Consider the following 110,261-nt stretch of genomic DNA (forward strand, 5'->3'; position numbering starts at 1 on the left):
CACAATGATGTTCTGTAACTAGGGGGTCACAGACTCAAGGGCTAGGCAGGTAAAATTAATAAGCGAAGGGAAGGTAATTGTAGGGCAGTAGAGAGAGGCGAGGAATAGCAAAACCAGCTCATTGCACGGGCTTGCTTGCTCTTGGCAAGTCTAGCTACCTGTTGACATGGTGAATGTGGGTGCAGGAACACCCACCTTCTCATTTTTAAGGATACTCCAGAACGGTGATTTTTTTGTGTGTGTGAAGTTTATTGATACTTAAATATCAGCAATGAAAAAGGAAAAGAAAAGAAACCGCTGGACGTAGGCCAGAGAAAATCTGTGTGCAAGCTTTATCTGGCCTTGGGCTGCCTGCTCTGACCTCTAGCTGCGAGACTGATTCTTACCGAATGAAAAGTTGGACCGTGGTGTTTTGGTAGTGAACGCTTTCTTGAGATGGGGATGGGACATTTGCTTTATCATTATTCGTTGTGCTTTACGTATATGTCACATAATTTTGCAGTCAGATGCTCTACCCCTGAGCTATACCCCCTATTATGTAATTTTGGAGCGTAAAATATTTGAAAAGAAAAAAACACTGGAGCACTGCCTTATTTTCTAGCCAGGGGGAAGTTTTCGTTCTCATCTATGAATTTGAAAGTTTAATGTTATTTCTTTTGGAAAAGGGAATGAGAACTCCAAGTCAAAATAGGACCCTCTTTTTTAAAAAGTTTGAGTTAAGGGGGGTTAGATTATAATGTCCCTGCCTTTCCAGGGCCACAGTGATCTGAAGTGCCATTGCAAGTCCGCCCCCGTATTTGGACTGGGAGGTGTGCCTCATCTTCTGTTCTCTCAGACCGTATCCCTGGTCCTATCCCCATACCTACCGCCACACGGCTGATGACTTTCAACTTGATGTCTTTTTGGTTTATTTATTTATTTATTTATTTATTTATTTATTTATTTATTATTTATTTATTTTGGGAGAGTGAGAGAGAGAGCGAGAGCAAGAGAGAGACAGAGGGAGCGTACACAAGCAGGGAAGGGTCAGAGAGAGAGGAAAAGAGAATCCCAAGCAGGCTCCACGCTGTGAGGGCGGAGCCTGACGCGAGGCTCAAACTCACAAACCGGGAGATCGTGACCTGAGCCGAGATCAAGAGTCAGATGCTTAACCGACTGAACCCCTCTGGGTGCTCCTTAATTTTATGTCTCTAGTCCTGGCATCTCTTCATCTCTAGATTGATCTTGGTCTTGAACTTCTCTATTTAAAAGTCCTGCTGAAATTCAGCTCATGAACTGCATCCTCAAATTGGCCTTCTTTCCCTGTATTCCTTAGGCCGTGGGTCAGCAACCTCTGGCCTGTAGGCCAAATCCTGCCCACTGCCTGTTTTGTGAAAAAGGGTTATTGGATCACAGCCACGCACTGCAGCAGCACAGTCAAGCAGATCTCACGGTGACTGTATGGCCCACGGAGCCCATGCTATTTACCGCCTGGCCCTTTGCAGGAAGAGTTTGTGGACACCCGCCCTGGCGCACCGAATGCCGGAACCGCGTCTCCTCTGTCACCTGCGATCCCCCTCTTTCTCCTCCATCTTCTTTATATCCAGGCTCTCCCTGCCATCTGGCAGCTCTGCCTCTGGACCGTCTCTGACTTGGTCTCTGCCTCTCGGTGGCCTCAGTTAGTTCAAGCTTGCGGGGTTTTTTCTTTCTTTTTCTTTCTTTTTTTTTTTTTTTTTAATGAAATGTACTGTCAAATTGGTTTCCATACAACACCCAGTGTTCATCCCAACAGGTGCCCTCCTCAAGGCCCATCACCCGCTTTTCTCTCCCCCGCCCCCATCAACTCTCAGTTTGTTCTCCGTATTTAAGTCTCTTATGGTTTGAACTGTTTTTTTTTTTTTTTAAACCTGGACTCACAATTGTCTTCCAACTGGCTTAGCTAGCTTGAGCTGGATTTTATCCATACGTGGGACATCTGGGCTTCCTCTTTGGTCTGACATGGCCAATCCAAATTTTAATGGTCATAGCTATTCCTCTCTAAATTATTTTCTTCTGATGAAATCATGACGTTCGTAGGACATTTTATGTCATCCTAGTATTGCTAAATTGTCTTCGAAACGATAGCGCTGTCATTGAGTTACGGTGCGGCAAATAATTTACACTGGATTGTATGTCACCGTGCGTGATATGATGAATGTCGTGTTTCACCGTCACGCTGTGCTGACTTGTAGATGCTGTCTTGTAAAAAATCTACCTATTTTAATTTTTTCTGTTAAGGTTGAAATGAATGTGTCCCATATTTGTATTTCTTGATGAGTTTTCTATATGTGTTATTTGGTCATTTAATTGCCAGTTGTCAATTTCGTTTTTTAATCACCAGTTTCGGTTCAACACCTGTCTGCTGAGAACCTGTCAAATGCTGGGGTTAAAAAGATAACGGATTCCTAGGAATTTGAGTGGGGAGAGAGACCTACACCAGATAATTTGAATACAGCCGGTTGTACTTATTCCAGCAGGCCTTAGGAAGTATGAATGCCACATCTTGATTTATTTATACATGACAAGGTAAACAAGTTCACTTTCTTCTCCTCAGGTACATCACGTAATGAGTGCAGTGACAGAATCTTGAGGGAACGCATTCACGACTAGGTACAGGTTTGATACAAGAGTCAGAAAATAAAGCGGATTCTGTTGAAAATCCGACCGACCCTGTGGATTATAGAAGAAACTGCTTTTGAATAGGAGGAGCCTCTTTGTAGCCAGTGACACGAAAACAATATCAAGTTCATCTCAGCTCTCCAGGTTTTAAGACTCGTGTCTGAAGTCTTGCTATTGCCTGTGAATTACAGCTTATTAATTACTTGCCTAGACTCCTTCCTTTTGATTGGTCCCAGCATGTTTCTCTCTGTCCTTTCTCACAGTTGTTGTTTTTAAGTGTCTTCCTTATCAGAGATACTTCGGCCTAGTTGTCCACTTGATCTCTCCATTCATGTTTCATTAGCAGTTTTTCTGTCATTTCTGAATGGGTTCGTTAAGTTTCTGCCTCCTAAAGAGTTTATAGTATAAGCGGTAGACTGAGTGACAAGGTACTCAAATGAAAATAAATGTTCAGAACTGCACAGAAATTCTCCTAAGCAATGACCAGCTCCATTTATAAGTCTACCAGCTTGGACTCCACGTGGTCTCTGGATACTTTGATGCATAGACAGGACTGGCCACTTGAACCCATGCGCATCTGTACCTTGGGGAAATACACCAAAGTACTTCTACTTCACTAGGTACGGTGGGTGCAGGATAGATGTAGCGTGGGCGCTGGCATGGGGTCGCTGAGACGTGCCCAGGGGTCCGTGAAGCCTTCTCTGACACGTGACACTTGAATAATCTTGAGAACAGGAAGGTAGGGGGTGATGGGTGGTAGAGGATTCCCAGGGAGAAGAAAAATTCCCGGGGGAAACCTAACCCACTGACCATTTTGTCCTTTAACTCCATGTTTTGTTTGTTTGCTTGTTTGTTTACTATAAATTGGAAAAAGGCGACACTATCTGATTGCTAGCAGTGGGAAAAGTCTGTCCAGCTCTTATTTTCCAATGAGGTAGTGAACTAATGGCTGTTTGTAGATCCATATGGTCTTAAGTCCAGAGCAATTGTGGTGTTTAAATTCACAAGCCTCTGGATGCATTTCCATCCAATAGATAGAGTAAGTTGGTTCTTAAAAGCTTTGAAGCTCTAAAATCAGGGGACTTAAGTGGCTCATAGTTAAGTAACCAGCTCTTGATTTCGGCTCAGGTCATGATCCCACGGTTCATGGGTTCGAGCCCCGTCCCGTGTCAGGCTCTGCGCTGATAGCTTGAAGCCTGCTTAGGATTCTCTCTCTCCCTCTCTCAACCCCTCCCCAACTTGTTCTCTCTCTCTTCTCTCAAAATAAATCAACATTAGTAAACAAGGTTTAAAACCAGTGTACCCTTATTTTCTTTGCTTAATAAACACTGACAGCCATCTTTCCCCAAAATAGACGGTTTTTCATTTTTTCTGCTAAGGTTGAAATGAATGTGTCCCATATTTGTATGGGAAAATCGGTGGAGGCATCATTTCTCACGGTGAAGCTTATCATTTCCTTAATTTGCATCATGCTTGTTCATCTCCTCTTAGAACCTTTTCACTCCTCTCACGGCTTTTACCTTCTTGGACACGCTAGGATGTGTAACGTTCCTCAAACAACCCCAAGGTGGCAGGACTAAAACACACGAACACCTGTGACCGTGGACGTCAACTTTTAGAGACGGGCAGTATCGATCGGCCTTTGTGCTCATCGGTGGAGGACCATTGTTCGAAAAGCTTCCGGGCCAGTTTTGGGGGATCGTGGTTTGAGGACCACTGCAGTAGAATTGGGGGAGCCCATATGTGCAGAAGGTTGAGGAAGCCAAGCTGGTGATTGAGGAGGTGTCCTGTGGTGGCAGGTGAGCCAGGACTGTGGAGGAAGGGGAAGGGACACGAGTGAAAGACGAGTCAGGAAGCAGGAAGCGATCGCAGCAGCCTGAGGGAGAGGTGATGGCCCCCAGAGCAGGACAATGGCGTGGGACTGACGTGAGAAACTATTTAGCACCATGGCTTTAGGGGCGAAGAAGGGAGGGGTTGGCGTGATTCGGGTTATGTCTGGATGTTATCTACTGAAATCGGTGACGCAGTGATTATTCGCTTTTCCATTCGTTTCAAATGCTTGTCTTTTTTGAACCATAGAATTCTCACACCTGCCTCGACTTTCTGTTGGCTTTGTTTTCATTGACACGTGGCTTCGGGTGGGTGTGTTTGTGCGCACCGACGCCACACTGTGCTAATAATAACTGTGGATGTGTAATGTGTTCTCACTCTGGCAGAGCTGGGCTCCTTTGGCTTTCCTTTTTCAGTTGCTGTCTCCCATTTCTGTGTAGAAGTGAATTTTGGTATCGTTTCTAGTTCCTAGAAAAATTCTATGATTGTGATTGGTCGAGAGCACATTCATCCATATATTTAGTGGGTCCCTGCTATGGGGTGGGTCCTGAGAACCCAAAAATAAGTAAATCCCAGGCATTGATGGCCTGGCATATCTGTGAACTAAACTTTGGGGAGGATTGATGTCCTTTCCCATGAGCCTGGCACATCTCTTTCTACACACAAAGGTTTTCTGTGCTTCCTGAGGGCTTTGTTGTCATAGGAAGAGTGCCTGATTAGTTCAGTTGGCAAACGTGAGTGGTGTTCATGTCTGTCTATATCTTTATGTACTAAATAAAGATGTGCTAAATTAGTCCTAGCTGATCATTGTTGTGACTTCCTTGAATTTCTACGTATGTATTATCTATGTTTTTATTTCTCCTTTTCCTTTTCTTTCAGCAATTTCTTTTTCATCCCTCATTTAATTGGTTAGCCTCGAAAATAATGTGTAGCTGTATAATTGTCTATAGCAATATTGTCTAAAGGGCGTGTGATTTCACCCTAATTAGGCATTCCAGAAATGTGGTAAGGTGGACTCGTGTTTAAATGCGAATGTCCTAATCTGAGTGGTGCTCAGTGGAAATCTACAAGCATTTTCCCTCTGCTTTTGGAGCCACACACCTTGTAGTGTGTCTGATGTTTGAGCCTTTGTTCCAAGGCTCAGTCATAAGATTGGCAGGCGTGTGGCTTAAAGGCAGAATACTGAATTGAGGTAGCCTAACCGTATGGAGAAAACAATCACAGTGCACTTGGACGGAGGAAGGAACTGGAAGAGAAATTTGAAATGCAGCCTATGTGGCAATAGGTTTTTATTTGTTTCGTCAGTTTTATTTTTTAAAAGGTTTTTATTTTTGAGAGAGAGAGAGAAAATGTGAGCAGGGGAGGGGCGCAGAGAGAGAGGGAGACACAGAATCCGAAGCAGGCTCCGGGCTCTGAGCTGTCAGCACAGAGCCCAACACGGGGCTCAAACCTACAAATCGCGAAATCGTGACAGGAGCTGACGTCGGATGCTTAATTGACTGAGCCACCCAGGCGCCCCGGCAATATATGTTAATATAACTTCTAAAGAAGTGATCAGCAGGTCACAGGGCAGTGGGCTTAACAGAGGGCAGCCTCTGACTCTTAGAACAGTCTTTAGGAATAGAAACCTTGCTCCCTGTAGATGTTACATGGAGGTTCTGACGGCCTCTTCCCCCCCCCAAAAATCATCCACACGCACAGACTGGCAGAGAATTTCACGGACTCCACAGACCTCTTCAAGCCCACGGCCAAGAACCCCGGGCTAGTTCCTGGAGAGATGTGTAGTCACGGCCCCCATGCTAGAAACACATCTGTGGAGAAGCGCTGTTTACAGGTGTCTACCTCCGGTGTAGGTGGGTGGTGTTCCGCTGTTCTCCAGAACACACGCTTGACGTCTGTGAGAGCCTTCCCCAGAAAAGCTGAGATGGGATATTCTCCACGATGAGATCTGGCGATCACATGAAATTACTTTCCCTGAATAATCGGCTTCTTTTGATAGTCCGTTCCATAATGTTTTCAGAGCTTTTAGGTGAGGGCTTAAGAAAACGAAGACTCCTGTGGGGCAGCTGGAGTCTAGTAAAGAGTAACTGGACTTGAGTCCGTGTGGTCCCCCAGCTCTCTGTCTGACCTTGGCCGCCTGAGCCTCCCAGCTGCGCTCCCACGCTGGTGAGACGGGGCTCCTGCTACCACCTGGGAACCGGCCCTGGGAGATTTAAGAAGGCGGCATGAGGTAAGGAGGCGTCAGAAGACAGGGAGGAAACAGTATGAAACAACAGGTTAGCACTGGAAAAAGTAGGCGGGTTAGATTGTACCTCACCATTAGGGGCCAAAGTCGATTCCAAATGGATGAAGAGTTTCAAGTGAAAACCCAGAACCACAGAACGGAGGAAAAGATGGAAAGTTCTTCACGCTCTGGCAGAAAAGTACAGAGAATGAACAATAAAAGATAACCACGCAAATAAAACCACCATTATAAACTTAACCACGCAAGAATTAAACTTCTGTCTGCCTATCTCATAATTAAAATTATGGCCAATGACTAGGTGGAAACAGGAGCAGCCACAACGGAGCATTAAGATCTTTAATGTATAAAGCTGTGTTATCGATCAGTTGAAAGAAGTGCACGACGGGGGCACCCGGGTGGCTCAGTTGGTCGAGCGTCTGACTCTTGATTTCAGCTCAGGTCATGATCCCAAGGTCATGGGATCAAGTCCCATGTTGGGCCCCACACTGAGCATGGAACCTGCTTAAGATTCTCTCTCTCTCTCTCTCTCTCTCTCTCTCTTCCTCCCTCCCTCCCTCCCTCCCTCCCTCCCTCCCTCCCTTCCTCAGTCCCTCCCTCCCTCTGCTATCTCTTTCCCTCTGCCCCTCTCCTGCACTAACCTGTCTCTCTCTCTCTCTCTCTCTCACTCACTCACTCAAAAAAGCACACTATAGTGAGCAAATGCCATGAACAGAATGCTCACAGATGAAATACAGATGACCAGTAAGTACATAAGACTCATTTCAAAATTGTAACTAACCGAAGAAACCCAAAGCTCTGAGACTGCATTTTTCACTTACTAAACTGGCACAGCTCAAAATGATGATATGTTGCTGTCTCGGGAGAACTGACGAAGGCCGTCATACAGCCATACACAGGTGGGAATATAAACTGGCATTCCTTTCCAGAAAGAAATGTGCCTTGGCGTTTTAAGAACCATTTCTAAAATTGGAACCCAAATCGTCCACCTCGTCCTCCAGTCTCTTGTCTTTTTGGATTCCTTTCCTGAACAGTCCCCCTCTGTGCTTTGCTGGGTCCCTTTCCTTCTCTGACCTCAGTCAGTCACAGAGGGTGTCTTTCACATCCCTTCCAGCCGTCTGTCCAGCCGGCCTCTTTCCTTCACCTGTTGCGCAGAGCCACAGCCAGGCTCGTTCATCTGGGGCTTCTTCGCGCCTGTACCTGGGATGCAGGGCGTGGTCCAGAAAGATCGTCTCATGTGGAGGGTCAGGCCGGCCCAACTGTCACGGCCTCCAAGCTCAGCTGGGCTTTAAAGACTGCCTTCCAGCCCTTGGCGCAGTTTCCCGTCCCGTTTTCCTAAGCCTTGTTGCCAGACTCTTACTTCCCTCAAACCTACTCCACCCTTTCTGCAGACACACCCACTCTCCTGGGATGGACGACCTGCCTCCCAGTTCCCAGAGAAGACCTGCTGCCGCCACCTTCCCTGCCCTCAAGGTCATTACCTCCTGCACGCACACCGCTCCCCCCCCCTCCCCGGGGGCTTCCCTCCTCGGCCTTCCTCTGGCCACTCTGCATTTCCAGCTTCCCTCTCTCCACTGGCTCTTTTCTGCCACTCGCGATGTTCAGGTTTGCGACAGCTCGCGTCTCTCTTCACGTGGCTTTGCTTCTCTGTCTGCGCTCGGCGCCCTGCGTCTTGGCTCCCGGGAGCCACCGCCCTCACACCTTCCTGCCCTCCCTGCCACACTCTGCATTCTCGGCCGGTCCTTCATCCTTGCTCTGGTGGCCCACACTCCCAGCTTCTTGGGCTTCTTCCCCGGCCTCCCTGCTGCTCTCTGCTCTTGGGCTGCTCTTGCGCTGCGTTGCCCCTAAGGCTTCTGTGCTTAGCCTTCGTCTTCTCCCCACATCTGCGTTCCGAGCAAACTCCCCCAAAGCAGTGCTTTTTGCTGCTCCTGCTAACACGCTCTGAGTTTCCTTTCCGGGCGCCTCCGCTGTGCTTCGGAACCTCATAGCAAGAAACACACCGGACGTCGCCACTGCACGCTCAATCGACCCCTTAAATCCGGCATTTCCGGAGCTGACCGTGTTGACCCCAACCTCAGAGGCTCCCAGACTTTCTCTGGAGTTGAAGAGCCTCGCTGTCTAGCCGGTCACTCAGCGTGGAAACATGGTGGCCGTTCTAGGGGATTCCTTCTCCCTCTCCATCCACGCCACGTCACGAAGTCCTGCGTGTTGTATCTTTGTAATAGCTCTCTGTCGCCTCCCCTCCTTATCCGCTGCTTTTGGGCGGGGGGGTGGGGGGGGGCTCCTTATTCTCACTTGGATCTCCCATTCTCCCTCCGGTCTCTTCATTCTCAACTCCTCAGTTTCCCTGCGCACCAGTGTGTCTTCCCTCCCCAGCCCTCCACGCACCTTCCACACTGTTGCCAGGAGGATCCTTCCAAAGAAAATAATTGTAACACTGCTAGCTTATGTGTGTTTGGGTGCTTACCATCTGCCAGGCCTTTTCCCAAGCGCTAGTCTTGTGTTGACTCATTTAATACCAAAATCAGTGCTGTATTATCCCCTTTTACAGGTGAGAAAACAGAGGCCCAGAGAGCTTCAGTTAAGTTGTCCCAGGTCACAGAACCAGCAAGTCTGTCTGCAGAGTCTACACTCTCAGCCACTTAACGTCATAACAACAAAAACCACATTTTGAGCTTTCTAGGAATTAGCTCGTTGCGTGTATCCTCTCTTTTAATCCACTCAGCTCTGGAAGTTGGAAATTCTTAACGTCTCCGCTTTTCGGACGAGGAAACAGGGGCACGGAGACATGAAGTAACCCGCTCATACTTACACGGCTTGTAGGCGGTGGACGGGGCTTTGACCCGCAGCAGATGTGCTCTGGGCTGTCAGTCTTAGCCACCTCACCCGCCCACAAGGGGCCAGCACCTTCTGAACTCACACTTTCAGGAGTATTTTTCTGTTCTTCTGGGTTGTGGGTGGCAAAGGAGGTATACTTGTGTGAGATGTTCATGCTACTAAGAGTGTGATGAGAAAAGACCAGCGCCTGTTCAAGTGATATCCAGATGGAATGGGACGCTTTGCCCAGTAATGCCATTGAATTTCCTGTGCCAGTTGAACATGCTTCATTCTGTTTTTCCCTCCTGCCTTTGTAGGCGTTGACCGTATGATTTGGGATTTTTCATAAATCCTTAGGAATACAACTACCATAGTAGTATGTTATAGCACAACAGCTTGTCTCCACCAGTAGGCTCCTGAAATTATCCAGGGTAGGAAAATTCTCTCGTGAACTTAAGACATTATGGGAGACATTTTCGTTTCAGGTGACCTGGTGAACACGTGTGTGTTTCTTCTCTCTCATTACAGTCCACTGAAATGTTAGGTATTTTAAAAAAAAAAAAAATCTGGGAATTAGAAAAGATGGTACTAAAAGCCATTCAGAAAAAGTCCCAGATGACTGATTCAGAAGCAGCCCTGGGGCTGTTTTATTTGTTCGCTCCTTGTCCAAGGCAGGACAATAGGATGTAAGAAAATCCTCAGAAAGGCTCGTACATCCATTTAAAAACAAAAACAAAAACAAGCTACTGAGAAAAAGGTACAGAGTTCTTGGCAATTAAAAAATCTGTCACCAGTTCATAAAAAGTCCTAGGACACTAAGCAAAGAAACGGTCTTTGGAAAAGCAGTGAAGCGAGTTTCTGTGTTCTTTCATTTCTCAGGATATAGGACTCCCCCAAATGGACATCGTCGGGAATAGCACTCCTAAAACAGGCCATTTCACAGTCAGAGGAGCGTCCCTCCTCTTCGTGCAAGCGTCCCGTCCTATTAATGTGACTAAGTCACGTTGACGATCACACGAAAAGACTGCTGTCTTTTAGCCTTCCTGGCAGCCCTAAAGATTTTTTTTTTTTTTATCCCAGTGGTTCTTAACCGGAAGTAGTTTTGCCATCCTCCTCGCCCCCTGATCTGGCAGTGTCTCCAGATGGTTGTGCTTGTCCCTGCTGGGGAGAGGGGGACACGTTGCCACTGGGTTTTAAGCGTGTAAGGGCCAGGGATGCTGTTAACATTCTACAGTGTTCTGGACAGCCCACAGGAAGGAATTATTTAGACCAAAATGTCAAAAGTGTCAAGGCTGGGAAATAGTGAACTGTAAATTGCCAAGCCGACTTGCAACCAGAACTTTTCCTTAATCTCCCAAGATGTCAGAGACCTAAGAAGTTAAAAGCTGCAAGCTGAAAGTTGGCAGTCTTCTCTTTATGCTAAACTATCCTAATACTTTACTAGAAAGTAGATAAATCTCCAACAAACACTTCTTGTGCCTGATGTGCCCGCACAGTGAAGCTCAAGGCGTGACATCAAGAATAACATTTAGCCTGGGGGAAAAAAAAACATCCGTAGTTGGACTGTTTGGTACATCCTTCTGTCGTCACTGTCAGTCTGTCTGGTTCTCTTTCCCAGGGTGCCTGGGTGCAGTCTCACAGCCCTCCTTTGACCGGGACTGCAGACAGCCATGACGAGTCAGTGCTGGCATCATTCCTTCCCTAAGAGCTATCCCCGCCCAGACTGGTCCAGTATAGATGGCAGATGCCTAAATTCTTTCCTTCTCCGCCTCCCTCTCCCTCCCCTCCGCACGACCGTGCCGTGGTGAGGTCTTCAGGAGATGAGATCTCTTTAACCTTTGTCTCTTTGATACATGTCATTATTTTAGGGTTGCCTGGCTGGCTCAGTTGGTAGAGCACGCGACTCTTGATCTTGGGGTCGTGAGTTCGAGCCCCACGTCGGCTGTAGAGATTACTTACAAAAACGTTACTAGTTTTGTCTTCATCTTTGAAATATTGGCATTTGGTGTGCAATTGCAGGTTGACTGGTTTGTTTGTTTTTTCTTCCTTTAGCACTTTAAAATGCCACTCTGTTGTCACTTGGTCCTAGTGTTTCTGATGATGAGTCAGCCGTCGTTCCTGTGTCGCTCCCCTGCACGTTAAGTGCCTCTTTTTTTTTTTCTGTCTGCCTTCAAGATTTTCTCTTTGTCTTTCTCAACACTTCAACCTTGATCCTTTTAGGTGTGTCGTTCTCTGTGTTTATCCTGCTTGGAGTTCTTGGAGTTCTGAATAAGTGGATTGGTATTGTTCATTAAATTTGGATACTTCCCAGCCACTGGGTATTCAGTAGTTCTCTGCCCCACTGTTCTTGGATATCGTTCCAATTTTCTTCCTCTCTGTATTTTCATTTGGGTCATTTTTAAAATTTTTTTTTTAATGTTTTTATTTATCTTCGAGAGAGACAGAGCGCGAGCGGGGAAGCGACAGAGAGAGAGACAGAGACAGAGAGAGACAGAGGGAAACACAGAATCCGAAGCGGGCTTCAGGCTCCGAGCTGTCATCACGGAGCCCGATGCGGGGCTCAAACCCACAAACTGTGAGATCATGACCTGAGCCAAAGTCAGACGCTTAACTGGCTTGAGACACCCGGGTGCCCCTCGTTTGGATCATTTCTTTCAACTTCCAAACCTCTGATGAAACCCCTCATCTACTCATTCGTTCGGCCCGCCTTTTTCACTAGATGCTCTAAGGTACTTACTGTAATTAAGTCCCTGCAAAATAATTCCAACATCTTGGCCGTCTTTGGATCTAGTTCCATTGACTGCGTGTCCTGATAATGCATCGTTTCTGTTTTTCTCCTGTGGTGAGTTTTGACGGGATGCTAGCCACGTGTCGACGCTGAGAGTGCCACACCTCTTGTGTCAGGCTGTTCGTGCAGGCACTCAGCTCTGCTAGTCTGTTGTTGCAGGAGTCTGGGCTCTGCTGTGGCTCTGGGCGCATTCAGTTCGCCACAGGCTTCCGCTTATTTGAGGGTCGGATGAAAATGTCTCCTTTGGCAGCTCTTGTTTATCTCAGTTGTCCTGCCTTACCCCCAAACTTAGTAGGACTTGTGTGCCTGCCTCAGGAGAGCTAGAACTCTCCTCAGCTCTCGTGCCCTCCCTACGGTAGTGGCCCAGTGCCCGATACTCATTTTGAGGTGCAGAGGCCGGCAGGGACTGCTCCTCCTCTCGGTCGTTCCCACCGCTCTTCGGCAGGCTCTGCCTGTCTGAGCCTCGGATGGTCCCAGGGTCGGGGGTGTCGTCAGCTGTCCCTTGCCCTCCTTCCGTGGTGGGCGGCCCTGACCTCCCGCTCCCCCTCAGACTCCAGCAGGCCCCACACACCCAAGCCTGAGGGGTTCCGGGGCCCACGGTTCTCCCACCCCCGTTATCGCCTTGCGTGTGTTCTTCCCGCGCGCTCTTTCCCACGTCCGTCCTCACTGCCTTCACGTACCCTTCCTCAGCACCCAAGCTTCTAAATCCAGCTCACGGAGTAGGTCTCAAGAGCCATCACCAGTTTCAGAAAACCTTCCTGCTGTCTCAGGCCTGCATCAGATGCCCTCCCATCACTTCTAACCTTTGGTAAGTTATCATCATCTCTGCGTCTAGGTTTCTCATCTCCAGAATGGGTATGGTGATAGCATCGATGGCTTAGTTATCTTGAGGATTCAGTGAGTCCACACGTGCAAAGCACTCGGAACACAGAGGCGAAGAACGGGATCTCGGGGGCAAAACTGCCCAGACTCAGCGCCCTCCCGTGAAACCTGGAGCAGGTCACGTCACTTTTCAGTGCCTCCGTTTCCTCCTACCTAACGTGGAGGTAACGATACTTACCCCCTGGATGTTACCGCCAATGTCAAGGGGGTTAACGCTTACGAGGCACCTGGACCAGTGCCAAGCGCATAGTATGAGCTCAGTAAACGTTAGTTAGCTGTGATGGTGGAGACGACAGCCCTCTCCTCTCGGAGGCCCTGTGCCTCACTCACTGCGCTGGAGCATAATCGCTTACTTTCCTTGACAGCCCTTGCGCCCAGTCAGCGCAGGGGCCGTGACTCTTACTCGCGATGGCTCATGGAAGGGACTCCAACACATATTTGCTCAGTGACTAACTGAGTGAAAAGGTTAGCGGCAAAGTATGCATGACACCCTGTGGGGTCGAATGCAGCGATGGGCCGTACTGTTCCACTCAGGGACCATTTCATCATTCTGAATATCCTTTGGGGGAAAAGCCTCTTTTTCAGGGTAAAAAAAAAAACACCTCGCGTTCTGTTTTGAGTCATCAATAGCGTCCTTCCCTCCATCAAGCCACGGTGTCGGAACACTCTTTTCTTTGACCTTTAAAAAAGGGCAAGTGAAGATTTATGGTGTTGTCCACCCAGAATCTCGCCGTCATCCAGCAAAAGAGCCTCACCCCAGTTTTCCAGGTGAACATTTTTTCCCTTCATTTTCTGCACCACGCTGATCATGGAACTTTCTGGGCTACGTCTGCATTGTGTTCTCCTCCTAGACACTTAGGGGATCCACAGTTATTCCAAATTCTCTGCCTTGCATGCCTTGAAAAATCTGTAGCATTTATTGTTGTTTATACAGATACGACCGTACATTTGCAAAGCACAGCTTTGAAGGTTTCAAATATTCTCTTTTCTCACAAACATTCTGTTTTGTTGCAATCTCTTAAAAGTTGCATGAGATGGTTGATGCAAACGTAAATAAAGTGAGGTACAGGAATGTCACGAGTTGTATTTTTAGAGCCTAAGGTTAGTTTGTGGTGGAGCCGGGACCAGAATCTGGCGTGAAAACAAATGAGGAGAGAGTCCGCTTTGGTCAGGGACCTTAAAACTGCTCTTCCTGAGGGTCCAAAGGCTTCGGTTCCCATGTCATTTATTTAACGGGTGGCTGCCCCAGTTTCCACACCCGTGAGCTAGGGATAAAAATTGCCCCATAAGGGTACGTGTAAGAGAATAAAATGAAATAATTATGCAAAAGCGCTTTCATAACAGAGAGGAATGTACGAATGCAAGCTTAATCTAGTACTGGAAAGCTGGTTGATTACCTGAGTTATGTCCATGAATTCTAGCTTCTATTCTGATTTATTTCCTGATCAGAGAGACCTCCACATTTTAGAGGTTTTCCTTGAACTTTTTAAAGCGTTTTTCAAGTTGATGGTTTATAGTCGGTGAGTCAGTCCTACCATTTCTTTTAAAATAGCAGCATGGCATCGGCCCAGATCAGACTGGGAGGGCTTCCTGCCTGTGTTCTTGTTCACTCCCTGAATAACTGCAGAGGCCTTCAAATGCTCTCCTACCTTTGGCCTGTCCTCCAGGGTCAGAATTTTCATTCTGAAACTCAAATCTGATGCCACTCCAGGACAGAGAAACCATCAATGGCTCCCTGTTGCCCCTTAGTTCCTGGTTCTTGGTTCTTTTCAGCCAGGCCCCCCTCTCCTCTTCTTCTGTGCCCTAGTGTAGGACCCTTTGCGCATTCCCTCTCCCATACTGTTGGGGTCTGCTTAGACTGCTTCCCTGTAAAGCCTTTCCTGGCCGCACAATCCATTCTGCTGCTCTGCTCCCAGAAACTCGGAACAAAGTTGGTTCTTTACATTTCTGTCTTTCCTTTTAGCTCCCAAGGGTGGGGACTGCGGCTCATTTCTCTCCTTCTAGCCTCCCCAGTGCTTGACATTTAGAGAGGGCTCCACGAATACCGGCTGAATGAATGAAGATCTACACATCTCATAGCAAGGTCATCCTAAGATGGTTTCTGTCCAGAGAGTTCTTTGGCCCTCTGGGAAGGCACACCTGAGAACCACCAGGGCTGGCATTTGTATAGCCTCATTCCCAGCGGCGTCAGGCACAGAGGACTGAGACATTGATCCTTCGATGAAGGGTTTTTGCTAACTCACCACATACTAGGTCTCTGAGTTTCTGTGCGTTACGTGCCTGTGATTCTCTTTGGGGGCCTCCAGCCCACGCAGTGTGACCACAACCAACTCTTTGTTGTAGCTGAACGGGCTGCCCGCTTCTGTTGTGGTTTTATCTTTGTGTGGCCTGCACTCGGCCGTAACTTCTGGGAGAAGCTAGAACGCTTGGTCACTGCAGAAGCCTTCCACAGATAAGACTTAGCTTGGGAGTTATCTGAAGGTGGCGGTCATCTGTCGTACTGCTCCGGACAGCTGACGCTCCGTGAACCCTCACCCGGGACCACATTAATGAGCCGAAGGAGATGAATGGCGTCGCTAAACGATCACTGTGGTGGTGGCATTATTATGACCATCGTTCCCATTTGACTGTGGAAGGCATGGGCACTCATATTTGCAGCGACCAAGCAGCAGCACTGGGACTCCCAAGTCAGATCTGTCTGACCCCAGAGCCCTGACTCGGCTCGTACCGCATTCCGTCTCCTTCTTTGCCTGCGGTGAACCTTAAGAGTCCGCCAGCCCTCGGGTTCTTATCACTCAGCCTGCAAAGGCAGGAGCGTGAGCTCGGTTGTGAGTCACACACATCAGACCCCGTTCCAGGCAGTACTGACCCAGCAAGGGTGCGGCCGCGGCCCGTTCTCTGGGAGCACCTCTGTTTTTGCTACTCCCAGCCATTTACTGCCGGACCCTCTTTCTGTCGCGTCCTGGTGATTACCGCGCCACCTGCCAGCTTCGGTCCTCTGACCCTCCTCCCTCGGGGGTTCTCAACCCTCGCCGTACTTTGGAATGGCCGGGGAAGCTTTACGACAGAATGCCCTGCCCTACCCCCAGAGGTTCCATTCGGTCATTCCGGCTTGGGGTCCGGGTATTAATCTTTCTGAAACCACCTTGGGATGTCGTAGAACTCGCACATTTTAAGTGCAACACTCGGTGATTTCTTTCTTTCTTTTCCTTTTTTAATGTTTATGTTTATTTTTGAGACAGAGAGAGAGAGACAGACAGACAGACAGCGTGCAAGCAGGGGAGGAACAGAGAGAGAGGAAGACACAGAATCCGAAGCAGGCTCCAGGCTCTGAGCTGTCGGCATGGAGCCTGATGTGGGGCTTGAGCTCACGAACTGCGAGATCATGACCTGAGCCGAACGCAGTCAGACGCTTAACTGACTGAGCCACCCAGGCGCCCCCAAAACTCAGTGATTTCTTAGCAAACCGACAGCATCGTGTGACCGTCACCACAGTCTGATTTTACAAAAGTTCTCTCACCCCGATGAGATCCCTTAGGCCATTTTAGAGTCAGTGCTCAGTTCCACCCCTGCCCTCAGTTAACACTAATCTGCTTCCTGCCTCTGTAGATTTGCTTTTTCTGGCCATTTCATACAAATGGAATCATCTGGGGGTGGCTGGGTGGCTCAGTCAGTTAAACTTCAACTTTGGCTCGGGTCACGCTCTCATCGTTAGTGAGATCGAGCCCCGCGTCCGGCTCTGTGCTGACAGATCGGAGCCTGGAGCCTGCTTCGGATCCTGTGTCTCCCTCTCTCTCTGCCCCTCCCCTGCTCGTGTTCTGTCTCTCTGTCTCTCAAAAATAAATATTAAAAAAAAAAAAAAATGGAATCACCTGTAGTATTTTTAAAGCCCCCAGGATTATAATGTGTAGCTATGGTTGAGAATCGCTGTTACCTCTTGGATTTTTCTTTTTTTTTTTTTACTACCGTTGCCTAGATTCACAGTGGCTCAGAGAAATCAATAGGCGCCTACAAGGGCTGCCTTTTAGATAAGCCGTAAGCGTAATGAGCACTTCAGATAAGCCGTAAGCCCAACGGGTCCTGGACTGAGAGCTTAATGATCATTTATAACCCGCTTTTTATGGAAACGTGCTTTTCAAAGTCCAGATGTGCTGACTTAGGGAGAAGCATTTGGAAGAGAGCTTGCACAACCTGTCTTAAGATGCGGAGTGCCTCCCTGCCGGTGGCCACGGCACTGAGTCAGAGCCGAGCCCTGAATTCGTGTGGCCTTGCCTTTGGCACTTCTGCTTTACATTTTTTTGTGTATGGCCTTTCGCCTCCGCCTGACTTCTTGCCCGGCTGTGGCAGTAAACTGAATCCCCCATCCCAGAACCGCCCCCCTCCCCGATAGGATTTAGCTCCACATGCTTTGTCCGCGTTGAGATCCTTTACAAAATAGGTCTCACATATTTCTGCCTGCTTCAGTACATTTTGAAACCTCAAACTCAGCTGCCCTCAGGCCCAAGCAGGTTTACTATCTAAATGACTCCCCTGGGGAGACCACCGCAGGGACTTGCACAGTGTCCCCGGCAGCGAGCTTCCTTCCGACTTTGCCACGAGCAGAAATTGTTGGTGGAGCACATGGTTACAGCAGGGACAGCAAATAGATTCCATTTCGTGTGCCAGAGGGGGAAAAAGGCCAGCTGACCAAACAAAAAGCTGTGGGATAAGCTTACGTGCGTAGGAAGACAATAAAACCCAATTCCGTTTATCTGAGAATATAACCTTTCATCTTATTGACTGGAATTCAAATAATAATAATAATACAGAGATTCAGTTAAGAGCCATCAGGGTTTTGTTATCGTTGTTTAAGGTAAAAAGTAAACGGTATTAATCTTAGGAAAGCTATAAACATGAAGGCAATTATGTACGTAGGTATATGTGTTAGGTATATACAAATAGGTATTAGGTATATTTCACCCATCCTATTACCAGAATACTTTGATCATTTTCCCTCTGAAAACTACCCTTTTCCTTTTCAGTGTTATGCAGGGGTCTTCTGTTTTTCTTTTCCCATACTTTCCCTTTAGAAGTCTATAAACCCTCTTTTAAGTCTTTTAAAACTACTTTTGGAATGTGTAACAAATTGTTTCATTTTTATAAAGTGTCATAGGGTTCCTTTACTTTTAAAATCCAGTTAGGTAGACTTCAGATCACTGCCCAGAAATTTAAGAAGACCGCTAATCTAATGAGACAGAACAGGAAAAAGTCACCCAGTAGTTCCCTGGCTCACTGTGAAATCAGACGAGTGTGTCCAGACTGGGCACAGAGGCTCAAGTGGGTTTTGTAAAGGCTTGTACCAGGAGAGGACAGCGTTGCTCAAAATCTGGTTCCCGGCAGAATGCATCTGGCCGCTGTCATTTCCCTGCAAATATAAATTTCATTGCAGTCGGTGACCGTGTATGTCTTTGCCCTGTAGACCGTATTGAGACGCCTCAATTGATGGGTCATAGTTTATATTCTTTCTCAAACATGCACTTAAATATTTGCAGGTAACCAGCATTTCAAATCAGTTTATTAAAAATTCTCTCCGTGTCTCACTTTTTTTTTTTTTTTTTTTTTGGATACACCCAAGTGATGGTTGAAGTGAAAAACCAACAGAATTATGAACTCTCGTGTGGCTTGGTCAACCAAAGCCGTCAACACCAGAATCTTGGGGCAGTGGGAAGGCACTGATGTTTGAAGTTCGTGTTGGCTCTCGGGGCCGTGTGTTTGCCATCCCTGGGGAGAGAGGGACTGAGTGGTAAAAGGTGAGCTTTTGCTCTCGGGCTGAGAGTGGCTCAGAGCTGGTGAAATCCCGAAAAGCTAGCGGCGCCGCTTGCCTTCAGAAGAGCAAGTTGGGAACGCGCAGACATCCCCCTTCAAAGTAAGAAGAATTGGGAGTGATTAGAAAAGATCAAAGCTTCTTGGGAAACCACACTGAACCGGTACACAGATCAGAGGTCAGCAAACTATGCAGTTTTAAGTGTTTGGGAAAAAAATCAGGAGAATATTTTGTGACCTAGGAAAGTTATGTGAACTCACATTTCAGCGGCCAGAAGTCACGGTTATTGGAACATGGCCAGGTCCATTCGTCTGTATGTTGTCTGTGACAACCTCTGTGTCTCAGTGGCAGAGCGGAGTAGTTGCAGCAGCAATGGTGTGGCCTGCAAGCCCGAAATATTTACGATCTGGCCTTTCCGGAGAAAGTTTGCCGACGCCTGACCCAGGCAGTGGTATTTATTTAGAACTTGTCCTGACATTGGTGTGTCGGTAAGCATTGGGAAGAGAACAATAGTTACAATATTTCAGTGGGTTTTGGGGTGGGGAGTGGGTGGAGGTGGGTAGGGGGAGGAGAGACATCACGTCTGATTTCCGCCTGTCACCAACGTCCCCAGCATCGGGCTGCGCCTCACATTTGGACTGTATCATCAGAGTCAGCCGCCCCCTTTCATTTTAGCGGCAGCTTCTCAAACATGAGGCGGGACTTCGGAGAAGGCCGGCTACACGCCTCCGGACCGGCTTCACGTACCAGTCCTCAAAGTGACTCCAGAAAGCCTCCTTGTGAGGTTTGCACCACACCCCGTGAGGATCACTGGTGTGCAGCCGGGGTTGGCACCCTGGTTGGTAGGCAGCCAGAGAGTAAATATTTTGAGCTCCACAGGCCGTCTGGTCTCTGTCGCAGTAACGCCACCCTGCCGTTGTGGTGTGAAAGCAGCCATAGATGATGCAGAAACGTATCAGCCTGGCTGTGCTCCAGTCACACTTGATTTGTGCACACCGAAACTTGAATTTCGTAGCATCCTTGCGCATCGTACGTATGTTCCTCTTTGGAGTTTCTTTCCCCCACCCCCAACCATTTTAAAGTAACAACCATTAGCTTGCCATACAGAAATAGGCAGTGAGCTAGATTGGATCTGTGGGCCATAGTTCGCTGACCCCTGGTAATATGGGTAGTTTACTTGCTGTATTTCTTTCTTTCATTAAAAAAAAACAAAACAAAAAACATTAGCTTGGGAAGGCACTATCATGTTTTAATTTTAGTCGCTGTGGATTTTACTGTGGAAGGCAATTCTACGCACACGTCTGCTTTTCTGCCTACTGCTATTGGATTTTTTTCTTGCTACCTCTGTTGAAATCTAGAAAGACCTTTTTTTCAAACCATTCTCTATTGTTGGGACAGCCATTTGCTTTTTCGTTAATGCATTCAGTGTGTATTTACGAAGCACCCACAACGGTGTGGCAGGCAGGTGGCCATGGCAAGCCGGGTGCTCCGGGGAAGGGGGGGGGGCAGTGATGGCCGAGATAGACTTGGTCTCTGCCCCCGTGGATCTCTCTGGCTCGCAGGGAAGAGGTCAGTCATGCACAGTGCTTGGCAGATCACAGCATGCACTGAAGGTGTGGACTTGAGCATTTATTTCCACGGTCCCATGATACGTGCGTTATGCAGGTGGACGCGGCCCACGTGCAGTAGTCTGTATCCTGGGAAACAGGGTGGTGTTTCACATTAGTGGCGTTGGGCATTTGAGTGTACCGATGGCAGAAACTTCTCCAGAAATCAGTCCACAATTAGAGTTGGAAATTGTCACGCCAGTTGGAGGTTTTCCTTTGACCCTGTGCCCTAGTGCAAGCCTCTGTGTCTTTCCGGGTAAGTTGAACTGCTTCAGGTTGGGGGCGTTTCCGTTTTCTTCTGGCCCAGTAAGCGTGAGACTCCCGTTAGGCACGACTGAAAGGCGGCCATTACCACAACCAGTCAAGGGAACCGGGGAGGACATCGAGGCCTGCACAGCCCTGCCGCTTGTAGGTTTTGGGGATTACAAGGGAAAAAGTTAATGCTTTACCAAAAAGTAATAAATTTAAAAATGCTGCCCTATGTAAGTAAGCCTTGTTTGAATGACTAGTGAGATTGCACAGTGGCTTGCATAGGAAAAAACAAACCCCAGAGTAAAATGGTGAGCCGGAAGTGCTTTCCTGCTTTGTATCGTTTTCCCAGTTACAGACAGGAAACATTCAAGTGTGTTTTCAAGCACAGAACATTGGACACAAAGAAGGCTCTGACGAAGCAGAAAAAGACCCGCATACAAAAAGTTTAGGTCTGTGGAGAAAAATGTCTGATTGAAAACAATGTGATTTAGCAAGTGTTTTTTTTTTTAATCGTTGGCTTGCGCTGTCTCTAGGTGCCTTGATAAGCTTAACATATTGCTCTCCCTCTTTGCTTTATTCATGAATTTTTAAAATCTGATCAAAAATCACATCTCAGGGGCGCCAGGGTGGCTCAGTCGGTTGAGTGTCCAACTCTTGATTTCGGTTCAGGTCATGATCTCGCGGTTCAGATTGTGAGATTGAGCCCTGCATCAGATTCTGGGCACTGATCTCGAGGAGCCTGCTTGGGATTCTCCCTCTCTCTCTGCCCCTCCCCTAGTCACACTCTCCCTGTCTCTCTCAAAATAAATAAGTAAACTTAAAAAAAAAATCACATCTCAGTAAAAACCAAGTTTCTGTGGCTAATATACTCTTTGAATGGGCACCGTGGCCAGTATTCTGAGTAATTGCTAGACTTCCCTGGGTAAAAGTTCTACTGGCAGATTCTCTGGTAAAGATGAACACTCCCAAACAGTTCAGCATAGAAAGGGCTGAGCCTTGGACCAGACACAGTGATGAGAAAGATCGAGTCATTTGGAGCACGTATTGGGGGAGGTAGGGACCATGGTGGTTCCCTAAAATTAAGGTGGGGCTAGCATAGACCAATGGGGGTATCTTAGTGTGAAGGAGCCACCCCAATTTGTATGTTACATTCCAGACTCCTGATTCGTCACAAAAAGTAATCTTACCAGATAGCCTGTATTCATGGTTTAGACGATTTAATATTAAAACCTCCATACTACCCAAAGCTGTCTACAGATTCAGTACAGTTCCCATCAAAATTCTAATGGCATTCTTCACAGAAAAAAGAAAAACAATTGTAAAATCCACATGGAACCACAAACGACTGAAACAGCAAAAGCAATCCTGCGCTAGAAGAACAAGGCTGGAGGCGTCACACTTCCCGATTTCAAACTCCTTGATCCTGGAACAACGTGGGTTTGAATTGCATGAGTCCACGTATATGCAGATTTTTTTTTGCAGTACAGTACTGTAGATGTATTTTCTCTTCCATACAATTTGCTTAATAGCATTTTCTTTCTAGGGGTGCCTGGCTGGCTCAGTCGGTTAAGCGTCCAACTTCCACTCAGGTCATGGTCTCGCAGTTCGTGAGTTCGAGCCCTGCATTGGGCTCTGTGCTAACAGGCTCAGAGTCTGAAGCCTCTCTGTCCCTCACCTGCACGCGCACACACACACACACACTCTCTCTCTCTCTCTCTCTCTCTCTCTCTCTCAAAAGTAAATAAACATTAAAAAATGTTAAAAAGTAATTACATTTTCTAACTTTCTTTATTGTAAGAATACATTAAACAATGCACATAACATATAATACATATTAACCAACTATTTATGTTCTCAGTGATGTTTCTGGTCAACAGTAGCTACTAGTAGTTAAATTTTCAGGGAGTTAAAAGTTACGTGCCAATTTTTCACTGCACAGGGTCAACACCCCTAACTCCTATGTTGGTCAAGGGTCGGCTGTATATTACAAAGCAGTAGTCATCAAAATAGGATGGTATTGGCATAAAAAAGATACATAAATGGAACAGACTAGAAAGCCCAGAAATAAATCTGATTAAGAAGAGATATTGGATCTCTTTCTAAAATTAATTTTATCAGTGTAATATGTGGCTGAGTGTCCATAAAGGCAGGAAACATAGTGTCAACTTATTTTCAAGCTGTATGTTAACATTTTCGTATAATATGTTCCACATAGATTTCAGTCTCCAGATACCTTTTTAGGTAAAGTACCTCTAAATTGAAAGCAAAGGGTCTAGTTGGTAAAATGAAACAAAGGATAATAAATACATTGATTTGCTTTGTAATCAAATGACTTGATTACAGGGGTGTCAAATGACTCGACTTAAATCACTGTTTGAACCAGAAGTCCCACTATGGCACCTCGATTGCCGTCATTCTGGGTATTACGTACAGCAACAGTGCTGCCCCTTTGGACTGCAGAGGAGTCCTCGGAAAGTAGCGTGATCTGGCAACTGAGGCTCGAGCAACTCAGGATGTTCCTCTGCCGATTGATGGCCGCCAGGTCGGCTTTCTGGAAAGGTCTACATAGTTAATGATAATTGGAAAGCATGAGTGGGAGAACGCTGTGAAAGTACTTTGTTTCTTTTTAAAGTAAAGATGAGATGCCTGAAGGAAGTACTCAGTTGTTACTATTTGTGTGTGTATCATTGAATCACGTTCCTGGATTTGTGACAAACGTGTTTCAGTAAGGCTGTCAAGCTCAGAAATGATCATTTTAAATTTTTTTTTTTTCAACGTTTATTTATTTTTGGGACAGAGAGAGACAGAGCATGAATGGGGGAGGGGCAGAGAGAGAGGGAGACACAGAATCGGAAACAGGCTCCAGGCTCTGAGCCATCAGCCCAGAGCCTGACGCGGGGCTCGAACTCCCGGACCGCGAGATCGTGACCTGGCTGAAGTCGGACGCTTAACCGACTGCGCCACCCAGGCGCCCCAGAAATGATCATTTTAGGAAATGAAGGTTCAGCTTCTCTACAGCGCTCTTTATTTATTTATTTTAAATTTATTTTAAGTAGGCTCCATGCCCAATGTGGGGCTCAAACTCATGACCCCCAGATCTAGAGTTGCACATTCTACCGACTGAGCCAGCGAGGCGCCTCTAGAGCAGTCTTCTCTCCAAGGGTGGCCTGTGGGTCTCGGCCATGGAATTCTGGGAGGAAAGGGCCTCTTAAAGAAGCAGGATCGTGTTCCAGACCTGCTTTTGAACAGAGGTGAGGCCTGGAAACTGGCATTTTAAATCCGCACACTCCCCACCCTCAGTGATTCTATACACGCCCAGGTCTGGGAGCCACTGGTCTCGAGGCTTTGTTCTTGTTTGGGGTTGCTATTCTTTGCAGACTTTTGTTTGCTGGTTTTTTTCTTTGGTTTTGCTCAAGGAGCCCTCTGATGTCAACATTGGTGGAATTTCTCCCCACGTTATCATTCATTTCTGCCTGTTTTGTTTATTTTTTATTTTTTTATTTTAGAGAGAGAGAGCATGCATACACAAGCGGGGAACGGGGGGAGACAGGGGCCGAGGGAGACAGAGAGAACCCCAAGCAGGCGCCACCCTCCACACAGAGCCCGACGTGGGGTTTGATCCCACGACCCTGGATCATGACCTGAGCTGAGGTCAAGAGTTGAATGCTCGACCGACCGAGCCACCCAGGCGTCCGTCCCTAGCTGTTTTGTTTTAAACTCTGGGATAATAATTGTTACATTTCACGAGTTCCTTTGCATTTCTGGATTTCTGACTCTGAGCTTTTCATTTTTTCCCACAGAGCTGAGAAAACAGAAGTCCTCAGTGAAGATCTGTTACAGGTAACAAAATAAAATCTTCTTAAAGTGCTTTGCTTAAAGAGGAAAACAAAACAAAGCCTCATCGGCGAGAACTGAAGCAGATCTGTGTACGAACGTCTGTATGTATGATCTGAGACACGATGAGACTGATCGGCATGGTCCCGAGCAGGAAAGAAAAGCAGTTGGGTTGCACGGTGATAAAAAGGGGATCTGGAACTTCGGTGTCATGCTGTGAAGTTCAGATGGGGCTGTCCTGCTTTCAAGTGCCAGGTGTCGGGGTGGGGTGGGGGAGGCGCTGGCTGGCCTGGCCGGTCCACCGGCACTGCAGCCTGGTCACGGGTCCCGGGCAGGCTGCGGGCCTGTCGCTCGCTGCTATGACGGTGTCCTTGATGGGACAGGCCCTGCCAGCAACAGCCTAGAGTTTCCACTTCTTGCCTCTCATGCTATCCTCCTCCACTTCTGGGCTGAGTTGGCTCCTGACGGACATAGAGTCTCAGTGACGGTGACCAGACCTGTCAGAACCACCCTGAGGCCCTGAGGTGGCCTGTTACCAGCCTGGACTTTTCTGCCCTGCAGGAGGGATATTTCCTGCAGGGACCTCGGCCGGGGCCACTGCACTTCGTCTCTCACAGGCTTCCCTAACTTTGGGGCTGGGGGTTTCTTCCAGAAGGCCTGGGACCCTTTGTGCACATCCCTTCACTCGGCCTCAACCCCGTTCCGTCTCCGCCCACCTCACGGCACGCCGGGAAAGACAGAACCCTTCTGCACTGAGGTTTCTCTTAAGCCTCCTTGCTTGTGTCCTTGCTTCTCATTCCATGACCTTCGGCAGGTCTTTTCACCTGAGCCCCTGAAGACCAGCAGTCTGCTCCCGGGTGACTTTCTGTCTCTTCCCACAGAGAGGAGCTGGCATAGCTTAGAAAAATGATGCCATGCCAGCCCATGTCAGAACATCCTTCTAAATTATGACAGCCACCTGCAGGTAGAAGATTCTAAGAGCACGTTTTTTTTGTTGTTGTTGTTGTTTTTAAGGACCGGAAGTTTTTATTAAGAGTAGGAGGGTTTTTTTTTTTAAAGAATTATTAGATAATCATATTCTTCTTTTTTTTATTTTTCTTTTTAACGTTTATTTTATTTTTGAGAGAGAGAGAGAGAGGGAGAGAGAGAATGTGAGCAGGGGAGGGGCAGAGAGAGAGGGAGACACGGAATCTGAAGCAGGCTCCAGGCTCTGAGCTGCCAGCACACAGCCCAATATGGGGCTTGAACTCCTGAACCGTGAATTCATGAGCTGAGCCAAAACTGGACACTTAACCAACTGAGCCACCCAGGAGCCCTGACAATCTTATTCTTAGTAATATTTGCTCATTGGCTTTGATCGTATATTTCAGCTTCATTTTCAGACTTTCAGAAATGTTGCTTGGGCTCGATAACCTTTAACTAGACTAGGTTTCACATCAGTGTTCTCTCTCCCACATCCCACGTTAGTAATAAATATGCACAACCTCCTTGAACCCTTGAAGCCCCAGGCCTTGCAGGCAGTTTGAGGACTGCAGAATTCCCACAGGAGGCAGGTGGCAACTGTCTGCTCCTGTCCCTTTCTTAGAACATCCACGGGGGCCTCAAGAGTTTGCCAGTTTCAAGGAACGCCTTGTTTCATCATGCAGATGCTTACCCGCCCCCCCCCCCCCATACGAAATGATTCCCAGAGCTCCTGTGACAACGGTGGCAGGCAAGAAGCAGCATCACTCTCTCTCGGTGGACGTGTGAGGCTTACGTGGCACGGATGGTCACACTGGGTGCCTGTGAGCATGTGCTCCGTCGTCTTCCTGCCTGGGTCTGAATCCTGGCCTGAAACTTACCAGCCGTGAGGCCGTGCGGCCGTGGGCAGCAAGCTGTCCAATCCCTCTGTGCTTCGGTCCCCTCACCGGCCACACCCGCCACACCCGGTTACTGTGACAAGTCGGTTAATACAGGTCACACTCATGGAAGGTGCCTGCTACATAGCAAGCAACTTCTACAAGTTCGCTACCCTTATTGTATCAGTACTGAAATCTGCATCACTCAGGGCGCCTCGGTCGGTTAAGCGACCGACTCTTGATTTTTGGCTCAGGTCATGATCTCACAGTTTGTGGGTTTGAGCCCCGCACTGGGCTCTGTGCTGACAGCATGGAACCTGCTTGGGATTCTGTCTGTCTCTCTACCCCTCCCCTGCTCGCTCTCTCTCTAAAAAATAAATAAATATTAAAAAAAAATTTTTTTTTCATCATTCATGTGGTTTTTGTCATTTTAAAACACTGATTAGGAAATCACGGAAGGCATGTGAGCAATTAGTACACCTGAGGAGGCTGATGGTTTGCATTTGTTAGGAAATTGCTGAATTAAGTTAAAACGGACACATCCCCAGGCTTGCTCCCAAGTGACTGGGTCCGTGGTCAAGATTCACTTCATCCACCATTGCTATATGATGTTGAATAAGAGAATGCACGAATGAAACAAGGTGAACAGAGCAGGGTGAACACCCACAATGTGTGAAAACAAAGCAGAATTCAGGGGCACCTACGTGGCTCAGTCGGTTAAGCGGCCGACTTCGGCTCAGGTCACGATCTCACAGTTCGTGAGTGTGAGCCCCGCGTCGGGCTCTGTGCTGACGGTTCAGAGCCTGGAGCCTGTTTCACATCCTGTGTCTCCCTCTCTCTCTATCCCCGCCCTGCTCGCGCCCTCTCTCTCTCTCTCTCTCTCTCTCTCAAAAACAAACGCTAAAAAAATAAGATAAATTAAAAAAAGAAAGCAAGCAGAATTCATTTTCCCCAGTCCTGGTATTCTGCAAGCAAAGACAGATTCCCAGGACTTACAGAAGCCAGATGAGGCCAGCTACCATTATGTCCACTCACCAGGACTGAAGACTGAGTCTGAGGAATGCCCCCAGTTACACAGAGGGAAGGAAGAAAACTCAACCGAGAACCACCTCTACGGGAATGTGGCCTGGAGCATGAAGGGGTGAGAAAGTCCACCAAGGTCTAGCCTTAGATCTGTCCATAATTATGTGACACGGGGCAAAGCCTTTACTGCTCTCACCATTTAAAAATAAAATGAGATGAACAAAATAAAATCAATAAACTTAAAATGAAATAAGCAATGAAATTAGCCACCATGCATTCAGTCACGTGCCTCCCGCTACACATCATCTCATGAACTCCCATAATAGTCCAGAGAAGTTATCCCTTTATAAACAAAGCCCTGGCGGGGGCACCGGGGTGGTTCAGTTACTTGAGCGTCCATCCAAGCCTTATTTCGGCTCAAGTCATGATCTCACAGTTCGTGGGATCAAGCCCCGTGTCAAGCTCCAGGCTGCCAGCGCAGAGCCTGCTTGGGATTCTCTCCACCCATCCCCACCCCGCTCCTTCCCTGCTCATGCTCTCTCTCAAAATAAGTAGAGAACTTTTTTAAAAACAAATCAAAATCAAAAACAAGGACCTGGGGCTCAGAAAGATCCAAATAACAGCTAATAACCTGCTCAGCAGCCGGGCAATCCTGAAAACGCTCTTGTACAAATTAACTCGCTTACTCCTCACTACACCTTATTAACGTCGGGACTGTTAGTATTCTCATTTTCCTGATCAAGAGACAGCACGGAGAGGTTATGAAACTTGTCCAGGTCACACAGCTAGGCAATCTACCTCCAGAGCATGGACTCCCAACCACCCTACAATTCTGCCTAAGGGCACCCGGCCAATCCTAAGAGCCAGGGCCAGGACTCGGACCCACGCTGAGTAATTCCAAAGCTCTAAAACAGAAGCCTTCCCACCACATCAGAAGAGAAAAACAGGCAACCAGCGGGCCAAACTCGGGGATCTTACAAATTAGGAATTTTACATTAAAATTCTACACTGTAGCTTCTCCTGAAAAATTGGGGGTTCTCAACTCCGGGCTCCCATGTCCACATGGGAACGAGGTGGCACTGAGCAGGGGTGAACTGTGGTTCACCAGAGTCCCCAGCACTCCTGTCTGCCTTACACCTGGCCAACTTCCTCCACTGCATCACCTGCCTGCCTCGGAAGGAATCAGGGTTCGCTACCCTGACACCCATATGTTAGCCAAAATTCCTTCCATCGCGATCTATGACTCTATAATTAATACAACGGTAAAATGTGAACTTTACAAAGTTTTTGTAAAGGCCAAGAGAGAAGTTCCAAAAACCCTGGCTGCGAGTTTGCAGGAAGTTAAGAAATCAGGAACGCTGGGAATTGCTGGAATCGATTTAAAAAGGAGATGTGTGTGTGGCCAGAGGCGGAAGGAAAAGAGTGAGTGGAAATTTATACTGAGGTTGCTCAGAGAGGGTTAGCCACCACGCGAACGCATACAGCACGCAAAGGTCTTGGAGCTTCCTTTTACCTGTTCATGGTTTATGAACACAGCTGTCTCAAAACTGTTAGCTGCCCACTTGAGAAGGTTGGCCGACTGCTCCGGAGTCATGTAAACCAGCACACGTTCCGTTATCAGCAGTGTTGGCAATCTTCAGAGAAGAAAAAAGGCACATAAGTATGTATTCATCAAATCGGGACTCTAACGGCAGCCACGGATAGTGCTGGCAGGGCAGGAAAACCCTGGGGTGCACACCGCAGGAAGAGGAGAAGCCCCGGATAGCACGTCAACTATCAGGGCGCTAAGAGGCGGAGAGCCCCGTTGTGACCCAAAGTTTCAGACCGTAACAACGTGAGCACTGAGCAAGGTTTTGTCTGGCTGGCTCCAAATTCTCCCCCGGCATGCCCGCACATGGTGACGAGGTGGCCCTGCAGACCCCTTGCTCCCAGGTAGTCTAGTTCCCTTCCCCTGGAATCTGGGTTAGGCCTGTAACTTGCTGTGGCCAATACAACAGTAGCAAACACGACGCAAGCGGAAGCTGAAAATCACTTGCACGTTGGCCCTTGCCCTCTTGCTCAGCAGCCTGAACCAGTGTGGCAATGAACCCAAGCCGGCTTGCTATCGGAGGGGAGGCCCTGTGCGTGAGAATGAGGCATCCGCATAGGAGGGAACCCCAGGGGACCTCAGCTGCAGCTGGCTCCAGTGGAAGAACCACCCAGCTAAGCCCAGTCCAAATGGTCAACTCACACAATCCTGAGCAACTTGTGAACTGCTCTGAATTGTGAGTTGTTCGAGACCGCTGAGGCTGCAGAGATTTTGGTACACGTCAAAAGCTGACTGATAAAATGCAGAAATACTGCTATCCCTTCAACAGAATCTAATTCTTCTCACACAGACTTTTGTCATCAAGAATTAAAAACAACACGAACAGTCTTCAGCAAATGACACATTAGTATGCGGTCTGAGTTACCAGACCCGAAGTAACGAACAAATTACGAAACAGGAAAAGCAATAAACTCCTACAGAAATCTCTAAAAGCTTTACATGTTGGAAGGGAACACAGGCAGCCCTAAATTATGTGAGCTCTGCTGATTTATTCCTGCTCCTTCTGACTCCTTTACTGGATCCTCCTCCTTCTCTGCCCCTTTACGCTGCTGTTCCTCATGGCTGGTTGCTAGTTTTCTCACAAAGCACGTAGATTATTTTTGCCTATTTTTATTGGCGGGGAATTTCAAAACAAATAAATTGTCTGAACTGAAAATACCCAAGAAATTTGCTGAAAAGAACATCGTGTACGTTAGTGTCAGAATGTAACCCATGCAGTTAGACTCAGTGCCTGGACTCATGATCACTAGAGAGAAAGGCTACCCACAAATGCTGCTGGCTTTGACCTGACAGTCCCGACTATCCACTGTTACTGTTTATCAGGATTTCCTTTTTTTTTTTTTTTTTTTTCCTTTTTTTGACAAGGAAATGTTGTACAACTCAAGTGACTTAAAAATATACACCCAGGGGTGCCTGGGTGGCTCAGTCGGTCAAGCATCCAACTTCAGCTCAAGTCATAATCTCACAGTCCATGGGTTCGAGCCCCACATCGGGCTCTGCTCACCGCTCAGAGCCTGGAGCCTGCTTCGGATTCCGTGTCTCCCTTTCTCTCTGCTCCTCCCCGGCTCGTGCTCGCACTCTCTCTCAAAAATAAATAAACACTAAATGAAATTAAAAATATATATCCAGGTGCGCCTGGGTACCCCAGTCAGTTGAGCATCTGACTTGATTTCGGCTCAGGTCATGATCCGAGGGTTATGGGATTGAGCCCTGTGTTGGCACTCCACGTTGAGCATGCAGCCTGCTTGGGATCTTATCTCTCTCTCTCGTTTTCTCTACCCCTCTCCCTGACTTGCACATGCTCTCTTTCTCTCTCTCTAAAATAAATATATATGTATGTGTATACAAATACACACACACATATGTATGTATATATCTACAAATGCTCTCTGGACCCAATTGGGTCATGGTACAAAGAATGAGAGAACTAAATCCAGAGGATAGACAATGAAGTCCAAGATGAAGTTGAAAATCAGAAAGAAAAACATTAAAAGGAAGTTTAAAGTAAGCAATTTTTTTTAACCTAAGTCTAAAACCCCAGATTATATCAATAGGAACGATTAGAAAAAGTGAGTGGGTGGAAAAAAAAGTTTCAAAACCTCAATAGGTTGGTAATTAGAGAAAAACAGTTCCAAAAACGTTTTTATTGATTTAAAAAATTTTTTTTAATGTTTATTTATTTTTGAGAGACAGAGCACAAGCAGGGGAGGGGCAGAGAGAGAGGGAGACACAGGATCTGAAGCAGGCTCCAGGCCTCCAGGCTCCAAGCTGTCAGCACAGAGCCTGATGCAAGGCTCGAACCCACGAACCATGAGACCACGAACTGAGCTGAAGTCGGATGCTTAACCGACTGAGCTACCCACGTGCCCCTCCAAAAACCTTTTTAATGCAAAAGGCACCGACTATTACATACGGTATTACCACATGGGGGGAAGCCAGGTGGAGAAGGCTACGTGGGAATTTCCTGTACAGCTTTTGCAACTTTTTTTTTTACAAATTTGAATTATTTGAAAATGAAAAGTTAGACACGTTTACAGTGTAGTTTTAAGAGGTAGCTTCGCCAATATTAAAAACAGGATTAATACTTTTCAGAAGAGAAGTCTAAGTGAAGCGAAAACAGCCCACGGAGGAAAACACAGAGCACAAATGAACCCCAGAGAACTATGGATGTAATTCTAATACTTGTGATAGCCGCTGTTCCTTATCCATTTTGTAAATCTCCAGAAGTGAGGCAAACTTGCCTATCAGGAGCTCCCCTGATTAATTTTTTTTTAAGTGTATTTACTTATTTTGAGAGAGACAGAGGGCAAGCAGGGGAGGAACAGAGAGAGAGGGAGGAAGAATCCCAAGCAGGCTCTGTCAGCACAGAGCCCAATGTGGGGCTCAATCTCATGAACCATGAGATCACGACCTGAGCCGAAATCAGAAGTTGGATGCTTAACCAACTGAGCCACGCAGGCATCCCAAGAGCTCTCCTGATTTGTAAGTGGTTATTTCCCTGGCTATGTAGCACATTTGCCCAAATGGTGTGTTTCTACGTTCGCAGCGGGTTGCTGCTGGTTACCACTGCAACTGTAATAATCTACAGATTATAGCTTATGCGCCAATTTCCGTTCAACTGCTTTCACACGCATACTTAATATAATCTCCAAGCTGTCAGCGCAAAGCCTGACATGGGGCTCGATCTCCCCAACCGTGAGATCATGACCTGAGCGGAAATCAAAGAGTTGGACGCTTAACCAACTGAGCCACCCAGGCGCCCTGCAGTTGTAGGTTTCTATACATAGAATTATCTTCTCTCAAACTTTATGGTATTAGGCATCAGTATGTCATAAAAGCAATACACGTGATTCTGATGTGAAAACAGGAGAAACATTGCTTCTCAAAAACTTAGAAAACCTCCCTCATAGCCATGAAATGATAAACATTTCAGAATTAAAAACGGAACACGGGTCTCATGCTGCACTTTCACCTGACCTTATTTCGTATTCGCATGAAATCACAAACGCGTAAGAGGTTAAAACAAGATCTCACTGTGGATTCATGTTCCATTTCTTTAGCTTCTCTTCGAGTTCAGGTGAATCTCGGAGATCTGCTCCAATAATGGCATAGCTCTTTGAATCCAACAGGTGTCCATCTGGAAAGAGATTATCATTTCAACAGAAATTCATCCAGAGATGGTCATTTCAATGGATTTCTTTTCAAAATTAAATTATTTTTTCTCCATTACACAAATACATGTCCCACTGCAAAAAGGAAAAAAAAAAAATCAGGAAGGAGGAGGGTGGAATGAACGAAAATCACATCTTCCAACTATTAATGTTTTGGTATAGAACATTCCAGTCTTTCTTCTATACATACAACATAACCCCATACACACAACATAAGCACATTTTCTGTCACACAAATACGTACACACACATCACACAGGAAAAAGAAAACAGGGCCAATTCTTCTTTTGAAAACTGCTTTTCCTACTTAACAGTAATATCAATGACATCATCGTCTGTAATGATTTCCTAGCATTCCATCAGTGGATAAAACGACTTACTCAGCCAAGCCCTCACGATTAGGCCTGTGGTATCTCCAAATTTTCTCCATCTGAGGCACTGCGATGAGCATCTTTGTATAGACCTCATGAAGCACCTGTCCAGTTAAGTAGGTCTCTAGGAGTAGAATTAGGAGGTCAAAGGGTAACCTATTTAAGTATTGGTACCGATCGGCTGGCCACTCTCTAAATGTCGTGCCAATTTGTGAGATACTGTGTTTAAAAGAAAATAGCTTCTAAAGTATTTACAAATACAATGATGACATTTGCTTGAAAATGCTCCCACAGAGGTCAGACAGAATTGGTTTCTATAGTGGTTCTCGAGCTTTGGCAGTCATCAGAATCACCTGGCGGGCTTGTTAAAACAGACTGATGGCTTCTACCCCCCAGGTTTCTGATGTAGCAGATCTTCCAGAAGTAGACATTTTGTCAAATTCTTTCAAAAGCTAGACATCTGTATTTCCAACAAATGCTCCGCAGTGGTGATGTCACTAGTCCAGGACTACACTTTTAGAACCACTGGAACGGATGAAATTGGCCACAGTTAAAAGTTCCGTGATGGGTACATGGAGGTTCATTTACTTATTTATTTTGAGAGATGGCGGGGGGTGGGGGTGGGGGGAGAGTGGGGTAAGGGTGGAGAAAGAGGGAGAGAAAGAATCCCAAGCAGGCTCTGTGCTAATAACACAGAGTCCAGTGCAGGGCTCAGACTCATGAACTGTGAGATCCTGACCTGAGCCCAAATCAAGACTTGGCCATTTGACTGACTGAGCCACCCAGACGTCCCCCTTGATTTACTCATTCGGACTTACTTTTCATTGTGTGCCCATTTAGATACTTTTAAGTTTCACCTCATGCATATTTCAGCTTTAAGAAATGATCAATTTCAAGATGCGTATTTTTTCTCAGTTTCACATTTCTGAAATGAGGATGCATCAGTCAATAACGTTTCGGTTTAACTTAGCAGCACCTTTTCTTTCCTGATGGAAAATAAATAGTGTGATTCTTGCAATCACAGCCTCAAAGGTTTAATGAAATAGGGCAATTTTTCAGTGAAAGTGTGTCAGTGTTATCATCGCCTATCACTTTTCTCAAATTTTCACTCACATTTGTATTTTCATTAATTTTTATTTCAACTGTCCCTCTCCCAGTATGATGGCAAGATCAAAAACTATCAAGGACAGGACTAGAAAATTTGCCTACACAAGACACAAACCCAGAGTTAAAAACCAAGTGAAAGGCTAGGAAAGAAATCTGCCAATCAACAGTTGATGAGGGATTTATATCAAAGAACATTGCTTTATGTTGTAAAGGATTCCTATAAATTGAAAAGAAAATGAAACAATGCAACTGGAAAATATATGAGCAAAGGAAATTTACAAAGAAATCCCACAGGCCAACAGAAGGAAGGGTACTCCGTTCCACTAGCCCGTTCAAAGTTATAAAAATTTAAAACAAACAAAAAAAGTTACAAAAAATTTTTTAATTCATAGATTTGGCAGACTGGCAGGAATTTTTAAAAATGGTAGTAGCCAGTGTTAGCGAGGGTGTAGGGAAAGAGAACCCTCATCTACTCTAGTGAAAATACAAATTAGTCGAAAGGGTCTTGAAGCACGGCTTGGCAGTAGCTATTAGAATTCATAAGGTACAATTTTTTGAACTGGCAATTCCTGCAAATATGCACCTATAACTAGGCTTTCTACAAAACTGTTTCACAGGAAACCATAAAGAAGGCGGCAATCTAAAGGACCATCAGGAGCGAAGACGTTAAGTAAAATGGAATTTCCATGCAGAGGAGTACTACGAAGTCACCAGAAATAACGAGGTAGATCTAATATGGCAACATGAAGACAGCCGTGCTTCACTAGGATGCACGAAGAACAAGTTTCAAAACAGTACGTGTAAATGATTCGCTTTACTAAAATTATACATAAAACTGTATTTATTTATTTATAGAAGTATAGATTCCCTCTTTCAACAAATGCATGTTGATCTACATCATATATATTTATTTATTCAATATAGGCATACATTCCTTCAACAAAAATTTACTGAACCTTTTGCGGGCCGGGCACGGGATTCTATTTCCATGTGTATTTTCTTACGCGTGATATTTACCTGCCTCTAGGTACACTGTCCATCCACAGGAGAAAACACCCTGCACGGTGGTTATCGTGGTGGGGGGAGAGATTACGCAGGGTCTTTACTTTCTACTTGAGCTGTTTCTACACTGATGGGTCGAAGGCAACGCAAAGGGCTAACCCTTTCATTACAGCTAATCCTTCTGACGCAAATATTTTTTTAAAATTTTTTTTTCAACGTTTTATTTATTTTTGGGACAGAGAGAGACAGAGCATGAACGGGGGAGGGGCAGAGAGAGAGGGAGACACAGAATCGGAAACAGGCTCCAGGCTCTGAGCCATCAGCCCAGAGCCTGACGCGGGGCTCGAACTCACGGACCGCGAGATCGTGACCTGGCTGAAGTCGGACGCTTAACCGACTGCGCCACCCAGGCGCCCCCTGACGCAAATATTAACCAAATACACAGAAAAGTGTGACGGCTACAATGTAGAGAAAGCAGATGTGCCAGCCAATGGCAAAGCCTGAGGAGGTTCTACTTAAAAATTTGTACGACGGAAACAAAGGATGGAGGAGATATTAGTTTCTGTGGGAGTCTGTTCACTAGGAGCGTGACGAGGGCACTGTGCTGGTGTAGAGGCCTGTCTAGTTGCCTGACGTTTCCTGTGTTCTCTGTGCCCACCATCTAAGGCCATCCTCTCTGAGCATGTTTTCTGGCCTGAATTATTAATAAGCCCCTTGAACTTCTCTGTCAGACACACACTGAACACAATGGGACATTCTGGAAGAGTGTTTGTGATCTTAGTTTCAAAGGCTTAGAAGGGAGGAAAGAGTTGTTGGAAACACTCATACTGAAAACTTACGGGGAAAAACTGAGCCCCGGGGCCAAGGACCTAACGTAACAGGTGAAGCGGGTCAGGTACGAGACAACAGCGGTGGGGATGTGCATTCCCTCTCAGCGAAGCAGCCATGTAGGAGTCAGGGTCTGAGGCTGCCGGACTGGATTTTTCCAAGGAAAAGATTTTCGGGAAGAAGCTCCTATATTTGAAATGTTTGCAACTCACTGAAATGTTTTTCAAAAGATTTAAGATTGGGACCTATGGACACCTAAGAGGGGCCATACAAAAAATTGTTTCAAGTTCCTTCACAGTAAATGTGATGCAGAAGTATACACCCTGTGACCTCATGTGCACACACGCGCAGACTCAGACGCGCAGGCTCACACACACACACACACACACACACACACACACACACACACCATCTTTAAAAAGAAAGGGGAAGAAAAGCAGAGAGGTAGCCCATACTGTATTACTTAGGTTAAGGGTACTTGCCAATTTGCAGTGTGTCCTCTGAATGTAATTCTATAATGGGTTGTAATAAGAAAGGCTTGTGTCTATGGGAAGATGGGAAAGAGAGAGAAATGAGTCAAGTAGCTTAGTTAGTGAAAAAACGCAAACACCCACTACCGAAATGGCCAATAGGTACCGCTACTGCTCAAAGCAAGGGCGACTCCAGAGGGCCTGCTGCTTAATCACGTCTGACCCTAGGCACACACATGAAAAATTCAGTGGATCAGCTGTCAGAGTAGGTCAGTAAGCGTTACACTCTGAACCTGACGTCAAGTCACAAACTGATCACGAAACACTCAAGACGGAGAAATCGCCAAAGATAGGCTAGCGATATGTTTCCAAACGTTCCAGTGTTTTCCAAGCCATCTCTCGTTTCCTGCTTCTGCTCACTCAATTAAAACTTTTAACCATTATTAACCACAGACAACTAAACAAACCGATTCCTACTCAGACCTGACGTTCAGTAACATTTCTGTGATGACTCTGCTCTCCTCCAGAATGTGCAAAAAATTAGACAGCAGAGAGCCGATTTCCGTATCGCAACCACCATACACACATCTTTCACCCCAGAAACCTCCTCTAGGCTTAAGTGAGAGCCCACCTGCTCTTATTTGACTCGGTGTCCTAACAAGCTAGGTCGTATTCTGTGGCTGCACAGCGTCAGATGCCATAGCGCATCTCAAATGCACACTACGTGGGGCGCCCGGGTGGTCAGTCGGTTGAGCATCCAACTCCGTTCGGCTCAGGTCATGATCTCGCACACAGCTCGTGAGGTTGAGCCCTGCGTTGAGCTCTGTGCTGACAGCTCAGAGCCTGGAGCTTGCTTCGGATTCTGTGTCTCCCTGTCTCTGTGCCCCTCCCCAGCTTGCACTCTGTCTCCCTCTCTCAAAAATAAATAAATATTAAAAAAAAATTTTTTTAGATAAAATGCACATTCCGTGTAATATAATCTTGTATTTGGAAAAGGGGAAAACTTGTTTCCATAGGGTAAGTTAGAAAAAAAAAAAAACTTGAAAACTATTTCTAGCTTGTGGGAATTACACCTCTTTAAAGGACAAGGTGAAAGTTTTAATGTTTACTAAAAATTTTTTTAAATGTAAGACTTAAGATTTTGTTTAAATGACTAAGTTAAAAAGAAGGGGAAGAAGTATACGTTAAAAACCACTGAGAAAATCTGACCTTGGGCTTGAGGTCAGGGTTTAAATTTCAGCTTTACCCCTTTGTCAACAGGTAACCTTATGGAAATTAGCTTAACTTCTTTGAGCTTTGGTTTCCTCAACTGCTAATAAAAGCATGTCATTCCTGAGTCGGCTCTGAGGGCTGAATGAGATCATCTGAGTGAAGCATTTCACATGGTGCTCCAAAAGCTCTCAGCAAAGATTCACAAACTCGTCATCTATAACTGCAGAATTCTTAAAACATGGACTCAGGGTGGCCCCCATACTATCTCATATATAGTAAATGGCCAAGTTGGCCTCCCATTATTCATTCAAACGCTATTTACTACACATCTGCTGTGAGACAGGCCCCTTTCTATGCTCTGGAGATACAGAAGTAGCCGGAGCACACATAAAAATTCAGATTATTGGAGCGCCTGGTTGGCTCAGTCGGTTAAGTGTCCACCTTTGGCTCAGGTCATGATCTCACGATTCATGAGTTCGAGCCCCACGTGGGACTCTGTGCTGACAGCTCAGAGCCTGGGCCCTGCTTTGGATTCTGTCTCTCTCTCTGCCTCTCCCCCACTCATACTCTGTCTCCCTCTCTCTCTCTCAAAAATAAATAAAACATTAAAACATTTTTTTTTTAATTTCAGATTAAAATTATACCACTATAGGTCATTTCTATTAAGTGTTCAGAGAAATTACGTTAACGGACAGAAGAGTTGCAAGGGAGGGGACATTTCATTTTGAAGACAGTTTGGAATGGGGATCTTGGGGCCAGAAAGAAGGTGGGAAGGGGGTAAAAGGGAAGAGTCCCCTAAAATGAGGTCTCTGGCGTTCAGACGGGCCACCTCCTGAACGCTGCCCCTGAATCCTACCGGGCTCTCTCATCTGGTCAAAGCCATACTCACTTGATGCTGTGCAGCTTTCTCGTGACTATCATGGGAAAGTCCACTTCAAAATATTTACTTGGGAGAAGATCTTCATCCTGAGGAAAAACACGCAGTAAGCTTTAGAATTATGTATTCACTCCTACATTTACTGACCACCTTCATGTACCGAGCGAGTACTAGGCCCCGAAGAGCATCAGGGCACTTAAGGGTTTGACATCCAGGAACGATATGGGCAGAGATGTATTTTCCAGATTACTGTGGTCTCCGCGTGGGGAATGGATGGAAGACAGGAGTCAGGGGTTCACAGCTGTCCAGGGAAGAAGTCACGGGGAGCCTGAACTGGGGGACCAGTGCCTGGGATGGAGGTGGGGGTATGTGGAGGCGCTGGGGGAGTAGGACCTGACAGAATTTTCCAAAAAGCAGATCGAGAGGACTCAGAGAGGGTCAGGACACCAATGCTGACCAGCATTTGAGGGATAAAATGGAATAAAACAGCAAAAATGCCGAAGCATCGCACACAGTGGGGGTGAGTACTGTTTTGTGACACGTTTACTTTTTTCTGTGAGGGGAGGATACAGCGGGTGGTAAAGGGCAGGTGCTCTGGAGCAGGGGACGGGGGTTCGAATCCCAGCTCCACCGCCTGTCTGCTGCGAGGCCCCAAAGTCACTCCACTCCCTGGGCCAAGTTTCCCTCCTCTGCGAAGCAGAGACAGGGACAGCACCTCACGGGGTTGTGAGGAGTAATGAGGAAATAAGTACACACAAGGGACACTCAGAACAGGACCTGCCTTAGTAAGTGCCACGTGTGTGCCTTTATCATTGACTGTCACGGGGACAGGGCGCCGAGGTGGCTCCGTCGGTTAAGTGTCTGACATTGGCTCAGGTCATGATCTCACGGCTCGAGAGTCTGAGCCCCACGTAGGGGCCAGGGCCCGCTTTGGATCTTCTGTCCCCTTCTCTCTCTGCCCTTCCCCCACCGGTTCTCTCTCTCAAGTTAAATAAATAAACTTAAAAACCTTATTGACATGGGTACTTAGAATTAGGTCTTGGCCTGGGGTGTACATTTATCTTTACTGAGGGCTGCAGTAAAAAAGCGTGCCAGACGCACACGCACGCACACGCACACACACACACACACACACACACACACACACACACACGACCCTGCTCCCCCTTCTACATCCACGGCCTGCTCTCCCCTTGGCCCCCTGGCCATCCTAGCACATTCTCTGTCATGTCCAACCGGTCCCTCAGCCCCGATGCGTATTCATGAACGCATTCTCTCCTCCTCAGCTCGCCAACTGCACACACTGTAAGGACACCGCTGTCTGGACCCTCAGCGACACCCTGCGTGTTGCCTGCAGCAGCTCCCGATGCCCCTGAGGCTTGGGGAAAGAAACAAGGCGCTCCACAACCTGGTGACCTGCCCGGCGCCCCCCCAAAGCGCTCTTCTAACGCCTCCGTATCCACCTGTACTTACATTCCACAAGTACAGAGCCGCTTACTTAAAGTGGAAAGAAAGACCAAGAAAAAGACAACGGTTGGTGCCCAGAACCCGGTGGTGGGCCTCACAGGTGTGGGCCGGGATTAAGGAAGAGCTGGGGTGAGGATGACACCCCTCTTTCTGACTTGAGCAACTGCGCAGAACACCATTTACGTGCACAGTAACGAGCGATGGACAGCAGGGACAGAGAGGGAGCCGGCCCCCCAAGACAGCATGACAGGCAGGGGGGAGCGGGGGGGCAGCAATCACAAGCAAGCATTTTCCAGTAGGAGGTGACCCTGAGGGCAAGTGTCAGAACTGTGAGAGCCAGCTACCCCTCGCCCTTGGAAAATCTCAGGGGATCTGGTCTGGGGGACAAAAGGGGAGGGAGGAAGGGGGAGACAGGAAGACAGAGACAAAGACCGTCTCCTGACCCATCAGAAGAGACACGCTCACCGATCTCAACCGTTCTCTCTCGGTGCTGCCGCGCTCCCCTGCCCGTGTGTAGGGCAGGGCCGGGTAAAAAGCTGTCCGAAGATATTCGGAGGAAACGTTTAGAGCATACCAGAAGATGACTTTTGCTAGGAAATTCCAGAACAACCTCTAAGGATTTCGCTCACATGATATGAGGTTAAGGACACGCTAAAATTCTAGAAGACCCGGAGAACAAAAGCAAATGCAGGACAGCATATAATCCTATAGCTCGTCTAGGACTTCTGACTTTCTAAAGAGCTTTCCCACTCATCAGCTACTTGCCCTCTTAAGAATGCCGATTAAGGGGTCACCATGGAGGGAGAGCTTCCAAAAGGCACACCTGGAGCTTTTAAGGAACAGACATCTTCTTTCTTGCCTTTGGGAAAGGGGCAACAAATGGCTGTGGGACATGACGCTTCAACTTTTTATTCTGGGATTCCCTAAGCCCTTCCGACACTCCACTCGCCAGTAGCTTGCACGTCACAGGAGGCATGGAAGGCAACCAGGACCGTGGATAGCTACCGGAGGGCAGCCGGGGACAACCGTGAGGAAGAGTATCCCGTAGGCTCAAAGGAGATCCAACGTGGCCGACCGCTGCACAGGCTGCCATATTGAGACTGACCCCCTGCGTCCTTGATCCTCTGGCCGTGTGGAAATAGGATTCAAGAGACACCAAGAAGCTGAGGTCCCTTAAAGGATTTCACTCACCCTTTATTCTTTGTCTGGGGTTGTACTGGCTTTCCTGCACCCTACTCTCACTCGCTGCTTGAAGGTGAGAGCCTTCAACTGTCCCTTCGACTGGTCTTGGGGCCTGACGTCATACAGAACGAGCTCACACACCAGCGGCAGCACAAAGCCTGTGACCCACAGCCAAGCCTCTGCTGGTGCAGCCAGGGGACCCTCCCAGGTGGAAGGTGCACGAGACGACAAGACTAGCCGACGAGATTTCCCCTCCTCTTTTACAGAAGCACATAGAGCTCAAAAACAGGGATCAGCGAACGTGCTGTAAACAGCCAGTACTCTAGCCTTTGCAGGCCAGACGGTCTCTGCTGTGACTTCTCCACTCTGCTGCCGTAGGGCTAAAGCAGCCATAGGGAAGATGGAAGGAACTGGGAGTTGGCAGTAAAACTTTATTTACCAACACAGGTGGCAGCCTAAGTTTGGCCCGTTCAGCTCCTGCTCCAAAGAGCAAACAAGCATCATTTTTCTAAAAAGAAACTCAGGTTTTTTTAAAACCCTTATAACTAATGTCATTATCAAACAAAACGAAAAAACTCCACCAAATTTTTCAGACCCTGCACTATTCTCCTTCCTCGCTCCTCACAGATAACCTTTTTCTTGGAAGGGGCACATGAGCTTCAGCGTACCTTGCTCAGAAATAAAAATCTCAGATTTAGTAATGATTAACCCACCTACACGGCGGGGGGAGAAACCAAACCACGGGACCACGTCGAAAAGGGTGTCAAGCCCAAAGGAGGAGTTTCTCCCGTGGCTTCTGTTCACACCGCACACATTCTGCCACTGCATTCTCTTCCAGTTCCTTCCACCACACCGTGGTCGCTGAGGCCCAGAGGCACCGCCGACCTATAGCAAAGAGCCCCCCCCCCACCCCCCGAGCAGCCGCAGGGCTCTCTGGAGAGAACAAGGAGGGAATCTGGACGTGGACGAACTGCAGTCCGTTGTTTGTTCCATGCTCCAGTGCCACTGGCTGTCCCACCTGGGGACGGCACAAGCTCTCGGAGCCCGCCTTGCCCCATCTGGGTAAACCCCCCCCCCCCACCTGCAGAGCTCTCATGTTCATTCCCGAGGTCATGGATGTGCACGCCCTTCAGAAACGTTAGGTATCTTATCCTGAATGAAGAATGCAGAGGCAACCGGTTAATACTAAGGCTGTGCTGAGGCCACTGATTTCTCGCCTCAGTGAGAGAGAGGCTGGGGGCACCGATGACCAAAGACCTCATCGGGTGAGCTGATGAGGGACAAAATACACACTCAGGTCGCATTAGGCCCACACACTCTAGTTTATCTTGGTGTACTTCTGCAAGAATCTGGGGAAATGCACGTACCCATGACTGCCACATGACCGACCTGACAGGAGAACCGAGAGAGATCTGTACAAACCTACAAAAAAGAAAACGCAATCAGTGAGATCGTTGTAGAGAAAAGGTTTGGTGCTACAATTCCAGCCCGGAATCAAAGACCAGGCCTGTGGTCCTGATTCTGCCACTAACTGGACCCATTTCCTCTTCTGTGAGGGAGTGTAATTAAACCTGCTCTTGAACCCTAACGAAGGAGGTGAGGGACCAAATCAGAGAATGGAGGGGCACCTGGATGGCTCAGGCAGTTGGGCTCTGACTCTTGATTTCGGCTTGGGTCACGGTCTCGTGCTCCGTGGGATAGGCCCCGCATCCAAGCCCCACTTAGGATTCTCTCTCTCTCTCCCCAAATGAATAAATAAACTTAAAAGGGCTTTGTGTCATGCTACCATCACCCAGCCTTGCAAATCTCCAAGCCATACTGAAGACACCGTCACGACGACAGTAAAGTCTTTCGTTGTCGTCAAAACGGCAAATGCATGGGCCCCTGGTCTCAGCTACTCCACTGGCAGGGCTCTTGCACACACGCAGAGAATGTATACAAGGATTTTGATCAAAAGCCCTGTTTGTAACAGCAGGAGCTAAGAAGCAAGGCACATATGTAGGGCCCTGGTGACATCACGTACGTGGCTGACAGTGGTGGCACAGCAGGTGCAAGCAGATGGGGACAGGGACGCGAGACAGGCAGTCACCGCATTCCTTTTGAATATATTTCTAGCATTTAAAAACATGTTTATTGACTTATTTTGAGAGAGAGATGGGGGAAGGGCAGAGAGGGAGGGAGAGTGAGAGAGTGACAGAATCCCAAGCAGCCTCTGTGCCGTCAGCACAGAGCCCAATGCGGGGCCTGAACCCACAAACCGAGAGATCACGACCTGAACCGCAGTCAAGGGTCGGGTGCTCAACCGACAGAGTCACCAAGGCGCCCCTGACATTTTTGAACCCGGTGGGAACCTTCAGAAAATTAAACAATTCGGGAAACAAGGGGGCGGTATTTTTTAATTTACCTTTAGTCTCCAGAAGATGGTATCCATCCCAGCCCCAAGATTTAGAATCTGACAGTGACATTCTGTCTTCCGTAGAAATGCCTTTATAAGCTGACTGACGCCATGGACGCGAGCAAAATATCCTGAGAGAGAGACAGAGACAAGCCATGACTCAGTGATGATGGAAATAAGCCTTGCCAAGTTCACCACACCAGGAGAACAAAACGCAACACTTCTGCCCTTCTTCAGGGGTAGCGGTTTAGGTTATCCATAGACCTTATGGGAGAAGTAACGACTTTAACATTCTCTTCTTCTTCTTTTTTTTTTTTAAAGCCATTTGAACCAAAAGAAGCACAATCTATCCAATGGTTGGATCAACTACCTTAAGGAAAACGCAACGTCCCCTAATTCTACATATGAAAGAAAAATATTTTACATCAAAACATGGGATCTCTTAGAAATGTGTTTTTTCCTGGCTCAGTGAAAGCTACTCTGAATTCTGCTGAAACTCAAAATTGGGAGACCGTCTGGAAAGTATTCTGGGGTCAGGAAATGGGGCAGATAAATGTCAAAGCAAAGACAGCCATATTTCTTATCGTGCTCCCTTCATCTCCATCCTGTGTGGGTTAGAGCCTCGATGTTTGTAAAACATCACAGGCGGGGTTGGGCGGGGGGCGGTGCACAGGCAAATGGTGCCTAATAAACTGACTTGTTAAGCTCTGGCGTGGGAAGCTGGACCAGAGGAGACAAGAAATAAAAGAGGGTCAAAGGAAGATAATATTGATCTGTGTTCTAAACACTTCTGCTTACAGTATTACTATTATAAGAACAAAATTTGAGTGGCATTTAGACACTTACTGCAATTTGACATAGGGATTTCATGTCTATGGGTTCTACTAGTAAATAATTTGAGCTTGCCGTTTTACATGTCTCTTTTGGGGCGCCTGGGCGGCTCAGTCGGTAAAGCGTCCGACTTCGACTCAGGTCATGATCTCACGGTCCGTGAGTTCGAGCCCCACGTCGGGCTCTGTGCTGACAGCTCAGAGCCTGAAGTCTGTTTCAGATTCTGTGTCGCCCTCTCTCTCTGACCCTCCCTTGTTCACGCTCTGTCTCTCTCTCTGTCTCAAAAATAAGTAAACGTTACATGTCTCTTCCATTTCACTTTTCTAGTCGATCCTTTTTACCGTGGGTTACAGAGTTATCACCCACAACGGACTGGACATTGGAAAAATTTTAAAAATGCTCCCCACACGCTGTTTGGGAAGCACTCTCCTACTATGGGGCCCTAGTCTAGCGATGCCAACCCAGGGAGAGGAAGAAGGAAGGCCGGAGGGCTGACCTGCTGCCCAGGGCCCCCAGCACCCAGGGCGCCATGGTGGGGCCCTGCCTCTGCAGCGTCTGTTAGGAAAGCGTCCTCAAGAGTGCGGGAGGGAGGCTTAAGGCCTCTTAGCCAGGCCTCGTCCAATCTTACTGATGCCTGGTTTCACCCTCAGCTCAAAGTAAGTACCATGTCCTTATTCTCAGGAAGCACCACTTTAAAATTTCTTCGCATTTCTCATTGAAACTACCCATAGGATCCGTCTTTAGGGCCAAGATGCCCTGCACCCACAAGAACTATGGTCGTTTGGCCAATTTCTCAATCTGGCTGAGACTAAGTCACCCTCCTGTCTCAATTCCTTTCACTGCCTTGATAGAAATGACTTGTACAGCCTAACAGTGTTACTATCACTTTAACAAGGCCAAAAAAAGTCATTCCTTCCATGAACAGACAGTTCACAGTAAAAGACATATAAATGGCTCTTCAACATATAAAAATGATCTTGGGGCACCTGGGTGGCTCAGTGGGCTAAGCAAGTGTCCGACTCCTGATTTCAGCTCAGGTCATGATCTCACGGTTCAAGGGTTTGAGCCCCACATCGGGCTCTGTGCTGACAGCATGGAGCCTGCTTGGGATTCTCGCTCTCATTCTCTCTCTCTCTCTCTCTCTGCCCCTCCCTGCTTGCAAGCAAGTGAACTCTCGTTCGCTAGCCTGCTCTCAAAATAAACATTTAAAAAAGATCTTAAAAAAATAATCCTAATGATCTTCAACTTCACCCAAAAATAAGAGGAATCTAAAATAAAATTACTGTAAGATACCACTTTTCATGTCTCAGATTCACAAAGATGAAGAGTTTCATAATACACTGTGTTGGTGAGGATGTGGGGAAATAAGCACTTTCATGTACTACTGGAGAGAAGGAACACTGGAACTCTCATGTTAAGAATGAATCCCTATGTTATACTGCTGGCTTTGAAATGGAGAAGGGGCCATCTTCCATGGAATGTAGGTGGTTTCTAGAAGGTAGACAAGAAAAGGAAATAGACTCTCCCCTATGGTCTCCAAAAGAAACGGCCCTGATGACACTTTGATGTTAGCCTAGTAAGACCCATGTTTGACTTCTGACCTTCAGAACTGTAAGATAATAAATTTGTATTGTTTAAAAAAAAAAAAAAAAAAGAGTGAATCCCTAAAACCCCAGGCCTCTCAGCTGATGAGGGAATAGTGAGAAGGGAGGGGGTCACTTGCCTCTGTTAATTTCGGGGGCCTTCCTCTCCTTAGACAGTCTTACAAAATGCTGGATGTAAGGGTCATGCCAGTAGCCAATGCTTACTGCAAACCTGGAAGGGATAAAAAGGGAGGCAGGTGAGTAGACGTCAGTAGATTCAGGTTCTCGGGAACCAGGTCAAGGAAGAAAACCATCTACTTCACAAGGCCAACACGCTCCCATTTAGCACTCCGTTACAAATGTAAACAGACTCAGCCATCCGCCGAGGTGCTCACTTACACTCCTCTCACCCTTCCCACGGCGGCCATGTGTCACCTCTCTTTATTCTGACTGCTAATTCCTTTCCCAGGACACTGGAGAGCATATAACCTCACCTCATCCCTCACCCAGAAGACGTGCAAGCATTTATTCACTCGGCAAACTCACTGGCCAGAACTATTCAGACAACCCTACTCAACCAGAAGTTCTGGGTCCACAGGAAAGGAGATCTAGAATTGTTTTGTCAAACTCGCCAATGACTCCCTAAGTATTTCCCCCGGCTCTGTCATTTCTGTCATTTCACGTCCCTTAAGGAGTAAAAGGAAAAACCAGGAACAAATAAACAGAACAGCTACAACCTAGAAAATGCCGTTGTAGCTTACCCTCTCTGGCATGCACTACAGCCTGGAAAATGCTACAGTAACCTAACCTCTCCCCAGGCCACACGACAGGGAATCAAAGCTCTAGTGTTCTAAGCCAGGGATCTGAAACCCCAATGACCACTTAAGGTCTCCTGGCAACCATGAGTGGAACCAGCCTTAGGACAAGGACATGTAATGGAAGAAACCTGGATCCTTAAGGCCGAGCCACTGTGGGCCTGCACCCCGCTCTACCTCTCCACAGACATTTTGAGAGTTTCCAAATGTCTTTATCGCTTAAACCAAACGGAGTCAGGCTTCTGTTACCTGCTACACCCTGAAGCATCCTAAGTGATATCCTGAGTGTATGAGCTCATTTCCCTGTTTCTTGATGAACAAGCGGAGAGGGGAAGGGGTGAGTGACTGTTACCCAGCTAGAGTCTGAGCTCCCAGAGGCAGATATGATATCTTCTCTTTACGTCCACTGACAAGGCTTACCGCTGCCTTGACTGTGGTCGGTGCTAATCCTGTACAAACCTATCCCCCCCCAGTCTCTCTCGTGTCCACGTTCACACATCCGCATACACACACACACACACACACACATAAGGAAGCACATACTTTTGGTTTCTCGAGGCAGCAAGTCAGCACGGAAATGCACAAAGCACTCATTAAGGGACACGATTTGCTACGGGCCCAGACTGTCCAAGTTTTCCAAGGGTGAACAGGCTCAGCTGTCTAAAACGGTGCTTTTCAAACGATGAATTATGGCCCACCCGTATAATAAAATCAGTGTAGTAGTCTGCAAGTCTCCATCTGTGAAAATGCAGTCGAATAGAGTGAAATAGAAAATATCAGTATGCATTCCACACTGTAAGAGTTAAGACGGTTTTGTGAAGCTTTTGTTGAGGTGGGTGTTTGGGGTAAAATGCAATGAAAAGTCTGTTCTCCAAACAAACAAAATAGACTCTTAAACACAGAGAACAAGGTGGTGGTTGCCAGAGGGGGCGGGGGGATGGACAAAATAGGCAAAGAGGGCTTAAGAGGTACAAACTTCCAGTCATATAAGTAACGCACAAAGATGAAAAGTGGAATATAGGGAATCCAGTCAATACTACTCTTATAACAGTACGGTGACAGATGTGAGGACACGTAACTGTGGTGAGTGCTGAGTAATATGTAGATTTGTCAAATCACTATGTTGCACGCCTGAAATTAATGTGACATTGTATGTCGACTATACTTCAATAAGTAAAAAAAGAGAGAAGATGGTGTTCTCACTGTTGGCGGGTTTGAGGGGCACCGGCCTCAAAGGAATCACCTAGTGCCATCTAGTGGTAAAGGCCGTATCTGCAGTCCAAGAACCACAGACTAGTGATGCGAACATCAAACATGGACCTAAGGGTTGGAGGCGGCCTTGGAACTGACCTGGTCAACCCTGACATCCGATGCCAGAATCCTTCAACAACACCAAGCCACTGCCTGACTATGCACCACAAAGAAGGCACTCACTCCAATGCCCAGCAGCCCTACCTGCTGAAAAGCTGATCGAGTTGCCCCCCTCCACAAGCTCCGCGTTGGACTTACTACCGCCCTCCTCTGGATGACAAGGAGCAGTTTCCCCTCCTCTCAACCGTATTCTCCGTCTAGTTAATACTATTGATTCCATCAAGCCATCTTTGGTGAGGGTCTGCTAAGTGCCAGCCATTGGGGATACAGTAGTGAACCAGACACGAAGATAAGGAAGGGCTTGTGACAGATGAAGGACAACAGCACGGAGGACGGATGGACCTACGTTAGAGAACGTGAGAGGGAAAGCCTCTCTGAAAAGGGAATGGGCTGAGTTGGGTCCTTACACAACTGGAGAAAGCTGTGCAAAAGGGGTTCTAGACAGGAGGAAGAGCAGACAGAAATGCTCTGAACAGGAACCGCCTTGGAATGTTCCAGTAACAGAAAGTCGGTAGGGAGGCTGGAGAACAGCGGAGAATCAGGAGAAACTAGAGAGGCGGGTGGTGGGAGCCAGGGAGAGACCTCTGCAGCCACGTGCAGCGGCCCCAAACCACGGCGAGGTGCACAAACGTAACAGGTGGGGACAGAACACAAACGTATCTGGTCACAAGTCCTTATGACTCCCACTTTCTAATGTTTCCAACATGCGTCTCCTTCTGGTCTCCAGATCTAGAAGACTGCCAGTGGTTTGTGGGAGGAAAAGGGGGGATGTCACTGATCTGCCCTTCAGAGCGGCTAACATGAGAAGATTTACAGAGCACTGCTAAGAAGAGTAAGGGTCAAAGAACTAGCGGGCACTGCTGATGGGGAGTGCCAAAGGGAGATGGGCAACCTGCTTCAGAGCTTAGAATTCTGTCACCCCTGGGAGCCCAGCTGAACATGGTGGATCCACACAAGGAAACACTAACCGGTCATCTCAGACATGAACGAGAAGGATCAGACATGCCAAGATGTTCAAGACACCGTGAAGGGAAAAATGGTAGGCCGAGAACCTATGTAGCCAACGTGCCCGTGAACACGTGTATGTGCGTATCTACAGACAAGGACTAGGGAACTGGCGATTTCTGGTGTGTGTGTGTGTGTGTGTGTGTGTGTGTGTGTGTGTGTGTGTGTTTTAATTTATCTCTATGTTTTAAACTTTTTCTCCATGAACTATATGCCATATTTCATCTAAGACATTATCAATTATAAGACTGAAAAAAGAAAGAAGAAACCCTGCCAGCTAGTTAGCTTAATGTTTTTCTTATTGCTTACAATTTTAATTTTGTGCTTGTTGGAAAAAGCCCGTTTACTTGTTTGTTTAATTAGTTTTAAAGTAGGCTCTGTGTGCAACGTGGGGCTTGAACTCACAACCACATCCAGAGTTGCATGCTCTGCTGACTGAGCCGCCAGACGCTCCTGCAAAAGCCCTTTTGTGCTTATTTAAACGGATTGAAAGGGAATGGATGAATGCAGTAAGAGGGTTAAGTCTTCCCTTTTGGGGTATCTGTGAGTTTCCACACGATATTGACCTTCGGGCCGCCAAGGGCATTGGCAAGGCTGCATCCCCAAGAGATCACCATCATCCTCTCCAAGATTTCCTTCCACGCTACCGACCGTCCAGGTGCAGGTTTTGTTACTGAGCCTTTCTCGATCTCATCAGGAGGTACCAATGGATGGTTCTCCAACAGCATCAGGATTTGTGCTCCTTCTGCAAATGGCCCTTAAAAGGCACGTGGACAGAAGCACCCAAGAGCTGACGGTGTAGTCCTCCGGCCATGCCGCAAGCAACAATGACCACATCCACTTGCACAGGTAATGACAACTCTAACACGACTTGGCAGTGACCGCGGGACACATCGAGAATAAATCACAGCTGATGGCAAAGACGTGAGAACGTGTGTCACAGCATGGATCAAATACAGTATTGCCTTCACCACATGAGCAACAGTAAGCTTCGATATCATAAGCAAACATAAAAGGCAAAATTAAGCGATGAAAAGTACCCGTGACATCACAGAGTAACATCCTTAAAACATAAAGAACTTACAAATCAGTAAGGAAAAAAATCCTAATATCCCAGAAGAAAGGCCAAAAATGGGCAGTTCACCAAAGAGCCAAGTGACCACTGAATATACAAAATAAAGAAACCCAAAAATGCAAAATGAAAGCAGAAACAGCAAGCAGTATATCTGCTATCAAATCAGCAACAAAACCGTTTAATAGAACCCGGCTTTGGTGAGGATGAGAAAGAGGGCACCTGAGCCGCCAGAACTGTAAACTGTCCCTGCCATGCCACGAGGCACTTCGGCTGCTGGTACTCAAAGCTGAAGAGTTATATTTACGCGATGACCAAACAATCCCACTTCTAGGATTTTACCCTAAAGAAATAGTCAAGAATGAACACAAAAAGGTTTCGGTAAGAACACTGAACCTGGGGTTACGCTATCAGGTGAACAAAGCAAGCTACAAAATTCTATGTACAGAATGTTCCCAATTCTGTTAGATGAATGCGTACATTCACGTACACGTGAATATACATACATGTACAGTATACATATCGAGACTTCCCAGAGTAGGCACCAAAAGGTGAACAGTGGTCGCCTCTACACTGACGCTGTGCACCTAGTGCTGCTGTCTGTCCGTCTGTCCCCACCACAGTCCTCTGTTGCCCAAACCCAGAAAATAGCCCCTCTCTTTGTGTATCCTGACTTTGTTTAAAACCCAAAGCATCAAAAATCTCAGATTTGGGAAGACCTATTTCGCAGTCTTCGGTCAATCCCTATTGCTTTCGAAATTTTCATGACATTCACATGCCACCTGTTCAGTGTAACATTTCTTTAAATCAACTCGCTTTTCTTTACTACTCAGGTCTGACGTGCTATATGGGATTTTCTTCTAACACACACTATAATAAATACCTAACTATTAAAATTTCAAACATCTGTGTGCCACCTAAAGTCATTTCACATTCCTTCCGTGGGAAACACTGATCTGGGCCAACCGCCTACTCACTCGAGAGCATTTACTGACTCTGCCATATAGGCATGAGTACCACCTGCAACAGGAAGGGGGTGACACGCTCTCCGCCAGGGATTTCTTCACCTGAAGGAAAGGGCAGGGGCCCTCCACGCTCTCCCAGCCAGTGAGGATCAAGGCCAGGTTCATTTTACTTCTGTCAACACTCCTGAGAGCTGACTACAATGCCAGGCATCATTCCAAATGCTTGACCAATAGGAACGGAACGCCTACAACCCTCATAGTGACCCCCCGTGGGAGGCACTGCTTTACAGACTGAGGTGAAGGTCGGTCCCTCAAGCTGCAGAACCCTATAGAAAATTTCATTCTAGGGGTGCCTGGGTGGCTCAGTCGGTTAAGCGGCCGACTTCCGCTCAGGTCATGATCTCACGGTCCGTGAGTTCGAGCCCCACGTCGGGCTCTGTGCTGACAGCTCAGAGCCCGAAGTCTGTTTCAGATTCTGTGTCGCCCTCTCTCTCCTACCCTCCCCTGTTCGTGCTCTGTCTGTCTCTGTCTCAAAAATAAATAAACATTAAAAAAATTTAAAAAAAAAAGAGAAAATTTCATTCTATTGCTTTTCAAACCTATTTACCCACCTGGATTTGGATCCCTCCCCCGACACTTCAGTGGCTTAAATGATATCAGTGTGTGTGTGTATGTGTGTGTGTTTACGTGTGCGTGTGTGTGTATATGTGTACACACACATTTATACGTACATTATACACATATGTAACGTATGCACACATACACATACATACAACGTACTTAAATGCAATTGCAAAAATCAATCCGATACTCTTAGCGTCAATTTTTAAGTTTGAAATTTGAACTACATACTGCATACTAGCCTAAGATACTGCTCTACCTCTTATTAATTTTATTGTTCTTTCTTTTAGTCTCTTTTTTTCTTTTTGTTTCTATTTCTTGGTAGTTTTATTCTTGGTTATAAATGGAAGGCAGGAAGCAAAGTCTTAAGGGCAACAGACTTTGTACCTAAACAGACTTTCAGTTTGTTTCCTTTCTTGTGAGCTCTGTTGCTTTCTTAAGTAGATCTGCAAGGCCTTAAGTGTTGAATCACCTAAAAAAAAAAAAAAAAAAACAAAACTGAGCCTCAATTAACTCACACGCTATCGTTTCTTCCCGACAGAGGCTACTGGTATTGCCTTTTGGCTTCAGCTAACATCCAATTACTTTACAAGGATTAATATGTCCTAAAATCTACTGCCTCCACTGTAAGTACTCATTGACTAGTGGGCAAGGCATTTATGAAAAAGGAACCAACATTCACAAGAAGGTGAGTTAAGTAGGAGAAGTCAATCAGAAAGTTCCCATGGTACAATGTCTCATATCTGACTTAAGCAAACAAAAAACCCAGTTAATACAGAATATAGTAACAGGATGTCATGGGCCTGAATAATGCTGAAGTTCTTTTGGAAAAAATAAAACATTTAAGCACATGTAGTCTGAATATTTTCTCCCAGTCTGTCTTGCCTGTTCATTTTCTCAGTGCATCCATTTTTCCTTTGTAAGTAGTGCTTTTTTTGGTTCTGTATCCAAAACATTTGCCTACCTCAAGGTTGTCAACATATGCTCTCATGGTTTCATATAAAAGATTTATGGTTCTAGCTTTTATATTTCAGTTTATGATCCATCCCAAATTAATGTGTACACAACGAGGTAGGGGCTAAGGCCCATTTTGTTTCCACGTGAATATCCACTTTACCCAGAATTATTCATTAAAAAGACGTCCCTTTCGCCCACCGAATTGGCTTGACAATCTAGGTGAAGTTCAACCAACAGTACTTGTGTTTGGTCTATTTGTTGGACTCTTTATTCTGTTTCACTGATCTATCTTTATGCCAAAGACTTTGATTGCTGTGGCTTTACTGCAAGTCTTCAAATTAAGCAGTATTAAGCAGTTTAAGTTCTTCAACTCTGCTCTTCGTTTGAAGACTTTTTTGGATATTCAAGACCCTTCACGTTTCCATATACATTTTTGAAACAATCTGTTAATTTCTTCTAAAAAAAAAAAAAGATGGCTAGGATTTTGACGGTGATTGCACTGATTCCACGGATCAAGTCAGGGAGAACAGGAATCTCAAAACATCAAATCTTCCAATGCATGAACAAAGCGTATCTCCCATTTATTTCAGTCTTCTTGTTTTCCTCTCAACAGTGTTTTACGGTTTTCTGTGTAAAGTTGTTTTGCGTCTTTCGTTATATTTATTCCTACCCACTTTAGGTGTTTGGATGCTATTGTCAACATTTTCAATTTAAATTTTCCTACCCATGTATGTATACGTACAATATATCTATCTGACAAAGAATTCCTATCCAGAATATATAATAAACTCCAATGAGTCAAAACCAAAAACCATTAACAACAAAAATGGGCAAAAGACTTGAACAGACAGTTCACGAAAGATGTAGGAATGTCCAATAAACACACAAAAAGATGCCTAAGATCATTAGTCACCAGGGAATTGCAATTTAAAACCATAACGAGATGCTCTTTCTCCCTCACTGACAATACAGAACGTTAATAAGGATGTTGAGCAACTGGAGTTTCAATATATTGCTGGTGGGAAGTGTAAAGTGAGAAACCACTTTGGAAATTAGTCTAGCAGTTAAATATATACCCACCCTGTGACTAAGCAATTCTATTCCTAGACATTTATTTGAGAGAAATTGAAGACCTGTATAAGAATGTCCCTTGTAGCCTATTCACAATGACCAAAAACTTCGATACAACTCCTATGCCCTATCATTGGAGAACACACGAATAAATCATGGTGTATTCACAGATGTATAGGAACAAACTACTTTACACTGACAAAGACTCTTTCCTTGACCAAACTCTAGCCAGGTTCCTCGAGCCCTCTTCTCAACTAGGCTTCAACCTTGACTTACTGTATAGAGACTCAAACAAACACTAATGTAGACTTTAACAGCTCAAGGCTCCACCCCTAGGATGATTCCGGTACCCCTTAGTGCCTGCCCGAGAAAACTCAAGGCTGCCGAAAGCATCCATTGTTTCTTCTAGCCAACACTGAAAGATCAGGTCCCTGTCTCCCAGTGAGCAAATCCAGGTGGTTTCACATGAACCAATACCTTTCCTGGCTTTTGTAATTTTTTACTTCTGACTTTATTTACCCCCAACTTTACTCCCTCATTCTCTCTTTAAAATCTCCTCTGTACAAACTGGAGTTGAGTTTCATTCACTCCGGACTCTTTTCCTTATTGGAATAGTTAATTACTGATTAAACTCTGTCCTCATCACGTGAACTAGTATCTAGCTTTATCTTTAAAAAATTTTTTTTAATGTTTATTTATTTTGAGAGACTGTGTGTGTGCGTGGATGCACACGCAGAGGAGGAGCAGGGGGTGGGGGAGACAGAGAGAGAGAGAGAGAGAGAGAGAGAGAGAGAGGAGAGAGAATCCTAAGCAGGCTCTGCACTGTCAATGCAGAGCCAGACATGGGGCTCAATCCCACAAAACGTGAGATCATGTCCTGATCCGGAATCAAGAGTCAGATGCTCAAGTGACCAAGCCACCCAGGCGCCCCTGGCTTTATCTTTGATAACGCAAACAACATGGATGAATCTCAAGGAACACAGTTGAGTGAAAGAAGACAAAATAATACATACTGTATGACCCCATTTCTATGACATTCGAAAACAGGCAGATCTAATCTACCACAGATTTCGAAACCAGAAAATGACTGGTGAGGGTAAGGAGACTAATTAGAAACATATGACAAGGGAAGTTTCTAGAGTTTCAGATATATTTTATACCTTGTTTTGGGCGGCGGTACACAGATATACCGTTGACTCTTGAACAACACAGGGGTTGGGGTGTCAACCTCCTGTGCAATCAAAACTTTGAGTATAACTTTCGATTCCCCAAAAACTTCACTACAAATTGACTACTGTTGACCAGAAGTCTTAACAGTTGGTTAACATGTATTTTGTACGTTAGATTTATTATATATTGTATTCTTTCAATAAAGTAGGCTAAAGAAAATATTAAGAGGGGCACCTGGGTGGCTCAGTTGGTTAAGTGTCTGACTTTAGCTCAGGGCACGATCTCATAGTTCATGGATTCGAGCCCCGCATCGGGCATTCTGCGGTCAGTGCGGAACCCACTTTGGATCCTCTTTCTCCCTCTCTCTGCCTCTCCCTTGCTCGTGCACGTGCGCACTCTCTCTCTCTCTCTCTCTCTCTCTCTCAAAAATCAATAAGCACTAAAAAAAAAGAAAATATTAAGAAAATCATAAAGGAAATACGTTTAGAGTACTGTACTGCATTTTTCAAAAAAGCCACATATAAGTGCAGTTCAAACCCATGTTGTTCAAGAGTCAACCATATACACTTGTTAAGACTCATCAAACTGAACACTAAAGACCTGAGCATTTTATTTTATAAATCATCACCCTCTCACCCCTGTTCTCCCACCTCCATTTTCTTCCTTCCCCTCTCCCTCTGTCTCTTAAGAATACCTGGGGAAATTCTGAAGAACAAGAAAGATGAGCGATATAGCTGACCCTCCGATGGGGGATATTCCCCATTCAATATCCACTTACCCCTTCCTCCTTACCCCCATTTTGTTTGAGGTATCAATCTGCCCCGTGAGAAATTCTCCCCTCCCACACTTTCTTGCAGCTAGGGGTGAGGTCACCTGCCCAATTCTGGCCAATGAGAAGTATGTAGAAGTCTACAGGGTGGGACTCCCTGAAAACCTACTGCTTTCACAGACTCAAACACATGCTTTGGTTAGTATCGCTTTCTTTTCTTTCTTCCTGGAGTACAGCTGCTCAAATGAACTAAGGAGATTGTGCTACTCACTGATACAACCCTGTTTTACCCCAAGCTAGAGGAGCTCTTGGCAAGTCACGACTAACACTTCGCAAGTCAAAACGTTTAGGCATCGAAATGAAAAAAGCAATTCCGACTGGAAGTCAAGAATGATCTACGCATTGCTGTGCTAAAGTATACCTAAGAATTTAGTATGTAAGTGATATTTCAAATCAATGGAGGATACAGACCATCAACGGACAGTGTAGGAACAAAAACTGCTAACTTATAACATACAAAATTATAAAGATAGATGAATGCTCTAAGCAATAGAAGCCAAAACCATACAAGTGCTAAAAGAAAAGGCAGTGATTGAAAACGGTCTCATAAAACGTTACCCAAAAGCCCCAAGCCATAAAGTTAGACTTGGGACCATAAAGATTGATTCAGAATTTCTGCATCATGAAATGTACGGTACAAGCTAAACTTAAAGACAAGCAATAGTTTGAGAGAAAATAATGGAACACATACGTAGGCAAAGGACTACTACCATACATATGACAAGTTCTTACAGACCAATAAAAACATAAATGAAACAAAAATCCAAAAACCCAGTTAGGAAAATATAAGGAGAAAGGCGTCATGTAAAAAAATATCAGAGATAGTGAAGAACTAAAAATGCTCAGTCTTAGGACGCCAGGGTGGCTCAGGCGGTTGAACGTCTGGCTTCGCCTCAGGCCATGATCTCACAGTTTGTGAGTTCGAGCCCCGTGTCAGGCTCTGTGCTAATAGCACAGGGCCTGCTTCGGATCCTCTCTCTCCCTCTCTCTGCCCCTTCCCCGCTTGCTCTCTCTCTCTCTCTCAAAAATAAACATAAAAATTTTTTTTAATAAAAATACTCAGTCTTACTAGTGAGTATAATAAAAGTTTTTTAAATAAAATAAAAATTTTTAAGAGGTATTATCCACCTGCCAGCTGACAGACAATTTAAGAGACTGAGAATATTCTGTATTTAGCATCTCTTTTACCATGAGAACAGAAACGGACACAACCTCTTTCGAGGACCACTTTGCAAAGGCTTCTCCCCTGAAATCCATCTCACTGGGAAACTGAACCGCACACGCAAAGATGTGTATCGCAGCCCCGTTTTAATAGCAAAATCATAGCTACCCAAATAATGAACAGAAGAACAGTCACATAAACTAAAACCACACTGTGGAATACTGTTCAGCCATTACAACAACAACAAAAAAAATGGAGACAAAAACTTATATGTACAGTATATTCAGATTAGACTAACGAGTTGGGGAAAAGTACTGACTTTTGCCCTTTAACAAATTAACCATTAGGGGGCACCTGGCTGGCTCAAACAGTATGTCATTCTTGATCTCAGGGTTGTGAGTTTGAGCTCCACGTTGGGTGTAGAGACTACTTAAAAACAAAATCTTGGGGGTGGGGGGGGGAATCTGGGTGGCTCAGTCAGTTAAGCATCCGAATCTTGGTATCAGCTCAGCTCATGATCTCACATTTTGTGAGATCAAGCCTCGCATCAGGCTCTGCACTGACACAGTGGAGCCTGCTTGGGATTCCTTCCTTCCCCCTCTCTCTCTGCCACCCTCCTTAACCCCACGTGCACACACTCGCTCGCTTGCGCACGCTCTCTCTCAAAATAAATAAGCATTAGGGGCGCCTGGGTGGCGCAGTCGGTTAAGCGTCCGACTTTAGCCAGGCCACGATCTCGCGCTCCGTGAGTTCGAGCCCCGCGTCAGGCTCTGGGCTGATGGCTCGGAGCCTGGAGCCTGTTTCCGATTCTGTGTCTCCCTCTCTCTCTGCTCCTCCCCCGTTCATGCTCTGTCTCTCTCTGTCCCAAAAATTAAAAAAAAAAAAAAAAGTTGAAAAAAATAAATAAGCATTAAAAAAATAACAAAAAAAAAAAATTAAAAAAAAATCTTAGGGGCACATGAGTGGCTCCGTTGGTTAAGCGCCTGGCTCTTGATTTTGGCTCAGGTCACGATCTCATGGTTTGTGGGACCGAGCCCCACACTGGGCTCCACGTAGATGGCATGGAGCCTTTCTCGCCCTCTCTCTCTCTGCTCCTCCACGTCCCCCCTCAAAAATAAATAAACAAAACATCAATAATAATAATAATGTTTAAAAAATTAAAAAAATCTTAAAAACATAATCATTAAAAAAAAAATAGTATTCTAGATTTGAAATCATTGTTTTTCATAGATATTTTCCAAAATTTAAATTGTTGCTTTTTTGAAAACATGAGGAGAGGGTTGCAGAAAATCCACGATTTACGGGACCTTCCTGATGGGCAAGTTGGGCAGCTAATTTATCCTCACCAGAATATTCCAATTCTAAAGTGACACATCTTCTCTGAGGATGGAAAGCAGCAGCCCCCACCTTCAAATATTCAGATCAATCTCTCAAGCGCTGCTCTCTGGGCACGGCTGCAAAGATGCAATCCGTGTGCTGGAAAGGCCTAGGCCCTTGGGAAAATGCCGCCTCTCCAGGAAGGTGATCCTGTGACCCACCTGCACCTCAAGGGAGACATTTTTGGATTTGGTTGAAATCAGATTAACTCCTGTAATTTTTACAACAGGATTTCAGACTTACAGCCCCTGGCCTGGTATCTAAAACAGACAGACCACTCAAATCCAGTGAAACAGAACAGCAGAATGTTGAGACCTCATCAGGAAGTGCAACCCTGAGCATCGGCATTCAGTTCCTCGTCACTTTGCCGCCTGAGAAATGGGTCTAGCAGGCACGTGGCTAAGGCAGACACGGTCATTCCCCGCACCTTTCTTCTCGCGGGGGGAGACAAACGTTCAACACTACGCCTACACCGCAGCTGGACTGACCACCGCCAAGGACACACACAGAGAACACGGAAGGGGCTGGGCCCGGTCTGCAGGTGTCAGGGGCCTCCTGGTGGGGCCGCATCTGAGATGAGCCAGAGGGCTTGGCTTCTTCTTTCACTCACTGGCCTCACCCACATCCAATCTGTCAACACATCCCATCACCTCCTCCTTCAAAACGTACCCAGAATCTGGTCGATTCTCAGCCCTTCCAGTGCTACCATCCTGACCCAAGACAGCAGCACCTCTGTCTTGGAATATTCCATCAGCCTATTAACTGATCTCCCTGCTTCCGTCCTTGCTCCCTACAGGCTGCTCTCAACAGAGAAGCTAGAGTGATCCCATTAAAACCCAAGTCAGGTCACCTCGTTCTTCGGTTCAAAATTCTCCATCGGACACCACCACAAGTCCCTAAGACCCCTTCAGCCCTCCTCCTTCTCCCTCATGCTGGCCTGGTCCTTCCTGGAACAAGTCAGGCCTGCTCCCTCCATGGGGCTTCCTACCCTCCCTGCTCTCTGCCTGGGACACCGTTTCCAGAGACATCCACAGGGCTCCCTCCCTCACCTCCTACAAGTCTGTCCCCACCATTGTCCTTCTCAGGGGGCCATCTCAGGGGAAACTCTAAGCTCTACTCAGAGATACCAGCCTAGAGGGGCATCTAAAGGACAGGAAAAAAAAAAAAAAAAACCCTCAGGTCCTAAGGAAAAACACCCTGAGGACATAGCAGAAATAACTGACCAAGCAAGGTGGAAAGCAGAGATCGGGGTCGAGAGAGGCCGCGCTGCTCACGCATAAGGCGGCGCGGCACCAGGGCGGAAACGCAGGGTGCCACCGCGGCGATGGTGACAGACATGGATGAGAAGAGGTGATCACTAGAGACGAGGCGTTCCAGAAAACGAGTGCCCTGTGCGTAGCCTGGGTCCTCCACAAGCACCGTGAAGCCGACTCGGCTGATGGCAAGAAGGTCGAGACAGACAGGAGGACTGTGGGCCAGGCACCCAAGACGTCCACGGATCAGGTGAATAACCAGGAGAAAACAGTAATGAGGAGGAAGAGAGGGTGCTGCACCTGGGGACCATGGATCTCAAAGAAACGGGGAGTTGGGGGGGGTCAAAGAACAAGGACACAAATCTTGCACCCCCGATCCTGAAATCTCATACCCCGGGGTATGAGAAAACAGAGGCACCATCTGAGAGGACTTCAAAAAAGGATATCCCCGGGGAAGGACCAGGGTCAAAGCAAAGAGAGGGAAGAGATGGCTAAGGAGAGGCTGAGGAAAGAGACGAGGCTGGCGATTAAGGAGTGGGAATTTCCCAGGACACAGGGAGGGTCTGGGGAGAGGGGGTCAGGGGTAAACAACAGAGGGAACTGCCTTGGGCGGGCAGCACAGGACGGAGAAGACAAGGAGAGGGGAGATGGGTAGTGGCGAGAGTTAGCGGTCACAGTAAGCGCTGGAAAAATACCTGCGGAATCCCATGGAATTTTTAAGCATAAGCCCAGAATGTCCGCTCAGAAGAGTTCTCACTGTAGGACCGCAGGACTGAGAGCACAGGCCCATGCTGATGGTCACGGCACTGACGATGACAACTGGGACAGTGCTGATAATAACCACCAGTCTTCGACCCCTGCCATGTGCCAGGCACTGTGGGGAGCGCGCCACATTTAATCCTGCCGACAGCCGTCTGACACTGTTCACATCACTACTATCCCCGGGAGGGCTCTGAAAGGAAGGAGGGAACAACCTGCAAGAGAAGTAACAGAACCGCACGAGTCCTGGGAAGCTAACTGGCTCCCGTGTTAAATTAGGGCTGTTATGGCCGTAACCTGAGGCGGGGGGAACCAGCCTGATCCACAGGGATGACATATTCAGTAACTTCAACCAAACAGTGTTCGGAATGGAGGGAAATCAAAACCAGTAGTAACAATTTATTGAAGGCTTCACGCTGTGCCAGATCCTGTGCTAACTGCCTCGTGTCTGTGATCTCATTGAATCCTTACATCCCAAAGGTGGGTTACCATTGTTATCCCCCCACTTCAAAACTCAGACGACAGACAGCCCACGGTTCATGCAAGGAATCCCTATTTAATAACGTGATCTTTTGACAAGATTGAAGGGTTTAACACGTTACGGTGAAGATATCACGGAACTTGAAGGAGAGAGACCTACAACATGTCTTAAAACACTAACTTACGGATTCTCACAATCTTTTTGCATGTTTTTTTCACATGAGGGAAAGGCCAGTGCAAAAGAAGCTTCAATGAAATGCGCCCAGATGGCAAACACGCCCAGGCTTTATCGCCCAGGACCTATCCCAGCAGATTCTGCTTCCGTGAGTCTAGAGTAGGACGTGAGCATCTGTGGTTTCTTTCTTTCTTAATTTCTTTTTTAACATTTATTTATTTTTTGAGAGAAAGAGATAGAGCATGAGCAGGAGAGGGGCAGAAAGAGAGGGAGACACAGCATCAGAAGCAGAGCCCGATCAAGAAACTTGATGCAGAATGGTTTAGTGGCAGAGCTAGGATCAGCTTGACAGAGCCTGGCCCCAAGGTCCATGTTTTAAAGCACTATGCTTAGTCTCCAAGAACCTACAAAAAGTGCGAGCCTTAACCCAAAACCTTGGCATTCCCCACCTACATTCCCTAGTGGCCCCAGCTTCAAGGGCATTCTACCCATTCCTTTAACAGTTCGCACTCCCCTGCTCTGCCCCAACACCCTCCTATATCCCCGTTTTGCATTCAGCCTTGTGATCTCAGCTTCAACATTATTGCCTAAATTACAAACTCGAATGGCATGCCGTATTTCTCAGCACTCAACACAAAACCGTAATTATGTATTTCACAGGGAATTATTTGCTTCCTGTCTTTTCCGACGAGGTGGTGCTGCCGTCAGACGCCACGTCAGTCCTATTCATCATGTGTTCCCAATAACTGAATACCCACCAACCATTCAAAAAAGAAGGCTTTGGCACAACAGATACGCTCAATAATTTCTGTGGAACGAATGAATAAAGTACACTCGAGCCTCGTGCTTCCAGGTGTGTGATACATGTCTGTGTTCACGATACTGCCCTCACTACACCCCCAAGTATGTAGACCCCTGTGGCATACAGGCAAGAGCTCTGGAAAATGCTGGCTCTGCACAGCAACATTATGGGGCCCCGGCAGTCCATTCCCCCCCCGCCTCCCCCCCCATTTCGACTGGCCTGAGTTTCAGGGGCACGATGGGGATCGTAACAACCCCCAATGAAAAGTAACCTATTAAAGAGGAAGAACTTGCACTTCTCCTAACTCCTCAAGACTAGAATTATTTGCTTCACTGTCTGTGAAGTCTGTCTCCCAGCAAGACTTGAGCCTCACGAAGGCCACAAGACCCCGTTCGGCTGGTTTAGGGCCGGATTCCCAGTCCCGCTCTCCCCAGGCCTGACACACGGCAGAAGTGAGACAATTACCAGTTAAATAAATGAACCGCTGCTCTGTGCACTTCACAGGTGTGAAACCAGGGTCGCCGGAAATTGACGGGTACCTTCTGGCGCACCAGGATGTTCCCGATACGCTGGGATCACAGGCCCGCCTCCCACCTAGGCCCCAGCCCCCCAGGGACGCCGGCCCCTAAGCCCGAGCCCGGCAGGCACCTCTTGCATATAGAAGCATCTTCGCAAGTGCAGCGCACGCCCTCGTCGTCTGGGTCTGTCGAGGAGGAAGAAGAGGCTGTGAAAGAGGGCCTCCTCAGGCTAGCGGCCATGGGCGTGGAGGTTCCGGGGTGCCGTGCCCACCGGGGACATGGAAGCGGGCTCCACAAATGCCCTGGAAAGGAGTGAGCCTCTGAGAACACCGGAGAGAGGGGCTGGGCTCCAGCGGTCTCAGCCGGTGCGGCTCAGTGACGCCGCCCACCTCAGCTGCCCCAGCAACCTTCCCGCTCATTGGCGCCTCTGCCCAGACGCTCATTGGACAATTTCTCCGCCCCCTTGGCCCGCGGAAGGGCTCATTGGATAGCTCTATTGGCCCCGCCCACACCACCGCAAGTCCGCTGAGTAGGGGGAAGGAAACAAGTGGACGCAAAACGAGAGCACCGCAATGCTTTCTGGGAATTGTGGTCGTGGGTGCGCTGGGAGTGCATTGGGTATTCATTTGTTTACTTACTTATTTACTTATTTATTCATTTATTCATTTGTGTGTGTGTGTGTGTGTGTGTGTGTGTGTGTTTATTTATGAACGAGAGAGAGAAGACAAGTGGGAAGGTCACGGGAAGGAGAGAGAATCTGCAACAAGCTGTATGCGCAGCGCAGAGCCTGACGCTAGGCTCCATCTCGCCACCGTGAGATCATGACCGCAACTGACATCAGGAGGCGGTCGCTTAACCCACTAAGCCACCCAGGTACCCCAGGCTTTGGGTTTCTTATTGCTGGTCAGAAAATTTTATAACTGTGATTCACGCAGGGCGGGAGAACTAGCAGGATGCTCAGCTTTGGGTCGAAGGGCAGAGAGTCCAGCTGGAGGAAACAAGTGTTCATGTTGCAGTTAGTCGGGGCTCAGTCTCATTCGACAATTGAACAAATGTTCACCGAGTGCTAACTCTGCGCCAGGAGCTGTGCTAAGTAAGGGCTTTGCGCACATAATCGCCTTTCAAATGTGGAGGAAGGAATGTGTGGGAAATTGGTACAATGGAAAACTATGTTGCAGTGTAAATGCACCAGAGCTGCCAGTTACAAGGGTCAATGGCTGAATCTAAGGACATAATATTCAGTGAAAGAAGGGATGTAACACTTTTATAAAGTCCAAACCAAGCAAAACGGATGTTAAGAGATACATATATATATATATATATATATATGATAAAACACTCTACAGAAAAATAAAGGAATGGCGGGGGGAGGGAGGGAGACAGGAATCACCACACTTGTGACCTTTAGAGAGTGGAGAGGATACAACACTGGAAGGGAAGGGTTACTTAGGCCCTTCAATAATTTCTCAAGTTGGGGTGGTTCACCTGTGTTTCATTATTACACTTACCGAAGACATTCGTTACATATATTTTATACTGGCCTTCTAAAACATTTTCTAGGTAAGCAGTGTGTTTGTAGTTTGTTTGTAAGTAGTGTGTTTGTATGAGAGACAGCACAAGCAGGGGTGGGGCGGAGAGAAGGGGGACACAGAATCCAAGGAAGGCTCCAGGCTCCGAGCCGTCAGCACAGAGCCCACCGCCAGCTAAAACTCAGGCACTGCGAGATCACGAACCGCCGCCCAGTCCCACCGGTGCGCGGCCTAGCCGGGGCGGGAGTCGGGACCGCGGCGGCGCCGGGAGCGGGACTCGGTGCGCTCGGCGAAGCGGCCAGGGCTGGGGGGCGGGGGCCAGGCGGCGCGCGGCGCCCGAGCCTGGCGCTCCTCTGCCAGCCCGGCCCCGCGCGGTCCCCGGCGGGCGACGCCAATGGAAGTGACGCGGCGAGGGCGGGGCTCCGGCCCGGCCCTGGAGCAGCAGCCGCCGCCGCAGACGCCGCCGCCGCAGACGCCGCCGCCGCAGACGCCGCTCAGCCGCCGTAGCAGCCGCAACCGCCGACGCCGCTCAGTCCCCGCAGCAGCCGCAGTAGCAGCCGCAGCCAGCGCAGCCGCCGCCGCCGCCGCCGCCACAGACGCCGCTCAGCCGCCGCAGCAGCCGCAGCCGCCGCCGCCGCTCAGTCCCCGCAGCAGCCGCAGTAGCAGCCGCAGCCGGCGCAGCAGCATCAGCCGCCGCACCCGCCGCAGTAGCAGTCGCCGCCGCCGCCGCCGCCGCAGTACAGCCGCACCGCAGCCGCAGTCGCAGCCGGCGCAGCCGCCGCCTCCGCTCAGCCGCCGCCTCCGCTCAGCCGCCGCCTCCGCTCAGCCGCCACCGCAGCCGCAGTAGCAGTCGCAGCCGCCGCAGCAGCCGCAGTAGCAACCACAGCCTGCGCAGCCAGAGCCGCCGCCGCAGCCGCAGGAGGCGCAGCAGCAGCCGCCGCCGCGGCCTCGGCCTGGAAGCGATGTAGCCGCGCCAGGCCCGAGCCCCGCGGGCCGCAGCTGCCGCTGCTCTTGAACCGCACGAAGCAGCTCGCCAACCAGACCGTGGGCAGGTGAGTGAGCCGTACCGGGCCGGCCGGGAGCGCGCGTGTCGGGGACCGGGGGTCGGGGTCGTGGCCCGGGCCGGGGCGGGCCCGCTGCCCCGCGGGGCCCCGCGCTCCGGCCCGGCCGCCCGCCCGCTCCGCGCCGGGTCCTCTGCGGGCCAGGGACGAGGGCTGTGCGACGCAGCGGCCAGGCGGCCAGCTCGGGGCCGCCGCCCGAGTCCCCGGGCACAGCGGGGCGGGCCGGCCTCCCGGGACGCCCCCCGCGCGGGTCCCCGCCGCCCATTGTCCCGGCCCCGCTGAGCGTCGTCCTCTGGGGTCTGGACCCAAGCTTTCCCCGGGCCTCCCCCCCTCTCCCGGGGCTTGGCCTTGGGCAGAAACTCGGCTAACTGGTGTGCCCGAGGCCGGGCGGGCGCGGTGCTCTGGGGGGCGGCATTCTCAGCCTTTCCGGGTCGCCCGGCCGCTGCCGACCGACCGTCCACCTCCAAGTGCCTGATGGCAGTAAATAAGGAAGGGGCGATCAGAGCCCATCGGAGCCGCTTAGGGAGACTCAGGACTCCCTTGGAGGGACTTTGGAGGGTGTGCCGTCTCCCAACCGTGGCCCCTATGGACCCGACTGCTCAAGTTCTTGACCTGTAGACATTTGGAAGCGGGAGGAAAGAATTGTGGAAAGGCCTTGGGCAAATGGAAAAACAAAAAGAGGGGGGGCTTTCCAAACAGCTTTTCTCACTTTGGATTGGGGAGCAAATTCTTCTCCAGGTTTCTCTGGTATGGCTTTAATGCTTGACAGAAACGGTGGATGATGAAATGACAGAAGAGACCAGAGTTTGTAGTGGTTTTGAGAGCCTCTGGAGGTTGATTATGGTGTGCTGTGTCATCTGGGGTAAATCTTTCAAGGTCTTTCAGGGCAGTGAGCTGTCCTGTCCCCGCTGACTGTTTCTTCCGAGAAGGGGTATGAAAGTGTGACTGTTTCATCGCTTTTTCTTCTTTGTTTTCCACAGTTGAGTAAAAGGGGGCGTTTGGTTTGGCCAGAGCACGTGGGGACACTTCTTTTCTGTGTGTGTCTGAAAATACTTTTACTTACCCTGGAGCTTTCTATATTTGCTTTTTACAGTTTTGTTCCCCCCGCCCCCAACTTTTTGCTTAGTTTTGTTCAATTTCGTTGCTACCCCCAGCCTGTTATCTCCGTGTGCACTTATCCTGTTTCCAGAGTGGATCCCTGTCCCTACAGCCTAGCGGTGCCTACTTTTCTGTCATTTGTAGGAAAATGATAGAAATAACGAGTGCCAAGGGGAAGGCAGACGGAATAGTCGTGGGGTCCAAAGCTTCAAGCAGGCATCTGTGAATGAGTTACAAAATAGCTCCTTAGAAGTTTTGTGTCTCCACCCCCCCCCACCCCCTTGGCATTCCCAGTAACATGCATTGGTGAAACCAGTATTTAGTGACTATCAAGACACATCTGTCACATTGTCGTTCTGGTGCAAGATAACCGGGGTGTTCTTACCAGCAGGAGGCAGGAAGTGTGGTCTTTTCTAGTCCTGCTAAAAGGAAAGAAAGAGCTTTTTGGAAATCCCTGACGCAGAGAATCCGGTAGCTGTGGATGGCAGTTGGCGTGGAGGGTGTGGAGGAAGGGGTGCACCAAGGTGAGGAACTTGCGCATTTGGTTGTGAGGTCGATGAGTCCAGGAGGACAGGCATCTGGGGACCTAACAGAGTTGACTACGCGGGTGAGGCTCTGGAAGGGAGTGTCTCTTTGGATGTCAGCTTCTGCCAAGATGGAAGCTCTCCCTGGAGGCCTGAATGTTCTCCTGGATAGTAGCCTTTAGGTAAGTCAGGGTTGCAAACTCCAAGCCTCAGGGGGCCGGGCTAATAAGAAGAAAACAAGAGCGACTTCGACCGGGTGAGGGCCGTGGGGGACCCGACGGCGCCTGTCTTACCAAAGGGCCGCGTGAGACTATGGGCCCGCTGTCGGGCCCGACCTTTGGAGTTGTTGAGAAAGGCCTAAATCCTTCTGGATTTTCATGAAGATGAGGTGGCATTTAATGCCAATTGAAAACGACCACCAGGGCCCTGAGTGGGACTAAACAAAACACATCTGTGGCCAGATTCGGTCTGTGGGTCACCAGTGGGCAGTTGCTTGTGTAAAAGGTTGGGGAGGTGAAGATTCCTGTGATGATTTTTCTCTTTTTCCTCCTGCGCCCCACCCTCCCATTACTACCTTCTCAGTTCTCGGATGTGTCGACGAGCTCGTCCTTTCCTTTACAGAAACGTTTCAGAGATCCGAGAGTAGCCATCATCACTACTTCTCTCCTGGTTTGATTTACCAAGCGCTGTACCGAACCACCTGGCCTGGTCTCACCTACTGGTGCTTGTTATCATTTCTGGCTTAGAGAGAGGAAAAATGACCTGCCGTTGTCTGCCCAGCCAGCGAGTGGCCGAGGCAGGACTTGGGGCCCGGGGTGTGACGCTGGACCCCGTGTGTTTCCGACTGTAGACACTGGGCCGGCTGCCCGCCAGGGAAGGGTTCCTTTGGATGAAATGTCTTTGGTGCTTGCTGACTTGCTGGGCTAGATGCTTTTGAGTCAAGTCTCTCGCTGCCTTCTCCACGGCAAGTCCCAGAGGTGATGTTATTTATTCCTGGTTTAATGATGAGGAAGTGAGGACCCAAAGAGGTCATCGGGCTAGTTAATAAGAGCGCTGCCGTTCATCAGAAACCAGGGTTCTGCCTGCAAAGCAGGGAGAAGTCCTTACTTCACCCAGGCAACTCTTTCTTTAAGAAACCCCGTGTTAGAATTCTGTGTGACGACGCTTCCACAGAATCCTGGAAGCTGAGAGTTGGATGTTGCTCTAGTCCAGGGGCTCCCGCCAGGGATGGCCCCCTGGGGGACATTTGGCAATGGCCGGAGACGTTTTTGTTTTTGTCCTGACTTGGCTCAGGCGTGGGGTGCTCCTGGCATCTGGCGACACAGGCCGGGGCTGCTGCTGACCAGCCTACACCGCCCAGGACAGCCTCGCCGCACAGAATTATCTGGTCCCAAATGTCAAGAGTGGTGAGGTTGGGAAAGCCTGGTCGACTCCTTTGAGATTCTGGGTATGTGAATCGTGAAAACTCAAGATGGGTGATGTTTGCCTGCAGGGTGAAGATGTGTTCTGTTTGGTCTGTTTCTTACGTGTGGAAGTCTTGATGACAATCATTGGGCCATACTGAACACTTGGGAGTTCTCACATGGAAACCTGGACTTCCAGGTTCTTCTCAAATCTTGCAAGACCTCGCAAAGCCTGGCATCGCGGCATCGCGCCCTTGTGCGAGTACACGTCGTCGTAGCTGCAGCTGCGTAGGTGCTGTCCCGTCTGGGTGGGGCATCGACCGTCCAGTGTGCCTGGGTCCCTACCTGGCTTTTCCTGCTGTGGTTCGTTCCTTGCGGACCCCTCCCTGCTCACGGGTCTCTAACGACCTTCTCCAGGAGCAGCAGAGTCTCTACCTTGCGAGGTAGCCCGTTCAGTTAGGGGCAACGTGAATCCAAGGCATCTCTGCCCGTGAGTCCCAGGGGAGTCCTCTGGTGCCAAGACGCATCTGTCTCCCTTCCGCGAGACGGCCCTTTCTGTGTTCGGCGTTGCAAACCGTGTCCTCGCTCTATCAGCGGTAACATTCTCCCCCCCCCCCCACCTATTCCACGCCCTGACTTCCTCTGCCTTTTCCAGAGGAGGTGGCTGTGCTTGGTTCGCTTCAGTCTGAGTGGATCCCGTCCAGCCTCTGCATAGAGCAGAGGAGGAGAGGAATGTGTTCTCCCCACGACCTCTGAATCCGAGCATCCGTGGCGTGGTCATCCACTGTATTACCTACTGTGAAATCAAACAGGGTTGTTTATAGGTGAGTGAAGAAAGCCCACGGTTCACTGAACCAAGATGAACCCTAAACAGATGTGCTCACGTGTGGCCTTATGGCGTTGGTTTTACACGTGAAGGCAGCATGTTATTCCAAGAGGAAACAATGTCTGTGGTCGTGGTTCCCAGTGTGTCGGCGGCAGCCCCCTGCCCCTGAGATTGGACATGGGTATATGGTGTAGGGTCCCAGAGTCAGTATGCACACCAGGCAGTCTTGTCGGACTGGAGATGTTTGGCCTTTATGATTCTGTTTCTGTTCCTCAAATGTAGGCAGATGCCATCGTAATCAATCCAAGTATAGATCCACGTACAAATATTATTACACTCCTACCTGCCGTGTGTGTCTATTGTCTTAAATGTGGATGTCAAAAGTAAAGCAGGCCCCCGGTCCTTTTTCCAAAACCCTAGGGGCCAGATGAGTTTTGGAATTCAGACGTTTCCAGGTTTTATTTCTTTTTTATTAATTTCTTTTTTTTTTTTACGTTTATTGATTTTTGAGACAGAGAGAGACTGAGCATGGACGGGGAGGGTCAGAGAGAGGGAGACACAGAACCCGAAACGGGCTCCAGGCTCTGAGCCGTCAGCACAGGGCCCGTCGCCGGGCTCGAACTCGCGGGACCGCGAGATCGTGACCCGAGCCGAAGTGGGACGCCCAACCGACTGAGCCAGCCAGGTGCCCCATAAGTAGCCACTGTTTTCCGTTATAGTTCTATCCGTATAAACCCTGCTACCCTTAAAACACCTGGGATCCCAACAGATTTAAAGACGGTAAATCGTTTGCTGTTTCTTCTAGATTTGGCTAATAGGTTCTGTTCAGCGCCGATTTCAATGTCCTCTCGGCCAGCTTTCCCTTGACCTTGAAGGGGACATGTTTTACCTTGTTATGCACAGGGCACCCAAACCCTTCTGCTATCACATGTCATCTTTGCAGGCGGGACCTTAACTTACCGGGAGCACAGGTATGACCTCGCATGTCTGACATCCTACCGTGAGGACATTTGTTGGACACGTTTGTTGAGGACGTACAAGTCTCAAATCTTTCCGTATTTTGGGGGTTCTGGAGGCAACATATTCCTTGTTGATAAATTTTACTTCAGCCCATTTATGCTGTTACTTGTAAACCAGACCACACTGAGCGGGCCTCCACCCAAACAAAGCGGTTGGAGAATACTCTCCTCCCATAGAGACAAATGTACGTGTATGTCTTCCTTTGGCCACAGCCTCCAAGCCCACCAATGTCCACCCTGGTCAGAAGTAACCACTGTTTTGGGGTGCCTTGGTGGCTCGGTCAGTGTAAGCATCTGACTTTGGCTCAGGTTGTGGTCTCGTGCCTTGTGATCTTGTGGCTCGTGACCTCTCAGCTCTTGAGTCCAAGCCCCGCCTCTGTCAGCGCAGAACCTGCTTCAGGTCCTCTTTCTCCCTCTCTGTCTCTCTCTCTCTCTCTGCCCCTCCCCCATTTTCACTCTCAAACAAGAAAAATAAACATAAAAAAATTATTGCAGACAAAAGAAGTAGCCACTGTTTTTTTTTTTTTTCAGTGTTGAATTGATTGTATTCTTGCTTATAAACTTTCTATAGACAATGTAGCGTTCTTTTGTACCCCTGGACAAACCACTCTCACTGCTCCATTGTTGGTCCGCCACTAGAGAGAATAATTGGTAAGTACTTCACATAGAATGTGGCATGGTGTTTAATTTTGAAAACACTTAGATAACACTGATGTTAAAGTTTTTTTTCAATATATGAAATTTATTTTCAAATTGGTTTCCCGACAACACCCAGTGCTCATCCCAAAAGGTGCCCTCCTCAATACCCATCACCCACCCTCCCCTCCCTCCCATCCCCCATCAACCCTCAGTTTGTTCTCAGTTTTTAAGAGTCTTTTATGCTTTGGCTCTCTCCCACTCTAACCTCTTTTTTTTTTCCTTCCCCTCCCCCATGGGTATCTGTTAAGTTTCTCAGGATCCACATAAGAGTGAAACCATATGGTATCTGTCTTTCTCTGTATGGCTTATTTCACTTAGCATCACACTCTCCAGTTCCATCCACGTTGCTACAAAGGGCCATAGTTCGTTCTTTCTCATTGCCACGTAGTACTCCATTGTGTACATAAACCACAATTTCTTTATCCATTCATCAGTTGATGGACATTTAGGCTCTTTCCATCATTTGGCTATTGTTGAGAGTGCTGCTATAAACATTGGGGTACAAGTGCCCCTATGCATCAGTACTCCTGTTTCCCTTGGGTCAATTCCTAGCAGTGCTATTGCTGGGTCATACGGTAGGTCTATTTTTCATTTTCTGAGGAACCTCCACACCGCTTTCCAGAGTGGCTGCACCGATTTGCATTCCCACCGACAGTGCAAGAGGGTTCCCGTTTCTCCACGTCCTCTCCAGCATCTATAGTCTCCTGATTTGTTCGTTTTGGCCACTCTGACTGGCGTGAGGTGATATCTGAGTGTGGTTCTGATTTGTATTTCCCTGATGAGGAGCGACGTTGAGCATCTTTTCATGTGCCTGTTGGCCGTCCGCATATCTTCTTTAGAGAAGTGTCTATCCATGTTTTCTGCTCATTTCTTCACTGGGTTATTTGTTTTTCGGGTGTGGAGTTCGATGAGCTCTTCATAGATTTTGGATGCTAGCTAGCCCTTTGTCCGATGTGTCATTTGCAAATATCTTCTCCCATTCCGTTGGTTGCCTTTTAGTTTTGTTGGTTGTTTCCTTTGCTGTGCAGAAGCTTTTTATCTTCATAAGGTCCCAGTAATTCATTTTTGCTTTTAATTCCCTTGCCTTTGGGGATGTGTCGAGTAAGAGATTGCTACGGCTGAGGTCAGAGAGATCTTTTCCTGCTTCCTCCTCTAGGGTTTTGATGGTTTCCTGTCTCACATTCAGGTCCTTTATGCATTTTGAGTTTATTTTTGGGAATGGTGTGAGAAAGGGGTCTAGTTTCAGCCTTCTGCATGTTGCTGTCCAGTTCTCCCAGCACCGTTTGTTAACGAGACTGTCTTTTTTCCATTGGATGTTCTTTCTGCTTTGTCAAAGATTAGTTGGCCATACGTTTGTGGGTCTAGTTCTGGGGTTTCTATTCTATTCCATTGGTCTATGTGTCTGTTTTTGTGCCAATACCATGCTGTCTTAATGATGGCAGCTCTGTAGTAGAGGCTAAAGTCTGGGATTGTGATGCCTCCTGCTTTGGCCTTCTTCAAAATGACTTTGGCTATTCGGGGCCTTTTGTGGTTCCATATGAAGTTTAGAATTGCTTGTTCTAGTTTCGAGAAGAATGCTGGTGCGATTTTGATTGGGATTGCATTGAATGTGTAGATAGCTTTGGCTAGTATTGACATTTTGACAATATTTATTCTTCCAATCCATGAGCAGGGAATGTCTTTCCATTTCTTTATATCTTCTTCAATTACCTTCATAAGCTTTCTATAGTTTTCAGCATACAGATCTTTTACATCTTTGGTTAGCTTTATCCCTAGGTATTTTATGCTTCTTGGTGCAATTGTGAATGGGATCAGTTTCTTTATTTGTCTTTCTGTTGCTTCATTGTTAGTGTATAAGAATGCAACTGATTTCTGTACATTGATTTTGTATCCCGCAACTCTGCTGAATTCATGTATCAGTTGTAGCAGACTTTTGGTGGAGCCTATCGGATTTTCCGCGTATAATATCATGTCATCTGCAAAAAGCGAAAGCTTGACTTCATCTTTGCCAGTTTTGATGCCTTTGATTTCCTTTTGTTGTCTGATTGCTGATGCTAGCACTTCCAACACTGTGTTAAACAACAGCGGTGAGAGTGGGCATCCCTGTCGTGTTCCTGATCTCAGGGAAAAAGCTCTCAGTTTTTCCCCATTGAGGATGATGTTAGCTGTGGGCTTTTCATAAATGGCTTTTATGATGTTTAAGTATGTTCCTTCTATCCCGACTTTCTTAAGGGTTTTTATTAAGAAAGGGTGCTGGATTTGGTCAAAGGCCTTTTCTGCATCGATTGACAGGATCATATGGTTCTTATCTTTTCTTTTATTAATGTGATGTATCACGTTGATTGATTTGCGAATGTTGAACCAGCCCTGCATCCCAGGAAGGAATCCCACTTGATCTTGGTGAATCGTTCTTTTTCTATGCCGTTGAATTCGATTTGCTAGTATCTTATTGAGAATTTTTGCATCCATATTCATCAGGGATATTGGCCTGTAGTTCTCTTTTCTTACCGGGTCTCTGTCTGGTTTAGGAATCAAAGGAATACTGGCTTCATAGAATGAGTCTGGAAGTTTTCCTTCCCTTTCTACTTCTTGGAATAGCTTGAGAAGGATAGGTATTATCTCTGCTTTCAACGTCTGGTAGAACTCCCCTGGGAAGCCATCTGGTCCTGGACTCTTATTTGTTGGGAGATTTTTGATAACCGATTCAGTTTCTTCACTGGTTATGGGGTCTGTTCAAGCTTTCTATTTCCTCCTGATTGAGTTTTGGAAGAGTGTGGGTGCTTAGGAATTTGTCCATTTCTTGCAGGTGGTCCAGTTTGTTGGCATATAATTTTGCCTAGTATTCCCTGATAATTGTTTGTATCTCTGAGGGATTGGTTGTAATAATTCCATTTTCATTCATGATTTTATCTATTTGGGTCATCTCCCTTTTCTTTTTGAGAAGCCTGGCTAGAGGTTTGTCAACTTTGTTAATGTTTTTCAAAAAACCAACTCTTGGTTTCGTTGATCTGCTCTACTGTTTTTTTAGATTCTATATTGTTTATTTCTGCTCTGCTCTTTATTATTTCTCTTCTTCTGCTGGGTTGAGGCCGCCTTTGGTGTTCTGCTTCTATTTCCTTTAGGTGTGCTGTTGGATTTTGTATTTGGGATTTTTCTTGTTTCTTGAGATAGGCCTGGATTGCAATGTGTTTTCCTCTCAGGGCTGCCTTCGCTGCATCCCAAAGCGTTTGGATTGTTGTATTTTCATTTTCGTTTGTTTACATATACTTTTTAATTTCTTTTCTAATTGCCTGGTTGACCCACTCATTCTTTAGTAGGGTGTTGTTTAACCTCCATGCTTTTGGAGGTTTTCCAGACTTTTTCCTGTGGTTGATTTCAAGCTTCATCGCATTGTGGTCTGAAAGTATGCATGGTATAATTTCAATTCTTGTATACTTATGAAGGGCTGTTTTGTGACCCAGTATATGATCTATCGTGGAGAATGTTCCATGTGCACTCGAGAAGAAAGTATATTCTGTTGCTTTGGGATGCAGAGTTCTAAATATATCTGTCCAGTCCATCTGATCCAATGTGTCATTCAGGGCCCTTGTTTCTTTATTGACCACGTGTCCCGATGATCTATCCATTTCTGTAAGTGGAGTGTTAAAGTCCCCTGCAGTTACCACATTCTTATCGATAAGGTTGCTTATGTTTATGAGTAATTGCTTTATATGTCTGGGGGCTCCGGTATTCGGCGCGTAGACGTTTATAATTGTTAGCTCTTCCTGGTGGATAGACCCTGTAATCATTATGTAATGCCCTTCTTCATCTCTTGTTACAGCCTTTAATTTAAAGTCGAGTTTGTCTGCTATAAGTATGGCTACTCCAGCTTTCTTTTGGCTTCCAGTAGCATGATAAATCGTTCTCCATCCCCTCACTCTCAATCTAAAGGTGTCCTCAGATCTAAAATGAGTCTCTTGTAGACAGCAAATAGATGGGTCTTGTTTTTTTATCCATTCGGATACCCTGTGTCTTTTGGTTGGCGAATTTAATCCATTTACAGTCAGTGTGATTATAGAAAGATACGGGTTTAGAGTCATTGGGATGTCTGTATGTTTTATGCTTGTAGTGCTGTCTCTGCTACTTTGTCTCACAGGATCCCCCTTAGGATCTCTTGTAGGGCTGGTTTAGTGGTGACAAATTCCTTCAGTTTTTGTTTGTTTGGGAAGACCTTTATCTCTCCTTCTATTCTAAATGACAGACTTGCTGGATAAAGGATTCTCGGCTGCGTATTTTTTTCTGTTCAGCACATTAAAGATCTCGTGCCAATCCTTTCTGGCCTGCCAAGTTTCAAAAGAGAGATCAGTCACGAGTCTTCTAGTTCTCCCTTTCTATGTGAGGGCACGTTTACCCCTTGCTGCTTTCAGACTTTTCTCCTTATCCTTGTATTTTGCCAGTTTCACTATGATACGTCGTGCAGAAGATCGATTCAAGTTACGTCTGAAGGGAGTTCTCTGCGCCTCTTGGATTTCAGTGCCTTTTTCCTTCCCCAGTTCAGGGAAGTTCTCAGCTATTATTTCTTCAAGTATCCCTTCGGCACCTTTCCCTCTCTCTTCCTCCTCTGGGATACCAATTATGCGTGTATTATTTCTTTTTAGTGTATCACTTAGTTCTCTAATTTTCCCCTCCTACTCCTGGATTTTTTTGTCTCTCTTTTTCTCAGCTTCCTCTTTTTCCATAACGTTATCTTCTATTCTAGTTCACCTATTCTCTCCTCTGCCTCTTCAATCCGAGCCGTCGTCGTTTCCATTTCGTTTTGCATTTCGTTTAAAGCGTTTCTCAGCTCCTCCTGACTGTTCCTTAGTCCCTTGATCTCTGTAGTAAGAGATTCTCTGCTGTCCTCTATACTGTTTTCAAGCCCAGCGATTAATTTTATGACTATTATTCTAAATTCCCTTTCTGTTATATTACTTAAATCCTTTTGATGAGTTCATTAGCTGTTATTATTTCCTGGAGATTCTTCTAAGGGGAATTCTTCTGTTGGGTCATTTTGGATAGTCCCTGGAGTGGTGCGGACCTGCAGGGCACTTCCCCTGTGCTGTGGTGTATAACTGGAGTTGGTGGGTGGAGCCGCAGTCAGACCCGATGTCTGCCCCCAGCCCACCGCTGGGGCTGCAGTCGGACTGGTGTGTGCCTTCTCTTCCCCTCTCCTAGGGGCGGGATTCACTGTGGGGTGGCGTGGCCAATCTGGGCTACTTGCACACTGCCAGGCTTGTGGTGCTGGGGATCTGGCCTATGAGCTGGGGTGGGTGGGCAAGGTGCACGGGGGCAGGAGGGGCAGGCTTAGCTCGCTTCTCCTTAGGTGATCCACTTCAGGAGGGGCCCTGTGGCAGCGGGAGGGAGTCAGACCCGCTGCTGCCGGAGGGGTGGCTCCGCAGAAGCACAGCGTTGGGTGATTGCGAGGAGCAGGCAAGTTCCCTGGCAGGACCTGGTTCCCTTTGGGATTTTGGCTGGGGGATGGGCCACTGTGTTTTTAACTTAAAAACAATTTTCTTTTAACGTGTATTCATTTTTGAGAGACAGAGACAGCACATGGGCGGGGAAGGGGCGGAGAGAGAGAGGGAGACACGGGACTGAAGCTGGCTCCAGGCTTCCAGCTGTCTGCGCGGAGCCGGACGCGGGGCTCAAACTCACAAACTGCCAGATCATGACCTGAGCCCAAGTTGGACGCTCAACCGACGGAGCCACCCAGGCGCCCCTAATTTTTTTTTTACGTTTGTTCATTTTTGAAAGTGAGAGAGAGAGCACAGGTAGGGGTGGGGCGGAGAGAGAGGGGGACACAGAATCCGAAGCAGGCTCCAGACTCCGAGCCGTCAGCACAGAGCCCAGCGCGGAGCTAAAACTCAGGAACCGCGAGATCACGAACCGCCGCCCCCTCCCACCGGTGCCCGGCCTAGCCGGGGCCGGGACGCGGGGCTCCGCGCGCTCCAGGGAGCGGCCTGGGTTGGGGGGGGTGGGCGGAGGGGGCTCGGGCGGCGGGGGCCAGGCCGCGCGCCGCGCCCAAGCCTGGCGATCGTCTGCCAGCCTGGCCCCACGCGCCCCCCGGCGGGCGGCGCCACTGGAAGTGACGCGGCGAGGGCGGGGCTCCGACCTGGGAGCAGCAGCTGCCGCCACCGCCGCCGCGGTCGCCGCTGCTGCCGCAGCCGTCGCTCAGCCGCCGCAGTAGCGGCCGCAGCCGGCGCAGCCGCCGTGGCAGCAGCCGCCATAGCAGCAGCCGCCGCTGCCGCCGCAGCAGGCGCAGCCGCGCAGCCGCCGCCGCAGCAGCCGCCACCGCCGCAGCAGCAGGCGCAGCCGCCACAGGAGCAGCCGCAGCAGCCTCCGCCGCTGACGCCGCAGCCGCTGCCACCTCGGCTGGAAGCGATGTAGCCGCGCCAGGCGCGAGCCCCGCGGGCCGCCGCTGCCGTTGCCCTTCAAGCACATGAAGCAGCTCTCCAAGCAGACCGTGGGCAGGTGAGTGAGCCGTGCGGGGCCGGACGGGAGCGCGCGGGCCGGGGATCAGGGGTCGGGGTCGTCGCCCGGGCCGGGGCGGGTCCGCTGCCCCGCGGGCCCCGTGCTCGTGCCCGGCCGCCCGCTCCACGCCGTGTCCGCCTCGGGCCAGGGACGAGGGCTGTGCCACGCCGCGGCCAGGCGGCCAGCTCAGGGCTGCCGCCCGAGCACCCGGGAACGGGGCGGGCCGGCCTCCAGGGATGCCCCCCGCGCGGGTCCCCGCCGCCTTTTGTCCCGGCCCCGCTGAGCGTCGTCCTCTGGGGTCTGGACCCAAGCTTTCCCCGGGCCTCCCCCCCCTCCCGGGGCTTGGCCTTGGGCGGAAACTCGGCTAACTGGTGTGCCCGAGGCCGGGCGGGCGCGGTGCTCTGGGGGGCGGCATTCTCAGCCTTTCCGGGTCGCCCGGCCGCTGCCGACCGACCGTCCACCTCCAAGTGCCTGATGGCAGTAAATAAGGAAGGGGCGATCAGAGCCCATCGGAGCCGCTTCGGGAGACTCAGGACTCCCTTGGAGGGACTTTGGAGGGTGTGCCCTCTCCCAACCGTGGCCCCTATGGACCCGACTGCTCAAGTTCTTGACCTGTAGACATTTGGAAGCGGGAGGAAAGAATTGTGGAAAGGCCTTGGGCAAATGGAAAAACAAAAAGAGGGGGGGCTGTCAAAACAGCTTTTCTCACTTTGGATTGGGGAGCAAATCCTTCTCCAGGTTTCTCTGGTATGGCTTTAATGCTTGACAGGAAACGATGGATGATGAAATGACAGAAGAGACCGGAGTTTGTAGTGGTTTTGAGAGCCTCTGGAGGTTGATTATGGTGTGCTGTGTCATCTGGGGTAAATCTTTCAAGGTCTTTCAGGGCAGTGAGCTGTCCTGTCCCTGCTGACTGTTCCTTCCGAGAAGGGCTATGAAAGTGTGACTTTTTCATCGCTTTTTCTTCTTCTTTGTTTTCAACAGTTGAGTAAAAGGGGGCATTTGGTTTGGCCAGAGCACGTGGGGACACTTCTTTTCTGTGTGTGTCTGAAAATACTTTTACCTCCCCTTGAGCTTTCTATATTTGCTTTTTACACTTTCGTCCCCCCCCCCAACGTTTTGCTTAGTTTTGTTCAATTTCGTTGCTACCCCCAGCCTGTTATCTCCGTGTGCACTTATCCTGTTTCCAGAGTGGATCCCTGTCCCTACAGCCTAGCGGTGCCTACTTTTCTGTCATTTGTAGGAAAATGATAGAAATAACGAGTGCCAAGGGGAAGGCAGACGGAATAGTCATGGGGCCCGTAGCTTCAAGCAGGCATCTGTGAATGAGTTACAAGATAACTCCTTAGGACTTTTGTCTCCCCCCACCCCCAACCCCCCCCCCCCGGCATTCTCAGTAACATGCATTGTGAAATCAGTATTTAGTGACTATGAAGGCACATCTGTCACATTGTCATTCTGGCCAGTTTGTACATCTCATGAGGAAAGGGGTGTTTGCTCTTTTTGCACAAAGTTGTGAGACTTTTCAAGCTATCAAGCCACTCAGGGTCTCTTTGGCTCCGGCTTCCTCTGTAGCAGCTTCTCTCTTCACACTTCCGAATTACAGCCGTATGTGCCTCCTTTCGGTTGCCAGAGGCCGCCGAACCTTCTACCCTCTTAGCCTCTACCTGGAAGTCTGCAAAGCTCCTTTGGCCTCACCTGCCGTATACCTGCCTCCTACTCATTCTTTAGGTGTCCAGACAAAGGTCACTGCCTCTAAAAGACCTTCTCTGATGCTCCAACGTGGATCGGGAGTCCCTCTCCTGGCCACTTACATACGTCCACGTAGCACCTGCTTTTCTATAATGCAACGCCTGTTTACTTGTAAGTATTCTCCATTAGACTGAACGCCTTGAGAGTCTTTGCCATCTTTCTGTTTCCTTGGCCAGCTCTGCTGTGGCTCCTGTCATAGGGTCGATTCTCCATAAACATTTGTCAATCCAGCACACATCTAGTTCTTACCAGCTCGCTCTGGTGGTGTGAGCCCAAGAATGGGAACATGAAAGCTGGATAGAGTAAATAGTGATTCGTGGTAGGATGGTAATTCTGGCCCTGACCTTTGACTCTGTTTGAAAATCTTTATTGCTAGATGCCAGTGGAAGCAGCAGCTGTTACGGAGCTCTTAGGGGTGTGGGAATTTCTGCTCCCATAGCCAACACTGTTTCCTGGGGAAGCTTTGGCTTTACTCCTGTTGATTCCCTGCATAAGTTTGTATTTTTTCCACGTCAAGAATGATGAAGGACTAGGGAGGAAAAACGGAGGCAAGAGAGAGCCTAGAACTGTAATTGTGTGTTATTGGCGTAGGCATCAGGATTGGGATTTGGGGGGTATTTGGGTCAAGAGGAAAGCTAGAAAGCAGAGAAGTTACCTCCCCCCCCACCGCCCGCCGCAGCCAGGAGTGATATTCTGTGTGTGAGTGGCTCTCCCATTGTGTCTGTTCCCTATTCATAGAGTTCGAGTGGTGTCTTGTAAGGCAATATTCTCTTCCCAAGATTGAGGACCTCGTGAGTCACCCCATAGTGAGGTTCTGTGGGATGGACATGTGGGAGAACTAGTAATGGCTAGCAGAAGTGAGTTCTCATGCAGTTTGTTGACAATGGGTGCATGAATCTGTTTCGGGAGATGGTTTGTGTATCACAGGCGCGAGGATGATGCAGTGGTCTCTTGAGTGGGGTGTACCAAAGAAGAGAATTAGGATGGTTGATTCATCTGTTCAAGAGACACTTACGGAGCCCACATTATGTGCCATTGTGGAAAGCAGAAAAGAATCCAAGTGAGTACAAACGCGGCTTCTGCCCTGAAGGGGCTCCACAGACTTGTGGAAGAGTTAGGCAAGCAAAAATGATTATATACCGTGAGGTAAGTCCTTACAGAGGGATGGCTGACACACTGAGTGAAACTCTACTCTTACTGGAAGGAGAGAGGTAACACAACACAACAAAACAAAAAAAAAAAACAGGAGAAAATTTGACCAGAGCCTTTCCCCTCTACCTTTCAACACTTCTTTCAAACTCCTGTTGTATTGAGTAGGTCCCTTTTTTTTTTTGATTAAAAATAAATTTTTTTGTAAATATTTATTTTTGTGAGAGAGGGTAGACAGAACACGAGCGGGGGAGAGGCAGAGAGAGAGGGAAACACAGAATCCGAAGTAGGCTCCAGGCTCCGAGCTGTCAGCACAGAGCCTGACGCGGGCCTCAAACCCACGAACCAAGAGATCGTGACCGGAGCCGAAGTCAGACACTTGACCCAGTGGGCCACCCAGGTGCCGCGTAGGTCTCTTTTGATTGTCAGTAAACCCACCTCGAGGGGCGCCTGGGTGGCTCAGTTGGCTGAGGATCCAGCTCTTGATTTCAGCTCAGGTCATGATCTCACAGTTCCTGGGATCAAGGTCTGGGCCAATGGTGGGGAGCCTGCTTGGGATCTTCTCTGTCTCTGCCCCTTCCCCCGCTCTCTGTCTCAATGAGGAAAAAAGAAAAAACACCACAAAACCAGACCAACTGGAATTGTTATAAGCCAAACTGCGAATTTGATTGGCTCCTATGTGAGGAAAAGTGTCCAAAAGCAACATAGTTGCAGCCAGGGCTGGCTCCAGGGGTTCCACTCTTTAGGGAAGCTGTGTCGATAAGCAGGAATCGCCCCCCCACCCCCACCCCCACCCCTCCACCCCCCGGCTTCCAACGTCTTCCGTTCAAGTCCCAGGGGGACAAAGAATACCTTTCACTGTGGCCAGAGCCCCAGGATTGACTCTGGAGGTATCTGATGGGGTCAGTGGCCTTTCCCTGGACATGGAAATGGAGTCAGCCCCACGCAAGCCACAGGGGCCTAGAATGGGAGGGTGCTGAGCCCCCTCCCCCGCAAGATAACCGGGATGTTCTTACCAGCAGGAGGCAGGAAGTGTGGTCTTTTCTAGTCCTGCTAAAAGGAAAGACAGAGCTTTTTGGAAATCGCTGACGCAGAGAATCCAGTAGCTGCGGATGGCAGTTGGCGTGGAGGGTGTGGAGGCAGGGGTGCACCAAGGTGGGGAACTTGCGCATTTGGTTGTGAGGTCGATGAGTCCAGGAGGACAGGCATCTGGGGGCCTAATAGAGTTGACTACGCGGGTGAGGCTCTGGAAGGGAGTGTCTCTTTGGATGTCGGCTTCTGCCAAGATGGAAGCTCTCCCTGGAGGCCTGATGTTTCTCCTAGATAGTAGCCTTTAGGTAAGTCAGGGTTGCAAACTCCAAGCCTCAGGGGACCAGGCTAATGAGAAGAAAATAAGAGCGACTTCGACCAGGTGAGGGCCGTGGGGGACCCGACGGCACCTGTCTTACCAAAGGGCCGCGTGAGACTATGGGCCCGCTGTCGGGCCCGACCTTTGGAGTTGTTGAGAAAGGCCTAAATCCTTCTGGATTTTCATGAAGATGAGGTGGCATTTAATGCCAATTGAAAACGACCACCAGGACCCTGAGCGGGACTAAACAAAACACATCTGTGGCCAGATTCGGTCTGTGGGTCACCAGTGGGCAGTTGCTTGTGTAAAAGGTTGGGGAGGTGAAGATTCCTGTGATGATTTTTCTCTTTTTCCTCCTGCGCCCCACCCTCCCATTACTACCTTCTCAGTTCTCGGATGTGTCGACGAGCTCGTCCTTTCCTTTACAGAAACGTTTCAGAGATCCGAGAGTACCCATCATCACTACTTCTCTCCTGGTTTGATTTACCAAGCGCTGTACCGAACCACCTGGCCTGGTCTCACCTACTGGTGCTTGTTATCATTTCTGGCTTAGAGAGAGGAAAAATGACCTGCCGTTGTCTGCCCGGCCAGCGAGTGGCCGAGGCAGGACTTGGGGCCCGGGGTGTGACTCCGTACCCCGTGTGTTTCCGACTGTAGACACTGGGCCGGCTGCCCGCCAGGGAAGGGTTCCTGTGGATGAAATGTCTTTGGTGCTTGCTGACTTGCTGGGCTAGATGCTTTTGAGTCAAGTCTCTCGCTGCCTTCTCCACGGCAAGTCCCAGAGGTGATGTTATTTATTCCTGGTTTAATGATGAGGAAGCGAGGACTCAAAGAGGTCATCGGGCTAGTTGATAAGAGCGCTGCCGTTCATCAGAAACCAGGGTTCTGCCTGCAAAGCAGGGAGAAGTCCTTACTTCACCCAGGCAACTCTTTCTTTAAGAAACCCCGTGTTAGAATTCTGTGTGACGACGCTTCCACAGAATCCTGGAAGCTGAGAGTTGGATGTTGCTCTAGTCCAGGGGCTCCCGCCAGGGATGGCCCCCTGGGGGACATTTGGCAATGGCCGGAGACGTTTTTGTTTTTGTCGTGACTTGGCTCGGGCGTGGGGTGCTCCTGGCATCTCGCGACACAGGCCGGGGCTGCTGCTGACCAGCCTACACCGCCAAGGACAGCCTCGCCGCACAGAATTATCTGGTCCCAAATGTCAGGAGTGGTGAGGTTGGGAATGCCTGGTCGACTCCTTTGAGATTCTGGATATGTGAATCGTGAAAACCCAAGATGGGTGATGTTTGCCTGCAGGGTGAAGATGTGTTCTGTTTGGTCTGTTTCTTACGTGTGGAAGTCTTGATGACAATCATTGGGCCATACTGAACACTTGGGAGTTCTCACGTGGAAACCTGGACTTCCAGCTTCTTCTCAAATCTTGCAAGACCTAGCGAAGCCTGGCATCGCGCCCTCGTGCGAGTACACGTTGTCGTAGCTGCAGCTGCGTAGGTGCTGTCTCGTCTGGGTGGGGCATCGACCGTCCAGTGTGCCCGGGTCCCTCCCTGGCTTGTCCTGCTGTGGTACGTTCCTTGCGGACCCCTCCCTGCTCACAGGTCTCTATCGACCTTCTCCAGGAGCAGCAGAGTCTCTACCTCGCGAGGTAGCCCGTTCCGTTAGGGGCAACGTGAGTCCGAGGCATCTCTGCCCGTGAGTCCCAGGGGAGTCCTCTGCTGCCACGACGCATCTGTCTCCCTTACGCGAGACGGCCCTTTCTGTGTTCGGCGTCGCAAACCGTGTCCTCGCTCTATCAGCGGTAACATTCTCCCCCCCCACCCCCCCACCTATTCCACGCCCTGACTTCCTCCGCCTTTTCCAGGGGAGGTGGCTGTGCTTGGTTCGCTTCAGACTGAGTGGATCCCGTCCAGCCTCTGCATAGAGCAGAGGAGGAGAGGAATGTGTTCTCCCCACGACCTCTGAATCCGAGCTTCCGTGGCCTGGTCATCCACTGTATTTACCTACTGTGAAATCAAACAGGGTTGTTTATAGGTGAGTGAAGAAAGCCCGTGTTTCACTGAGCCAAAATGAACCCTAAACAGATGTGCTCACGTGTGGCCTTATGGCGTTGGTTTTATACGTGAAGGCAGCATGTCATTCTAAGAGGAAACGATGTCTGTGGTCGTGGTTCCCAGTGTGTCGGCGGCAGCCCCCTGCCCCCGAGATTGGACATGGGTATATTGCGTAGGGTCCCAGAGTCAGTATGCACACCAGGCAGTCTTGTCGGACTGGAGATGTTTGGCCTTTATGATTCTGTTTCTGTTCCTCAAATGTAGGCAGATGCCATCGTAATCAATCCAGTGTAGATCCGTGTACAAATATTATTACACTCCTACCTGCCGTGTGTGTCTAGTGTCTTAAACGTGGATGTGAAAAGTACAGCAGGCCCACGGTCATTTTCCAAAACCCTCGGGGCCAGATGAGTTTTGGAATTCAGACGTTTTCAGATTTTATTGTATTTTTTTTTTAATTTCTTATTCTTTTTTTTACGTTTGAGTTTTGAGACAGAGAGAGACAGAGCATGAACAGGGGAGGGTCAGAGAGAGGGAGACACAGAATCTGAAACGGGCTCCAGGCTCTGAGCCGTCAGCACAGGGCCCGTCGCCGGGCTCGAACTCGCGGGACCGCGAGATCGTGACCCGAGCCGAAGTGGGACGCCCAACCGACTGAGTCAGCCAGGTGCCCCATAAAGTAGCCACTGTTTTCCGTTATAGTTCTATCCATATAAACCCTGCTACCCTTAAAACACCTGGGATCCCAACAGATTTAAAGACGGTAAATCGTTTGCTGTTTCTTCTAGATTTGGCTAATAGGTTCTGTTCAGCGCCGATTTCAATGTCCTCTCGGCCAGCTTTCCCTTGACCTTGAAGGGGACATGTTTTACCTTGTTACGCACAGGGCACCCAAACCCTTCTGCTATCACATGTCATCTTTGCAGGCGGGACCTTAACTTACCGGGAGCACAGGTATGACCTCGCATGTCTGACATCCTACCGTGAGGACATTTGTTGGACACGTTTGTTGAGGACGTACAAGTCTCAAATCTTTCCGTATTTTGGGGGTTCTGGAGGCAACATATTCCTTGTTGATAAATTTTACTTCAGCCCATTTATGCTGTTACTTGTAAACCAGACCACACTGAGTGGGCCTCCACCCAAACAAAGCGGTTGGAGAATACTCTCCTCCCATAGAGACAAATGTACGTGTATGTCTTCCTTTGGCCACAGCCTCCAAGCCCACCAATGTCCACCCTGGTCAGAAGTAACCACTGTTTTGGGGTGCCTTGGTGGCTCGGTCAGTGTAAGCATCTGACTTTGGCTCAGGTTGTGGTCTCGTGCCTTGTGATCTTGTGGCTCGTGACCTCTCAGCTCTTGAGTCCAAGCCCCGCCTCTGTCAGCGCAGAACCTGCTTCAGGTCCTCTTTCTCCCTCTCTGTCTCTCTCTCTCTCTGCCCCTCCCCCATTTTCACTCTCAAAGAAGAAAAATAAACATAAAAATTACTGCAAACAAAAGAAACAGCCACTGTTTTTTTTTAATTAAAAAAAAAATTTTTTTAACGTATATTCATATTTGAGAGACAGAGACGGAGCATGGGCGGGGAAGGGGCAGAGAGAGAGAGGGAGACACAGGATCTGAAGCAGGCTCCAGGCTTCCAGCTGTCTGCACGGAGCCCGACGCGGGGCTCAAACTCACAAACTGCGAGATCATGACCTGAGCCGAAGTTGGACGCTCAGCCGACGGAGCCACCCAGGCGCCCCTAAATTTTTTTTTATGTTTATTCATTTTGAAAGACAGCACAAGCAGGGGTGGGGCGGAGAGAGAGGGGGACACAGAATCCGATGCAGGCTCCAGGCTCCAGGCTCCGAGCCGTCAGCACAGAGCCCAGCACGGAGCTAAAACTCAGGAACCGCGAGATCACGAACCGCCGCTCCCTCCCACCGGTGCTCGGCCTAGCCGGGGCCGGGCGTCGGGACCCGCGGTGGCGCCGGGACGTGGGGCTCTGCGCGCTCAGCGGAGTGGCCCGGGTTGGTGTGTGTGGGGGGGTGGTGGTGGGCGGAGGGGGCTCGGGCGGTGGGGGCCAGGACGCGCCCGAGACCGGCGCTGCTCTGCCAGCCCGGCCCCGCGCGGCCCCCGGCGGGCGGCGCCGCTGGAAGTGACGCGGCGAGGGCTGGGCTCCGGCCCTGGAGCAGCAGCCCCCGCCGCCGCCCCCGCCACTGCCGCCACAGACGCCTCTCAGCCGCCGTAGCAGCCACAACCGCCGCCGCCGCCGCTCAACCGCCGCAGCAGCCGCAGTAGTAGCTGCAGCCAGTGCAGCTGCCGCCGCCACAGACGCCGCTCAGCCGCCGCAGCCGCTGCAGTAGCAGCCGCACCTGGTGCATCCGCCGCGGCCGCTGTCACCGCCACCGCCGAGGCCGCCGCTCAGCCGCCGCAGTAGCAGCCGCAGGAGGCGCAGCCGCTGCCGCCGTAGCAGCAGCAGCCACAGCAGCAGGCGCAGCCGGCGCAGCCCCCGCTGCCGCAGCAGCCGCAGGAACAGCCGCCGCAGCCGCCGCCGCCGCCGCTCAGCCCACGCAGCAGCCGCAGTAGCAGCCGCCACCGCCACAGCAGCAGCAGCCGCCGCCGCCTCCACCCGGAAGCGATGTAGCCGCTCCAGGCCCGAGCCCCGCGTGCCGCCGCTGCCCTTGAACCGCAAGAAGCAGCTTGCCAAGCAGACCGTGGGCAGGTGAGTGAGCCGTGGCGGGCCGGCTGGGAGCGCGCGGGCCGGGGACCGGGGGTCGGGGTAGTGTCCCGGGCCGGGGCGGGCCCGCTACGCCGCGGGCCCCCGCGCTCCGGCCCGGCCACCCGCTCCGCGGGCCTGCGGGCCAGGGACGAGGGCTGTGCGACGCCGCGGCCAGGCGGCCAGCTCGGGGCTGCCGCCCTAGCCCCCGGGAACAGCGGGGCGGGCTGGCCTCCCGGGACGCCCCCCGCGCAGGTCCCCGCCGCCCATTGTCCCGGCCCCGCTGAGCGTCGTCCTCTGGGGTCTGGACCCAAGCTTTCCCCGGGCCTCCCCCCCTCTTCCGGGGCTTTGCCTTGGGCGAAAACTCGGCTAACTGGTGTGCCGGAGGCCCGGCGGGCGCGGTGCTCTGGGGGGCGGCTTTCTCAGCCTTTCCGGTCGCCGGGCCGCTGCCGACCCGACCGTCCACCTCCAAGTGCCTGATGGCAGTAAATAAGGAAGGGGCGATCAGAGCCCATCGGAGCCGCTTCGGGAGACTCAGGACTCCCTTGGAGGGACTTTGGAGGGTGTGCCCTCTCCCAACCGTGGCCCCTATGGACCCGACTGCTCAAGTTCTTGACCTGTAGACATTTGGAAGCGGGAGGAAAGAATTGTGGAAAGGCCTTGGGCAAATGGAAAAACAAAAAGGGGAGGGGGCTTTCAAAACAGCTTTTCTCACCTTTGTTTGGGGAGCAAATCCTTGTCCAGGTTTCTCTGGTATGGCTTCAATGCTTGACAGGAAACGATCGATGATGCAATGACAGAAGAGACCGGAGTTTGTAGTGGTTTTGAGAGCCTCTGGAGGTTGATTATGGTGTGCTGTGTCATCTGGGGTAAATCTTTCAAGGTCTTTCAGGGCAGTGAGCTGTCCTGTCCCCGCTGACTGTTTCTTCCGAGAAGGGCTATGAAAGTGTGACTTTTTCATCGCTTTTTCTTCTTCTTTGTTTTCAACAGTTGAGTAAAAGGGGGCGTTTGGTTTGGCCAGAGCACGTGGGGACACTCCTTTTCTGTGTGTGTCTGAAAACACTTTTGCCTCCCCTTGAGCTTTCTATATTTGCTTTTTACACTTTCGTTCCCCCCCTCCCCCAACGTTTTGCTTAGTTTTGTTCAATTTCGTTGTTCAACTCCAAGCCTCAGGGGGCCAGGCTATAGACCAGCTCAGGTCATGATCTCCTGGTTGTTGAGTTCGAGCCCTGCGTTGGGCTCTGCACATACAATGCTAAGCCTGCTTGGGATTCTCTCTCTCTGCATTCCCCCCACTCACGCACCCTCACTCTCAAAATAAATTAATAAACCTAACACCCCCCAAAAAAACAATTGCATTTGCAACAGCATCAAAACATAAAATACTAATTACATTGAACTAAAAACGAGATTCAAAACTTGTACACTAAAACTATAAAACATTATTGAAAGAAACTAAACAAGATTTAAATAAACAGACTCATGGATTGGAAGACGATGTTGTTAAGATGGTAGCACTTCTCCAATTGATCTACAGCTTCAATGAAATCTTTATCAAAACCACAGCTGGCTTCTTAGCAGAAACTGACAGGCTGATGCTAAAATTCATATGGGAATTTATGGAACCCAAAATAGCCAAAGCAGATCTTTAAAGAGAAGGACAGAGTTGGAGAACTCACCCTTCCTGACTTAAAAACTTCTTAGAAAGCTACAGTGATCGAGATAGTGTGGTATTAGTGTAAGGAAAGACATGTTGATTAATGGGATAGAATTGAAAATCTAGAAATGTACCATCATATTTATAGCCAATTGATTTTCAACAAAGGCATCAAGACAACCCCATGGGAGAAAGGACAGTCTTTTCAACAGTGTGGGGACAACTGGATATTGCATGCAAAAGAATGAAGTTGAACTTCTGCCTCACACCATAGGTGAAAATTAACTCAAAATGGACTAAAGACCTAAATGTTAAGTGCTAAAACTATTAAATTTTTAGAAGAAAGCATAGATGTAAATCTCTGTGGCCTTGACACCAAAAACACAGCAGAAGGAAAAAAACAGGTAATTGACATTATCAAAATTTAAAAATTTTGTGCTTTGGGGTGCCTGGCTGGCTCAGTCAGTTAAGCATTTCTTGATTTCGGTTCAGGTCAGGATCCCACAGTTGGTGAGATCAAGCCCCACGTCAGGCTCTATGCTGACAGCATGGAGCCTGCTTGGGATTCTCTCCCTCTGTCTCTGCTCCTGCCCCCACTCATGCTCTCTCTCTCTCTCTCTCTCTCTCTCTCTCTCTCAAAATAAGTAAACATTAAAAAATGTTTGTGCTTTAAAGGACATAGTTGAAAAGTGAAAAGACAACCCATAGAATGGGAGATAATTTTTGCAAATCATATTTCTGACAAGAAACGTGTACTAATATAGATACAGAACGCTTACAACTCAAAAACGCAAAAACAAATCACTCAATTTAAGAATGGGCCAAAGGGATGCCTGGGTGGCTCAGTCAGTTAAACGTCCAACTTTGGCTCAGGTCGTGATTTCACGGTTTGTGGGCTCACGCCCCACATCTGTCTCTGTGCTAACAGCTCAAAGCCTGGACCCTGCTTTAGCTTCTGTGTCTCTCTCTATCTCTGCCCCTCCCTGTCTCTCTCTGTCTCTGTCTCTCTCTCTCTCTCTGACTCTCTCAAAAATAAATAAAACATTTTTTAAAAAATGGAAAAAGTGGGCAAAAAACTCAGTCTAAGAAGATACACCCATGGCCAATAAACATGTGAAAAGATGTCAACATTGTTAGTCATCAGGGAAATGCAAATCCAACCCTCAACAGGATACCACTTTACACTTACTAGAATGGCTAAAATAAAAAAGACAGATGATAACAAGCATTGGAGAGGATAGGAGAAATAGGAATGGGATACGCTGTTGGTAGAAATGTAAAAGGGTGCAGCCACTTTGGAAAACAGCCTGGAAGTTCCTCAAAAAGTTAAACATCCAGTAATTTCACTCACAGGTATATACCCCCAAAGAATGAAAAACAGGTGTTCAAACAAAAACTTGTACATGAATGTTTGTAGCAGCAGTATTCGTCATAGAAAAAAAGGAAAAAAGTGCAATGTCCAGCGAATGGATGAAGAAATGTGGTGTACTCATACAGTGGCTTAACTGGGAGTAAAAGAAATGAAGTACCGATGTGTGCTCCAGCATGGATGAACTGTGAGGACATGCTAAGTGGAGGAAGCTCATCTCGAAAGACCCCCTAATGTATGTATCATTCCACGTATATGAAATGTCCAGAAGAGGTAAAGCCGTGGAAAGAGAAAATAGATTAGTGGTTGCCTAGGGCTGTGGGCAGAAGTGGGATGGAGGAGGGGCAAGAGGGGTTGGGGGAGGTTGGGATGAAATAAGGAGTACGCCTAAGAGGATATAGAGTTTCTTGTTGGAGTGATGCAAATATCCTAAAATAGATTGTGGTGATAGTTGCTCAACTCTGCAGATATACTAAGAACTAGGTACATTTTAAATTGGTCAATTATATGGTATGTGAATTCTAGTTTCCATAAAGCTGTTGTAAAAATAACAGTGGTGAATCACTGATACCAGTGAAAATTAGAGTTGGCTAAGTAATTGTTAGTGTGGTTGTTGCACCTATAATAATTGAGAAAACTGTGTTTGGGGAAAAAATAGATTCTTTGTGCAACGATTATCAACATTTTGACAATCCTACTTTGTCTCCTAGCACATATTTGAACACCTTTGATAATCTGGGACCATATAAATTCTTTTACATATTTAGAATACATATTTAGCATTCTTTTCAGCTGTCCACAGATGAGGAGGAAAAACGCACTCTTCTTGTGACTTTCTCCTTTACTCTCACACAACTACCACACTCACAACACTTCTGACACCAGATGTGTTGTGTGCCCCTCCCGCGCCCCGGTACCAAGCAATTCTCCATGATACCAGCTGGGTATCTTACAGTTCAATTCAATTCTGACCCTAACAGGAGTAGCACAGAACCCATAGGTTAAGGGCCCGGTCCCACGAGACTGCCCCCCCCCACTTCAGATGCCATTTCCAAGTGGTAGGTCCTCAGCTTACCCACAATTTCTGTTGACTTGGTTGCTAGTCAGAGGTTCCCATGACCACCACCACCCCCGTTTTGAATTCAGTTACTTGCTAGAACAGCTCGTAGGACTGAGAGAAACACTGCTTTACATTGACAAAGATGATGTGTGATAGAGCATACAGAGGACTGTCCAGATGAAGAGATACATAGGGCAAGTTCTGGGAGGGTTCACCAACCCTGTTCACCAACGTGGAAGTTCTCCAAACCCTGTACTATTGGATTTTTATGGAGACTTCGTCACGTTGGCATGGACAACTGTTGACTCGTTTTCATCCCTCTTTCCTCTGTGGAGAATGGTCGGAGGGGCAAGGCACAGAGAGAGGTGGTAGGGCTGAAAATCCCAAGCTTCTAATCACGGTCTGTCTAGTAACCAGCCCCCATCCAGGGGCCACCCATTAGCCCGTCCAGAGTTTTCTCATTAGAACAAAAGGCACTGCTATCACCCAGGAAATTCCGGGGAATTTAGGAACTGTGTCAGGAACTGGGATCAAATCTCAAATATTGGAACAAAAGAAGCTCTTGGTGCTCTGATCGGTTAGGAAATGACAAGGCTTTTGGGAGTTCTGTGCAGGAACTGGGGGCAGAGACCGATGAACATATTTTCTATCATTTCATAACAATACTTCTCATGGATTATTACTCACTGAAGATGGGAATTGTCTTGTTTACATGCTGAATTCTGTTATGACTCAGAAATGCTTTCAGATGCGAGTAACAAGAAACCCAACCACAGTGTTTTATACAAACACGAGGCTACCTGTTTCTTCATATGAGAAATCTGTGAGTAGGCAGCTGCTGACATTGGTTCAGATGCTCAACAATGTCAAGGCAGATGTTTCTGGCATTCTCTTGGCCTTTCTCAACATGAGCACTCAAGACAGGAAGAAGGAGGAAGAAGACCAGGCAGCACCAACATCAGAAAAACAAAAGCTTAAAAAAGAAAAAAAGAAAAAAGAAAAAAGGTTTCCTAGGAACCTCACCAACTTCCACTTACATCTGGGTCACATGGCCTCCTCTGGCTGGAAAGTGGATGATGAGAAGGCGAGGCAGGACATCAACTGACAATATCTGCTAGGATTCCAAAGTCTATGACAAATTTTGGTATATAGCAGGAGGTGTCTCCACAGTCCTTTATAAGTATCTGTTGAATGCGTATGATAGAATGTTTATTCACAAATACTCAGTCCTCCTCCCTTGGGAGGTTAAGACATCCATGCTGTGTGGAACCTTGGCATCTGAACTTCCTTCAGCCAATGAAATGAACACAGAAGTGGCTTTAAGAGCCAGGTTCTCTTTCCTTTGCCCCTGTGATCATGGAAGCAGGTGTCAAAGTGGAGCCTCTATCCTCTCCAGTCCTTAAATGGATACGATGAGAAGAACACCCAGCTTACCCATGTGAGTTAAGGCACTGAGAATATTTAGTTGTTGATTGCAGCTTAACCTAACCCATCCTGACTGATACAATGTACGTACCCAGGCAAAGAAATCCACAACCGGTCCCCAAATTAAAATTTTACAAACTCTATTTCCTGATCACATTAATAGCAAGACTGTGCCTAAATGAAGATAGATGATAGCCATCTGGAAGTTAAACAAAATAAAAAATAGCTCCTCTGACAAAGTGGAAATCAATACTGAAAAGACAGACTAGACATTTAAGATGATGAGACCACTGTATGCAAATACATACGGGGATGGGACTAAAGTTATTCTTAGTAAAAATTCATCATCTAAAGCTGATACTGCTAACATAAATACGCTTAAACGTTGGAAGATTGAGAATAATTGGATGAAGAATTCAAACTAAGCTAGAAAATGAACAGCAAAATAAAAAGTGGTGGAAGAAATTAATAAAGATACGAGCCTACATTAATCACAAAGCAAAAAGTCTGTGGAATTGATTAATCAAACCAAGGACCAGAACATTGGAAGGATAAATCAAGTAGACAAGTCTCTGGGAAATAGGATTCCCCTCAAAGCAAGTAGAAAGAGAGAGATACTCAATGTAAGGCATGAGAAACAGACAATATAAATCGGTACGCTGTTTCTGGTGGGCGGATTGACACAAGTGTGGAAACGTAAAATGTGCGTACCTTGAAAATTTGATGAATACGTAAGTGTTAGGTTGAACCGACTGAGGTTCTCAAATGTCGAAGTCTCATGGAGAAATACTACTTTCTTGTAAGAAGTTTGAAACCCCAGACTTGGCGAACAGGGGATAAATGGAACTCCCCTCTCCAGAAGCCTTCGGAGAGGGATGTGTCTCAGTCATTGACCTTGGCCCCACGATTCTATGAATCGGTCCTGTATACAAAGGACATGGTCCTAGGTAGCCAACTTCCCCTCTTCTCCTTCTGGAAAATTGTCCTGGATTGTTCTGGGCTCTAACAGCCAAAACCATCCCCAGGCTCCCAGAGCATCCCCAGACTCAGGGGGTGTTCACAGTGATGCCTCCTCCACTCACCGAACTGTCTTTATCTGATGCCTCCAGGGAAGCTCCTTGAGTCCACTTGTCCCTTGTCATGCTGTGAAGCAGGGCCTTTTTGAACTCAGGTTCACATCCCCTCCTCCTCCAGCATGTTGCCCTAGGCTTAAATCAGCGCTTCTGGCTGGAAGGCTGGGGCTCATTCTGAGCTCTGGATCTCACTCTGCCTTTAGCATCGCCGTCTCCCACCGGAAGATTTCTTTATGCCCAGAATCCTAGAATGCAAAGTGCAGATACGTCCAGGCTTCTGGCCGAGAGTAGACTGTGGCCATTGGGATTCGTGGCCAGAAATGAATGCCTGTTCATTCATTTATGCATGTTTACATTTATTGATGTACTCTAGTCACTCAAAAAAATATGTGTTTGCACACCTAATTAGTGCTGGACATTTTTCTAGGCACTGACGATTCAGCAGTGAAAACAACAGAGGAAAATCCTTGCCCTCCTAGAGCTAAGATCCCAGTAAGGTGGATCAGCAGTAAACCAAATAAGTAGGTGAACTAAAGTGTGTGTCAGTAGTAAAGTCTATGGAGAACAATAAGACAGAGATGGAGGCTAGGGAGTATGTAAGGGGTAGAGGCCCCATTGAATGATGACATTTGGATAAAGGTATGAGGGAGTGAACCCCGCAGGTTTCCGGGAGAGTTCTGTTCCAGTAGAGGGGATGGCAAGTGAAAAGCCCTAAAGAGGAAGCATGTGAAGAATATCTGAGGTAGGAGGTCAGTAGTGCTGGAGCTGAACAAGCAAAGGGTGAACGCTAAGAGGCGAGGTTAGAGGGAACAGTGGGGGTGGAGGCTGTGGTCAGAACCCTGGCTTGCTTCTAAGTGAGCTGGGAGCCCCTGGAGGGTCCTCAGATGGAGAGGGACATGAAAGACCTCTTGCTGCTGTGCTGGAAGCAGACTGGAGTGAAGCTGGGATAAACACGGGTCAGTCAAGAGGCTTCTGTAATGATCTGGTGACAGGGGAGGGCGGTGTGCACCCGGGGGATGGCACGGAGGTGACACCATAGGCAGTGAGAAGGGGGTGTGTGAAGAAAGGTAACTGGAGTGGCTCCAACACCAGCCTTTCACACGCAGAGCCTGCACCCCGTCTAGGAATCCCAACAGGGTGACATGGTCTCTGGTAACTCCTCTTCAGCCGCCTTCTTCCTCTCTGAGGACCTGCGTGTGATCATGTCCAAAAGCTTGTTCCCCAGAACTCTGTGATTCTCCCTCCAGAGGGCTCTGTTCCTCGCTGTTGGATGAAAAATGCCTAGGATGAGAACACCAAGCGAGCATGGGCTCATCTGAATTCTGCCTCAGCCCCCTTGCTCTCTTCAGTGACAGGAAGAAAACACCATGTAAGCTGCTCAGTGAAAACACAGTATTTCATTAGGGCTGAGAGAGTTAGACAAGTAAACAATTAAGTGTTCTATTATGATCAGTCTTTAGCCATTTAAGCGTCAGTTCAAGAAGGAATCATTATAAAGGTCTAATAGAAATGAAAATAGAGGCAGGGTAGTTTTGTGTTACATTTCAACCATGGCCTCAGCCTTGCAGATCTAAAGTCGGTTTGACCATGGCAGAGAAAGGCTCCCAGCCACAAGGGGACTTACACAGACAGGAAGGAGGTGGAAGACAGGCATGTCTACCAACTGGCTGGGGTGGAAGCAGGAACCTTTCAGCTCAGAAGGTTTCATCCTGCACAACAGGAGCTTTTTCATTTTATTTTTAATGTCTGAGAAGCAACATGAGAATTCTGCCTGGGAGGCAGGCAGGAGAGGCAGCTTACAGGAAGCTTCTGGATGTCTTGTGAGATGCTGGATTGTAGAATAAATATGTCTAATAAAATCCCCCTGGTGACCCAGCTTGGACGATTTGGAAATACCGTTAGACTGTTTCTTGAAGGAATTGCTTCACTGAAACTGGAAAAATACCTGCTCAGGACACCACAATCCCAGCAGAGGACTTTGGAATAAAGATACCGTTCATCACTGAGGTCTGAGTCTTTGCAGCCAAGACGCCGGCACATCCTTCTGGGGCTGTAGAGAGGCAAGCCCAGGTCACCTCTTCCTTGGATCCTCTCGATGTCTTGTTCCTCTCAAGGAGTTCCCGTCTCTTCTCCAGAATGTCCAGAATCCCAGGGGACTTCCAGAGTAGAGGGTGCTCCAGAGCCCAGGTTGCCCATTAGAGGAGTCCTGCACTGGGCAGAAATGGCCAGCCCCTAGAACTGCCATACTTCTCAGTCTTGGCCAAGGACCAACCCACAAAAAGTGTTACCTTGGTTCAAATCCAAGTACCTGGGAGGAGCTGCCAGATGGAGGCTGTCAGTGATTCATATTCTTGCCACGGCAGTTTGCTTCTTCTGAAGGGGAACTTGAGCGCTGTGTCTCTGGGTCTTCCACAAGCCCCCAAATCAAGCAGTAAATGTGAGAGAAGAGGCCAGGGAGGAAGAATTGCTTACCCTGGAGTAGGACCTTGGCCTGCCTCTAAAATGGGCCACACGGTTTAGATTTGGGACAAAAGCCTTTCGGTACAAAGTGTGATCTTGCCTACAGTATTCTTTCTCTTGAGAACCCACGGTGACATTTAGCAGATGAATGAGAAGCCAGAGGCCCTGGCTTCTGGCCAGACTCAGCGTGGCTACTCCGTTTGAGGTGAATCAAATTCATTTTTTCCCCCCATCGGCAAACTTTTAGTTATAGGTTGGCTTCCCATGTGGCTTTCTCTACAGTAAAGATGCTGCTGGCCATTGGGCTTGAATGAACAATTGTATTTCTCATTGTAAATGAATGCTTTGAAATTACACCTTCCATACCAGCCTTTACTTCGGTAAGTCCACCTCAGAAACGGGTCCCGTGTCAGAGTCTGGACGGTATTTCAGCCCAATAAACTGAGAACCGTATTGTGAACAGAAAAAGCAAATGCCACCCTAGAAGGCTTTTGGGAACTTAGTAAGGCCACCTTCCTTAGAAATTCCCCTAACCCGTCAAGCTCTTCTTTGGACCTTCTGTATTACAAATGTTTGAGAAGGTTCTCTGGGTGGATGACAATCAACAGATCCTGTGAAGTGTAAAAGGCCCCATCGTTCGTCAACATCTGTGTTACCGCGAGGTCAGTGCAGAGAGTCCAGGGTACAGGTGGGTACACTGGGGGTAGAGAAAAAGAAAACTCTGGAAGGCGCACAGGTTAGCATGAAACTTATTTCTGTGCTGAGGTCCAAGACAGCTGTCATGTGTGGAAAGCCCCATCAGAAACATCGTGACCATGAAGTTTTCGCACACGTGCAATAACCGGAAGAGCTGTTGATGATGAAGATTAACCAAAACAGCATCCTCAAGGACAGCAAAAGCTATGATTCACCAGATATTTGGGACAACAGAGCAAGTTGCAAATAGATGTGTTTTATCTTGGAAAAGGGGAGATTTAAAGAATTTGATAGCATTTCTAAAAGTTATTTTTTTTCATTTCAACATTTTATTTATTTATTTATTTATTTATTTATTTATTTATTTGAGAGACAGACCGTGAGTAGAGGATAGGCAGAGAGCGAGGGAGACACAGAATCCAAAGCAGGCTTCAGGCTCTGGGCTGTCAGCACAGAGCCTGATGTGGGGCTCAAACCCATCCACATTGAGATCATGACCTGAGCCGAAGTCAGACGCTCAGCTGACAGCCACCCATGTGTCCTGATAGCATTTTTTTTTTTAATGAGGAGCGTTCCTTTGAAAATCCTGTTTCTAGCTCCTCTTCTAATCTAGGGCTTGAGCAGCATCTGTCTTCTTTAAATGGGGCCTAGGGCTTCATTCACAGGGGGCCACCCAGCCAGCTGCCCTTGTTTATATCCCCAGTCTGGCTGGTTCCTTCTGCATTTATAACTCTCTGTTTCACAGAGAACAGAGCAGCAGGACAGAAGTGGGTGTCTTCCTGTGTCTTCCCCGGGTCCCCACGGCCTAGGATAGATCACAGGTACTGGCTTGTGGAGGGCCAACCTGGAGCCTCAGGGCAACAGGGTCCTTCCACCCTTAGGGGGAGCAGAGCAGTGCTTGCAGTGCCATGACCCAAGCCAGGGGCCACGCAAGGCCACAGGAGGTGGCACCTTCCTGAGGAGTAGAGTGACCCCACCAGCTTTGCAGAACGTTCCATCATCTTGCTAGGCATGAAGAGGCTGGCCACTGGTACGTGTGGCTCTGAGGCGGGGGAATGGATGAAGGTGCACGTGGGGTCGGCGTGTGGAGGCCCTTTGCCTGGGTGGTCTCGGGCGAGTGGTGTGCGTGCCGAGGGAGAGGGGCTTTGTATCTGCTGGCATCAGAGCAAGTACGTACATCATGTCTGTGTGACTGTGACAGAGGAGGAGCCTATGTCTTGAACAGAGGGCATGAAATGTGTGTACAGCATGTGAATAAATGTGCTTAATGGTTATCATCACACAGCTCTTTTCTCAGCATATTGTTTGTTTAATTGATAGCAGTTCTCCCTCCTCCAGGATAATTCATTCGGGTTTAACATGGAGAACAGAACTCAACCGTCCATCCTCACTTCACAGGGTGTTTGAGACTGATCTCCTGGTCCTGGTTTGCCTGTCTGGTTAGTTGGTTAGCTAGCTGGCTGAGCGGTCACACTTTTAAGTATCCCGAGTGGGTTTCCTGTCTTTTCTGAGCCACATCTTTGGCTTGTTGTGTGACGTCACCAAATCCCCGTGCTCTGTGTCAGCTCATTGCTGCAGAATTCTTTCTTCCCTTGTTTCTTTTTTTCAACTTTAATGAGTTTAAGTTATTTCAGAACGTATTAAGATTATTCTCTCCCTTGTGTTGGATATTTGAGGGGATGCGAGTAAACCGAACATTTATCAGTCCTCTCTTCTCTTAATTGAACAGGGGCTGACTGCTGCGAGGCTTGGTATTCTGCCCAAAGATGTCCCTGAACATCCACAGCTGGGCTTCTGTCAGCTCTGGAAACAACAAGGACAGGCCAGGGCGAAGGTGCTTCGGCATTTAGAGCTGGAGCCTCTCGGCGCGTGAACAAAGCCTGTTTGAGGCACCCCGTTTGAAGCCCTACTGAATCCATGATGGCCGAGTCCTACCTTAATTGGCAACCATCTGCCTCCTACGGCAGTTCACAGGGAGCTCATGCCAGCATTTAGGCAGCTCCCTGTTTTGCAAATGATTTGTGATTCATAATGAACAAAAGATTGCTCTTCAGGTGACCTGTCAGAGTAAGCCTGATTCGGGGATGGGGTCCACAGGAACCTGTCCTCCGTGTTCTGAGGGGTAGTAGAGATCGGAGGGGCCACAGTAGTGCAGGGGTGGTACCGCTCAGGCTTGCTGCTAGCTTATTATAATGCCTTTGAGTGGATTTGCAAGATGTGCCCCCTCTGGGTAGACACAACCCCATGGCCACACAGCTTGGCAGTGGGAGGGCTCCTTCTTGGAGGAAAATGTGTCTCTTTCCCCTGGCACATTCAGCCCTGAACCAGGGAATGTGCTTTGGTAAGGAAAGCGTAGACTGTACTTAAGGCCCCACTTGACCCCTGGTGCTTTAGGGGTAGCTTTAGCGCAGAGCCAGGTGCTTTAGGGCAGAGCCCTGAAGCAGATGCGCCTCCTTCTCTAGTGGCAACTGGGCGAGCCTTTCCAGTGCCGGTTCTTTCCACCTTGAGAGTGTTAAAGACAAGACCGCATACCCAAAATGGAGTCGCTTATGCTAAGTCCCACTCCACCAAACTAAGGCTTAACTTAATTACAGTTTTGGCTCTCCCAGACAGGGAACCTTAAACCCTTGACTAGCCTGATCATCATGAGTCAGGTCACCTGCATGATAAGCCCCTTACATCCCCTAAAGGAAAGGAACCTTGCAATAACCAACCCACCTTTCTTTTACTTCCTTCTTCCTGCTCCCTCCTGCCTATAGACCTGAGCTCTTTTTCGGACGCTCAACCGACTGAGCCACCCAGGTGCCCCATAAGGAGCCAGTGTTTTCAGTTTGGTGAATACCTCTGCAGTCATTAAAAGACAGTCTTTTCAAATATTAAGAATATTTTTATTTAACTTAAACCAAAACCATCAATCTCGTACATCTCGCAAAAGGCCATTTTGCGATAAGGTACACACGCATAGTGACTTGGTTTCTTTCGAGTACTGTCTCCTCTCTGGCTTAAGAATCCTGTATTGCTTTGAAAGGTCTTTGGCCAGGTCAGTCCTCTTCCCGGGTGACAGTATTAATGGTGTTGTACGTGGGTAAAGTGTCAGTCACAGCATTTAGAAGAGGATGCCCACCGCCATCCGTTTCCGGTCCGGGTGGGTTGATAAGAGACACAGCAGTGGCCGTGGCTTGGGAAATCCCATCTGTGTTTCTGGGTGTGGATCCAAGGGTAGTTTTAAGACATGGTGGTACTTTTTCTAAAGCCAGCGCTCAGCCTCCTGCTGAGTCTGGAGGCTTCATGTCATGAGCAGGGAGCTTGGGCGGTGGAAAAGCTAATTGAGGTTCGGTTTTTAGAAATTTTACCAAAAGTCCTGGAAAAGAGTTCCCGGGCATGGATCGGTGATTCGGTTTCCCGGGTGCGTTGGGGGCACCTTTGGGTCCAAACCACCCAGTCATCCATCCGGTGACACCACCTTGTTCCTCATTTCTTCCTCTTTGATACCCAGGCTGCATCCCATCAGCCATCAAGCTTCACGACGTCCGTGTTCCTGTGCTTGAACATATCCAGTTAAGAGTTTCCTTATCAGGATTCTATCCACCTCTCGGCGTCAGTGAGTTCATTAATTTCTTGCGCGCATCATCCGGTATTTCCTGTTGGACCTCATTTTGCGTTTTGAATTCTTCAATTTGGTCTTCCTTGGGATCCAAGACAGCATCCGCTTCGGTGAATTGTCCCTGCAGTGACATCAGTTTTCCTTGTAGGGTGTCCGCTTTTTCCATCCATTCGGCTGCTTCCAGCTTTAGCTTAGCTAGTGCTCCAGCGTGCTGCTTTTTTCTTGTTCCTGGGAGGCAGAAAGCCAGAATACGCTTTCGTCTTTCTGCCTGGTGACCACGTGTAATTGCTCCTGCGGTGACGCTGTCTGCGGACTGGCTCGATGGCTCGCATTGTCCATGGCGTTGGAAGACACAACTAGCTTCTCCTCCAATACCGTGGTCTTCTTTCTTGGTTTAGCCCCTCCGTGTTCTGCGGCCAAAGCACCGCGCTGACGAGAATCTTCGGATCCCAAAGCGTGGCGCTGTGATCTCTCCAGCTCCTGCTTTGGGTGTCATTCTTTTTCACGTGGATGTTGCATCTCATTCTGGAGGGCACAGGTTTCCATTTCTTTGTTCCGGGGCCCACATGACTTCATCTGTCTTCCCGCCGGCACATCGCTGTCTTGTCCTGAATTGCTGTAACTGCATTTACAAGCTGATGTAATTCCCCGGTCTTGCCCTGTTCTTTGTCTTTCAGTAGCCCTTTCAAAGCAAGCACCTTCTCTTTCGTTGGAGCACGCTAGGATTCTTCCTCTCTCTGCACCATTAAAAGCTGCGTGTTTGTCTCTGGTAGTGCTTGATTTTGTGTCTCCCGTTCTCTAGACGTTTCCACTCTTGTTTCATTGTCCTGTTTTAGTTTACACACGTCCATTTCAAAATTCGATAGTCTCTCCTTCAGATTTGTTACTGCCTGCCTCACAAGTTCCTTTTCACCCACTTCGCCGGCGAAATTCTCGTTCAGGGGAAGCAGTTCATCACGTTTTCTGCTTTGGGAAAACAGGAGCTGTTTTTCCTGAAGTCAGTTTGGTAAAACATCTCGCTCCTCCTTGAGCTGCTTGATCTCCGAATCGGGGTGTTCGTGTTGTTTTCTTTCCAGTTCTGAAGGGGCAGCAGTCGAAGCAGACAATCTCTGGTTATCGTCCTGGAGGGTTCTCAGTGTGGCATCTTTTTTCCTGCATTGACTTTCTGAGCTCCTCTACCTCTTAATGGAGCAATCGAGAAGACTCACTCGATACACCAGACTTAATTGCCTTGAGAGAGCCTGCTGACTCGGATGATTCGGTGGAGGGCTGGAACGAAATGATGGCGAATTTCCCTAAAAGCAGATCCTTGCCATTGCAGAGCTCCGCGGTGCTAAGCTGCGTTTGTGTCAGTCCTGTCTCTGATTTTTTTTTAGTTTGATTTCGTTTCCTTCGTGACTCTGGACCAGGCCAATACAGGTCATCTGTAGTTTAGGATTATTGTCACGGTGAGTTTGGCAAAATTGCCAATAAAGCCTGACGTTCCTGCCTTAATGCGTCCACTCCGGTGTCTTTTTCTTGAATAACGTGTGACGAATTCTGAATCGTTTCTCTAAACACGTCCTGGTCGCTAGACTCGATTCTAGTGAAGATTTTCATCTTACAGCTTCGTGAGATACGCTTCTTTGGCAACCATTCCATCTGTCATTTTGTGGTACTCTCTGTTCAGATTGCTGTTTTCCCGAGTTCTCCTGCAAGGCAGCTAATACTTGTTCTCTTTCCAAAGCATATCTTCCAATTGCTGCAGAAGGTTTGCCACATTCTGGTTGTAGGAAGCCACAGACGTCCTGCTGGGGCGGTCCTCTATCTCCAAATCTTTTTGCCGGATAATCTGAGTTAGTTTACCAGTCTCATCTTTGGATGGGTGATCAGTCCGTTCAGTTAATCAGATGTTCTTTTCAGTGAGGAGTTTATTCTCCAGTTCTTTTTTTTTTTTTTAAATGTTTTATTTATTTTTAATCTCCAATTCTTGTCCTTTTGTTCCTTTTACTTAATCTTTCAGTTTCAGCTTTAGATACATCACGCTTTTCACTGACGTTTTTCTACAGGAAGATGCTGAATCGTTGTTACTTGAAACACATCAGGATGTGTTGTAGGAATGTGCTGGGTTTTTGAAGGATCTGGGTGTTCATTTCCTCTATTGTGTTCTGCAAAATCTTAATCTCCTCATCTTTCGCTGAAAGGAGCTGAGCGTGTTTAATGGTCATTTGCTCATGCTGGTGTGTGAGATCCTCTGCCCTCCGTTTCTGGTCTTGTAAAAAACGAAGCCACTGTAGCTTACCCTGGCGTTGATCCTCAATGATCTTTTGTTGTTGTTTGATTTCGTCTACCAGACAAACTCTTTCTACATTCAGCTGATACACCTCGCATTCTAGTTCTGTGATACGGTCTTGCGTTTGCTGGTCGACCACAGGTACAGATTGGCTGTGTTCTCTCAGACACTCCAGTTCGTCTTGCAGAAATTCATTCTCTTCTCTCGTGGATGCAAGACGAACGTCTTGCTCCTCCACGGTTTGCTGTAAAATTTCATTTTCTCTTAAGACTTGGACGTACTTCTCTAATAGCTCCTGGAGCTCTGGCCTTCTTTCAAGTTTTTCGATACAGATTTCTTTCTCTTTAATAAGTTGTGTCAATCGCTTATGCTCCTCCAGAGCAGAGGAGAGCATTGCCTTAGTTTCTCTATGGTCGGCATCCATCTGCTCAACACTCTTTTTGAGTTGTAGTATTTCATCATCTTTGTCTTGACTGCGTTGAATTAAACACTCCTGCTCTAACTGGGAGGAGGATTTAGACAAGTGATACGTGTTGGTCGGTTCTTTACTAGCTTGCTCATACCTGGCTGTTTTCTCCAACACCTTCTTTTCAGCCCGGCACAATTTTACGATTAACTGTCCTTTTTCTATTTTTAAGTCCCGCGTGATAGATTTTGTTTCCAGAGAATTCTTATGGTTACAGACAGTAGTTTCTTCCAGCCGACGTCTTACGTCTTCAGGCTCCAAACCCAGCTTTCCATTTTCCACCTTGAGATTGCAAGCAGCTTTCTTTAAATGGCCATTCGGCTCTTCCATTTCTGAAAGGCTTTGCTGCAACTTTCTGACTGTCGTTTCCCTCCCTGGAAGCGAGTCGTCGTCAACAGTGTTGTCAGAGTCTTGATTAAGAGACTGTGCTGGCTCCTTCTCAGCTCTAGCAGATTCCTCCTCGTCTTGTTTAATATGTTCCTTAAGTTCAGCGTTCTCCTTTGGGATATTTACATTATGCGTTTGCGACGGATCTGACCGATGCGGATCATTAACAGCCAGTTGACTTTGAGGTGATTCTTCGTTTTGCGCATCTGACTCTTTGGCTCTGTCCGTTTGCTCATCCTCAAATGGACAAGCTCTCTTTTCATCATTGAGATCGTGTTCCACTTTGCCGTTGATGCCGTTGCCTTCACTTTGTGGTTCTGATGGCTGACCTCTCATCAAAACCCTGGGCTGTGTAGTTTGTTTCTGTCCATCGAACTCCCCCAGCTCTGCTGTTGGGAGTTCCTTCTCGGTCCTACCCTGAGTGGATTTTTGTCCGTCGGCCTCCAAGGCACATCTTAAATGCTCTCCTTCTGAATCCAAATTCACACCTCCTGGAGCCGTACGTTCAATCACTTCCTGCTCATGGCTCACTTTCCAAAGTGCCGGTTGAAGTGCTTCCCGTCCTTGACCTAATGAGTTTTCTTGTTCTAAAACGTAGACTCGCTCTTCAAGTTTCAGATCGTCTCCAATGAGATCGTCACCCTGGGTTGAGCTACACCGTGGCGTCATCTCCTTTTCCGCATCGGACGGCACTTGCCGCAGTCCAGACACTTCTTCCACCGCTGTACTCTCGGAAAGAACTCTTTCCTTTTCCGTCACTGTATCACTTTGCCTCAAAACGGAAGGCTGCGATTCACATTCTTCAATCCTCTCTTTCTTTTCCTCATGTATCCGGTCCCATTCTCTCCTTAAAGCGTCTCTCTCACTTTCTACCGAAGATAATTTGCTATGGATGTACTTGACGGTGTCCTCAAGTTCTTCAATTTTCCTGGTAGACTCCACTTTTTCAGTCTGTAGCACTTGAATGGTGTTTTGCAGATGCTCAATGACAGACTCCTCAGCTGCTCTGAGTCCAGAGTCGTCCTTCTCTAACAGATTTTCCAGTTCTTTGATTCTTTTTTCATAGCCTTTTGACTTTTGACGGTACCTGCGACGTATTTCTGCCAGTGTCTGTTGATAGACGTTCTGCAGTACTGCCTTTTCAAGTTGATGGTCATCAATTGCCTCATTTCGATTCTGTTCAAGTTCCCTGATGGTAACCTGCAGTTTGTAGATCTCATTCTGCTCGGCGCTGTTCGCTCCCGGTGCTGAAGTCTGGGACAAATGCTTCCAATGGCTAACTTCAGCCTCCAGTCTTAAAACTTCATTTGACAGTCTGCTTATGTCTTGTTGTGACCAAATGAGGTCAGCAAAGTCCAGGTCATCCCCCGGGGAAGCTGAAGCAAAGTAGTTGATACCGTAACCCACGGAAGGTGACGCTGTGGTTGACCGAAGGGCTGATTGGAGCTCCAGCAACTGGTTCTTGAGCCCTATCTGTCTCACTTTAAGAAGTTTCATTTCTACCTCTTTCTGTTGTAGCTGATGTCGGTAGCTAAGAGTCTGCCGCTTTATCTGAAGCTCCGAGGCTTCGTACTTCTCTTCCAGATGACTACAAAGACTTTTAAGTCTCTGATTCTCCGATCTTAAGGTTTCCCGACTCACTTCACTCTCTTTTCGGTCAGAGTCAGGTCCTTCTCCCACCTTTTCGGTTCCCTCCACCCACACATCTTTGATGACCTCCGAGATGTGGTCAGTGAAGGAAGCCACACTGCCACCCACTTGCTCTAGGGAATGGCCCTGGCCACCAAACGAAAAGGACATCGCTGCGGGTCACAGAACTGACCTGGTCCGCTCGGCAAAAAGCGTCCAGCGCAGTCGGACAGTCCCGCCAACTGTCTCCAGAGGGAGGCCTGCGCGAGGCTACCGATGACATCACAATCGGGCGTTTCTAGGCAACGCCAGCCACACCGCACGCGGGGCTGCTAGGGTCCGCGCGACCCCTGCCCACGACCTCCCACCCCTTACCCTCCCCCCACTGCCCCGCGGCCATCCCTGGCGGTCCCCAGGTGCCTGTGAGCACCTGCGGGGGAAAATGCGTCTCGCCCTGGACTTTCCCGGGAAGTCCAATCAAAGCACACAGCGCTCTGCAGCTTGTGGTTTCCAGGTAACAATTTCTTGTAATTGACATGAAATGTGCACAGTGTTAGCACCCATCCACCTAGGAGGTAGAAACAGGTCTACACCCGCGCGTCGGCACAGTCCTAAAGGGGGCATCCGGAGGCTCCCGCCTACCCCAACCCCTCGCGTCTCCCACCATCGCCCCCCCAGCCCCCCTCGCGGGTCCAGCCCCGTGCCCAGAGCGCCCCAAGCCCGGGTGTGGCTGTTCCCGGCCGCCAGGATCGCGGGGTCACGCCCCTGGCGCCTGCTGCCCCCTCTCACCGGTGCCCCGCCTAGCAGGGGCCGGGAATCGGGACCCAGGCGGCGCCTGAACTGGGGGCTCCGTGCGCTCTGCAGGGCAGCCCGGGTGGAGGGGGCGGCGGGGGCTCGGGCGGCGGGGCCAGGCCGCGCGCGGCGCCGGAGCCGGGCTGCACTGGAAGTCACGCGGCGAGGGCGGGGCTCCGGCCCGGCAGCCGCCACCGCCGCCACCGCTCAGCCGCCGCCTCAGACGCCGCTCAGCCACCATAGCAGCTGCCGCCGCCGCATCTCAGCCGCCGCAGCAGCCGCAGTCGGCGCAGCAGCAGCTCAGCCGCCGCAGCCGCCACAGTGGCACCCGCAACCGGCGCCGCTCAGCTGCCACCACAGCCGCAGTAGCAGCCGCAGCCGGCGCAGCAGCAGGCGCTGCAGCAACCGCCGCTCAGCCGCCGTAGCCGCCGCAGTAGCACCCGCAGTTGGCGCAGCCGCCGCCGCAGTAGTAGCCACAGCCGGAGCAGCGGCCGCCGCCACAGTCGCCGCCGCAGCCACCGCTGCCGTCGCTGCCGCCGCCACCACTCAGCCGCCGCCTCAGAGGCCGCTCAGCCGCCATAGCAGCCGCCGCCGCCTCTCAGCCGCCGCAGCAGCCGCAGTCGCAGCCAGAGTCGCTGCCGCAGTCGGCGCAGCAGCAGCTCAGCCGCCGCAGCCGCCACAGTAGCACCTGCAACCGGCGCAGCCGCTCAGCCGCCACCGCAGCCGCAGTAGCAGCCGCAGCCGGCGCAGCAGCAGGCGCAGCAGCAATCGCCGCTCAGCCGCCATAGCCGCCGCAGTAGCAGCTGCAGCCGGCGCAGCCGCCGCAGCTCAGCCGCCGCAGCAGCTGCAGTAGCAGCCGCAGGCAGCACAGCCGCTGCCGCTCAGCCGTCGCAGCAGCCGGCGCAGCAGCAGCCGCCGCTCAGCCGCCGCAGTAGCAGCCGCAGCCGGCGCCGCCACAGCCACCGCTCAGCCCCCACAGCAGCCGCAGTAGCAGCCACAGCCGGCGCAGCCGCTGCCGCTCAGTCGCTGCAGCCGCCTCAGTAGCAGCCGCAGCCCGCGCAGCCGCCGCCGCTCAGCCGCCGCAGCCGCCGCATTAGCAGCCACAGCCGGAGCAGCCGCCACCGCCGCAGTCGCCGCCGCAGCCACCGCTGCAGTCGCCGCTGCGGCCACCACTCAGCCGCCGCCTCAGACGCAGCTCAGCCGCCATAGCAGCTGCCGCCGCCGCCTCTCACCCGCCGCAGCAGCCGCAGTCGGCGCAGCAGCAGCTCAGCTGCCGCAGCGGGGGCCAGGCCGCGCGCCGCGCCCCAGCCTGGCGATCGTCTGTCTTCCAGCTCGGCTCCGCGCGACCCCAGCGGGAGGCGCCCCTAGAAGTGACCAGGCGAGGGCGGGGCTCCGGCCCGGGGGCAGCAGCCGCCGCTGCCGCTGCTCAGTCCCCGCAAGAGCTGCAGTAGCAGCCGCTGCCGCCACAGCGGCAGCAGCCGCCGCCGCCGCAGTAGCAGCAGCGGCCACAGCAGCAGCCACAGAAGCAGGCGCAGCAGCCGCCACCGCCGCAGCAGGCGCCGCAGCAGCCGCAGTAGTAGCCGCAGCCAGCGCAGTCGCCGCCGCTCATCCCCCGCAGCAGCCGCAGTAGCAGCAGCAGTCGCCACAGCAGCAGCAGCCGCAGCAGGCGCAGCAGCACCGCCGCCGCCGCCACCACCTCAGCCCGGAAGCTATGTAGCCACTCCAGGCCCGAGCCCCACGGGCCGCCGCTGCCGCTGCCCTTGAGCCGCAAGAAGCAGCTCGCCAAGCAGACCGTGGGCAGGTGAGTGAGCCGTGCCGGACCGGCCGGGAGCGCGTGGGCCGGGGACCAGGGGTCGGGGTCGGGATCCGGGCCGGGGCGGACCCGCTGCCGCGCGGGGCCCCACGCGCCAGCCCGGCCGCCCGCTCCGCGCCGGGTCCCCTGCGGGCCAGGGACGAGGGCTGCGCCACGCCGCGGCCAGGCGGCCAGCTCGGGTCCGCCGCCCGAGCCCCCGGGAACAGCGGGGCGGGCCGGCCTCCCGGGACGCCCCCCGCGCGGGTCCCCGCCGCCCATTGTCCCGGCCCCGCTGAGCATCGTCCCCTGGGGTCTGGATCCAAGCTTTCCCCGGGCCTCCCCCCCTCTTCCGGGGCTTTGCCTTGGGCGAAAACTCGGCTAACTGGTGTGCCCGAGGCCGGGCGGGCGCGGTGCTCTGGGGGGCGGCTTTCTCAGCCTTTCCGGTCGCCCGGTCGCTGCCGACCCACCGTCCACTTCCAAGTGCCTGATGGCAGTAAATAAGGAAGGGGCGATCAGAGCCCATCGGAGCCGCTTAGGGAGACTCAGGACTCCCTTGGAGGGACTTTGGAGGGTGTGCCCTCTCCCGACCGTGGCCCCTATGGACCCGACTGCTCAAGTTCTTGACCTGTAGACATTTGGAAGCGGGAGGAAAGAATTGTGGAAAGGCCTTGGGCAAATGGAAAAACAAAAAGAGGGGGGGCTGTCAAAACAGCTTTCCTCACCTTTGATTGGGGAGCAAATCCTTGTCCAGGTTTCTCTGGTATGGCTTTAATGCTTGACAGGAAACGATGGATGATGAAATGACAGAAGAGACCGGAGTTTGTAGTGGTTTTGAGAGCCTCTGGAGGTTGATTATGGTGTGCTGTGTCATCTGGGGTAAATCTTTCAAGGTCTTTCAGGGCAGTGAGCTGTCCTGTCCCCGCTGACTGTTTCTTCCGAGAAGGGCTATGAAAGTGTGACTTTTTCATCGCTTTTTCTTCTTCTTTGTTTTCAACAGTTGAGTAAAAGGGGGCGTTTGGTTTGGCCAGAGCACGTGGGGACACTTCTTTTCTGTGTGTGTCTGAAAATACTTTTACCTCCCCTTGAGCTTTCTATATTTGCTTTTTACACTTTCGTCCCCCCCCCCCCAACGTTTTGCTTAGTTTTGTTCAATTTCGTTGCTACCCCCAGCCTGTTATCTCCGTGTGCACTTATCCTGTTTCCAGAGTGGATCCCTGTCCCTACAGCCTAGCGGTGCCTACTTTTCTGTCATTTGTAGGAAAATGATAGAAATAACGAGTGCCAAGGGGAAGGCAGACGGAATAGTCGTGGGGCCCGAAGCTTCAAGCAGGCATCTGTGAATGAGTTACAAGATAACTCCTTAGGACTTTTGTCTCCCCCCACCCCCAACCCCCCCCCCCGGCATTCTCAGTAACATGCATTGTGAAATCAGTATTTAGTGACTATGAAGGCACATCTGTCACATTGTCATTCTGGCCAGTTTGTACATCTCATGAGGAAAGGGGTGTTTGCTCTTTTTGCACAAAGTTGTGAGACTTTTCAAGCTATCAAGCCACTCAGGGTCTCTTTGGCTCCGGCTTCCTCTGTAGCAGCTTCTCTCTTCACACTTCCGAATTACAGCCGTATGTGCCTCCTTTCGGTTGCCAGAGGCCGCCGAACCTTCTTCCCTCTTAGCCTCTACCTGGAAGTCTGCAAAGCTCCTTTGGCCTCACCTGCCGTATACCTGCCTCCTACTCATTCTTTAGGTGTCCAGACAAAGGTCACTGCCTCTAAAAGACCTTCTCTGATGCTCCAACGTGGATCGGGAGTCCCTCTCCTGGCCACTTACATACGTCCACGTAGCACCTGCTTTTCTATAATGCAACGCCTGTTTACTTGTAAGTATTCTCCATTAGACTGAACGCCTTGAGAGTCCTTGCCATCTTTCTGTTTCCTTGGCCAGCTCTGCTGTGGCTCCTGTCATAGGGTCGATTCTCCATAAACATTTGTCAATCCAGCACACATCTAGTTCTTACCAGCTCGCTCCGGTGGTGTGAGCCCAAGAATGGGAACATGAAAGCTGGATAGAGTAAATAGTGATTCGTGGTAGGATGGTAATTCTGGCCCTGACCTTTGACTCTGTTTGAAAATCTTTATTGCTAGATGCCAGTGGAAGCAGCAGCTGTTACGGAGCTCTTAGGGGTGTGGCAATTTCTGCTCCCAGAGCCAACACTGTTTCCTGGGGAAGCTTTGGCTTTAGTCCTGTTGATTCCCTGCATAAGTTTGTATTTTTTCCACGTCAAGAATGACGAAGGACTAGGGAGGAAAAACGGAGGCAAGAGAGAGCCTAGAACTGTAATTGTGTGTTATTGGCGTAGGCATCAGGATTGGGATTTGGGGGGTATTTGGGTCAAGAGGAAAGCTAGAAAGCAGAGAAGTTACCTCTCCCCCACCCCCCCCCCCCCGCAGCCAGAAGTGATATTCTGTGTGTGAGTGGCTCGCCCATTGTGTCTGTGACGGATGCATAGAGTTCTGAGTGGTGTCTTGCGAGGAAGTATTCTCTTCCCAACAATGAGGACCTCGTGAGTCACCCCACAGTGAGGTTCTGTGGGATGGACATGTGGGAGAATTCGTAATGGCTAGAAGAAGTTGAGTTCTCATGATGCAGTTTGTGGACAATGGGTGCACGAGTCTGTTTCGGAAGATGGTTTGTGTATCACAGGCGCGAGGATGATGCAGTGATCTCTTGAGTGGGGTGTCCCAAAGAAGAGAATTAGGATGGCTGATTCATCCGTGCAAGAGACCCTTTTTGAGCCCAAATGATGTGCTGTTGTTGAAAGTAGAAGAATCCCAAGTGAATACAAACGCAGCTTCTGCCCTGAAGGGGCTCCACAGACTTGTGGAAGAGATAGGCAAGCAAAAATGATTATGTACCACGAGGTAAGTCCTTATAGAGGGATGGCTGACACACTGAGTGAAACTCTACTCTTACTGGAAGGAGAGAGGTAACACAACACAACAAAACAAAAAAAAACAGGAGAAAATTTGACCAGAGCCTTTCCCCTCTACCTTTCAACACTTCTTTCGAACTTCTGTTGTATTGAGTAGGTCCCTTTTTTGTTTTATTAAAAAAAATTTTTTTTGTAAATATTTATTTTTGAGAGAGAGGGTAGACAGAACATGAGCGGGGGAGAGGCAGAGAGAGAGGGAAACACAGAATCCGAAGCAGGCTCCAGGCTCCGAGCTGTCAGCACAGAGCCTGACGCGGGCCTCAAACCCACGAACCGAGAGATCGTGACCGGAGCCGAAGTCAGACACTTGACCCAGTGGGCCACCCAGGTGCCGCGTAGGTCTCTTTTGATTGTCAGTAAACCCACCTCGAGGGGCGCCTGGGTGGCTCAGTTGGCTGAGT

At 48.8% G+C, this 110,261-nt stretch overlaps 1 protein-coding gene and 1 long non-coding RNA gene across 4 annotated transcripts; one reads left to right on the top strand and one right to left on the bottom strand.

Moving 5' to 3' along the window:
* The first annotated feature begins 12,947 nt into the window (after positions 1-12,947).
* Positions 12,948-44,628, top strand: LOC147570817 (uncharacterized). 3 transcript variants are annotated; one of them, XR_015248010.1, is made up of 6 exons: positions 12,948-13,122; positions 24,659-24,698; positions 34,908-35,084; positions 39,097-39,199; positions 39,966-40,212; positions 43,808-44,628. It is a non-coding gene; the product is annotated as an uncharacterized LOC147570817 (long non-coding RNA). The 3 variants fall into 3 exon arrangements; XR_015248011.1 differs by having other exon boundaries at positions 12,949-13,122; positions 44,045-44,628; XR_015248009.1 differs by lacking the exon at positions 39,966-40,212 and having other exon boundaries at positions 12,952-13,122.
* LOC147570818 (leucine carboxyl methyltransferase 1-like) lies at positions 18,249-62,811 on the bottom strand. The gene is made up of 8 exons (XM_086696762.1): positions 62,670-62,811; positions 46,278-46,369; positions 43,733-43,854; positions 38,692-38,768; positions 36,603-36,664; positions 32,676-32,778; positions 29,067-29,187; positions 18,249-18,600 (listed from the first exon to the last, which is right to left on the bottom strand). The coding sequence occupies exons 1-8, from the start codon at positions 62,777-62,779 to the stop codon at positions 18,445-18,447; spliced, it is 843 nt and encodes a 280-aa protein (XP_086552888.1). The 5' UTR covers positions 62,780-62,811; the 3' UTR covers positions 18,249-18,444.
* Between the last annotated feature and the right edge of the window lie 47,450 nt (positions 62,812-110,261).

This window comes from Puma concolor, unplaced genomic scaffold (genome assembly GCF_028749965.1).
Source record: "Puma concolor isolate L17-30 unplaced genomic scaffold, mPumCon1.1.hap2 unalloc_scaffold_95, whole genome shotgun sequence".
Taxonomy (NCBI): domain Eukaryota; kingdom Metazoa; phylum Chordata; class Mammalia; order Carnivora; family Felidae; genus Puma; species Puma concolor.

What these genes read in the sequence shown, in the direction of transcription:
- LOC147570818 (XM_086696762.1), bottom strand. Translation starts at nt 62,779, where the DNA reads ATGGCCGCTAGCCTGAGGAGGCCCTCTTTCACAGCCTCTTCTTCCTCC. An exon ending in GGCCCCCGAAATTAACAGAG is followed by an intron (nt 43,855 to 46,277) that starts GCAAGTGACCCC and finishes TCTCTCTCTCAG; the next exon opens with GATATTTTGCTCGCGTCCAT. An exon ending in AAATGGAACATGAATCCACA is followed by an intron (nt 29,188 to 32,675) that starts GTGAGATCTTGT and finishes TCTTCTCTGAAG; the next exon opens with ATTGCCAACACTGCTGATAA.